Source organism: Engystomops pustulosus, chromosome 4, assembly GCF_040894005.1.
Source record: "Engystomops pustulosus chromosome 4, aEngPut4.maternal, whole genome shotgun sequence".
Classification (NCBI taxonomy): Eukaryota; Metazoa; Chordata; class Amphibia; order Anura; family Leptodactylidae; genus Engystomops; species Engystomops pustulosus.
The window spans coordinates 28,067,966-28,212,144 of NC_092414.1; the positions used below are offsets into that span (position 1 = coordinate 28,067,966).

Here is a 144,179-nt window from a genome sequence, read left to right on the forward strand (position 1 = left end):
TAAGGGCTATAGGATTCATCCTTTCTACAGTCCTAAATATCATCATCCAGTGTGTGTATATATATATATATATATATATCACTTGTTCAAGCCTTTTACACTGCAATACACTTGTGTATTGTGTATTGCGCTTGCTCAGTTACTTACAGCCGGGCCCTGCCAGGAGGCGGAACCTGGCTGGGACAGAACCCGACAGCCTCGGGGCACTCCCGGGCCCCGGGGCAGGAGGGATCGGATCCCCCGGTAAGCAGGGTTAAACACCCGGGATTGGAGTTTTTCCAATCCCGGGTGTTAGTGCTGGGTCTGGGCTGTGATATCACAGCCTGACACCGGCACCAACCTAACCCGATGTCCCGAAATCTTCTTCTGACGCGCCGCCGTAGAAACGCGTCGTGTCAGAAGAAGTAACTTTAATGACCGTCGTAGATTCCCAATAGGCCGGTCATTAAGGGGTCAAAGACTTTTTTACTTTATATGTCCACCCACCATAAAAGACCCTGGGGAAATATTTCCACATTTTTTTATTTTTTAGACTTTTACATTTTTTAATACAGACGGTCCCCTACTTAAAAGCACCCGACTTGCATACGACCCCTAGTTACAAACGGACCTTTGGATATTGGTAATTTATTGTACTTTAGTCTTAGGCTACAATATACAGCTATAACCGTTATCACAGGTGTCTGTAAATAAGCTTTATTGTTAATCCTGGTTCTTATGACAACCCAAAATTTTTCAAATCCAATAGTCATAGAGACCCAAAAAACATGTCTGGACTTACAATTATAAAATATGCAGTTCCGACTTGCATACAAATTCAACTTAAGAACAAAGCTTGAGCACCTATCCTGGACTGCCTGTAGCTGTAATTGGAGCTCCTATAAGATAGCCGGAGACCCTGTCCTGCTCCCGTGATCAAAATATGTTGCTGCAGACTCGAGAACGGTGTTTGCTGACGCCTTTCATCAGTGGGTGATTGTGATCAATTTAAAGGGGTTTTTCCATGAAAGAATTTTAATCCCCTAGTGATGTTTACAGAATAAAGGGGGGGGGGGGGCATAGTGCCGAGAGACTACAGTGAGCAGAACAGAGAAGATTTTCATGAGAAGAATCTGTCCTGACCGACCCTAAGCCAGAAAATTTATGGTCGGATCCTGGGGCAACCAAAATTGTATAAACCAGGCAAGATGGAATTATATCTGTGAAATGCTGTATTTTTGTTAATAACAGTGAATTAGAGAGTGTGTTATTTTGTTATCCTGAGTATATTTAAGAATCTTGTCTTTGTGGGAATACCATTGGGTCATGTTCTGGTTTTGGCTTTCAAATACTGATACAGAATATGAAGCAAATACTGACTGTGTGTTTTTGTCAGTGTGCTATCTGTTTTTCTTTCTCATACACATTAATGTTTTTCACTGATCCGTATGGCGGCTGTAGAAAGCTCTGAACAGCCTGTGCCTTCACATAGAAGTCAATGGGAATATAGAATCATGTGACCTTCCAAAAGTTGGGATAAGCTAGTGAAATAATTTTCAGCTTTCCAGGTTTTTTTAAATAATAATTTGCAGATCGGCTAAAACTTATGACAAGCGGATGACGTATGGACAGTTTTTACGGACATATATATGTACATAACTGCATAAAAGATGCTGTAATAATGTCAAAACTCAATGGGGGGCATTAATTATTTTTCGCATTAGATGTTGACGCTTGATTTTAGTGATTTCATATTGTGACGCACAGCCTTAGTGCACCTGAAGAAGAACAAATGGACGTCAGAAATGTCACAGCTCATTCACGAAGGAGTTTAGACACTTGCTTTTTGTTGGTATGATTTTGCACCAAAAAATTTTTTGGGAAACTTGAAGTGTAGGCAGATTGTCGGGAGTGAAAAATTGAGCCACCCAAAAAAAATGTGTGAGTGTCCTAAGGGAAGCTAAATTGTGGGACTGATACGTTATGAATATGATGTACATGTTGCACATCCCTAAAAAAAAACAAAAAAAAAAAAACACAGCCGACAAAAAATTGTTGCAAAGCCAATAATGAATGTCCCCGAATTTATTTGCAGGCGCAACAACATCTGGATTGCAATGCTGGTTACTTACATTACCCTGTAATGAGGGAAAACGGTGATTTTTGCAATTTATTCTACTGTTCCCTGTTGTCAGCCATTATCAGCTGGACTATTGTTTTCATCAATGAACTGACTTCTGAGAAGTCCTGAATATTTCTCCATAATCACTACTGCCTCCTACATGTATCCATTTCTGAGAATGCTACTATTATTATGCCATGTAGTCTGTTATAACACTATTACAGTACAAGGAACAAGAATGTCTCGGGATGGTAACACGTCTGCCCGACAACTAGTGACGCTCTCCAGCAGCCAATAGCAAGTCTGGAAAGTGACTCCAAGCCAGAAAAAAAAACCTCTGCTGCGGGTATTTCCAATTGTTATGTAGAAGGTGAGATATTTATAAGTTACTTTCACTTCCCAAAGACGTCTGATTGGTTCTTACAGATTTTAGTCTTTTTACATATTAGCAAGTGCAAGCATTAAATCACAGACCGAGCAACAGAGATCCAGAGAGGAGCAAACCAGAACCAGAAGATGGCAGAGGAGACCCAGAACCTGGTACAAGACGAGATGCCACCAGAGAGTGTGACTACATTCGCTAACATCGAACCACGGTATGAAGATGCCTCTTATATACAGTACACATATATAATATATAGATAAAGTGTCTTCTAGCAGCCTCTGGTGGTACTGTACATACAGAAAAGATAAAATACAGAGCATTGCAGGGATAGATAGATATAAGATAGCTTTGAGAGACTCGGATCTGTAGTGGATTTGATACTAGATGGATAATGGAATTTTGGAGTTTTGGCAAAATAAATTATAATATGGAAATCTAGTCGCGTTTTGGAACCTCACAGATACATGGAAACAGAGTATCATACCGGCTTAGATACACCTGCACAATAGTGACGTGTCCATAAAATCTATCCAATAATAATTAAATAATTATCTATCAGAACCTCTCTGCTTCAGGTGTCATGAATGCAGCTATAATATTGGGGTAACCCTCCCCCCCGATCATCTTTAGTCCTAGGTTAATGTACGACATGTACATTTTGTGATCATTACGGACTCTACTGTACCTTGTTTCTATTTTTACGTCTTGTACTTTATTTTAATCTTTCCCTGCACCTTTCTCTTTCATCACATACGTGCATCACCTTTATTCCTATTTCAGCAATTTAATGTAATTGTTTGTATTATAAAAAGTTATACAATTTTCCAATATACTTTCTGTATCAATTCCTCATAGTTTTATAGATCTCTGCTTGCTGTCACTCTGAAGAAAGCTTCTATGTTTACTTTCAGTGGACAGAAACCTGACCATGGTCACACAGGTGCACGGCTAGTTAGTATCATAGAGAGTAATCAGGGCTGTGTGATATAACGAACCGTGCACCTGTGTGACCATGGTCAGGTTTCTGTCCACTGGAAGTAAACATAGAAGCTTTCTACAGAGTGACAGCAAGCAGAGATCTATAAAACTAATGAAGAATTAATACAGAAAGTGTATTGGAAAATCGTATAACTGTTTATAATACAAACAATAATATAGATTTGCTGAAATTGGAATACCCCTTTAAGTAGAGGAGACTTCTTCTCCTTGGCTTCTGTAATGGAGGTAGCTGGGGGTAGTAGTCATAGCTATTGTAATATGACCAAGAGGGAAAGGCCAACCAACACCCCCTGAGGGATGTGGGACAGTGAATGGGGTTGTAAATGTGTCAAGAGAAGTAAGGTAGGTAGGTGGAGGGGGCACTCATTGAGGTCATCTGGAAATCCTGCACCGCTCTCATAACTCTCCTGTTGGTTTCTCACAAGATCTTACAACTTGCTCCAGGCAACACTAAGGTACACTAGGTACAGATCAACTGTAGAGTATATGCCAAAGTTCCCCTTAAGAAAATTTTTTGTTGTGTATGATTTTTCCAAGAGGTTCAAAATCCATAGACCTTTAGAGTGAGACTTCTGGCATCCCCCAACCATCCCGAAAAAGTTATTGGCAGTTGATTAAGTGCCAAATGGGGCTAAATTCACAGGGGGACTTTTTGTACCTCTATCTCCTCATGACTACGGTCTCAATGGTTAAACCCCCAGTGAATAGAAGAGAAGTTATTTTGTGGGACAGACCCTTTTAAGAAGATTTTCCTTGGAGATCCACCAACTTCATCAGCAAGATTATGAACACTGATGGGCCCCATTATGGTGATGGGGTCCTTCAAGATTCATCCTTGTTGAGAATTGAGTATTTCTATCCAGCTTCCCTGACATAACTCAATGTGAATGACTTGACCTCGGAGCCCCCTATCTTAGTTATATCCGGATAATATTTCAACAACAAACATCTACTTTCAAGGTTTGCAATTTCACAAGCGTCAAAAGCAGTGACGCCAGATATAGTAGAGAACATGATACACAAGAGGACGGGAACCATATCAGACATCTCCAGATCTTCTTATGTCTGGTGTATACATACAATTTTATATATGGAATTTTAGAAATCACAGCGACTATGATTTATCAGCTCGGTGCAGCTTGGACATCGGGGCTTATGCATATTTAATACAACTCCTGAACATGAACACTTATACTATACAAATTAATGTCACTATGACATATATAATTTGGCATGAAAGTCTGGGTCCTACTTAAGGACACCCGACTTGCAGACTACCCATAGTTACAGAGGGACCCCTCTACCCAGACTGCAATGATCAGCTGTAAGGTGTCTGTAATGAAGCTTTACTGATGATTGTAGATCCCATTAAAGCAAAAGATTTTGAAACTACAATTGTCACTGGGGCAAATTTAGTTTTTTTTGTCTGGATCTACAATTATAAAATATACAGTTTCGACTTACATACAAATTCAACTTAAGAACAAACCTATGGACCCTATCTTGTACGTAAACCGGGGACTGCCTGTACACATTAATTTAATTTCCAATGAGATTGTGTCTAGTGGGTACATGGGGAATTTGATCCAAATTATGATCACAAGTCCATGCAAACCTGTGTGTATGAGCCCCCAAACTAACACAATCGTAGGTCCTTTTGATGTTATTTTAGTCATCATATTATAATAATATACGAACAGAAATGGCGCAATATTATAGTAAAGGCAATATAAGGTATAAATGTAAGTCTTGAAGGGAATAGATAAGAAAAATGAACAGTTGGCCAAATTGTTTTAGAAACTTTAATATACATAAAGCTGCATTCACACTGCCGTATGAGGGACGTAAATACGGCCTGTATACGTCCCCCATAGACGGCAATGGGTGCACGACGCCCTACGGGAGCGGTACCGTACCGTTCCGTACCTCAGGACGATTTGTAAAGCGCTACGGAATTTGATGGCGCTATATAAATAAAGATTATTATTATCTTTTTTCAGAATACGGCGCCGTGCCCCATGTTACTCTATGGTGATGGGCGGGTGAGCAGCGCTCACCCCCTCCTCCTCTCCCCGGTGCCGACACGTGCCCGCCATGCTACAGTACGGCGGGCACCAGTCAGTGTGAATGCAGCCTTTGCTGGAAAAACTATAGTAATAGAGTAAGGTAGCATGTCTGAAAACATATAACGCTGCAGTGCGACCTACTACTACTGCTACATGTCATCCCATACATGGAAAACATGCAATAGGACCTGCAGATTCCACTCAGAAATTCCATTGAGGAAGCTGAGGTAACTTTCTGAGGTGGAAATCCGCTTTAAAAAAAGAATATAAAAAAATTAGCAATCTAATTAAGTGTAGAAAATACCCTCCAATACATAAAATATCTCTGTCATTGAAGTGACTGTTCCCTCTAAAATAAAGAAATGTGAGGTAATTTTATTGTATAATAATAATTTCTATCACTATGTTGTTTTCTTTTATTATTACGGTGACCAGTCCACCACTTTTTAGTGTCTTTTACAGAGATTTCTCGATGCTGAGGAGAACCATGTAATGTAGAAGCACAGACATCTCATTAACCAACCCAGTGCTTAGGCTTCTGTGATGTCACCAGTTGCTAGGCAGAGGCATCTGTAAACTTGCTCTTTCTTGCACGGACGTGTATCCACACAGCGATGATGAGAGAAATTTTGTTAAAAAAAACATGATACAAGATAAGGAAATAAAAATATATTTATTTCTGGAAGTTTTCAGGCTTAGTAATGAACACAGAGGTCAGAAACTTATTGGGTCTTTGATATTCGGTGGCACTTGTTATATAGGGTGTCCCAACATTTTCCTGACAAGGATTGGGGATCCATAAGGGAGGATGTTAGAAATATTAAAAATGTGTTGGCACTTCTGCTGGTATATGTAAGTGAAAGGAAATCTACAATTTGCTTTTTTGCATTATAAAACACACATACCTTGAGAATGCTGTAGAGACACTGATGCAGAAACATATCTTCTTTAATCCCTGAACCGAGTGGTTCTGCTGAAAAGACTATTATAAAATTATGATGATGAGGCTCTGGCGCTCCTGTGGCTGCCCCTTACACTCCTCTTACCCTAATTATGCACTGCTCCAGCCTTGTCCTGCCCAGCATAAGCCGTAATACTCATCACTGTGTTGTACCTGACAGGCAGAAGTAATCAATCGCTGCATCAGCCCCCAGTTGCTGTGTATGAGTCATCCTGCTCAGGTTGATTAGTCCTGTCTGGACAGTTCAGGAAGCTTCATTTAATGTGTTTATGTAGGCAGCCTTCATGCAACCCAGCTTTCCCAAGGTCCTGAATTTTATAATAGTTTTTTTTAGCAGATCAGGGATTAAACAAGATAGGTTTCCGCATCAGTATAGCTAAAACATTCTCAAGGTATGTTTGGTTCACAATACATAAAAACATATGGTAGATTTCCTATAAGGTGCGGTTGAAACCGTTTTAGAAAAAAAAAATTGCAAATTGGCCTCCGTTTTTACAAAACAGAACAAGTATAAAAACCATGTGCATATAAACATCCTAATGCAGTCAGTTTTTCATACACTTGTTTTATGGAAGCTATGAAAATCTCAAAAAAACCTGTAGGCAGTAGTGGATTATAATATAGGCGGTTGCTCGGGGCCCAAGTCGTCTAGGGGACTCATGGCCACCCAAACCGCCCACCAAATTATGTACAAGGATTTCATGGGTGAAGGTCCTTCTCAGTATACCTGTTCCTGTTCTCAATACACATGTACACAGTTTAGGACCTTTGAAGGTCCTCCAAAGGTCCTGAACCACAGTTTGACAGCATGCGGAAGAGGCTAATCCTCCATTCCCCAAGAAGCTGATTCTAGAAACATATGTAGGAAGTGATTCCAGACTTGTAGGGGCTATAATATCCATACAGCCCAGGGCTCATGGCGGTCTCAAAGGACACCTGCTAAAAAAACAAAAAAAGCCCTGTTCTATTAATCGCATTGTCAAAATCATAGCTGCAGCGCAAAATACCGATAAGCTGTGACACTTAGCGGTCCAGCGTATTCATGAGTGGGCTGTACAGGGGTGGCGACTGCAGCCAGACTATGGTCCGACAACTCCCACCCGTCTGGCACGCCCACCCACAGGACCTGAGGCACATTAAAAATAATGCTGTATCAGGTGCGGGGACGGATGGCCGTGGGAAGAAGTTGTTGGACCGGAGCGAGCCTAACTCACATGTGCACGGCCCCGGACAACAGGAACGCCGGAGAAGGTAAGTATACATATAAGTATGTATTCAGATGAATCTCAAATGCTCCTCCCCCAATAGAAACTGGCAGATAGACTGCATCCTCCACCTGTCTAGTTGTGGAGGATTCAGACATAAATTATTTGTGTAAATTGATTGTCACATATATTGCTGCTACTAACATGGAATCCTAATGGTTTACATTTTGTTTCCTCCTTAGTCGGATGTCATGTAGCAGAGGAGGCATTGTGCCGGCCCTCTCCATCTTTGTTGCGCTTCTCCTCGCGGGTCAAGCAGTGTCTGTCTACTTCATCACCCAACAACAGGGCAAGATCAATGAACTGGACACCACCACGAAGCAACTGAGGCTGAATGAAATGATACGGAAGCTGCCTGGTACACGTCAGTACTAACCATTATAGTTGCATTACTCATCCCCAGAGCCGCCACTAGGAAGTTTGGGGCCTCGGACTGGCTCATCCCCATAGAATGATAATCTGTGCACAAAAACAATGCATCGGTAGTCATAGCCCCACCCCTGATGCAACCAAATGCTCATTTACATAAAGAAAAAAAATCTCTACCATGATAGATCCTTGGAAAAACAGGGAAAACTTGTTTCTAGAGTTCCCTACACAATGTTGTGATGAGACTTAGGGGCTGGGAAACTGTTAAAAAAATAAATGTCTGCCTAAAGTCACCACTAGAGGGCGATAAAAAGTTTACTGCATACAGATTTACACCCCAGAAGTGGCCATAGGCAGTGGGATTGAATTTATGATGTGACCTCTTGTGTCCATTTCCAGCTCCATCCCAAAAGCGACCCAAGCCGATGATGGCGATGTCCAGTATTGCTCTGGCTGTTGATGATGATGGGACCCAGCAGGTAATTATAAGAAATAACATAGACTGATATTATGTCTCTGCCAGAGATTACATAGAATTTAAGAACAATTTTTTTTTTTATTTGCAGAAACTGTTGGAGGCGGCAATGACCAGCAACCGGATGGAAGATGCGGCACATTACATGCTCCTGGTGAGTGGCGGCTATGTTTGGGGAGGGGGTCCACATCTGTATAGGGGGGCACTTTATATGGCCTTTATAATACAAACTGATGTCACTAGAGCCTCAAGATGTTTAGAGACATTGAGGCTCTAAAATACCATATTTTTCGGACTATAAGGCGCACTAAAAATCTTCTCAGAAATCAAAGGTGCGCCTTATAGTCTGGTGCGCCTTATAGTCTGGTGCGCCTTATAGTCTGGTGCGCCTTATAGTCTGGTGCGCCTTATAGTCTGGTGCGCCTTATAGTCTGGTGCGCCTTATAGTCTGGTGCGCCTTATAGTCTGGTGCGCCTTATAGTCTGGTGCGCCTTATAGTCTGGTGCGCCTTATAGTCTGGTGCGCCTTATAGTCTGGTGCGCCTTATAGTCTGGTGCGCCTTATAGTCTGGTGCGCCTTATAGTCCGGTGCGCCTTATAGTCCGGTGCGCCTTATAGTCCGGTGCGCCTTATAGTCCGGTGCGCCTTATATATGAACTGTACTTACAAACAGCTGCCTTGAACTGTGCACAGGTCTGCCACCTGCTGCTCATTCATCCTTATAATCTTATATATGAACCTAGACATTTTAGCAGGCATTTATTGATGGTGCGCCTTATACTCCGGTGCGCCTTATAGTCCGAAAAATACTGTAGGTCAATTAATACAGATGCTTTACACTTCCCAAGCTCTCCCTGCTCTATAACATTCTGCTGACAAGTAAAACGTAGTTGTTTTCTTACATTCTGTGTCCTGCCCTTCTCTTTGTTGAGTGCAGCAGGGGAACCCTATGAGAACATTCCCTTCATTCAATGGCACCATCCTCACCAACCTGAGAAAGTTGAAGAGGACTATGACCTTTGAGCAGTGGATGGTGAGTGCGGATTGTATTGTGTTAAAGGGGTTGTCCAGACGTTGGAAAAAAAAATCACTGCTTTCTGACCATGGTTTGTGCTAGTACTGCAGCCCAGCTCTATAGAGATGCCTGAGGCATACAACCTGTGGTCATACAGGGAATAATAATGTTGTGTTAAAAGATTAAAAAAAAAAAAAAAAAAATCTGTCATCAAATATTAACCTCAGTCTTATGTCAATGATGTCATACTAGACAAAAGGGCAGTGACCTTTTTATTTTCTTTAGGGCGTGTCTGTACACACTGTATAAAATGAAAAGGTTACCGCCCACTTGACTAATATGGGAGTCATATTTTGGAAAGGAGTGGATGGAATTGCTACGTAGGAGTTTTGTACTTGGTGACAGGTCCTGTTTAAGAACCTTCTGAAGGAATAGATTAGAATCCTCCACTCGGAGGACATGATCGGTTGGGTCATGTGACCAGGTGGCCACATACTGACATCTACAGATGAAATTAGAATTTTCCATCTGTAAGAAAATTAAAATCTTTGGGAGGAGGGGAATGTGGTGGGGTGGAGGCTCCCATGTCACTCTTGTATGTCTGGTTTTTGGCACCTGGCTGGAAGTGTTGTGGGAGGTAATGGGACCTTCTTCGGCCAATTGGTGGCCTCCTCATACAATGGTAGAAGAGAAGTGACAGTCCCAAGTTCAGAGGAGGCCACTGATTGGCTGAAGCTGGTCTTATGAATGTGTCACATGTAGGTGTGAAGACCGTAGGTATTGGAGCAACATGAGTATCGGAAAATGGAGAAGGGTAAGTACTATCATTGTCAGTCATGCCCCCTACTACCATAATATTGTATGATCTTGTGTGTAAGTACTAATGACTTACACCCATCAGATCGCAGAGGATAATAACAGAACTTTGTCTTTCAGCAATTTGAAGCTTGGATGCAGAACTGGTATCTCTTTTACTTAGTGCAGAACTCCAAAGCACCGGAGACTCCTCCACCACCAAATGTGGAAACTGTGACAGGTACCAAACCCACCTCTTGGGTCACACGGGGAAGTGAAAATAAGTTTTTAAAATAGGGCTGTGTCATGACATATCGGATATTGCCAGATATATCTCACTGATGATAGAGACCTAACCAATCCCTGGATCATATTCTCCACTAGAAGCCAAGTTTCTGTGGTAGAACATCTCCATAACATGGTATCTGAACAGCATTGCCTCTACATGGAGATACTGTGCGATCTTTGATTTACACCAAACCTACATTTATCAGAGATATTCCACAGGGTGAGATTTTCGTCTAAACACATTTCCAAAGTGTGGGTATTGGTTGTATACATTGGTTGTAGGCTACACTGACTGTAGATGCATAAACCAAGGAGTAAAAAAATATCTACATCCTGTTGGTAGAACATCCACCAATCCAACATAACACACGTAGCTTCTATCCAACGTCTCCACGATTTCTTCTTCAGGACCCAGAGAACCGCTGGAAGGAGACTTTCTTCTACCTGTTGAGTTTGGAAGAAGCGGAAACTTGGTTTATGCCTCTACCAGTTACTCTACCGACTCAATGCCCAGACCAATCGATGAAATCCCAAGTGGTGAATATGTTTCCCTCCTTTGTCTTATATATTGCAGAATGTGTCACGTGAGGTTACTACAAGCCTTGCTGCAATATTAGTAAGAGATTTCTTGCTTAGCACCATGTTGTAGAGTTTTACATGTACACCAATCCCTCCACCCTGCGTCTTGTCTGTAACTCGAGCCATTGTATATATAACTGATTTTTTTTCTGTTTTAGGTGCCCCAGTGTTGACCGATTGCCAGATGCGAAACCAAATCCATCATTTGCCTGGTGCCTTCAAGCCTCAATGCGATGATGATGGCAACTACAAATCCAAGCAATGCTGGCGGAGCACAGGATTCTGCTGGTGTGTCTACAAGAATGGAACAGAGGTCCAGAGGACTAGGACTCGGGCTCCTCTTGATTGCAGCAGTAAGTGGTGAAAAGAGCTGAAAAGTGGTCTTCTAAGGGGTTCCTAATTTGAAAGACATTGGCCAGTATGTATAATACATGGTCACTATAGTCCACCAGTGTCCATGCTTTGGGAAATCACGTGGACCCTTCTGGCCTCCAGTTTTTTTTTTCTCTTTTAGACCATTAATGTACCAGAGCCTGGGCCTACAAGTCCAAGTGGGGGGGGGGGGGGGGGGGGGTGTTATTTTAACACAGCCAGAGAAATCGGAGATGGGGGCTGTAACACTGGGCTAAACTAAAAAACACATTTGCACTTTTTTTCCATGGTTCTGATCAAGGACAATCAAATAAAAAATAAAACTTATTTTTCTTCAACAGGCAGCAAGGTGCCAGATATGGTTGAGACTGACTACTAGATCATTTGTGGTAAGTACAGGCCTGGTATACGTGATTTTAGAATTTCATGACATTCTTCAGCAGCCAATAGCTCCATGGGGATTTCCAGAGGATAGGAGATTACAACTGGGGACTAATTAATGGAGAGGCAGTTCTAGTAGGTGTCCTGCCTCTCTATTCAATACTGCAAAAAGTTGCAGAGCACGGTGCTCAGATCTGATACTCTAATCGGTATTGCTGGAAATACCAGAGCTCGGGTGGCACGGTGGCTGAGTGAGTAGCACTTCTGCCTTGCAGCACTGGGGTCCTGGGTTTGAATCCCACCCAGGTCAACATCTGCAAAGAGTTTGTATGTTTCCTCCGGGTACTCCGGTTTCCTCCCACACTCCAAAACATACTGTTAGGTTGTTTAGATTGTGAGCCCCATAGGGACAGGGACCAATTTGTCATGCTTTGTGCAGCGCTGCGTGACCTGTGTGCGCTATATAAGAATTATTATTATCAGTTAGCTGCAATTTCTGACACTCCTGTAGTTGAGTGGAGTGTCAGGACAGATGCTTAACCTGCTGCACCACACAATGGTGACCAATGAGGGTCCCAGCCATTAGACTCCTCACTGATCATATCGTTATCCTCTATCTCGTATGTAGGGGGATATCAAAGTCACCAAAACTCCTTTAATAGAAAATTGCAGGAGTCATCTATGCAAGTCATGACGTTGTAGTTATATGCCACAGATTTTCATGTCACACGTGTTGCATTTCCTAACACAAGGGGGGGCCCTGAGTGTATATGCATTTGCAGTGAAACGCATGCCATCGGTAGGGTGCTGTCACACTTCTGTAATGCTAGAGGTCCCAGCAGTTAGCTTGTTACCCCCTATACAATACGGAGGGTAGAACTTGAAAACTCAGTACAACATTCTACAGTTCTATCACCTTCTGTTCTACAGGTGAAAAGCAAGGAAGCAAATCCGTGATTCTGCAAAGCCGCAAACCTCCGCAGTCAAGATGTCATGGTCCCGCTCAAGCACAAGCTTCGTATTGTAGTCTGTTAGTCCTCACTATAACTTCTGCAAGGAGAATAAACTTGTTATGACTAGTGCATACCTGATAAGACAATCCTATAGAGAATAAGGCTCAGTGAATCATTTAGAAACTAACCCTTCCTTCCTAAATTCTGGATACAGCTCTAGAATTCCCTCTAAGGTTTTTTTTTTTGTTTTCTATAGGTGAGATTTCACATAAGGCATGTGCATATGCCAAGTCACTTCAGACGCCTTTTTATTTTCGGTTTTATAGCGCCAAGAAACATGGGAGGGAGATTTGTCACAACTGGTTTCCCACAGCAACCAATCAGAGCTCAGCTATCATTTTCTCACAGCGGTTTATAAATTGAAAGCGGAGCTCTGATTGGTTTCCAGTCTTAACCTTCTGATTAATGGGGCAGATTTAAGATGGAACCATAAACCTGATTCCTGTGATTGAATGTTAATTCCCAGACGAGAATACACCTTCAGTTTGATTAATCTGAGATATATCTAATTGAAAAATGTGTATGTGTGTGTAAGATATATAATTACCTAGGTGAAGATAATTTCTCATGAATGTAGTCATATGGTCCCTTAAAAATAAGACTAGGCAATCCCTCCAGCAGAGGTGGCTGTATCCAAGGACACAAAGAAAAAGGTTTTTGTATATGAAATGTCCAGGAGTTACTAAATCTTCTGCAGCCGTCCTGTGGTAATGATTACTTAATCCATGTTGTCAGGCAGCGCTCAATAGCGCATGTCTGGCCACTGCTGCCAGAACGTGGGGTGGTCATATCTGAGGAAGCATCTCATTTCTAAGGGACAACATGGCTACATTTATGAGAAATTATCAACAAAGGAACATTTTTTTTCATAACATCCAATAGAAGAAATGTTTATATATGACAAATGAATTCAATGGGATTACCCCTTTAACTACCTGTATGTTTCCAGCTATGTCTTTGACACGAGTCGAGTTGCGATCTGAAAGGAGATACTCTATCTTTTGCTTCTATAGTGGCTCAGACTTTGTCCTATTAAAGATCAGAGGTTTCTGAAGTGATGTTCTCGGTGCAGCCTTTAAAAGTGACTCTTTTCTGCTCATTTGCATTTGGAGATTCTTTTTAAAATAGGAGAGATTGACCATAACAAGGGTGACACTTAAAAATGCTATTTCATACTGTACCATTAGGTGTTAACTGCGTGAAATTTATAATGATTAACAACGCAAATAAAACCCTAAAAATCATGTAAATTTTTTAAGCGTTTGCAGTACGTTTCAAAACGCATCACGAGAACGCAGCCTCTGAGGTCATTGGATTAGTAACACACATCCACTTCTAAGAACAGTGCCAGCCCCTGACCCTGGTTTGTGCCAGATGAATGGAGCTCAGTTGCAATACCACACACTTCCCCCTGGTCAAGTGTGGCACTGTTTTGGGAAGAAAGCAGCCTTCCCTTCCCCATCCTTTGCACAACCCTTAAATTTTAATATATTAATCATTTAAAAGATTCTCTAGTATCATGATTTGCTCGATGCAAAGTGTTCTATATGCTACAGCAATATGGTAGGGACGCTACCAGCTTCTATATTGTGAGGCTAGAGCAGCCTTTGATGCGTGTGAGACTTCTGGTCTGACCTAATGTTAATGTAATATTTTTTTGTCAAAATGACTTTTTATTTCTATTTTATGGTTATACACAGAATAAAGACAAGTGCAGTCGTGATTTTTTTTTCAGTCCAATTTCTAAGTACAGTGGGTCCCCTACTTAAGAACACTCAACTTGCATACGACCCCTAGTTACAAACGGACCTCTGGATATTGGCAATTTACTGTACTTTAGTCCTAGGCTATAATAAACACCTATAACAGTTATCACAGGTGTCTGTAATGAAGCTTTAGTGTTAATCCTGGTTCTTATGACAACAACATTTTTAAAATCCAATTGTCACAGAGAACAAAAAAGATCTGGCTGGGATTACAATGATAAAATATACAGTTCCGACTTACATACAAAATTCAACTTGCGTACAAAATAGGGTCTGTAGGTTTGTTCTTAACCCGGGGACTGCCTATATAGTCTTCCATGGGTAGTTTGCAAATGAGCCTGAGGGGCTCCAGGCTCCATTAACAACTATGGAGCCCTAATAATTCTGTTCAATTTTCTTAATATGTAAAGTGAAGCCTCCAGTCTTGCCTTATCAGCCAGAGATTCCATCTCTAACGGTTCATGAGCAATTGCCCTGCCAGTACCTTGCTCTTCTTATGAATACCGTCATAAGAGTAAGGTCCTGACAGGACGATATCGCAAACAGTTAGGCCTTTGCATGGCGATTACCCATGGACAGTAAATGTTAGGAATACCAAGGCTACCTGCACACCTTGAGGATTATCATGTGAAAAAGCTGCATCCAATAAGAGTGGTTTTTATGGATTTGTCTATTTAGTGTTGCATTTTTAATGTGGATTTTCCACGTTTGTGTCACCATCCCTTAGTGCTGAAAATAAAATGGTTACTTTACATAAATAAAGCGGAGCAGAACTATTAATAGATGTAAATTACCTTATATCCTGCCCCCTCACACAGTCACTAGATAAGGGGTTGGCTAATTTACCTCATTTTTGTAGTTCCCCGTGTTTTAAGCAGCTTTGTTGTTTTTTTCCAATGCAAGACCCATCTCTCTAGGCCCTGCTTGATGCCTATGCCCCCAATTTCTCTAGGTTACATATCCCCACTCTCTCCAAGGCCCTCCCTCGGTCTAGTTTGCCTTCTGCCATCTTACAATTGCTCCCCATTACTGTAAGTTACGACAAGCAGCTTCCATGACCCAAGTGTGATGAGATCCCAGCTCCGATGTGACCTCCAACCCAGGGGTGGAGCCAACTTTGATTGGTCAAGAAGATCAGAATTGCAATATTGGAAGCAATAAAACTATCCAGTCACAACCGAGGAAAAAACTGCTCCGGATCATCCAAAATCCAAATGGTGACACTGAAGTAAATCCTGATCCACAGTGGACGATACAGTAAAGAAAACCTTTATTGGACTTATATCTACAAGTTTACAACAGAAATTACCACAACTCTACGTGGTGCACACAATCATTTTCATCAATACCCCTCGGGTTTTTCAGGCTATACTGACAAGCCCACTACCCAGGCCACAATATTTTAAACCTTGGATCAGTTATGCAAATTCTGCTTAGACTCCACCTCTTTTCCCCCAGCATTCCAAGTTCTAGAATATTTATGAGCAGTTTATTTCACCTTCCATTAGAAACGCTGGCGGTACAACGTAATGGCCGCTCTTATGTTACACCATCGTAATAGATAATCGCTCTGTAGATTCATTGATAATAAAGATTCTTTAAAAAAAAAAAAAAAAAAAAAAAAAAGTATAAAAATATCTTACAAGTAATTAAAAATTACGGCCGGCCACGTACATGCCACCTTCACTGTTATCCAGGAGTTTTATAGTTACATAATTCGGTGAGTAGCGGGTCTCAATCACAGCTTGTATGTCCAGTGTCCCCCGAACACAGCAGTCTCTTCGTATTGTACACAAAAAGGTTAAAAAAAACAACTAAATTTTATGTAAAATTAACATTTTCTTCTTCTCATTACCCAGACATGATGAGAGAAAACACAAAACATGATGGCTTATGCCTTCTAAGCAATCAAGTCCTGCAAGAAGGGAAAGAAGAATCTGACATTAGTTGTTACGTTAATCTTTCTGCAACAACAACATATGGTCGTGTGCATGAGACCTAACTGGGCACTGCCCTATGGCGATGCATGGCGAGGGCTTAACACCGGCGACTGGTGCTGGCACCAAGCACAGGTGTTACCGGTTTGGGGAAACTTGAACCGGTGCGCTCACCCACTATCAATAACCCAACAACAATGTAGAACATTCACCTCAGTTTTGATGTGGATTTCGGTCTTCCTCCTAATCATTTCGTCTTCTGTAGAGAGAAAAATGAAAAATAAAAAAAAAATTAAAAATTTGGGTTCTCTTCTACATTCACTGCATTCCCCTCCATAGAAGACAATGATCTGGCACAACCCCAAAAAAGTGAGCGGTGCCCCCTAACATGGAGGCTGATGGGATTGCTGGAGGCACCTCCCAAACGTTAGATAACACTTCCTCCATTGGGATTGTCCGGCTCTGCAGATCTTCTCATACACACAAAGATACTTGCCCTTTTCTTGGGTTTTGACTGAAGTCCAATCCCAGAATCCGTTGACTCTACAATAGGAACGGTGAGACTTGGAGACAAATTCTTGCTTTCCTTTTTGGATTTGTCGCCTTTTTCTGCAAAGTAAATGAGTGACAAGTGTTACGTGGACCGGAACCAGCAATGTAACCCCCCCACTAAAGTACAGCCAATATATGATCAAATATAGATCAATATATAATAGCCAAGAGGGCGGTAACCTTGTATTTTCTCCAGGATGTATGTACTGTCAGAAAATACAAGGTATCCACCCCACAGTGTCTAAGCGGGTGCAGACGGTGGGCTCTCCCTACAGACCTGGAGACAGAGCTTCAGAGGACCTGCTGGGGGGGGGGTATCATAGAAGTAGCACAGAGGTTTTTTTTTTAGGGGGCTGCTGGCTACATACCTAGGGGGCAGGATGCATACTGGGTGTAGGCTGTGAGTAATGCATTTCCCACCATAGGCTTACACTCAAGTCAATAAGTTTTCCCAGTTTGTGTTAAAATAAGGTGCCTCGGCTTATACTTGAGTATATACAGTACATCCTTATCAGTCTCTGGGACCTGTAGAAAGATGAGATACTCATCTTTAATATGACACCATGTTTCTAGGTGCTAGAGAACTGGAGGTTTTAAGCAACAATCTCACTAAACTAGACGCATCTCTTGGGCAAATATGACTCTTCTCTGCTCACCGTCACATGCCTTTGGGATTATTTATTTTTATTTTTTCCCCTTTATGTAAAACGGGAGGTTTCGCAAAAAAAAAAAAAAAAAAAAAAATTAATTTCTACCCACCCGACAGGGCAGGTAGTTTAGTGGGTTAAAATCTTGTAGTCCATAGGAGTAAGGAGGAACAAGGTTAGGAATGAAACAATGTCATGCCATTCAAATAGAGGGACACTAGACCCATAATCCTACCCATAGTACAAGTCATTTCTCCAGAAACCGTGCCACGCCTGCCCAATGGTAGTATCTGGCATTGCAGCTGCAGTACCGCATGGAGCTCATGGACATGCGTTGCTCAGTTTCTGGAAGAAGCAGAGACCAATATTGGAGAAGCCATCTCACACACTCCCTTACTCGTGTTGCTCTTTTCAGAGTTCTCCTTTTTAGAGGATTTAGTCAGGATGCTATCGTCAGCCATGGAGGTGTCTCCAGTCACTTTCTTCTTCTTTGCTTCTTTCTCCTTTTCCTTGGACAGTACATCCTCAGAGGAACTCTTCCGCTTACTACTACTCTTCTTTTCAGATACGGCGGTAAGACCTAGGGAAGCCAAATGAGTCTCCTTCTCTGAAGACACTGTAGCTGCTGCAGAAGGTGTTTTTTTGGCCTTTTTGGGACTCCTTCCTTCCAACAGGGCGAGAACCGTTTCTTCCTCAGACTCCAGCAGACCTTAGGGAGAGAAAACAACATTAGTTACTACCACATGTGTAATCTGATGTTACAAGTTTGAATTGTATTCCTTGTGCAACCATTAGGACCCCCTATGGTGGTGCTGCTCCCAATTAATGGAGCTGCATGGTCCATGCAAGTGCTGAAAAATAGAGTTGTCCCCCTTTCTCATTGTCTGTGGGGTTCCCAGTATAAAGCCCCCCACTGATTAGATTGTTTTCCTCCAACCTGTGGGTAAGGAGAAAACAATGACACTTGGGACAACCCATTTCACAAAAATCGCATTCAAATGCAGCAGAAATTCAGTGCCAAGTTATTAACATTTTTCGGGTCAGTCATTTCTCCAGTTCATCCTTGAAGTGTCATCACTCAAAGCACAAACAAAAACATGCAACCTTGTTCCCCAACTTGTTTGTAGATCCATAGGATGGGGTCCAAACCAGCACCTTAGGTAGCCTCCACATTAACCCCTTAAGGACCAGGCCCTTTTTCGTTTTTATTTTGCACTCCCCACCTTCAAAAATCTACAACTTTTTATTTTTCCATGTGCAGAGCTGTGCGATGGCTTATTTTCTGCGTAACAAATTGCACTTTGTAGTGATGGTATTAAATATTCCATGCCGTGTACTGGGAAGAGGGAAAAAAAAAATTTCTAAATGCAGTGAAAATGATGAAAAAACACATTTGCGCCATTTCTTGTGGGCTTGGTTTTTACAGCTTTCACTGTGCGCCCCAAATGACAGGTCTACTTTATTCATTGGGTCAATACGATCACGTGGATACCAAATTTGGATAGGTTTATAACGTTTTCATACATTTACAAAAATTAAAACCTCCTGTACAGAAAAAAAAAATTCTTCATTTTGCCGTGTTCTTGCGCTAATAACTTTTTCATACTTTAGTGTACGGAGCTGTGAGTGGTGTCATTTTTTGCGACTTCTGATGAAGTTTTCAATGCTTTTATTTTTAGGACTGTGCGAGCTTTTGATCACTTTTTATAGAATTTTTTCTATTTTTCAAAAAGGCAAAAAAATGCCATTTGCGACTTTGGGCGCTATTATCCGCTACGGGGATTAAACACAGTGAAAAACTGTTATTATATTTTGATAGATCGGGCATTTTCGGACGCGGCGATACCTGATGTGTTTATGATTTTTACTGTTTATTTATATCAGTTCTAGGGAAAGGGGTGTGATTTGAATTTTTATGTTTTTTTAATAATTTTTTTTAACTTTTTTTATTTTACTATTTTTCAGACTCCCTAGGATACTTTAACCCTAGGTTGTCTGATTGATCCTACCATACACTGCCATACTACAGTATGGCAGTATATGGGGATTTTGCATACCATCTATTACAATGTGCAGATCGCACATTGTAATAGATAGCCTCGATCATGACAGCCTCGAATCTTTGTGTGATCCGAGGCTGTCATGACAACGGATCCCACGCGCCGACGGCGATCAAAGGGTTAGCGACGGGCATTTGCTTCATTATGAAGCAAATGGCCGGTGAGTATGAAGAGGGCTCAGCTCGTGAGCCCTCTTCATACTCCCCCATGTGCAGCAAGACGTAAGGGTACGTCTTATTGCGCTATGGGGTTAAAGAACATGTTCAAGGACCGAGCACAGTGCAGGGGGACAGATATATGATGCAAGGACTCCCTATCAGCTGGCCAACCTGCAGCGAAAGTACTATAACAGTTGTACATATTTTTGAATGAGGCAAGGACTCCCGTCCACTGCACTTGACCTGTAGGATCTGACCGGCAGGTGTGCCTGTTTCCGAGGGCTGAGCACGTTCTTGAGCAGATTTTGTACATCATGGCACTAAATCCAGATGGAATGAGCTGGTGTTTAGGATAGGACTATAGTAAAAGTTAACTTTCTTGAATAACTTCACCGAAACATAGGCATAACATGGTTTCATATTCTGAAGGTATGCAGGATGGTGCCTGTGTGGTATCACCTCCAAAATAACAAGATGTCAGACATGGCCTTGAGGCTCCAGTTTTACTCCTATTCCATGCACCATGAAGAGCGGTTCAGGAGCACATCTTAGAGACTGAGGGACATTTATCAGGGTTCGTATGTCAGAAAATGGCCATACAAGCCCGGACATCATCACAATTACAGACAACGTTTTAACCTTCCAGGGCGGCAGGAACGGGCGACTGAAAAAGCCTGCTGCCTGCTTCTAGTCCGTGCACTGCTGATTGCAGACTGCGGTGGAATCCTATACCGCGCAGAATTGTACACTGTGTGGTCATACGGAGATCAATACGTTCAGACTGGCACTCAGATTTTAAGGTGTAATCTAACACTACAGTAAACGGATAGGGGATAACCGTAACTTTGTGTAACCCCAAGGGTAAAATCTGACTTATTCAAGCGGTAGAAATTCACCATGTGGATTTGTTCTAACCCAAGATTTTACCTTCTAATCTAGGAGTGGCTGTTCGATTATGCATTTGAAAGAATAGGAAGGAGACTGCTGTGGCCTCCATTACCAATACCAAACTAAGATTATATAGAGCAATAGTGGCGAACCTATGTAACGGGTGCCAGAGTTGGCACTCAGAGCCATCTGTGGGCACCCAGGGAGTCAGTCCAGCACATGGTTTGCCAGACATGTTGAGTGAAGCGTGGCACAATCCTGCAATACTTGGTAACCAAAAGATGTGCCACGTTAAGTGCCATTTTATAGCAACACTTCCTGGGACTACAGGAAGAGCAAGGAAAGTGTAAACAGGGCTGGATCATCATTTGAACTCCTGCCCCATTAAATTTTCATGTTTAAAAGGAAGCCTGCCGCCTTGAGGACTCAGAAGTAGGACTCTGCCCAAATCTGTAATTTAATAATCGTGGAACCTAACTTGGAGTAACGTTAATTCCCAGGTTCCCCAGCCAGGCTAGTACTCGCCCCAGCAGCCTCCGTAACTTTCTTTAAGTAATATGTAAATTACAACAAGTTAGGTTCCAGGATTATTAAATTACATTTTAGGGCAGAGGCCCAGCTAGAGGAATCTACCATAGATTCCTTTTCATAGGTCCTCTTTAAAGGAAACCTACCATGAGGAATCTGTCACACCAAAAATCCCTTTAGGAAGCCTGGTAGTCACCGCCTCCTCTGAACACCCAGTCACGAGCTTATAGCGGTCCAGCGTTGAGGGCTATGGTAATGAGGGGATTGCTAGCTTTATCAATAAGTAGACCTAAAGGGTTTATGTTCTTAGAGTGACTGATTATCATTGTACCTTCTGTGAAGGTACCCTTAAAAGAGGACCTGAGTTTTTGCTCCTCCTTTCAACCTTATTGGTGTCCTCAAGATGCCAATACAATTGAAAGCTGATGTGTAGCAAGAAGTTGCTGATTAAATTGCTGTTTTGGCCTTTGTAATAAATAAGTGGGTTTTATGGCTGGAGTTTCTGCACCCAATCACAAGTTGCAGTACCAGGTACAATCACTACAAATTGTACGGAGCTATAATTGCACAGCCTTGTCTATAAATGTAATACAAGGCATTTACTGCTGACCTCCGGGGGTGGTGGGAGCAGCTGGAGGTGCCTTTGTCTTGCGCGGTGTTCGAGCTTTGGTCGTCTTGCTTGACTTTGCGATACTCTCATCGGCTGCTGCCGTCTCATCGGGTTCAGTTGCAGAAGATTTTGTGAAAGATTGGGCTTCAAGAATTACCTTTAATAATTGGGGACAGAGATGGGAAACTATTAGCATGATATTGACATAGGACATTGTTCCACAAAGGAGTAAAAACTACAGAAAAAATCCCAAAAATGTAATATCCTCATTCAAGCGTAGATTTTATCCAACGCTGCTCAACATGCTTAGCTCTTCAACCCCCACTCAACTTCACTTAGGCACTCACATTATTCCCCCCTATGAGTAGGAGACCCCCATAATGTACAATATATGTCAGATTCTGTGAATTTATAAAAACTCCCTGTAAACCCTCACGTACACAATACACATACCCTAGTAATTGATTCATTTAAAAGAGCGAGGTCAGCCTTTTTTTTATCCAGTAGAGACATCATCTTGTCCGGCGGAGGCGGCGACTTAACCTTCGATTCACGTGGAGATTTTCCCTTTTTTGCACTAGCCATTAAAATCTTTGCCTTGTGAGGAAAAGTTGAAAAACATCAAATAGAAGAAAAGGCTTGCCACTCACCAATACGCAGTAATATATTCATCTAGGCCACACAATTAAAAGCATAATGGGTCTGGGACAATGCCAGTATAAAAAAGGTTTTATTTTGCTTAAATATGGGAATAAAAGCTCATGTTACTCCGTTCAATCCTTCCAATCTCACAGCGAGCTGCCTGCTGTGAGATGGGCAGGATTGAACTGCATCACACTGAGCTGCCTGCTGTGAGATGGGCAGGATTGAACTGCATCACACTGAGCTGCCTGCTGCGAGATGGGCAGGATTGAACTGCATCACACTGAGCTGCCTGCTGTGAGATGGGCAGGATTGAACTGCATCACACTGAGCTGACAGCTCACTATGATGCAGTTAAATTGCTCCCCCAGGAAAAAAAAGATTCCCTCCAATCTCAAAGCTCGGTTTGAATTAATGATTGTGCCAAATCAGTCACACAGCCCCCCCTGTTTGCACATTCACTGCTAAGTCTCCTCATCTTCCAGAGTGTCAAAAAGACACAATTGTGTAAAATCTGTATATCAGTGGGGAGAGAATCTTCATTGCCATAAACGATATAAAAAGCTCCAGATTTTCCAAAACATTCAGTAAAATTTCTTCACCACCAGGTGTAACTGGTACTACACGCAAGAGCTGACAAAGGTTACCTGTAACGCCGCCAGGTTGTCCTCACCATCAGAGGATTCTGCAGGTTTTTCTGCTGCAACCTTCTTTGATCTAGTTGGAGTTTTAGTCGTTTTGGGAGTTTTAGGGTTGGATTTAGGAGCAGTTGATGCTGGTGTTGCTCCCTTGCAAATAAAAGAAAAAAAAAAAAAGGTTAAAGACAAAAAGCACACAAAAGTCCAAAACCAGTCCTATACCTTGGGTGCCGCTGGCTCCCCCTCTGCAGCAGATAATCTGCTTGAGCTTGTATCCTGTTCGACTGGCACTGGAGAAGGCGCCTCGACCCTTGATGCTAATTTGAGGGATAGAACGGCATCACACTGAGCCCATCTCAGAGCAGACTGCTCAGGGTGCTGCAATTCAATACCTTTCATCTCATCTTGCCATCCAAACAGGATACAAGCTTGAGCAGGTCCTCAGACACCCCCCCCCCCCACCAGACAGCTCAGTGTGATAAAGTTAAATTTTTCCCTCAGTCACACCCATTTCCTCCAATCTCACAGCAGACAGCTCAGTGTGATGCAGATCAATACTTCAGTCACACATCATCCCCCTTGTGTGTACATTCAATGCTCCGTTTCCCCTCCCCTGTTCGACCATGTCGAACAGGAAACAGTGTGTTTGGGGCTCAGTCGTTTCCCAATGTCCATCATACAATAGAATAAGAGGCTGCATCTTATTTTCCTAATACTTTCACTAGAACATCCATCATTTCTTCACCACTAGGAATAACAGGAACTACAGGTAAGAAGGTTACCTGCAATGCCAGGTTGTCCTCACGATCAGAGGATTCTGCAGGTTTTTCTGCTGCAACCTTCTTGGATCTAGTTGGCGTTTTAGGTGTTTTGGGAGTTTTAAGGATGGATGTGCTCTTTCTCGGTGTTGATTTAGGAGCAGCCAATGCTGGTGTTGCTTCCTTGGAAATAAAAGAAATAATATATATCATCTATATACCCAAACATTCATTTAGTCATATATATATATATATATATATTTTTTTTTTAGAAAACCACAACCCGTCCTGTACCATGGCTCCCCTTCAGCATCTATTCAACTGCTTGAGTTTGTATCTTGTTCCGTTGGCACCCGATATTTTGGACCCCTGATGCTGTTGGGTGCAGTGTGATGGCGTTCTATCCCACCCATCTCCCAGCAGACGGCTCAGTGTGTTGCCGTTTAATCCCACCTTAGTCACACCCAGTTTCACAGCACAGCTTATTGTGATAGATTCCCTCCCATCTCACGGCAGACGGCTCAGTGTGATGCAGCACAATCAATAGTTCATCAAAAACCCTTCCCCTTGTGTGTATATTTACTACTCAGTCTCATCTACTGTCACTGCGGAACATGGGAGAGAAGACAAGATTTTGTAATATCTCCGAAACAGACAGGAATCTTACTATACTGCATAAATCAAGCACTATGGGCCCCTGATTTATGCACTGATTTTTCTTGCACAAAAGGAGTCCATTACGTTCTTAAAACATAATGCATGAAGAACAGATCTATCTTGTTAAAGGAAACTTGGCAGAAAAGGAAAATCTTTGTTCAATTAGTCAATGCTTTAATACATCCTTATGTAAAAGTAAAAAAATTCTCAAGTTTTTCCTGGATTCCAGAGGTGGTGGGGATCAGGCAAAATACATTTTATTTATATCAACATAGTACTGGAGTAAAGTGGGAAGATCTTTACAATTTATGTTTAACCCCTTTACGGAATAGGGAATGATGGTCATTTGATCCCTCTGGGCTCATAGCCGTCTCCCTCCCCATGCCCATCATACAATACTATAATATAACAGGCTGCATCGTATTTTCCAATACATTCACTAAAAACATCCATCATTTCTTCACCACCAGGTGTAAAGGGTTCTAACACAAGAGCTGACAAAATATAAAGGTTACCTGCAATGCCAGGTTGTCCTCCCTATCAGAGGATTCTGCAGGTTTTTCTGCTGCAACCTTCTTCGATCTAGATGGAGTTTTAGCGGTTTTTGGAGTTTTAAGGATGGATTTAAGAGCAGCTGATGCTGGTGTTGCTTTCTTGCAAATTTGAAAAAAATAAATAAATAATTGTGAGTTAAAGAAAAAAAAAAAAAAATCCAAAACCATTCCTATAGCTGGGCTGCCGCTGGCTCCCCCTCAGCATCTGATAACTTGCTTTAGCTTGTATCCTGTTCGACTGGCACTGGAGAGGGCGTCTCGACCCTTGATGCTGATGGGAGGGATAGAGCGGCATCACACCGAGTCCACCTCACAGCAGACTGCTCAGTGTGCTGCAGTTCAATACCTTCAATCTCATCTTGCCATTCAAACAGGATACAAGCTCCAGCAGTCCTCATCTCCCCCCGGTAACAGCAGACAGCTCAGTGTGAAAGTTCAACTCCTCCCTCAGTCACACCCATTTTCTCTAATCTCAAAGCAGAAAGCTCAGTGTGATGCAGATCAATGCTTCAATCACACACCATTCCCCTTGTATGTACATTCACTGCTCTGTCTCCTTTCCTATGTTCCACTGTGTCATTAGAAAAAAACCCAGATTTTGTAATGTGATATATATAGATCAACCAACTAAAAACACAAAAGGTAAAATAATTCTCAAGTTCCTCCTTTCTTTCAGCTCTGGTGGGGGGGGGGGGGGGTCAGGCAAATTTATTTTACTTATTTCAACATAAAACTATATTAACGTGTAAGCAGCAGGCAGGAGATATTTCCAATTTATGAGTAACCCCTTTAAAGGAAACCTTCCATTTAATGCATTATAAAGCAAACAAAGCGCTTTCACACGTGGTATGTCCGTCGTGCGGGCATACCGCCATGTACTGGAGAGGAGGTGGTGACCCCTCCTCCCACCATAGAAAACAGCTACGCACGGCTGCACACTAGCCGAAAGAGAGCATGTGTGGCAACGCATCCTCGCCGTGTCGCTATTGCCGTCTATGGGGATTTGCAGCCGCATGTACGTCCCCGCAGACGGCCATGTGAATGAACCCTTACCTTGAGAATGCTGTAGCTAGACTGATGCAAGATCATATCTTGGTTAATCCCTGTGCTGAGTGTTTGCTGATAAAACAATTATAACATTATAATGAAGCTGTCGCTTCTGTGGCTGTTCCATTGCTTCTCCTAGCAGATTAGTTATTCACTGCAGGAGAGGATGATGTAATCCCTGGGTTGTGTCTGAAGGCAGAATAATCAATAGTTGCACCATCCCCTTTAAGGAAGAGGAGGGAGCGGTGGGCTTAGGGCTCCGTCGTTTACCCATGTCCATCATATCATAGAATATAAGAGGCTACACCGTATTTTCCAATAGATTCACTAGAGCACCCATTTCCTCACCACCAGGTGTAACAGGTACTACATGTAAGAGCTGCCAAAAAGGGTTACCTGTAATGCCAGGTTGTCCTCACTATCAGAGGATTCTGCAGGTTTTTCTGCTGCAACCTTCTTGGATCTAGTTGGCGTTTTAGTTGTTTTGGGAGTTTTAAGGACAGACGTGTTCTTTCTCTGGGCCGGTTTAGGAGTAGCTGATGCAGGTGTTGCTTCCTTGAAAACAAAAAGAAAAATAAAATTGAGGAAACAACAAAACAAAACAAAAAAAAAAAAAAACAACAACACACAAATCCCAAACCAGTCCTATACTGTGGCTGTCACTGCCTCCTCCTCAGCAGAAGATAACCTGCTTGAGCTTGTAGCCCTTTTCAGCTGGCATTGGAGAAGGGGTTCTGACCATTTATGCTGATGGGAGAAAAAGAGCGGCTCATCTCACAGCAGACAGCTCAGTGTGCTGCAGTTCAATACCTTCCATCTCACCTTGCCGGCGAAGCAGGATACACACACACCTCAGTGTGATAAAGTTAGATTCCTCCCTCAGTGTTAAAACATATTAATCGATATTAATCTATTCCCCTATCCGTGATACTAACCACGTTCACCAATGTATATTTTCGGGACCATGGTAAGCTGCATCTGTGGAATATCCATCAATATGACAGATAAGTACTTGCTAGCAAGAGATCATGTTCTACCCCCCCTGACCATGTTCAACTCAGCTCTAGGAACATATAAGGAACTATAGGAAAGCTAAGATGTAATCCTATGTAAGGTTATCCTTACATGGGGTAAACAAGATAATATTAGATGCAATGTAAGTCTATGGTAGCACTTCCTATATAAGCTGAGCGGAGTAGGCCTCAATAACCTACCACCAAGGACACCGGAAGGACTCCTCCATCTGACTTCTACTCTACACTCATCTGAAACCCTTCACTTTTTCCTTTGAACTTTTATGAACTTTGTAATTGATTGCCGTATTATTCCTTCATCTGAAGATTATGTACTCTTTGTGGCAATTAAATCCTTTCCTATTGGAACAACCTTCTCTCTACTTTGCTTCGGCTCACTAAGAGGAAACTCTAACTTAGAGGGTTTTAACACTCAGTCACACCCATTTCCGCTAATCTCACAGCAGACAGCTCAGTGTGATGCAGATCAATACTTCAATCACACATCATCCCCCTTGTGTGTACATTCACTGCTCTGTCTCCTTTCCCATGTCCCACTGTGTCATTAGAAAAAAAAAAAACACAAGATTTTGTAATTTATTCAGTGATGCTGTAATACACCTTTGTGTAAAAATAAGTAAAATAATTCTTAAAGGGAACCTGTCACCAGGGACCTCATTTTCACTAAAGACAGATTGTAAAAGCCCATGACACATGCAAATCTGCCTCTCTGCCTTTTCTAAGCATTTGCATTACAGTAAAATTGTGTGTTATAACTTACCTTACTCCCTGACAAAATCCTGGGGTAGTCACAGGGGCTGGGCTTTGGTTTGGATGCATTTAAAAAAAAAAACAACATGTGGCTTGTCCATGTTACCCACTCCTCAGAGGTTGGTCCTCCATCATTGTGCTCCTGTCTAGCTCCACCTCCCACTTCTTCTCAGAGGTCACAGCCTGGTCAGCTTGACATCAGTGGCGGAAGGACAAGTACAGGAGCACAAACATGGAGGCAGCTTGCAGCTCAAACAGGTCACGTTTTTTGAAATGCATCCAAACCAAAGTCCAGCCCCTGTGACTACCCCAAGATTTTGTCAGGGTGCAAGAGTAAGTTATAACACACAATTCTATTGTAATGCAAATGCTTAGAAAAGGCAGAGAGGCAGATGTGCACTGCAGGTGTGACTGGCTTTTACCATCTGTCTTTAGTGAAAAATGAGGTCCCCGATGACAAGTTCCCTTTAAGTTCCACCTCGATTCCACCTCTGGTGGGGGTCAGGCAAAGCTATTTTACCCATTTCAACATAATACTGTATTAGTGTGTGGGGAGCAGGCAGGAGATATTTCCAATTTATAAGTAACCCCTTTAAAGAAGAGGGAACAGTGTGATTTGGGCTCAGTCATTTCCACCTGTCCATCATACAATAGAATAAGAGGCTGCATCATATTTTCCAATACATTCACTAGAACATCCATATAAACACTTTATATTATATACACATACATATACATGGAGCAGTTTAAAAAAAGGCTACCCCTCAGCAACAAACAAAATGGCTACCCCTTAGCAACCTGCTTGATCTTGTATGCCGTTCTGCTGGCACCTGAGAAGGGGTTCTGCCCCCTGATGCTGATGGTACATCTGACCCCTCGTCGCTCCGTCAGAGTAATTGAGTAGGTGGCCGTGCATGACCGTCCTGCTCCATTAATCATTAATCGGAAGGGTGAGTACAGAGGTATTTTTTTTCTCCATAGACTCTAGTACAGACAGTCCCCGGGTTACATACAAGATAGGGTCTGTAGGTTTGTTCTTAAGTTGAATTTGTATGCAAGTCGGAACTGTATATTTTTTCATTGTAATCCCAGCTAGAACTTTTTTTGTCTCTGTGACAATTGGATTTTACAAAATGTTGGGTTGTCATAAGAATCAATATTAACACTAAAGCTTCATTACAGACGCCTCTGATAACTGTTACAGCTGATTATTGTAGCCTAGGACTAAAGTACAATAAATTACCATTATCCAGAGGTCCGTTTGTAACTAGGGGTCGTATGTAAGTCGAGTGTTCTTAATTAGGGGACTGCCTGTATAAGCTAAATTAGAGTTTTTAGGAACATTTTTTTGAGCTGAAACACTATTTATACCGCATATACTCAAGTATAACATAATACTGTATTCCCCATTGAACAATAGAATACAAGAGGCTGCATCAGACTCTCCAATAGATTCACAACTAGAACATCCATCCTTTCTTTACCACCAAGTACTACACGCAAGAGCTGACAAAATATAAGGTTACCTGCAATGCCAGGTTGTCCTCACTATCAGAGGATTCTGCAGGTTTTTCTGCTGCAGCCTTCTTCGATCTAGTTGGAGTTTTAGTTGTTTTCGGAGTTTTAAGGACAGACGTGTTCTTTCTCTGAGCCGGTTTAGGAGTAGCTGATGCTGGTGTTGCCTCCTTGCAAACAAAAAAAAATAAAAAAAAATAAATACATTTTGTGAATTTTTTTTTTTTTTAAAGAACAAATCCAAAACTAGTTGTGTACCTTGGCTGCCGCTGGCTCCCCCTCAGCATCTGATGAGCTGTTCGAGCTTGTATCCTGTTCTGCTGGCGCCTCAGAAGGCGGTTTGATCCTTGATGGTGGTGGGCTAATGATTCGTTTCGCAAAGAACTTATCCAGTTTGGTTTGCACGATTGGAGTTTTTGAATCCTGAAATGATAAAACCCATGAACGGTTACAAAATATGCAGTTCTATGCATAGGCTATCTATAGAGATGTATTGCAAGTGAATGTAGACTGGTAAGCCTGACACATGTGACAGTACAGTGCTACACACTGTATGGCACATGGGTCAGGCTTACCAGTCTACATTCACTTGCAATACATCTCTATATAGATATAGAAAACAATAGTACACGCTGGATATCTACAATGTTGGGTTAGGCTTACCAGTCTACATTCACTTGCAATAGAACTCTGCAGATTTATTGCAAGTGAATGTAGACTGGTAAGCCTAACCCATCTCTGTAGATTGCCAGCATGTACTATTGTTTTTTTTATCTATATAGAGATCTATTGCAAGTGAATGAAGACTGGTAAGCCTAACCCGTGTGCCATATAGAACAGTACTACTGTAACTTTTGCCTAAATAAGGCCTTACATTGCAAAAATGATAAACTATTAGAACAAGTTCACATATGAGATTTAATGCCAAAAGTTATGTCCCTACATCAATCTGAATGGGATATGCCGTACCACCACAACTACTCAGAATTATTAACTGGGATCTTCGGTTTTAGAATTATTTGCACCACCACCCGATACATGTTAACATACCCTTCTGTATACACGGCTCTAGGAGCAAGCCTGAAAACTCCACACAACGTGGTGGCCACAGACAGCACATACCTTAGATGTCTTATCATCTGAGGAGTTGCTGTGAGACGGGCTGGAAGCCGCTGCAGCCTCCTCTACTTGTGCTGCAGGAGCTTTATCTTTTACTGCAGACTTTGCTTTTCCCGCTCCGGATGCCTTTGGCGTTTTGGCTTTAGTTGCTTTTTTGGCTTTTGTCTCAGCAGATGTTGGTGCTGGAGTCCCGACCTGTAACAAGGGTTTCAGCAATGACCTAAATTTCCACTAACATCTAGCCGCAGAGCACACTACTTCATAGCCATACTATACCTGCTCAGCCTCGCCCCCCTCACTATCAGAGCCCCTGCTCTCTAGCACATTCCTTGGACTCTTTGCTGTCGAACTTGCTTTAACCTTTGCTGGACTTGCTGCAAAAGGAGTGGATGCCGATAGAGGAACAGGTGGAGAGACCAAGCGTTTCGCTGAAGCTGCAACACTTTTTTTCTAATATATAAAACAAAGAAACTCTGTAAGACACATTCAATAAATGCAACATTTATAATACATACACGATGGCTCAGTACCGGAGAATTGGCTGTTTATCCTAATCTGGCTATCCATAGAGACATGATACAAGTGAATGTAGACTGGCAAACCTGACCCATGTGCCGTACAGAACAATGCTACATGCTGGATATTCAGAGACTTATTGCAAGTGAATGTAGACTTGTAAGCCTGATCCATGTGCGGAAATGGCTCATATGCTATGGTCATTCTCTCTTTACTTCCTTCTAGGCGAAGGTTCTTAAGGTTTCATTTTCCACTAAATTGCCTAGGAACATGCTCCTTTTTGTGCTAGGATGTGTGTTGCTTTATCGTAGATTGTATTTGTACTTTCCCAGATCTGACATTTTGTGATGCAGAAGGGAGGGGGGGCTAGATATGAACTTTTGGGAAGATTTATCAAAAGTGTCAGAGCAGAACTGTTTAGTTGCCTATGGAAACCAATCAGTGCTCAGCTTTCATTTGCTCACAGCCCTCTATAAAACAAAAGCTGAGCTCCAGATTTTACCTCGGACATTTCTGATAAATCTAACTCAAGTTTAAAAATTGAAAAGAACAAAACCCCATTTCTTTTTTAGACCCCTACGATACTTGATACCTCTGATTAGCCAAGACTCCTGCAAACGCAACCAGCAGATGGTCTGTACTGCAAAGACTGAAAACTTTCGCCTGAATAAGACCTTACAATGTAAAAATGAATTGTTCACTCATCAGTTTTGTTGACAAAAGTTATGCCCCTACGTCTTCAATATGAATGGGAATGCAGTAACAACACCGTTCACATTTATTAACTGGGGTCTTCAGTTGCAGGATTATTCGTACCACCACCTGCTGCATGTGAACATACCCTTATTGCTAGGCTCCTTTAGGATCAAGCCTGAAAACCCCATGACAGACCCTACACAAGCTGTTGGCCACAGACCGCACATACCTTAGATGTCTTATTGTCTGAGGAGTTACGGTCAGATGATGGGGTGGAAGCCGCTGCAGGAGCTTTATCTTCCACTGCAGACTTTGCCTTTCCTGCGCCGGATGCCTTTGGACTTTTGGCTTTAGTTGCTTTTTTGGCTTTTGTCTCAGCAGATGTTGGTGCCGGAGTCACGACCTATAACAAGGGTTACGGCAATTACCTAAATTTCCACTAACATCTGGGCCACAGAGCACACACTACTTCATAGCTATACTATACCTGCTCAGCCTCGTCCCCCTCACTGTCAGAGCCCCTGCTCTCTAGCACTTTCCTTGGACTCTTTGCTGTCAAACTTGCTTTAACCTTTGCTGGACTTGCTGCAAAAGGAGTGGATGTAGATAGAGGAACAGGTGGAGAAACCCTGCGTTTCGCTGAAGCTGCAACACGTTTTTTCTAATATATAAAACGTAGAAAGTAAATAATACTTTCAATAAAAAAAACTTCAAGCAACATTTACAGTAATTACATGAGGGCTCAGTACCTGTGGATTGGCTGGTTTATCATAATCTGAAGAGTCACTGGTGATGTCTGTGCTCTCCACTGCTGCAGCCGGCTTCGCGACCGCCTTCGCTGGACTCCCCGGCGGCTTGCTATTAGTTGCAGCTACCGTTGGCTGGGAAAATTTTGTTGCTTTAGCCGTCACTGCAGCATTTATTGCCTAGATATTCAAACAAAATGAAAAAAATATAAAAATTTACATGAATGTTTTTTTTATTTTTTTTTATGTAATCTAATCAGCTCTATGCAACTCCATGGTGACACTACAATCTGTAGTCTGATCCTGCAAATGATCCTCCCATTATGGCCACCTGAATGTATGTACGTTGAAGGGGTTGGACACTAATACAAAAGTTTTCCAGGGCTCGTAATAAGGCCCCCCCTATATATTTAGGCTTCATACAAGTCTGCAAATAGAGATTGTGAGCTAGCCGCAAAAACATTAGCCAACTCATGGCTGCCAGAGAGATGCATTGTGCATGTCTGAGCTGGGTGGCTCAACACCCTTTGTAGAGGGGAAGCAGTCACCCACTCCTTCTCCGCTTGGCTTGCCGGTCACGGCAAACGCCTGCTCTCACGTGACCAAATGCCACAGCAGCAGGACTAGAGACTTCCTAGGATGTCCTGCTGGCTCCATACTGTATGCACAAACCCTCCATGATTACCAGCCCCACTTCAGGAGATGGAGGGGTCTGCCAAAGACGCCTGTACACTGCTCCATCCACAGACATGGGAGTGGTGTAGACAGTAGGGGGAGCACGGGAATTTAGTTTGTATTAATAAATGTGAAATAGAGACCCGAGGTGTAAATTTTGTCTCACCCATGTCCTCCATAGGGAGATCAAAACCAATATGTAATAGGTCCGAGAAGCAGATTTCCAGTTACGAAGTACTGGTCCATATTACTATCTAGGAATAGATATATGCAATCTCTTATTAATCTCATATGTATGGCCAGACTGTATACATACACATTTTAGGGATTGCTTTATTCCACGCCATACACTTACAGGCCCCTCATTGTCAGAACCGCTGCCTTCTGAGCTGCTTTCTGCATTGGGTTGTGCAGCTGAAGAGATGACAGATGACCCTTTAGCAGCAGGTGTTTTCGCCTGTGTTGGTTTTGGAGAGCTTAGAACAGGCTAAATTAGAAGGGGGGACATAAAAGGGTACAAAATGTTTAGTATGACGCTGAAGAGCTATAGCTCAAATATAATAAGACAACAGCAACTCAGATCTACCTGTGCATTGTCTTCCTCTGAATCACTTGTCTCCGAGGTGTCTTCTGCAATCGGTGGCTTAGACACCGGGGTCACCGTCTTGGCTGCTGAAGCAGAGATCCGCGATGGGGTTTTTGTCTGGCTTGCATTGGCTTTTGGTACCTACAAGACATCAAATGTGAACCTCTACTAGCAAATTCTGAAGCAAAGGCGTTTTTAAAAGAGATGTCCAAAGTTTTGAAGTTGGGATTCCGACAGATGGGACAGCCACAGATCACTAAAATGGGATCCCCCAGAAACCAGGGACCTTGTTGTCCTGCCACTACATTCAATACTAAAGGAGCACATAGAGAATCAACTCTATACTACAGGACTCAGCCACAGACAGAGCTCCCATATTGCATGGAACGGCAGGACAAATATTTGTCAGTTCTTCCGCCCCTTTAAAAAATTCTCCAGACTTCTTCAGCTATCAATTGATTTTCACCCTGTAAAATGACATGGACAGATTATCAAAGTACCTCACTCCTTTAGATCTCAATTTCATTTTTGACTAAAGTGAGGGTAATAACCCATCTGTCCCATGAGGGATAAAAGTATTAATAAAGGGGTTCTTCCGAGGTTCAAAAAGATGGCTGCTTTCTTCCAAAAACAGGCCCACACCTGACCATGGTCTGTGCTGGTATTGCAGCTCAGCTGTATAGAAAAGAATGGAGCTTAGGTGCAATACCACACACTACTTATGCTCAGGTGTGGTGCTGTGTTTGGAAAAAAGCCATGTTTTTCTACATCGGGAGAACCCCTTTAAGGCAGCTTTCAAAGTCAGAAGAGGAGCACTGTCACCGGAGAGCGCTGGGAGGGTGTCATGATTATAATAAGACATGAGAGGATGTACGGATAAGCAGCATCTTCCAGCAGCACATAGAGGCTGACACTCAGTAGAACACACTGTAGCCACCAGAAGCTAAAGGACCTTTACTAAAGTCACATGCTTATCAGCCCGTGACGTCACTGGCTGTCTGGATGCAGAGAGGGCTGCATAACAATGAAGCATCGGAGGAGCCAGAAGGCCCTGAGCACCTCCGGCCGAAGGCCATGGAGGAAGCAAAAAAAAGGATCTACAATCCTCAGCAGGTAACACTGGTGCGTTATAGGACAGTCTAACACCAAGAAAATGGTGGTAGATGTCCTTTACTTTGACACTGAAGCGAAGTCACTCAAGTAAAAAATAGGACAACAGCATCTCTACCTGTACAAGGTCTGCCTCCGAGTCACTTGTCTCTGAGGTGTCTTCTGCAACTGGTATTTTAGACACAGGTTTCACCGTCTTGGGTGCTGATGCAGAGATCCGCGATGGGGTTTTTGCCTGGCTTGCGTTGGCTTTTGGTACCTACAAGATATCAAATATTAGCAAATTCGGAAGCAAAGGTGTACCCAAAGGGTAGCCCACAGTTTTCAAGTTCATTGGTGGAATTCAGACCACAGATCACTAGAATGTGATTCAGAAAAGGGGGTCCCAGGTACCTCCATCAGACCCCTCGTCGCTCCCAGAGATTGATGGAGCAGACAGCCGTCCATGACCGCTCTGCTCCATTCATCCCTAAAGAGCTGATGGAGATTGCCGAGCACAGCGCTCAAGGGGTCTGATGGAGGTACCTGGGACCCACCAGTCACCTCATTCTCGCACCGATCAGCAAGTTAGGTCCTACCATCTGGATAGAGCCCAACTTGTTTGGTGGGAAAACCCCTTTAGACTTTCATAGTCAGTACATCGCTTCAGTACTTGTAAGCTAAAACAAGGAAAAGCTGCAGAACATGGAAGATGCAAACTTTTTCATGAAACCTGTTCTCAATGTAGATCCTACTTCTCATTTTGGCCTTCAGATACTGATCCAAAATAACAAATGCTAACAGTGAGATAGTTGCCCAACATGGCCCTGGGTGGCGCTCCAGGAGGGTGTGATTTCACAGGGACCATCGATCAAGTAGAAAATTTGTTAAACTTGCTCCAGAAATAATTTGGGGCAGCCATTCACAACCAAATTTAATACGAGAAGAAGGATGGACACTTAATATGACACTGAAGAGAAGTCGCTCGAGTAATATTCAAATATGACAACAGCATCTCTACCTGTGCATTGTCTTCCTCCGAATCACTTGTCTCCGAGGTGTCTTCTGCAATTGGTGGTTTAGACGCTGGGGTCACCTTGGGTGCTGAAGCAGAGATCCGCGATGGAGTCTTTGTCTGGCTTGCATTGGCTTTTGGTACCTACAAGACATCAAATGTGTCAAATCAAATTCTGAAGCAAAGGTGTACCAAGGGGCGGCCCAAAGTTTTCAAGTTCATTGGTGGGATTCAGACAACTGGGACAGCCACGGATCACTAGAATGCAATTCAGAAGTCTGGAGAACTGGACCCAGTTGTCCTGCTACTTAATTCAAGTTCATTCTATAGGAACACATGGAGAATCAACCCTATAGTACAGAGCTCCCATATTGCATGGAACGGCAGGACAAATGCTCGTCAGTTCTTCACCCCTTAATATTCTCCAGACTTCTTCAGCTATTAAAGGGGTTTTCCATTAAACAAGTAAGCCCTATATAGAACCCAACTTGCTGATTGTTGGGGGGCTCTAATGAGACTCCCACAGATCACAAGAATGAGGGGTCCAAAGGGGGTCATAGCTACCTCCATCAGACCCCTCGTCGCTCCCAGAGATTGATAGAGCAGATGGCTGTCCATGACTGTTCTGCTCCATTCATTTCATCCCTAGGGAGCTGATGGAGATTGCAGAGTGCCCAACATGGCCTGGGTGCGATTTCATGGGGACCATCGATCAAGTAGCAAATTTGTTGACACTAAAGAGAAGTCGCTCAAGTAATAAAATATGAAAACAGCATCTCTACCTGTGCATTGTCTTCCTCCGAATCACTGGTCTCCGAGGTGTCTTCTGCAATCGGTGGTTTAGACACCGGGGTCACCGTCTTTACTGCTGAAGAAGAGATCCGCGATGGGGTTTTGGTCTGGCTTGCATTGGCTTTTGGTACCTACAAGACATCAAATTTGAGCTTATATTAGCAAATTCTGAAGCAAAGGGGTACCAAGGGGTGGCCCAAAGTTTTCAGGTGCATTGGTGGGATTCAGACAGCTAGGACAACCACAGAACACTAGAATGTGATTCAGAGAAATCTGGAGACCCGGGATCCCGTTGTCACTAATGGATGGAGTTGTTCTGCCACTTTAATACTATAGAAGCACATCAGACCCCCTCGTCGCTCACAGAGATGGACGGCCGTCTGCTCCATCAATGACTGTTCTGCTCCATTCATCCCTAGGGAGCTGATGGAGATTGCCGAACACAGTATTCGCAGGGTCTGACGGAGGCAGCTGGGACCTCACGGACCCCTCATTCTCGCACCGTTCAGCAAGTTTGGCTCTATCTGGAGGGTAGGACCTAACTTGTTTGGTGGGAAAATCCCTTTGATTTTCACCCTGCAAAATGACATGGAAAGATCAAAGTACAGGCGTTCCCCCTACTTAAGGACACCCGACTTGCAGACGACTTATAGTTACAGACGACCCCTCTGCCCACTGATCTCTGGTGAAGCTCTCTGGATGTTACTATAGTCCCAGGCTGCAATGATCAGCTGTAAGGTGTCTGTAATAAAGCTTTATTGATAATCCTTGGCCCCATTACAGCAAAAGATTTTGAAACTAATTGTCCCTGGGGAGAGGGGGGGGGGGTCTGAAGTATGCAAGTCAAAACTATATATTTTATAATTGTATTTCCAACTTAAGAACAAACCTATGGAACCTATCATGTATGTAACCCAGGGACTGCCTGTATCTCACCCAAGATATCCGTCTTGTCTTTTGTAATATAACGTACCCTTCCCAGGGAGGAGTGAAGGGGTGGATAGACGTCTTACTAAGACAGCTTTCACATAGTCAGTTTATCGTTTTAGTACTTGTAAGCCAAAAACAAGGAAGTCGCTCAGGTGATATTAAAATATGAAAACCACATCTCTACCTGTGCATTGTCTTCCTCCGAATCACTTGTCTCCGAGGTGTCTTCTGCAATCGGTGGTTTAGACACCGGGGTCACCGTCTTGACTGCTGAAGCAGAGATTCGCGATGGGGTTTTTGTCTGGCTTGCATTGGCTTTTGGTACCTACAAGACATCGTGTGTGAGCTTATATTAGCAAATTGTGAAGCAAAGGGGTACCAAGGGGTGGCCCAAAGTTTTCAGGTGAACTCAGGTAATTCAGAGAAATCTGGAGACCTGGGAACCCATTATCACTAATGGATGGAGTAGTCCTGCCACTCTATTCATTTCCATAGGAGCATGTGGAGAATCAACTCTATAGTACAGGGCTCAGCCATCTACAGAGCTCCCATATTGCATGGAACGCCAGGACAAATACTTGTCAGTCAGTTCTTCACCCCTTAATATTCTCCAGACTTCTGCAGATATTAAAGGGGTTTTCCCATTAAACAAGTAAGCCCTATAAAGAGCCCAACTTGCTCATCGGCAGGGGTCTTGCTTACAAAACCCCCACAGATCACAAGAACGAGGTGTCCGATCGAGTCCAAGGTATCCCCATCGGATCGCTCGTCACCTCCCGAGATTGATGGAGCAGACGGCTGTACATGACTGTTCTGCTGCATTCATCTCTATAGAGATCGCTGGAAAAAAAAAAAAAAGCACTCGCGGGCTCCAAATGAGGTAGCTGGGACCTCACCTGACCCCTCATTCTTGCACATATGAGCAAGTTAGGTACTACCCTCCGGATAGGGCCCAACTTGTTCGGTGGGAAAATCCCTTAAATTGATTTTCACCCTGAAGAATATGGGAAGATAATCAAAGTACCTCGCTCAATATATAAATTTCTCTTTCCTAAAGTGAGGGTATCCACCTTGTCTTTTGTAATGCAACGTACCTGTCCCTGGGAAAGGGGATAGACATCTTATTAAAGGCAGCGTTCACAGTCAGTAAATCGTTTCAGTACTTGTAAGCCAAAACAAAGAATGTGTTCACAATTTGAAAGATGCAAACCTTTTCATTATACTTGTTCTCAATGTAGATCCAACTTCTGGTTTTAGCTTTCAGATACTGATACAAAATACCAAATGCTAACCATGAGATCGTTGCCTAACATGGCCCTGGGTGGTGCTCCAGGAGGGTGCGATTTCATGGGGAGAATCGATCAGGTTGCAAATTGAGACAAAAGATGGACCTTTAATATGATACTGAAGAAAAGTCACTCAAGTAATATTAAAATATGACATCTCTACCTGTGCATTGTCTTCCTCTGAATCACTTGTCTCCGAGGTGTCTACTGGAAGCGGTGGCTTAGACACCGGGGTCACCGTCTTTGCTGCTACAGCAGAAATCTGCGATGGGGTCTTTGTCTGGCTTGCATTGGCTTTCGCTCCCTACAAGACATCAAATGTGAGCTTATATTAGCAAATTTTGAAGCAAATTTTGAATCAACCCTATAGTACAGGGCTCAGCCATCTACAGAGCTCCCATATTTCATTGAACGGCAGGACAAATGCTCGTCAGTCAGTTCTTCTCCCCATAATATTCTCCAGACTTCTTCAGCTATTAATGGGGTTTTCCCACCAAACAAGTAAGCCCTATATAGTGCCTAACTTGCTGATCAGTGGGGGTCTCTGTTAGAAAATTCCCACAGATCAAAAGAACAAGGGGTTTAATGGGGGTCCCAGGTACCTCCATCAGACCAGTCCTCGCTCCCAGAGGTTGATGCTCCATAAGGCTGTCCATGACTGTTCTGCTCCATTCATCCCTAGGGAGCAGATGGAGATTGCAGAGTTCAGTGCTCAAGGGGTTAAACGGAGGTACCTGGGACCCACTGGACCCCTCATTCGTACACTGTTCAGCAAATTAGGTCCTACCCTCCGGATAGAGGCCAATTTGTTTGGTGGGAATACCCATTTCATTGATTTTCACCCGGCAAAGTGACATGGGAAGATGATCAAAGTACCTCACGCCTTAAGATCTCAATTTCTCTTTTGACTAAAGTGAGGGAAATCGCCTGGTCTTTAATATAACGTACCTTTTCATTAAACCCGCTCTCAATGTAGATCCCCTTTCTGGTTTTGGCTTTCAGATACGAATCCAAAATACCAACCCTGAGATAGTTGCATAACATGGCTCTGGGTGGCGCTCCAGGAGGGTGCGATTTCACAGGGACCATCGATCAGGTAGCAAATTTGTTAAAATTTCTCCAGAAATAACTTGGGGCAGCCATTCACAACCAAATTAAATATGAGACGAAGGATGGACCCGAAGAGAAGTCGCACAAGTAATATTAAAATATGACAACAGCATCTCTACCTGTACAAGGTCTTCCTCCGAATCACTTGTCTCTGAAGTGTTTTCTGCAATCGGTGGTTTAGACACCGGGGTCATCGTCTTGGGTGCTGAAGCAGAGATCCGCGATGGGGTTTTGGTCTGGCTTGCGTTGGCTTTTGGTACCTACAAGACATCAAATGTGAGCTTATATTAGCAAATTGTGAAGCAAAGGTGTACCAAGGGGTGGCCTAGAGTTTTCAAGTTAGTTGGTGGGATTCAGACAACTGGGACAGCCATGGATCACTAGAGCGCTATTCAGAGAAATCTGGAGACCTGGTACCCTGTGGTCAACTAAAGGATGGAGATGTCCTGCCACTTCATTCACTTCTATAGCAGCACACGGAGAATCAACTCTCTAGTACAGGACTCGGCCATCTACAGAGCTCCCATATTGCATGGAACGGCAGAACAAATGCTCATCAGTCAGTTCTTCACCCCTTAATATTCTCCAGCTATTAAAGGGGTTTTCCTACCAAATAAGTTGGGAGTGTCACTTATGAGACCAATCACAGATCACAAGAACAAGGAATCCAATGGGGGTCACAGGTACCTCGTTGCTCCCAGAGATTGATGGAGCAGACAGCCGTCCATGACAGTTCTGCTCCATTCATCTCTATGGAGCTGATGGAGATTGCCGAGCACAGCGCTCGTGGGGTCTGATGGAGGTACCTGTGACCAGATGGACCCCTCATTCCCACACCGCTCAAGTTTGGCTCTATCCGGAGGGTAGGACCCAATTTGTTTCGTGGGAAAATCCCTTTAATTGATTTTCACCCTGCTAAATGACATGGAAAGATTATCAAACTACAGGCTTTCCCCTTCTTACGGACACCCGACTAATAGTAAAAAGAGGGACCCCTCGGCTCACTGTGACCTCTGGTGAAGTGCTCTAAAGGCTTTACTATAGTCCCTGATTGCAATGATCAGCTGTAAGGTGTCTAATAAATTTTGAAACTCCAATTGTCCATGGGGCAAAAAAATTTTTGTCTGGAAATACATTTATAAAATATACAGTGCCAACTTGCATACAAATTCAACTTAAGAACAAACCAATGGAACCTATCCTGTATGCAACCAAGGGACTGCCTGTATCTCACCCAAGATATCAATTTCTCTTTTCTAAAGTGAGGGTATCCGCCTTGTCTTTTGTAATATAACGTACCGTTCCCAGGGAGGAGTGAAGGAGTGAATAGACGTCTTATTAAGGCAGCTTTCACATAGTTTATCGTTTCAGTACTTGAAAGCTAAAAACAAGGAAGTCGCTCAGGTGATATTAAAATATGACAACAGCATCTCTACCTGTACATTGTCTTCCTCCGAATCACTTGTCTCCGAGGTGTCTTCTGCAACCGGTGGCTTAGACACCGGGGTCACCGGCTTGGTTGCTACAGCAGAGATCCGCGATGGGGTTTTGGTCTGGCTTGCGTTAGCTTTTGGTACCTACAAGACATCAAATTTGAGCTTATATTAGCAAATTCTGAAGCAAACGGGTACCAAGGGGTGGCCCAAAGTTTTCAGGTGCATTGGTGGGATTCAGGCAGCTGGGACAACCACGGATCACTAGAATGCGATTCAGAGAAATCGGGAGACCCGGGACCTCGTTGTCACTAATGGGAGGAGTTGTCCTGCCACTTCATTCAATACTATAGAAGCACATGGAGAATCAGCTCTCTAGTGTAGTATAGGAGACATAGTATTTGTAAGATAAAACAAGGAATGGGTGCACAACATGGAAGATGCAAAACCTTTTCATTAACCCTGTTCTCAATGTAAATCCCTCTTCTGGTTTTGGCTTTCAGATACTGATCCAAAATACGAACAGTGAGATAGTTGCCCAACATGGCCTGGGTGGTGCAATTTCATGTGGACCACCGAGCAGGTAGCAAATTTGGGCCAGAGATAACTTTGGGCAGCCATGCAGAACCAAAATTTAGTATTAGACGAAGGATGGACTTTTAACATTACACTGAAGAGAAGTTACTCAAGTAATATTAAAATATAACAACAGCTTCTCTACCTGTGCATGGTCTTCCTCCGAATCACTTGTCTCCGAGGTGTCTCCTACAAGAGGTGGCTTAGACGCTGGGGTCACCTTGGGTGCTGAAGCAGAGAGTCGCAATGGTGTTTTTTTCTGGCTTGTGTTGGCTTTCGTCCCCTACAGAACAGCAGATGTGTACTTAAGTAGTGAACCACTGCACACGGAAATTAATTAGATCTTAGGGACTTGAGTTTTAATGCCCGCATTATAGGGCAATGGAGAAACTGAGGGTGGTTAAGTTACCCCAAATAGCTCGTGGGAGGTTAGGTGCCACAACCACTCATCATGCACACAACCCATCATGAATAAAAAAAGGCATAATTTAGATGCATAAGTAAAATACTATTTGACGTACCATTGCACCCTCCGAGTCACTACTTTCAGAGTCTGCATCCGAGTCCGCGACACGTGTAGTGATCGCCGCAGACGATTTAGCCGCTGGGGTGCCAGAGGTTGGGACTGAAGCTTTTGCAGCTGCACTAGGCTGGAAAGAAAAGAATATAATTTCTATAATCTGTGTTAAAAAGAAAAATAACTAACATTATGTCCAATGGTAGAAGCCTTGTCTGGTTAAATCTACAGCAGTGTGCCCTTAAATCCGGTTCCCAGATATGTTGCTAGTTTGTATCTAACACTAATCGCAGCGGTGGGACCTTCACCACGGACTGTGGTCCATTACATAAGAAAAGGAGAGTTACCTCTTTTGAAACGGGTCTCATGGGTGAAGCTTTGCTCTGGGAATCAAGGGTCGCGGTTGTAGGTTTAGGTGTAGAATTCACCTTTTTGGCCAATATCGCTGGAGTCGGAGCCTTGAAATAATACGCAACAAAAAGAAAAAAAATAAATTAACACTGTAATCCTTGGTGTTGACCATAAAAACCATACATAAAATTGCCAGCTACCTTGGCCCCATCGCTATCGGAGGACTCGCTTTCTGAAGAGTCATCTGCGGCTGCAGCCTTCGTGGACAGTGGGGTAGCTGCGGGCTGCTTCGCCCTTGGGCTCGGTGATCCCAAAATTGGGTGATCACTGGCTGCCTTCTAAAATGAATGACATGTGCGAAAATTAAACAAAGCATGGGACAGGACTGTCTAGTATTATAAGGAGCCCTTCCACAGCAAAGTTTTATAACCCAATGGACCCCGAAAGCATCCTCATATGAATACACAAGTGACCACAGAGAAAGCTCTGGTCACGTAAGCACATTATATGTCTCAGTTCACACGGGGCACTTGTAGACCCCAAGAGTGAGAACATCTGGAAGTCCCGATGCCAGATTATATACAGTTTTAGCTCCCGACTTACAGGGGTGTCACTTACCTGTGAGCTTTTAGCTTCTGTCGCAGAGTTCGCCCTGTTCTTTTGAGATGCCGTTGTATTCTGCAAAATAATAAAAATTCTAAATATCAGTAAAACGTCCCTTGTAGATTGAGTGGAGAATATCACCGTCACCAGTGATGTGCAAAAACCAAAGCAAACTATTCTACTATGAGCTTTGTGAGGGGAAACCATGTACTAGGCTGCAGCATTTACAAAAGGTGGGAAACTTTACCCATCCATTGTGTAGCCGCTGGGTTAATGCATTTGGTGTAAGTCACACACACGGCCCCGTTACCTCTGACCCCAGTGATTCCTCAGGCATTGAGATGGAGCCAGACACTTCTGCCCTGCGGGGGCTCTGGGATTTCGCTAGGGAGGCGCCAGTATCTGCACTGGTAGTGTTACCATCGCTGGTTATGGGTTTGGCCTGTGACACAGTCACTGGGTCCTGTGTGGCTGCAACCTCCGGCATCTCCTGCTCCAATAGGACAATGTAAAAATGATCAATTAGAATAGGCGTCGGATGGATTAACCCTAAGGAGCTGCCCGCAGCAACCATAACCCTATTTCCAAAGAAGATGGAATTAGATTGGATGCTTTGGGCACCTATTTCTATTTGTTTTTGCATCAGTTTTAGTGAAGCCTATTACAAGTATATTCCTTTCCTGCTATAGAGTAAATTGGACATGGAAAGCAAAGAAGTTGCAAACCTCCCAAGGCACAACCTGAGACCCCTAAGCAATTCTATTCACACAAGAAGGGATATCATTGCGGGGGTTTAACAGCTGAACTGGGGTCCCATTTACCGCACAAATTGAGTATGTGCCCTGACGCTCCATTCATTCTCTGGACAGAGGCAGTGAATAAAGAAACACTGGACATACCCAGCAATGGGATCCCTGTTCTAGTGACCCAATGATTTGACAGCCGCCATTTCACAATTATACTTGTATGGGATTTTGGGGGAGAAGGCATTAAGATCACTGTGGGTCCAAATAGTAAGATGCAGAGTCACTCGGGAGAAAAGAGGGGCTTTATCCCCCTTAAAAGGACATCTACCACCAAGATGAAAGACTAATGAAAATGACCCTGGTGCCCCTCAGGCTCATCTTCATACTGATGGTAGATGCCCTTTAAGGGTGCAACTTTTTGTATTCATTTTTTTCGCTCCCCACCTTCAAAATTCTAACTGTATGCAGGCTTATTTCTGCTTTGCAAATTTGTGTTGTAATACATTAAAAATAAAAAAATTGAAAACTATAAAAAAAATTCTTCATTTCGCCATCTTATGACACCAAACTTTTTTTTATACTTCGCTGTCCAGAGCTGTGTAACGTAATTTTTTGCAAGATGATCTGACATTTTCATTGCTACCATTTTGAGGACTGTACAACCTCTTAGGGTTATTTGAACTTTAAAAGGTTTTATTTTCAGGGGAAGGAAGGGTTTGGGGGTCTTTTTGTCTACTGTATATATTGTTTAAATGGAAAAAATGGAAAACTATTGTCTGGCTTTCAATAAAAACCTTTTTTTGGATCAAATATAGGTTTTTTTTTTTTTCAAACCTGCTACGGTACTTGGACCGTACCATAATACTGTATTGCAGTATATGTGGACATGCTGACAGCAATCAAAGGGTTAACACCCAGGATCGGTGCCAGCGGTATGTGGTTGCTGCAATATGCAGCAAACCCCATGTCTGTATGATGAGGGCTTACCCTGTGAGGCCTCTTCATACATCCATAACAGCTCCATGGCGTACAGGTACATCATGGAGCAGTAAGGAGTTAAGGGAACACTCCAGAGTAAGCCGAATGCAGATTCTCCATTCAGGCCCTGCACATGGTATAATTCAATGAATCCGCTCTGACAGGAATCTGCCTTTTTAAAGAGGTTGCAGGCGTTTTATGGCACTGAGGGGTGTAAAATAATATGTAAGAAGCCCAAAACCTGGACATGCTCTTTAACCGGTTAAGGACCGGGCCCTTTCCTGTTTTTTCATGTCCATTTTTCACTCCCCACCTTCAAAAATCTATAACTTTTTTATTGTTACACGTAAAGAGCTGTGTGACGGCTTGTTTTCTGCGGAACAAATTACACTTCATAATGATGGTATTAAATATTCCATGCCATGTACTCGGAAGTGGGAAAAAAATTCCAAATGCAATGAAAATGGTGAAAAAACGCATTTGCGCCATTTTCTTGTGGGCTTGGATATTACGTCTTTCACTGAGCGCCCCAAATGACATGTCTACTTTATTCTTTGGGTCGGTACGATTAAGGGGATACCAAATTTGTATTGGTTTTATGTTTTCATACATTTACAAAAATAAAAACCTCCTGTACAAAAATATTTTTTTGATTTTGCCAACTTCTGGCGCTAATAACTTTTTTATACTTTGGTGTACGGAGCAGTGGGTGGTGTCATTTTTTGCGAAATTTGATAATATTTTCAATTATATCATTTTTAGGACTGTACGACCTTTTGATCACTTTTTATAGATTTCTTTAGATTTTTCAAAATGGCAAAAAAGTGCCATTTTTGACTTTGGGCGCTATTTTCCGTTACGGGGTTAAACGCATTGAAAAACCGTTATCATATTTTGATAGATCGGGCATTTTCGGACGCGTCGATACCTGATGTGTATATGATTTTTACTGTTTATTTATATTTATGTCAGTTCTAGGGAAAGGGGGGTGATTTGAAATTTTAGGTTTTTTTATTATTATTTTTTTTTTTAAACTTTTTTTTATTTTTATTTATACTATTTTTCAGACTCCCTAGGGTACTTTAACCCTAGGTTGTCTGATCGATCCTATCATATACTGCCATACTACAGTATGGCAGTATATGGGGATTTTCTTCCTCATTCATTACAATGTGCTATCAGCACATTGTAATGAAGGGGTTAAAACGAAATAGCCTCGGGTCTTCGGAAGACCCGAGGCTACCATGGAGACGGATCGCCGCCCCCGTCACGGGGAGCAGCGATCCCAGGTAAGATGGCGGCGCCCATGCGCCGCTATCTGTTTGAGGCTGCCGGCAGCTTTGCCGGCAGCCCACGCTGTAAAAACACCCGCGATCGGTGCTAGCAATATGCAGCAAAGACTTACCGGCTATGGAGAGGGCTCAGCCCGTGAGCCCTCTCCATGCAGCGCAACGCGACCGCCGCCGTGAATACGCGGCGGGCGGGCGCGAATCGGTTAAGTCTCTCAGTGAATGGAGTGGAGGATAGTCAACAGCTCTTAATGAAAGGTCAGGAGCGGCAAATTTTTCTGCATTAAAATATACATTTTTCAGGAATCTAGAAAACCTCTAGAGGGTCGAGGTCACAGACTGCACTTCAGCCAGCGAGTGGTTCTCTCTGCCCATAGGATGTAATAAACCTGCCCAAGCCGCTTCCCATTCACAAGCAAAGCCAATGGAGAGGAGTGGCCGATCATGCACGATGAGTGCTTAGAAAATTTATGATAAAGTTCTGATTCATTAAAGGGGTCGGATACTTTTTAATGATTCTGTTTCATTAGACATTGAATTGCATGGCATGTGGCTCTTTTGAGCACATCAGCTTTTCTCCATGCTGCCCTATACATATGTACACAGCTTCCTGTTTCTCGCTCCTTCTGTCCCTGCTAATGGAGTCACTCACTGAGACTGTCACAGTCCATCACACTGACAGAGAGGATGGGGGAGGGAGCAGGATAAGTCAGTATCCAGCTGCACCTCCCCCCCATGGTAGGTTCTTTAAAAGACATCTACAACCAGAATGAAAGACTGTATGAGGGGCTCTAGGCTCTATTAATACCTATGGTGCCTGGAGCCCTGCAGGCTCGTTTGCATGGAGCCCTTCATCTTGGCAGATGATTTTTAAAGGGGTATTTCCATCTGGGAAATCACATTTAAATTTGCCACATGTAAACATTTCTTCGATTGGATGTTATTAAAAAAAAAATAAAAAAATTTTCCTGTGTGAAGATAATTTCTCATAAATGTAGCCATGTTGTCCCTTAGCTTCCTTGGATACGACCACCCAACATTTTGGCAGTTGTGGCCAGACATGCGCTATTGAGTCCCGTCTGGTCTCCTGGATTCAGCAATCATTACTGTGGGATCTGCAGTAACTCCCAGACATTTCATATACAAACACTTTGTTTCTTTGTGCAATCCCTCCAGCAGAGGTGGTCGTATCCAAGGAAGCTCTCTCGTTTCTAAGGGACAACATGACTACATTTATGAGAAACTATCTTCACACAGGAACATTTTTTTTAATAACATCCAATTGAAGAAATGTTTATATATGGCAGATTAATGAAACTGATATTTATCACATAACTGTGCTTACACCAATAAGATACCAAACTGGGTTTTTTTAAACCTCAATTAGATTTCAGCCCTTTAATCCTAAGGGTTGGGTAGGATATAAGCTTGCATAAACAGAGGAGGTTCATCGATTTTTTTTTTGCAAGAAATACCAACAATATTGGCGATTTTACTACAAAAATTAGTCAGATATAGCAAAGTATATCCCATGCAACTAAGTGCAGCCTATAATCAACTGCTTTGATGATTATATCTGGACCTACTACTATGATTTGTAAAGCACCGCAGAATTTGATGGCGCTACATACTCTCTTAGGAACCACAAGAAAGATCCCCTACCTGTCTCACATGCACATCGTCAGACTCTGTCTCGCTACTCTCGGAGTCATCCTGCCGCCGGGCCTGCAGCGCTGTGGGTTTGACTTGGGTGTTTTGATTCAAGGTCTGTAAACTATTCCTAACAGCTTGGAAGGGAGTGGATGGCACCATCTGCAAGGAAATATAATTCATACAAATTTGTTGAAAATAAAAACTAAAGAAATTTAAAAAAAAAATCTGGATCAAAGAGTGACCTCATCATCACTGTCGGAGTCATCACTGGTCTCCGCTATCACTGCCCTGCGAGGAGTTTTGCGCTGGGACCTGGCAGCCATCACTTTTGCGGCTGCGGTCTTGGCTGATGTAGTGGCCTTTGAAGTCGCTGTTTTCTAGGCAAAATGAAAAAAAAAAAAACATTTTTAAAAACACTTTCTAAAGGAGCGACACTTAAATGCTTTACCCCCTTATTCAATAAAGCAGGTCCCAACTTATTAGAAGACTTTTCAGGATAGGAAAGCATGAGCAGCAATGCCAGTAATTCTCTGCGAGTGCTAACTCGTTTCCGCGCAAAAAAAAAAAAAAAAAAAACCCTATTGTGATTTTTATTAAACTTTGCAGCACAGGATTGAAATATTAGATTATCTCGAAAACATGTAATTTGTTAAAACCCTTTTTATGGACAACCATTCCTCGAAAATATATCCTCACCTGTTTCTCAATGTCCGTTTCATCGCTGTCCGACTCCTCGGAGCGCTCGTTGACCACATTCTTAGCCTCCACTGCTTTATCATTGGAGGCCGAAAGACGTTCTGCAGCAGCAGGTGTCTCTTTAGAAACGTTCTCCTAAAAACAGGGGAAAAAAAATTCATGTTAAAATGACCCTATGACATGTAGAGTAAAGAAGGGTGTTCCTAAAGAAAACTACACAAACCCAAGCCCATCACTATAGAAAGCCCTACCCTAGTCCACAAAACTGAAAAAAACAACAAAAAAAGCCTAACATTAGTGATAACCCACAGATTTGAACAGGCACAGTGTAATGCTTCATTTTTCCAGTGGTGGCGCTGCTTAGTGCTGTGCTCCCCAGAGATTACAGCCGATCACTAAGGGATCCAGCGGTGAGACCATGACCGGGTTAGTAAAAGCTGCCCATTGACATTGGCTACTTACCTGCTGTGCTGCCTCAGATTTCTTTTTTGGAGTTTTCAGCTTTAATTTCTTTGATGGAGTGGACTCTGAGGGGGTTTCTACAGAAAAATAATATGAATGACTAAATGAGGACCCCCTTGTACGCCCATGTGCACATATAGCTACTTATCTATGGGGCTGCTGTACCCAGTTGTCTCTGCAGGTCCTACCTACAACATCCTCTAGTGGTTAATGGGTAAATGGCTCCTTTGTTCTAGTAACCACCGGAGACAGCAATAGTCTATAACAAGATACTCTTTTTGGGATGAGGGACAAGTTAAAATATCCAGAATTACCAATCATGGGAATTACCGAAAAAGTTCTTACATAGAATAATAGAGTCAACGCAGCCTCATACATCAGTTTCAGCGCCCAATCAATACACAAGAACAAAGCAATAAAAAAAAAAAAAAAAAAAAAATCATTCACCCACTAAGCAAAAAACAACCCCCATTTTCATCACTTACCTTGTACCATTGAGGAGGCCTTTTTCTTGTCACTTTTTGTCAAAACTTTGGGACTCTTCTTAGACTTTTTTGCTTTGGGAGTTCTTTTCCCGTTGGTCTTTTTTTTAGTACTGCCGAGTTTTGGCGTGCTCTGGCCCAAAAGACAAAAATATTCAAAATGTTAAGGATTTGAAATGAAATTATAATAGAAGAATCCTGCAAATGATCTCCAAGACAGGAGTTCAGACTTCTCAGGGAGAAGAAATCACTTCTTTGGGTGGAGCCTTTGCCAAGTAGTCAAGATTTTGTGGGTTCAGTGAGTGTACACAGCCCCTTAACCAAGATTAGACTCCTCTCCTTACCCTCTCGTGAATTATACGAGACATGGGAATAGCACCTTAAGCTAAACCCAAAATCCCAGTGTCTGGACAGTACTGTTAGAGAATCAAGAGAACTTCCTCATCCTCGGGATAGAACACCAGACACATTCTCTTCCGTGTGTCTGCATTATAATAATGCAATCCAGTGATGGGGAAAGACCGCAAAATGACAGGAAGGAGGGATGAAACCGGATCATACTGGAGGCTATACAGGAGCATGGCGCTGTATATGGGGCCTGATTATGTACACACCAGACAGTGATATAATACACAGCGTCCAGACAACACCTCTCAGTCCATAGAGTCTAAGCAGGGGTTAAACCTCTTGGAGAGTAGTCATTAGTGTGCTGGATGTTGGGGAAATATAGACGGCTAGGGACAGGCGGACTGACCACGGTGCCTAGGACAGTATTCACACACACCGATATATAATACTACAAAGCCTTACCGTTCTCTTCCTGGCCGAGACTTCTTCATCTTTTGGAAAAAAATAAAATAGCCAAAATAAGAAAGATATAAAAAGTAACTCCTATAAGTCACTCTAAATTCATAAGGGTCAAAAAATAAAAAGTTACACTTTAACCATTCTTACCACTTTCATCATCATCACTAGAGGATTCAGAAGAAGGGAGAAGACCCATCTTCTGTAATTTCTTGAAGGCTTTCACATCCTCATCAGCTTCCGTTCTCTTTACCCTGAGGAGCAAGTATCTTATTGGTTGTTAATACAATCACAGATGCTCAACCTCCCCCCCTCCACCCCATCAGCAAGGACCACACAGACATACTGTGTGTCGAGGGATATTCATGATTACTCCGCCCATAAACGGGCAATCACATGTGTGGCGTGTCACTAAGAAGTCAGTCGCGTGGCATTTTTACTAAAATTTTCACACCCATTTAATATTTACTTACCGTATATACTCGTGTATAAGCCGAGTTTTTCAGCACAAAAAATGGCTTATACACGAGTCTATTACCCCCAAAAAATTACCCACTTAAAAAAATAAACTTAAATACTCACCCTCCGATGTCCCCGATGTCAGCGCGTCCCGTCTTCTTTCTTCTCCACAGCTCCTCTTCTCTCAGCGACGCAGCCATGTTTTCTTCATGGCCGCGCACACTATGACGTCAGCAGCGGCCGCGTCATAGTATGCGCCTGCTAGAAGAAAACATGAGCGCGAGAAGAGTGAAGAGGAGCCGCGGAGAAGAAAGAAGACGGGACGCGCTGACATCGGAGGGTGAGTATTTAAGTTTATTTTTTTAAGGGCCGTGGGGGGCTGCCGTATACTACTGGGGGGGCTGCCGTATACTACTGGGGGGGGGGGGGGGGTTTGACCAATGCATTTCCCACCCTCGGCTTATACTCGAGTCAGTAGTTTTTCCCAGTTTTTGGTGGTAAAATTAGGGGTCTCGGCTTATACTCGGGTATATACGGTAACTGTAAAAGGCATGGACAGGCCCCCCTCCAGGGAAAAAAAAACGTACAGTAAAAAAAAAGTTCAAAGGGGGTCTCTAAGTACGCCCCAGCATACAACAGGAGGGACTCTTGACTACATAAATCATTGTAAGGAGCCCAACTCCTCTCAAGCCTTCAATTTTAATACCCATAACCACCTTACCCATAGGGCAATCACACCCTGGCAAGTATAAAGTGACCGCTCCACATTTATTTTCATAAAATGTTATAGGGAGATAATAACTTACTTGTGCCATTCTTTGTAGATCTGTGAGAGGGAGTTCCTCACAGGAGGAAATTTCTGTGAAAGAAGCAGAGTTTGGATCAGAAAGTAACAGCACAACAGATATAGCAACAATTGCACTTAAAGGAATTTTCCCACAAAGGCAAGTTAGGCACTATGGGCAGGATAGTGCCCAACTTTCAGTACTGAGACCCCACAGATCGCAAGAACCAGGGCCGTTCCTCAGAGGAATGGAGAAGACGGCGGCGCATGAACATTCTGCTCCATTAATCCCTATGGCGCTCAAGATTTCTAGATCTCTGCTTGTTGTCATAATATAGAATTTTTTACTTTCACCCTAGAGAAGACCTAGGGATTGTCTCTGACGAGCCCGTGTGAGCTCCCTTGCCTTTCTGCCCACTCTTGCACCCGAACGCTGAGGCATTGCGAGTATGCAACCGATTCCACAGCAGAGTCGTACACTCACTGTTCTGCCACTAGCACAGCGAAACTCCCAGGGCAATGATGTCACTAGCGCAGGCACCGTATTACAGGACCAGAACAAAAGACAACAGCCACCGGAGAAATCAGAAGAATGACTAGACCGCTTCTCAGTAACTATTCTTTCTGATTGATGCGTTGGTCAATTCTGAATGTTGTTGGTGCTTGCACACTTGTGGCAGCATGAGACGGACTCTACAACCCACACAAGTGGCTCAGGTAGTGCAGCTCATGCAGGGTGGCACATCAATGCGAGTTGTGGCAGAAAGTTTTACTGTGTGTCAGTGTAGTGTCCAGTGGAGATGGGACAGCACAGCAGGAGACGTGGAGGGGCTGTAGGAGGGCAAAAGCCCAGCATCAGGACTGCTACCTCCGCCTATGTGCAAGGAGGAACAGGAAAAACCCCCAAAATTAACTGAGGATGGTATGAGGGCCCGACATCCACATTTGAGGGTTGTTCTCACAGCCCAACACTGTGCAGAACGCTTGGCATTTGCCAGAGAAAACCAGGGTTGGCCAATTCGCCCTGTGCTCTTCACAGAGGAAAGCAGGTTCACATTGCACATTTGACAGAGCCTGGAAACGCTGTGGAGAGCGATCTACTGCCTGCAACATATCCTTTAGCATGACTGGATTGGCAGCGAGTCAGTGATCGTGTGCTGTGGCATCTCTAAGGAGGGCCGCACCGCCCTCTATGTGCTCGCCAGAGATTGCCCGACTGTCATTAGGTACCGCAATGAGATCCTCACACCCCTTGTGAGACCATATGCTGGTGCGGTTGGCCCTGGGGTCCTCCTAATGCAGGGCAATGCTAGAACTCATGTGGCTAAAGTGTGTCAGCAGTTCCTCCAAGATAAAGGCATTGAAGCTATGGACTGGCCTGCTTGTTCCCCAGACCTCAATCTGATTGAGTACACTCCATCCACCATTACACCACAGACTGTCCAGTAGTTGGCGGATGCTTAACTGCAGGTCTGGGAGGAGATTCCTCAGGAGACCATCTGCAACTTCATCAGGAGCGTGCCGAGGTGTTATAGGGAGGTCATACAGCCACGTGGAGGCCACACACACACACGATACTGAGCCTCGTTTTGTTTTACAGACATGTCATCAAAGTAGGATCAGCCTGTAGCTTGTATTCCCACTTTCATTTTGTGGGCGACTCCAAACACAGGCCTCCATTGTAGCATGTGTTATGTGAGCGTTCCCTTTATTTTTTTTGAGTAGTGTATATTCTAATTTCTCATGCGGCCCTGTGGGAAAGTTAACTGCACACCCCTGGTCTAGAGAGTCCAGTTCCTCACACAATATAATGCCATACACCTTTTGCACTATATTATGAATTTACTAGATCTATGTGGAACATCTATAATATGGGGACCTCAGAGAGGCTTCCATCTGATATCAACAGATCGCCGACTATCCATGAGGTCACAGGCAGGGGAGGTGATGATCCAAGCCAATACAGCAGCAGGTGTCTGCTGGGTAATCTCAATGACACCTGCCCTGTAAGGTGAGAGCTTAGTTATGAGTTCTCTTCATACATGAGGCTACACGTCGTGGCTACTCCACGCCCTAGTGGCCTTTTTACTCCTCCTACCCTGAGATCTTTGGCGCACAGCTGCTCGTAGCTGCGCGCCCTCGTCTGAGAAGCTACAAGCAGCTGCCCGCCGAAGATCTCAGGGTAGGAGGAGAAAAGAGGCTACTGGGGCGTGGAGTAGCCGCGATGTGTAGCCTCATGTCCGGCTACTCCACGCTCCAGTAGCCGCCTTACAAAATGAACATATTAGGGTAACAAAGTTTTCTAAAACATAGTGGGGACATGAGGATTAGCTCTAAAAAGAGCTATCCTCACATCCCATACATGCACCTACCACCCATTCTACCTTTATAGGTTGGATCATGGTGGTAGGTTCCCTTAAACAAGACATGATCTACTAATATGCCCAAGTATTTTTAAATTCTCTCTCATCGGAGGAAAGTGCTTCCTACTTCACTTACTTTGGCTATAATCATGCAGCCGCTTTCCTAATCCCTCTGAAATGTCCCTTGAATTCCATTTTGCTAGCAACAGGACAGAAGATCCATATAAGGACAGTGACATCACTGGGGAAACACCCAGTAAAAGGGAGAGGAGGGGGTCTCTATAAGCATACAGAGGGATACATCTGTGTCATACATTGTTAAAGAGGACCTGTCACCTATAAAAAGGGCACTAGGAGCTGCCAGGACGGTCCAGGGAAGAGGCAGCACCTCAGACCACCCCCTCAATTCCAGTGTACAGCGCAGCGGTGTTTGTTAGCGTTGTCAGAGGTGTCCAATAATGCTTGCAGTGTAACACTCCTGCGTCTGTTTTAGATTTGTTTAGAATTTGTGGGCATATAGCTCATGTATGAAAAAAATTCTGTTCGGTGCCCGTTTCTGGATTTTCCACTTTTTTTTTTTTTATTGTTTATGAAGAAAAAAAAAAAAAAAAAAAAAAAGGGAAAAACAAACTAATAAAATCACAGTAAAATTCTATTGTTTGGGAGACGCGTTTCGTACCCGTACTGGGTACGTCATCAGTCTGTATAATAAGCTCCTAGTGCCGGTTTTATATAAGTGACAGGTCCTCTTTAAGGACACATCAGAATCTACCTGACGTCTCCTTACAACGTATGGCACAGACCCCGATGTGAACACAGTCCAAGTTACAAAACAAACAGTGTTGCTCTTCCTTTCCACACAAAGGAATAGTGATTTTTGCTTGGAGTTGCAATCACCCTGCAGATATATATCCCGGCTAATATAAAGTCTCATGTAGATGGTGGAGAGGACCTTACACTACATGGTACAAAATAACAGCTGCCCCCCAAAAAAAGTTAGGCGGGAAAAACAAAACATGTAGATGCATGAGCGTGCCGGGGCTGGGTTACTCCAAACCACACACATGCACCTTCGAGAGACGCGTCAGATCGCACGTGAGGGTTTTTAGTCTGAAGTGACACGCAGCGTTACCTCTCCGCTTTCCACCTGCAGCTGTTTAGCGGTGGCGACGTATCCATTGAGGAGCAGGTGCTTGTAAATGAGGTTCAGGAGCGGGGGCTGGAGGGAGGGCATGATGCAGGCGATGAACACTCAAACCCCAGCGAGCACGGCGCCTCTGCCACTAGCAACACGTGCTTCCTGTCACACCACTTCCGGGTACAGCTCTCTCCAGGTGCATGCCGGAACGCTGCTCATTTACACTGCTCTCTTTTTTTTTTTTGGTAACAACTTTATGGAAACGTACAATTACAAAACATTAACCACACCAGCGTTTCCCATAGCAACCGACCAAATTTTATCACTTTTTTTTCTATAGGCGATGTGGAAAATACTTATTAAAATGGATGCTATGGGCAATGTCTCATGATTTTCACTTACCTCCCTTATTTGTAGTTACTTGTGTATTTTAGGAGACTGAATGGAAAGCAATAGATTTACAATGGGATACAATGGGACTCATTTACTAAGGGTCCGCGGTGCGCATTTTCGCCGGGTTTCCTGACGATTTCCGTTTTGCACTGCATCGCGCGGGGGATTGTGTTACACGCTATCGGATTTTGGCGCACTGGCGCCGGCTTGCACCCGACACAAATCAGGGGGGGGCGTCAGACAACCCCACAGATTCGGACTACGCGCGGGATTTAACATTTAGAACTGTGTCGCACTTACAAGCACCAGGAAGAAGAAGGTGAACTCTGGCGGACCTCGGTGGGGAAGCGACCGATGCAGGAACTCGGGCACACAAGCTTTGTGAATCACGCCGGAATTCATCTTCGTCGGACCTTCCAAATCGGGGATTGCGACATGACCAGGTAAGTAAATTTGCCCCATAATGTTAGGAAATGGTTTAAAATGTAATTAGGTAAACAATGAGTAACATTGTTTTTTTTTTTTTTTAAAGGGTTGCCCTATGACTCCTAATTTTTTGGATCGTGTAAGGGTGCGGTCACACGTAGCGCTTGCATTGCGGTCCGATCATACATGTGTTCCTATGGAAACACATTCCATTGGTAACCGATTGCATGTGCTTTTCCCATTTGCTAGCATTGGATTACGTGTGACCGCTTCCTAAGAGGTACAAAAGATGTCCTCAAAAAGTAAGCTGCTCTTTCACTGTATAATGTCCCCTTAATGTGTACCCCACATACAAGTGTAATAATCAAAATGGACCGTGCACAACCACAAGGTAAGTAATAAATTCTAGCAAAATCGGTATATGTCGACACATCAATTGTAATCTATATATACAAAAGGAACAAGGAATGTGTCATCTGACAATGTGCACTTTATTGAAATGACAAAAACAAGATATACATATACTCCGACATTGAATAGAAGGACAGTATACAACCAATTAAAAATGTACCAAGTACACCAATAAATTCATTAGCCAGTCAATCTGTGTAGGGGTGGCTGGCAACACACCTCCTGCACTAACAGAAAAATTCTCCCATGTCAGATAGCCTCAGGGTGCTACAATTGGTGTGGAGGAAGTGGAGGACTACCCCACATACATGGTCGGCTCCAGGTTTCAGTAGGCCCCTGGGTGACAGAGGCTAAGTGGGCCCCTTTTGCACTCACGTGGCGGTATTAAAAAATTCAGAAATCAAAACAATCTCCCTCAACATCCCCCACCGGGGCCTAGTCTTTACTTTGTGGCCAGGAGACAGTCGGGGCCCAGAATACTGTTATACTGTTATTTTTGAGTCCCAGCTCCCGATGAGGCTGTTATTTTTGAGTCCCGTCTCCTGATGAGCCTGTTATTGTTGAGTTCCGCCTCCTGATGAGCCTGTTATTTTTGAGTCCCGCCTCCTCATGAAGCTGTTATTTTTGAGTCCCATCTCTTGATGAGGCTGCTAATTTTGAGTCCTGGGTCCTGATGAGGCTGTTATTTTGAGTCCCGGCTCCAGATGAGGCTGCTATTTTTGAGTTCACCTCCTGATGAGGCTGTTATTTTTGAGTCCCGTCTCTATTTTATAGCCCCGCCTCCTGTTAAGGCTGCTATTTTTACATTTCAAAATTGGCAACACTAAGAATAGCCATTCCCTCTTTTCTGACAGTAATTATTGTTATGGCAGACATCAAGAACAATCTCCTCGGTGCTTTGACAACTTTTTGGTAGCGCTTTGGTGTCTGAAATACTAAGGGGTACTGAATAAATAGGCCTATAAACTATAGAACCTGTCCTGTCCTGCAAGATATAAGCATCCAATTTACTTGGTCTGCATTGTGTAATGTTTGGTTCCCCATGATTTACCTCAGTCGGACCCCATGTCGATCCATGAGAGTAATGGAGCGCATGACCGTTCTGCTCCATACATCTCAATGGAGCCGTCGCAAATTGCTGAGCGTGAGAGTCAGCCCAATCATCAGGACGAGAGGGATCGTCCTGTGGCGACAACCAGTTAATATTTGTTGCTTTCCTTATAAAAGGTGAGTCAAATTCACAGAATGCCCTTTTATTTCAGAAACAAATAGGAAAATTAAGAGTAACGTGGGGGAATGGTCTATCTTTTAAGCAATATCTATAAAATGGTGTCCATTTTGAAAGCCGCCATATTAAATCAAGGGCATGTAGCCTCGGGTGTTACAAAGACCCGAGGCTGTCAGGTTTTAACCTATTCATTACAATGTGAAAATTTGCACATTGTAATGAATGATGAGGAAAATCCCCATATACTGCCATACAGTAGTATGGCAGTATATGGTAGGATCAATCAGACAACCTAGGGCAGTGATGGTGAACCTTTTAGCGGTCGAGTGCCCAAACTGCAACCCAAAACCCCCCTTATTTATTGCGAGGTGCCAACCAAAAATTCAAGCAGTAACTTACTGCTCTCTGTTCTTCAACAATGGTCGATCATATTGGCCTCCTGAGGACAAGATGGAAAATTTGCATAATTTTAGTTTCTAGTTTCCCAGTGTTTTCCAGACACTAGTTTTCCAGTGTCGCTGTGTACACAGAGAATTGTGGGCCCAGCAGAAGGTCTTCCAAAAGATAATTCGGCCCTGTCTACTCATTCCCCCTCCTCCTACATACCCAAGTAGCAAAGTAAGTATCACTTAAATATAAGACTGAAAGCAGTATATTTTAAGTTGCTTGGAACTGCAGGAAGATTCTTTGAGTTCTGTCTGGTGTGCTAGGGTGATGGCCCGGGTGAACCACACAAAGGGCTCTGAGTGCCGCCTCTGGCACCCGTGCCATAGGTTCGCCATCACTGACCTAGGGTTTAAGTACACTAGGGCAGTGATGGCTAACCTATGGCACTGGTGCCAGAGGTGGCACTCAGAGCCCTTTCTGTGGGCACTCAGGCCATCACCAGAGATGACTCCAGGTATCTTCCTGCAGTCACAGACAGCCCAGGACTTGCTGTGCACAGAGGTATTTTAAAGTGACAGCTCTACCAGGGACTATTTTCTGCTTTATTGGTGTCCTCAGGTGCTGATATCAATGAAAACTGTGACAGAGAAGGGAGTATAAATCACAAATTACATTTCTGTGTTGGCACTTTGCGATAAATTAGTGGGTCTTTGTTGTAGTTTGGGCACTCAGTCTCTAAAAGGTTTGCCATCGCTGCACTAGGGGGCCTGAAAAATAGTTAAAAAAAAATAATAATGATATAAAATTATATATAAAAAACCTAAACATTCTAATCATCCCCCTAGCCCTATAACTCATATAAAATAAAAAAACAGAAAAAATCATAAACATGTTGAGTATCGCCGCATCCCAAAATATTTGATCGATCAAAATATAATAACGGTTATTTCAGGCGTTTAACCCTGTAACGGAAGATAGGTTGAAAATACCTATATACACCTAATACTTAAAGTTGAAGATACTACTTTTTGCCATTTTGAGTAGCAAAAAGTCACAAAAAATGACACAGCTCCTTACACTCAGGTATGAAAAAGGATGCCAGAAGATGGCAAAATGAAGAATTTTTAGTGCAGGTTTTAATTTTTGTAAATGTATGAAAACATTATAAAACCTATACAAATGTAGTATTCCCATGATCGCACCGACCCATAAATGGAGCAAATGCATTTTTTAACCATTTTCACTGTATTGGGAATTTTTTTCCCGCTTCCCAGTACACGGCATGGAATATTAACATCACTATGAAGTGCAAGTTATTACACAGAAACCAAGCCGTCACACAGCTCATAAAAGTTATAGATTTTTGAAGGTGGGGAGTAAAACATGCGAAAAAAACAAAACGAAAAATAGCCTATGTGGAAAGGGGTTAATATGCTACATGACTACCTTCCCATTTCTGAAGGTCCTATAAGGACACAGCCTAAAACACAGGCCCCCTCACCAAGTACTTGCTGTGGTATCAGATATGTAAGATTCCCTCTCACCTGTGAACTAAAAGAGGGACACCTGGGACTTTAAAGGAAACCTACCACTACGGATCAACCTATTAAGGTAGATCCGTTGGTAGGTGCATCTAACATATGTAAGGATAGCCCTTTTTAGGGCGAATCCTTTACTCCTCTCTATCTTTGCTAATCTTTAATCAGGATAATATGCAAATTTTCTAAAGAAGCTACTGTGGCGTGGAGTAGCTGGAGCTGAGGCTATACGGGGCAGCTACTCCACGCCCCAGTACACTCTTCGATCCTCCTACCAGATATCTTCAGCGTACAGCTACAAGGAGCTGCGCACAGTCATCTGCGAAGCCGGAGTTCTGCGCATGCCCAAAACACAGGCCAGCGGCTATGTGATCTCGGCTCTAAAGCCGGAGCTACTGCACATGCGCAGAACTCAAGCTTCGCGGACGAGTGCGCGCAGCTACAAGGAAGATATCTGGTAGGAGGATCAAAGAGACTACTGGGGCGTGGAGTAGCTGCTCCGTGAAGCCTCAGCTCCAGCTACTCCACCCTGATTAAAGATTAGTAAAGATGGAGGGGAGTAAAGGATTAGCCCTTAAAAGGGCTATCCTTCTATACGTTAGATGCACCTACCACCGGATCTACTTTAATAGGTAGATCCGTGGTGGTAGGTTTCCTTTAATGAAGCACTTGGATTTGCTATTATTCCCTTTTTATACTTTACCAGTAATTGAACGCCTGAATAATTATTTGCAAATTAAACCAATTTTTTTTTCGCCTTTGTTTCTTCTTTTCCATAAATCAGAACATTGCATTGATTTGTGTTATGTGAGAACCCAGAGTTTCATTACAGGCCTAATGAATGTGCATCAGTGGAGCTAGAAACCTGTAGGTATCTCGTCCTCATAATGATACGAGCGCGGAGCAAAATGACGTCCGGCATATTTTAATCAGCAGAATTTTTCTAATTAAGATGTGTGACTAATTGACAAATAATGACTTTCTTCCAGAGGAACAAGTCTGTTGTGTCTTCAGATTGGACCATTAACATTTCAAAGACTTGCTGTTTCCTGTGTTTTCAATGGAGGCCGTATCCAATTTTGTTACTTAATTTGGCGCTGTAATTCATTTAGCATCTCATCAATAGCATCTCAAACTCTTCTGATTTCGTGGCGTTACCAGTATATTGCGTAACTTTACATAGAATATCAAATAATTTCGATGTTTCATTTAAAGAGCCCATACTGCTTTATTTCAATTCATTTAAGCTAATTGATATCGATTAACCTCAGACCCAGGGGCGTAACTACAGGGGTAGCAGCCATGTCAGCCGCTATGGGGCCCACAGTATCAGGGGGCCCCAGCATCTGACCTGACACTAAAGAATGTATGATGTGCACCATTATATACATATTATATACACATTGTACAGCATAATATGTATATAACGTATATGTGATGTATATATGGTGTATGTAGTGTATATACTGTGTGTATATGTGTACATTCTCTATGTGTGCGAGTGTATAAATATGTGTGTTTAGGTATAGAAGTATACACATGTGTTTATATATATGACTGTAATATGTATATTTTTATGCAGGAAGGGGGGCCCCAGTCAGAAGTCTGCTATGGGGCCCTGTTTCTCCTAGTTACGCCCCTGCTCAGACCCCCACCAATCGCCCAATTTTGGTTGTTTCCAGTGTTAGAATCAAACAAGCCAAAGATCGTTCTCTATGTAGTGGCTGAGTTGTGTTACTGCAGCCGAGCTTAATTGTAGCGCGTGTTAGAGAAATATCACTATCTCTGACGTGATGTGGGTCCAAATCATTGTATAGTACGAGCTGCTCGGTGAACCACTCAGACCTTCACATGTTTGAGAGAATTCCAATTTATTTAGGTAGCAGAGAGTTCTTATAGGTTTTTGAGACAAAGAAACTCTACTGAGCATGCTCACCAGGGCCGGCTCCAGGTTTTAGTGGGCCCCTGGGCGACAGAGCCTTAGTGGGCCCCTCCGTGGACCGCCCTCCATTGGCACACTGCGCCCCCTCCCCCTGCGGACACACTGACCCTGGGGACACACTGATCCCCCCCCCTCCCCTGCGAAACACTGAACCCCCCCCCTCCCCTGCGGACACACTGAACCCGGACACACTGAAACCCCCCTGCTGACACAATGACCCCCTCCAGACACATTGAACACCCCCCCCTCCCCCTGTGGACACAATGACCCCCCCTACTGACACACTAACACCCCCCCCCTCTCCCCCTGTATACACACTGACCCCCCCCGCCCCCCGTGGACACCCTCACTCCCCTCCGGAAAAGAAAAAAAAAAAATTCACCTTTCCTGGTTCCCACGGAGCAGCGCCTGCAGCTGTCTCTGCCTGGGCCTCCCGTACGCGCCGGCTCTGAAGCCGGCACACGTGATCCGATGACGTCATCATGTGCGCCGGCTTCAAAGCCGTCGCATACCCTGCGGAGCGCTGCATCGTGGGAACCGGGACAGGTGAGTTTTAGATTCTTCCTCAAGTTTTAGATTCTGCCTCTATGCTGCGCTCCCGACCAGCGCAGCATAGAGGCAGAAAAGCGATCGTTCCGGATGGTGATCAATTGTACCAGTGTCTTATAGCGACACTGGTACAATTGATCCGGGGGCCCGAGTGGGCCCCTCCAGTACCCCGGGGCCCCGGCACTTGCCCGGGTTGGCCGGGTGCTGGCGCCGGGCCTGATGCTCACATTCCTTACGCTTGAACAGGATGTATCAGTGTAAAATGATCTGTGTGCACAGGGGGATGGTACTATGCATAGAGGCAATGTAAAGACACATGGTGGGAGAACAAAAGAGAAAATGGATTCTATTCCCTCACATGTGCACCCCGTTTTTTTGGTAAAAACAGCATCATCTCATATCGATCTATCTCATGACTATCTATCTCTTATCTATCTATCTATCTCCCATCGATCTATTTATGTATTTCATGTCTATCTATCCATCTATCTATCTATCTATCTATCTATCTATCTATCCATCTATCTATCAATAGAAAAATAGGGAGCACTCTAAGGCAGGAGAATAACTAGGAAAGGCTGGGCCCCATAGCCCTTCTCATTTATATATGTTTATAGAGTTACACACATTTATACACCATAAACACACATTGATATACACACATATTGTTCTACACTCTTACACACATACATAAATATATTTATACACTCATATACACACGTTTATTAACGCATATATACAGGTCGGACTGGAGTGCCTGTTTAGGGATGTAAAACATTCTGATTCCGTTCCTGACTCCGATCCCATGCTGCCTGTCCTGACCTACCAGTATGTCCCTGACTCTGATCCTGTGCTGCCTGTCTCAACCTCCTGCCTGTCCTTGACCACAAGTTTGCCTTACAATTCTGTACTTCGCCTTGGCCGCCACTGCGCACAAAGTCACGCCTGTGGAACGACCTGGTGGTACCACGCCGCAACAAGTCCAACCTGTTTTGTGGCGGACTGGTGAAAACCGGGTGCCACTTAGATTCCGGTCCCAGATGTTGGCTTACGTCATCACGATGGTACAGAGGATCCACTACCTCCGATCCTGACAGTTACTTTGACTGTGGTGAGAGATTCTGTGAATCTGATGCTGTTCTCTTGTATTCACTCACCATTTTCCTGTCTGTTTCCCTTTGTGTTTTGTCTGTCCCTTTACCGTAAGACCAAGACTCACGATGAGTACATCATCATGCTGCTGCAGGGGTCAGAGTGCGACGTCTGCAGGGGAAAGTTTCTGGCCGTGTCACAGTGTCATCAGTGATAGTACTAGAGCATCTGCTTACATCCATATCGAGTATCGATGCTGTCACTGGCAGGGGCCTCCAATGGGGTTGGAGGCCCCTGTCGTAGCGAAGGTGTCAGGGACCCACCGGAGGATCCACCGGTCCTACTGTGGGCCAGTACAACCATGTATAAATACATTTATGCACTCATACATATGCAACACCCTCGCCGATGCAATGGCGAGGTAGTGCTTGCGAATACGTCCCACCTGTAGGTAACACCACATTACACTACATGGTCCTTATAGGATCAAAGGGAAATTGCAGTGGTTAATCCTGCCTGGCAAGGCAGATGTTAATTTGTGATGTAATTATGTCAACCAATGTCTGTGTTACATCCTGTCTTTGTGCACTGAGAGGTAATTGGAGGAGCAGCCACCACCTGACCAAAGGGAGGTAATAAAACCCCCTAGCCTGGAATGTTCTAGAGGAGAAAGAGAGAAATCTCTCTCAGGAGAGAGACCGGTCCTAGTCAGGCCCTCTGGGTCTGCAGGACGCAAGCAGAGAGTAGTTAGCTGAGCAGCAGCTCAGAGTCTCTAGCATACCAGACCAGTGCAGGAAGAGCCTAGCCCCTGCCTGAAGTGGAAGATTAGACTAGAGCTAGTGTAGTGAGGAAAAGGGGTATCATCCTACCTTCAAGGGTGATACCTGAAGAGATCCAGGACCGAGCTGAAGCCTCCTCTAAGGACACAGCTGCCTCCCAGCCTGCTCTTACATCCAGGCTGGTGAAATACATCCTGTGGCTCCCTCCAAATACCTCTCCAGTACTCCACCTGTTAAAGACACGTTTTCTGCAGTTCCTGCCGGTTGCAATAAACGAACTGTAAGTTGTTTTCTTCAACTTCTGTCTCCGTCTGGTCCCTGCTACTACAACTACCCTCATCACCGGCACCCTGTCCATCACCCAGAGACTCACACTCGGGACATTAAAGGGTTGCCCCAGGGAGATCCGCTATAGCAGCCGCTCCCTCATCATTTCTTGCCAACACCACCCTGCTGGAGACCTGCCAGGCTGTAGGACAGCCCTCCGGTTCCCCCGTACCAAGCACCGTGACAATAGCGTGCTTAGGCCGCAACCGCCAGCCACTCCGGTACAGCGGGCCCCGGCTGTCTCCAGGCCTCCCCTTTAAGGCTAGGCCCCGGTGGGGGATGTTGCAAGTGGCGTCACGAACAGGATATTTACTTCTGTGCCTTATTACGGCATTAAAGACTTTCCTTTATTAAAAGGACTGTGCTGCCTAACCCTGCTGCCATCCGGGTTTAGGCCCAAGGACTTGTGTGTTTCTGGAATGAACTGTGTGATACTGCTGCCACGTGCTGTCGAGCGCCGCTCCCGCACTCCAGAGGTTAATCCTGGCAAGAACTGTACCAGCTCTGCTACATCCGGCGCTGCCGCGCCTAAAGATTTTTACCTCAGAAACTGTGGCGCAGCAAATAATTCCAGCCCGCCAAAACCTTCACTGGCGGGAAACCCAGATGACGCATCAAGCTCCACCCACACGCGAAGCGCGCGAACCCCGCCTCCTGTGGCGCAGGAAAAATTAGAGCCCGCCACAGCTCTTGGCGGGAAGGACTTGGACTCCTCCCACTGGCTCGAGGCGGACTTCCTGCCCTGCCTCAGAGAAGCGCCAGAACTGGAGTGGACTTTGGACAGCGAGGACAACGTCATGTGGGGTCCTCCGCCTTTCCCTCCTGTGGAGCGTCCGGAGTTTTACGAGGTCCTAGAGACTATGGTGGTGGTCTCTGCGCAGCCCGTCCGAAGACCCTCCGCTGGACATCGGCTGCACCGAGGGTTGACTCGGGCCTTTGTCACCAGGACCTGTTACCAAACGGTGACACAGTACCAAATCCCACCCGGGCGGTTCCTCGTCCCTATCCCGGCTACCATCCCGGTACCGCGGGTCCACGTGGAGGCGCCACGTGGGGAGGCCCCGACTCCCGCTGAGCCAACGCCTGGGCCTAGTGTGGCCGCTCCACCTGCTCCGAGGCCTACTACTCCTGCTGCGCGGCCTGCTAGCCCCGCTGTAGTGGCTCCTGACCCTCCGGTGGTTCCTGCTCCTGTTCCGGCACCGACCTGTCGTCCAAGGAGATCCGAGCCTGAACCGGAGCCACGAGCCCCAGCACCGAAACCTCCGCAGCCTCAAGGCCGAGGTGAGGCCGCCCGCCGGCGACTCTGAGACGCTGTCTCGGACCAGCGACGCAGAGAGAAGGAGGCCCAGCGGTACATGGCCGGTCGATCTACAGCTGGAGCTTGGGTCGAGAAGAACCGCACCACCGGCATGGTCCGGTTCTTCGACAAGCGGAAGGGCTATGGCTTCGCCACCCAGGACTACACCGGACGGGAAGTATTTATACCCCGCCGGTCCGTCAAGAGACCTGATCTGCCGGAGAGCCTGCACAACCTTAAGCCGGGAGAGTGCATCGAGTTCTCCCTGCAGGAAGGACCTCGAGGACCCTGGGCGGCTGGCGTGATCCGGATACCCGATTCCGACGAGGACCGCTACTTCCCGCAGGACGACTGGTATGGGGACGACGAGTGGCCGGAATCTCCGAACACCTCTTCTTCCTCGGCTGCGAGTCCCCGGGCGGTGACCCACGTGAATGCCCCATCCACGGTAATCGTGAGTACGGGTCCCATTGCCATCCATGGGCCGGGCATGATCCAGGGCGCCACCCCCACCGTCTCCTCTGCTGGGAGCATTGCCAGGTCCCGCGGCTCTTCTGTGGGAGAAGACATCCCGGCTAGCGAACCTTGTCCGGAGGTTCCATCTAGGCCCACATCTCCCCTTGCCGGTTACCAATGGGGTGATGACCCGGCCCCGGAAGAACCGGAGCTGGAAGGAGCCGCGGCTCGGCCGCCGGGCTCCGTTTATTTTTTCCTGGACCCCTCCGTGGTCCCTGGCTCAGTTGAGCCCCCGGCTGGAACAGCCGACACCCCGGGCGACAGCGCTCCTCCCCCTGAAGGTCCGGAGGATGTTGCTGCACCTGCAGTACCCACTGCTGCCACCGGGTGTCCCCAGCCGGTACCTACTCCCGCTGAGGATGCACAGGATTCCCTGCAGGAGCTGGATCCTGTCTTTGCTGAACCCAGCGATACTGACTAATCCCTGAAGGGCTGTAGCCCTCTCCAGGTACTATGTACATATTGGATATTTCTCCATTTTCCCCAAAGAGCCAGAGACTTTCCTGAGACTCTTACCCTTATTTATCTCAGTCAAGAGATTATACATTGTCTTGTGCTATGATAGCACCCTTCCTCTGCCACAGCAGAGATTTCTTCAAAGGACTCTGTCCCTCTCCAAAAAGAGGAGACCCTTTGCTTCTTCATTGCACTTTTCCCCCACATCAAGGGCTGTACCCAGAAGATGGACTTTGTCAGTAGAGACCTTCTGAGAGACTTTTGCCAGATACTCCAGGGAAAAGTTGCTATTGACTATTATTTTGCACTTAATGCCTTCCTTTTTAGGTATGGACATTCTGTTTGCACTTTTTATGCCTTTCCTTTGCAGGAAAAGAGACATTTGCTACCGTGCTACTCTGAGTAGCCTATCTATCTGTAACGTTATGTTATAAGATGTGTACCCATTGGGCTCCTAAGCCAATGTGAATTATCCTGTTGCACACTGTCATATCTGCCAGTAGTCTGCATTAACCTTTTCATAGGCTTTTCAGGTTGTAGTGTGGCTGTGTCGGACCGTCTTTTTGTGTAAAACACTGACCGCTACCTGATCCCTCAAACTGAGGTTTGCAAATGGGGGTAGTCCGTAAACTGCGGGTCTTTAGGGGACCGGGGGTGTTACACAGATAGCACCTGGATGCCACTCATACATGGGTAAGGTTGTCAGTCAGGAGGTACTTGTGTCACATATGCCAATGTATGCATATAGACACCATTTAATTGCCGCCAGGGAAGAAGCGTTGATAAAACAAATATACAGGCCTTGGTGCAAGGAGTGGATTACAGGACATGACACCACACCTTTCCTACTGTACAGTTCGGTTTAATGGCGTCAGCGACCAACTGTCATACAGCTATATTTTTGTCTTAGTCCGACACCAACCCAGGTGCCTGTCTCCAGGACCATGGGCGGTTTGTCCCTACACCTCACACAGCCTGCACTTCCTAGAAGTGCCCTTAGCCCCCTCTGTGCCCCAAAACATCTGTAGTCGAGCCGAGGGCGGCTCTTTCAATTGCCCCCGGGGTATGCAACACCCTCGCCGATGCAATGGCGAGGTAGTGCTTGCGAATACGTCCCACCTGTAGGTAACACCACATTACACTACATGGTCCTTATAGGATCAAAGGGAAATTGCAGTGGTTAATCCTGCCTGGCAAGGCAGATGTTAATTTGTGATGTAATTATGTCAACCAATGTCTGTGTTACATCCTGTCTTTGTGCACTGAGAGGTAATTGGAGGAGCAGCCACCACCTGACCAAAGGGAGGTAATAAAACCCCCTAGCCTGGAATGTTCTAGAGGAGAAAGAGAGAAATCTCTCTCAGGAGAGAGACCGGTCCTAGTCAGGCCCTCTGGGTCTGCAGGACGCAAGCAGAGAGTAGTTAGCTGAGCAGCAGCTCAGAGTCTCTAGCATACCAGACCAGTGCAGGAAGAGCCTAGCCCCTGCCTGAAGTGGAAGATTAGACTAGAGCTAGTGTAGTGAGGAAAAGGGGTATCATCCTACCTTCAAGGGTGATACCTGAAGAGATCCAGGACCGAGCTGAAGCCTCCTCTAAGGACACAGCTGCCTCCCAGCCTGCTCTTACATCCAGGCTGGTGAAATACATCCTGTGGCTCCCTCCAAATACCTCTCCAGTACTCCACCTGTTAAAGACACGTTTTCTGCAGTTCCTGCCGGTTGCAATAAACGAACTGTAAGTTGTTTTCTTCAACTTCTGTCTCCGTCTGGTCCCTGCTACTACAACTACCCTCATCACCGGCACCCTGTCCATCACCCAGAGACTCACACTCGGGACATTAAGGGGTTGCCCCAGGGAGATCCGCTATAGCAGCCGCTCCCTCATCATTTCTTGCCAACACCACCCTGCTGGAGACCTGCCAGGCTGTAGGACAGCCCTCCGGTTCCCCCGTACCAAGCACCGTGACAATAGCGTGCTTAGGCCGCAACCGCCAGCCACTCCGGTACAGCGGGCCCCGGCTGTCTCCAGGCCTCCCCTTTAAGGCTAGGCCCCGGTGGGGGATGTTGCACATACAGTGTATACAAACTCATACAGTATATACACACACAGTGGGGCTTATTTATTAAGGGTCCGCGGATTGCACTTTCGTCGGATTTTCAGTTCGGGATTGCACGGCTGTGACAGGTATTTAACAGGGGATTGTGTTGCATGCAACAGAAATTGGGGGGCGTACCGTTGTACACTCGTAGTGAGCACGGTATTTAACTTTCAAATTGTGAAGAAGAAGGTGAACTCCGGCGGATTTGAGCGGGGAAATGACACATGCAGAATATCGGGCGCACGATCTTAGTGAATCGCGGCAGAGTGCATTCTCGAAAGACAATGCACTTTCGGGGAACTTCTCCGGACGGGTAAGTAAATGTGCCCCTGTATGTACACATCCATAGATTTTTACTTGCATTCAGTATATTCACATCATAAACACTCATACAGTATATACACATCAAATTTGCACAAAGACTGAATAGTAGAAGTAGAGTTAAGAGCTTCCTAGTCCTGCCATCTGGCTGTCCCCTCCCCTGACGTTTCTCATTTGTGCTGCCTGGTCAGGTACTATGGAAGATGTGTACTGTTATATACATGTATTGCTGTATAATGTTCAGCCTAATGGGGGTCATTTACTAAGGGCCCAAATCGCTTTTTTTCGGCGGGTTTCCCGAATTTTTTCGATTTGCGTCGAATTGCCCCGGGTTTTTGGCGCACGCGATCAGACTGTGGCGCATCAGCACTGGCATGTATGCAACGGAAATCAGGGGGTGTGGCCGTCGGAAAACCAATTCTGAAAAATTGCGGTATTTCAAAAAAAAGTGTCGCTTGACACGTGCTTACCTGCACCAAGAAATGGAAGGTGAACTCCGGTGAACTCCAACGGACCTCGGCGCGGCAGCGACACCTAGTGGATATCGGCGCACGGACCTTAGTGAATCCCGGCCGGACCTGAATCAGCGTCGGAGAACCTGCCGCTGGATCACGACTGGACCGGGTAAGTAAATCTGCCTCAATATGTATATGACAGTGCACCTACTCCATTCTTTAGTGTGGCATGATGGGTGGTCAGGCCCCCTAACACTGTGGGCCCTGTAGCAGCTTCTATGACTGCAACCACTGTTATACCCTTGCTCCAAGGATCTATTAAGTTAAAGAATTGGTGTTTATGTAGACGACGTTTCGGCTGAGACAATTCAGCCTTTCTCAAGCTCTAACTATTTTGAGGTCTGTGCCGCTGTCTTATTTCAGTTACCTATCTATCCATCTATTTTAGTATTACAATACCTCTCGGAATTCGGTAATCCCATAACATGGAATAACAGCAGAGGCGCTGATGATGTTTCCATAGGCACTTAGTACTAAAATTCCACCATCTTCAAAAAGGCGACTCAGCAGGGATCAGTGATGTTTTGTTTCAATCTTTTCCAGCGTTTCAGCCGGCATTCGGAATGCAATAAAAAGCTTGTATCGTAAAGCCTACTTTTTTTTATCCCCCTTTAATTTCCCGTGGAGACATTTTAAAAAAGGGTAAAGAAAAAAAAAAACACCTCTAGTTGAATTCATCAGCATTCTCGGAAGCTCTTTTCTGTGAACGATTATAAAAGCACATATTTTGTTTGTTGCCATCGCAACCAGCACTTTACCCTAAAATTCAAGCCTTTTCCGACATGGAATGGGGGGCGGGACAACTTGGGAATGAAGGCACCGAACACAAAAGCTAAATGCTACTTAGTTTCCTATTAAGTTGAACTTTATTCAAGTTAAAAATATCGATGGCTCAAATACAAAAAAATGTAGGAACGGGCTCTGGTGCCCTGAGCAATCAACGTTAGTATGGACGTCTTTCCTGGGCTCATCCATTAACGGATGACGTGTCAGGTCACCTGCGGACCACCGGCCGGATTCAGGCGATTATTTTTGGAAGGGTAAATAGCGCCCCCATGCTATTACCGTTTACCGTTGATTCGGTTAACCTTTCACCTGTCGCTCTTGCCGTCATTAATCCTGACTCATGGGCAAATTACCTGAATTAGTTGCGTGAAGCCAAAATAAAAGCTCCTGTCTCACCATGGATTATCGGGCTTATAGCAGTCAGCGTGGAGGATTTTCAGGCCAAGATGTGGCTTAGGCGGCTCGCATTGATTTTTGTGACAGAATGAGAAAAGTCTTGCATGAATTTCCCGTGTACAAAGAGCAATGTGTTGATTGTTAATGGGCTGCTCAATGTGCGCGCTGTGAGGTTCGATTTCGGACGCTTGCATTGGATTTTCCCGCCCACGTACAATTATCTGAAAAAAAAAAAAAAAAATTCACAGACGGATATTGATATTTTTTTTTAAGCAAAAGAACAAATTGCACTTTATGACTCTGTTCTCATTTGCTACTAGATTGGCAGCACTAACATTTATATATGAATAGTATATTAGGAAATTGTATACCAAAGAGAGATGTTTCTGGGGCACCAAGTAAAGTTACATCCGGGGCAACCACTAATGTATGTATTAATAGTGACCCACAGTGGGGTCCCTTCGAATTTATTCTGGGTAACCCCTGTGGTGCTGGAGGAAAAGGCCTGATCAAGCCCTCCTGCCATTTAAATGTGATATACCCAGTAATCTATATAAATAAAACTTTATTATTATATTAAAGGAAATCTACCATCAGAAGTATATTCCTCCTGGTAGCCCCATTCCTAATCTGTAATTTATTAGCACTTTAACCTAATCTAACTGTTTAAAAACTTGTCACCTGGCGACAGGCTCCAATAGCATAATCTTTTTGATTTTAATGCTTTTGTCAGCATTCTGAATTATTTCAGTACTTTATATAAGTTTAATTCACATTATCTGGCTCCCTGCCAGCAGTGTGTGGTGAGTCCACGGGGTGGGGGCAGCTGAAGCCTGTGTGTATTAGTCTCCTCTACACTCATCCAGCAACCTCCCCCTCCCCACTTACTGTCATGTGCATTGAGTAGTGATGGGAATTATGTCTCTTCTTAGTGAGCTGACTCATTAGGCTCCGCTCACTAAGAAAAGTCGACTCTTCTGGCCCTGAACAGCTCCCTATTAAATATATAATAGGGAGTCGCAGGCCAGTCAATCACCCCACACCACTCAACTTTTAACCCAATTGTATCAGGTTAAAGTGGACATGGTGAGCCAGTTAGGGCGGGGTGGTTAATTGAGTCATGGCTCGTTGACAGGAGCCGGCTGCCATCAATCACAAACAAGAGCCGGCTCTTGGAGCCGGCTCGTTCACGAACGATACATCACTAGCATTGAGCAGGCAGGGAGGGGAGGAAGATGGTGTGGAGTAGAGAAAGAATGCACGAGGAGACGTGTGCAATGAATACTGAGTAGCCCTTTACATTTAGCAACACAAGCAGCAGTTTCCTTCCCACATTTACATGCACTGTGAAATCTAAAGTTTTGTGGGACACAGGCTGCAGCTGCCAGGACTCACCACACCCTGCTGGCAGGGAGCCAGGTAATGGGAATTAAACTTATATAAAGTACTGAAATAATTCAGAATACTGACAACTGACTACTTAGGTGGGAAGTATCCCGGCTGAGCTACATAGCTAAAACTACACAGCTGAACCGTGCCTGTGCATAAGCTGCTCTGGCTTCTATGGAGCTTTGCGCATGTGCAGTAGCTCCTGCTCCCATGCCGGATGCGTGTATCATCTGTCACTGCACATTTAACATCACTACCATCTCACTGGCTGGCATGGGTTACTGGCCAGTAGATGGCAGTGATTTACGCAAAAGCTGAGCTCTAGCAGGGGTTTTACAAAGGAAAGCTGGATTACCCTGCAGGACTGACAGGAAGGAGATGACCAGTCTCCCTCAAGCACCCGTCATCATTACATATATTTAAATTGTGCAGGTAAGCTTATCTACAAAAGAAGGAATAACACCTCCTTAATACCACAGGGTAGCTATCTTATAGTACCGACCCTTTAGCAGACCTTGCAGCAAAATCACAATGGGTTATTTTTAACATCCAATTGGTCTGGGAGAATTGTCAGCACCTTACCATTAGGCTGCATTCACACTGCCGTTGCCCGCCATACCGTACCGTAGCGGGCAACGGCAGCGCATGGGGAGAGGAGGAGGAGGTGAGTGCAGCTCACCCCGCCCCTCTACATAGGAAGTTATGGCGCACGGCGCCGTACTACGGAGAAAGATAGGACATGTCCTATCTTTTTCCGGGGTACGGAGCGGTATGGTGTCGCACGTGTGCTGCACCGTACCGCTCCCGTTGGGCGCCGAGCGCCCATTGCCGTCTATGGGGGACTTATATCAGCCGTATGTACGCCCCCCCATACGGCAGTGTGAATGTAGCCCATTTGGCAAAAGTCTGTGGACCCTCTGGACCACCGCAGGGGATGGTATGAGACCCGCGGTGGCAGCCAAGGCAACAAATGCAGGAAACAGTCACAACCTGTGATGACAGCAGGAACGCAGAGGAGCACTGGTAAAGCTGGTACGGAGTGAAGACACCACTGGGCTGGAACCCTGGATGGCACAGCAGGAGCACAGTCGTACGGGAACAGACCACAGGATACGGACCACGGGATATGGACCACAGGAGACGGACCACAGGATATGGACCACAGGATATGGACCACCGGACACGGACCACAGGATACGGACCACCAGACACAGACCACTGGATACGGACCACCGGACACGGATCACAGAATACGGACCACCGCACATGGACCACAGGATACGGACCGCAGGATACGGATCATCGGACACGGACCACAGGATGCGGATCACCGGACAAAGACCACAGGATGCACACAGGAACGGGACCTCGGGATACACACAGGAGGGTTTCACTTCAGTGGGAAGACTTGAAGATCCGGCGGGGAGTCAAGGGAGCCGCCGGGTTATATAGGAAACCCAGAAGTGACCAGCGCCAATGGGATGGACACTAGCCCTTTAAGTTCAGAGACGTCAGCGCGCCCTAGCAGCAGGACCGCATGGCCTTTACGGCAGGAGGCGTGCGTCCTGCCCCCCGGGACCCAGATTACAGCCTGGAGAGGTAAGTGCAGGCAGGGGAGTGGGGACAGGCAGCCAGCGGAGCACAGGTGTACCCGCGACTTAGATTGCCGGAGCACCCGTGACAATATGAAGGCTTATATATTGTGTTCAGATCTGTATGAGGGCTTGTATTATGTGTGCAGAGCCCTATGAGGGTTTGTACTATGTGTGCAGGGCCATATGAGGACTGTAGGGACTTCTAAGCTTAGCCCAAAATATTCAGGCTCTTGACCCGGAAATTTTAAATCCTCCAAAATTAAACCAGCCATCAATTGTCAACACACCATGTTTCTTCTTGTGGGTATGTGGGGGGGCACAGCATTTATTTTTAGAGAAACAATTAATTAATTAAATAACCAATAGAAAAAATGCAAAATAGTTGGAACAAAATTCATGCCCATCCGGGCCCTTCGCTTCTTCTTGAGTAAAAACCTTTCACCCGAATGGCGTCATGTGGGCACCTTCATCTCGCCTTTGGGCATGTGAAAATCCGCCAATGCTGTGACATCTGAAAGGAAGACGGAAAGAACGGCCAGAAAACGGAAAAAAACACGAAAATTAACCTGAGGGCAAGGGAGGGTGGGCGACTTCACACCGCTCGTTCCTGAGGGCAGAAGGAAAGAGGCCCCTCCACGTGCCCCCAATGCTTTTAAAAGCACGGGGCGGGCCCCAATAAGCCCGCCCAATCCAGCCCCTTTTTGGGACCGCCTAAAGAAGGGGCCAATCGCCTTTTAAGCCGCCTTCTGCACCATCACCAGAAATCCCCTACAGTCCCCAGCCCCTTCTCTATGCGATATGGGGCTAATGAGGCTTTTATTGTGCGTAAAGAGCTGTATGAGGGCTTTTTATGTGTACAGAGGCAAGTGAGGGTATTTATCCTTTGTACAGGGTCATATGAGGGCTTAGATTATGTGTACGGAGCCATAGGATGGCTTGCATTATGTGTCCAGAGCCCTATGAGGGCTTGTATTGTGTGTGAAGAGCCATATGAGGGCTTGTATTGTACGAAAAGAACTGTGGACTTTTGTTATGTGTAAAAAGGCAAGTGAGGGTATGTATTCTGTGTACAGAGTCATATGAGGGCTTAGATTATGTGTACAGAGCCATATGAGGGCTTGCGTAGTGTGTAGAGAGCCATGTTATGGCTTGTATTATGTGTACGGTACCGTATGAACAAATATTGACCTGTATTTTATTTAATTGATGTTCTGTACTAGCCCAGATTTCCTGTTTAGGGACTGTTCGCATGGGAAGGTACATGAATGTACGGTAATGATTTGTCTATGACTCCCATGGGTCTCTAGATGGCACCAGGCAGTTGTCTGATCCGAGTTTCACTCTGTCTGTTGCAGTTTATTGCTGTTCCTGCCATTACATTTCCATCTCAAGTTTTGATGACATATCTACAGATGGCTGCCTGCCCAGCTACTTCTCATGTCTCCATAAGAGAGTGACTACCCTCTCATTCGCCTCTCCATGAATTCCAAAAAATGAACAGTTCTGCGGTTCTGTATAAATTGTTATTTGAGTTATATCTAAGTTTTAGTTTACATTCAGTCATGTTGTACTTTATTTCGGTGCACTTTCATCTATTTTGTTGTATATCCTGTACTTTATTATGAAAGGAATAAGATATCACATGTATACAGGAGGTTTTGTTAGCAGAATTAATAAATGTTGTGCAACATCCCCCCACCAGGGCCCAGGCCTTTCTTCAGTGGCTGTAGACAACCAGGGCCCAGAATACCAGAGTGGCCAGCTTATGCGGCCTTGGGTATGCTTGGTATGGGGACCAGAGGACTGGCCTACAGCCTTGCAGGTCTCCAGCAGAAATATGTGTGCAAGAAATATGGAGGAGAGGTTGATGCAATAGGTTTCTCCCTGGTGCAACCCCTGAGGTGTATCTAGGAGTCCCTGGATGATGAAGGTAGGGGAGCCCATGATGGTGAAGCAGCCTGATTCAGGGATAACAAGGAGGCAACGTTGTGCAAATCAAATTACAGTTCTTTATTCAACTTCAAAAAAAGCAGGCAATGGCCAAACAGTAGCAGCAGATTCAGCAAGCTGGAAGGTTGATGGAGATAGCTGGTCCGCAGGAAGGTTGCTCACAGCCCGGTAGTAACTTCAGGCTGAGTTGGTCAAGATGGAGCAGAATCCGAATCGTGGACCTCTGCTTTGGGGGCTTAGTCTCCTGACTTGCCCTGGGTGCCAGGCAATAGCCTGAGGCACCTATGGTTTCGGGTAGTAAGACACTGGCCGTTGCAGCTCTGCAGTTTCCTCTGATCTCTTTCCTGACATGCTTCCAAGATGGAGTCTCTGCTCTCTGACTAGTCCTGAGTCTGACTGAGTCCGCAGACCACACGCCCCCCGCCCACCAGGGGATTTTAGATTCCCTTGGTTAGGTGGTAGCACCCTCCAACCACCTTCCAGCTTGCTTCACAATATAACAAGGAATCTCATTGGACAATAACATTTGTCATGCTTAACTCTCGCCTTATCAGGCAGTGGCTACAGCTGCAATTACTAAGTTTACCTAGTAGTAGCTTCTAGATGAGTTTCACAGGCTCACCAGATAGATCCTGACAAGGAGAGGGCGCTATTTGCAACAACCACCTTGCCTATGCATTGGCAGGGGTGTTGCAGCTGTGTTCTCGAAATTTTGTTGTATATATGACTTATACATAACAGATAGATTCAATTTGCTGAATAAAAAAATATATATTCAATTAGATCCAAATTTATTTGTAAATCATGCATTTATAGAGTGTATGTGCGTTTCCATAACTGTACATTGCTGCAATATGAAGCTACTTTTCAGGTAGTTACAAACCACTAAGTAGCCAATTGTCAAGCAGGCCGCACTAGCTAGTAGTCAGAAAGGGCCCAGCAGCCAATAATCACATAGCTACCTGTGGCCAATAGTCACACGGTATTTTTTTTTACCAAAAGACTGTACAGACAGTCACTCATTACCTATATCCCAACACTAAAATATTACTTTTATGAAGATTTCATTAAAACAATATATATCCAATTAGTGCTTGGATTTAGGTAATCAGAGACGGTCATTTGGTAAGATAATTTGAGCACCCTGCCTAACATTGATCCAATCTTTTGTGAATCAATAGTCACACAGGCCGAATTAGTATCATAGTCGATAAGGTTGCAAAAACACCTCAGTCCCTCAAGTCCAACCTATTAATCCTACATTATATTACAAAACAGTGTTGAGGTCTCCCCAAAAAAATCCTGCATGGTTGATTTCAACTTGCCTATATAGGAAAAAATTTTATGGTGATGGCAAGACCGCTTTTCCTCTTGGCATGGAGGAGGTCCCCTGTCTATGGCAATGGTAGAACTGCCTCTCCTCTTGGCCTGGAGGATGTCCCCTGTCTATGGCGATGGTAGGACTGCCTCTACTCTTGGCATGGAGGATGTCCCCTGTCTATGGCGATGGTAGGACTGCCTCTACTCTTGGCATGGAGGATGTCCCCTGTCTATGGCAATGGTAGAATCGCCTCTTCTCTAGGTGTAGAGGATGTCCCCTGTCTATGGCAATGGTAGAACCGCCTCTTCTCTAGGTGTAGAGTATACCTCTTGTCTATGGTGATGGTAGAAAAGACTCTCCTTTAGGTGTAGAGGATGCCCCCTGTCTATGGTGATGGTAGAACCGCCTCTCCTCTAGGAGTAGAGGATGCCTTGTGTATGGTGATGGTTAGACGACCGCCTCTCCTCTTGGTCTGGAGGATTCCCCCTGTCTATGGTTATAGTAGAATAGCTCTCCTCTAGGTGTAGAGGATGCCCCCTGTATATAGTGATGGTAACACTGCCTCTCCTCTTGGCATGGAGGATGCCCCGTCTTTGGTAATGGTAGAACCGTCTCTAGGTGTATAGAATGCCCCCTGTCTATGGTGATGGTAAGACCGCCTCTCCTCTAGGCATGGAGGATGCCCCCTGTCTTTGGTGATGGTAGACCACCTCTCTTCTAGGTGTAGAGGATGTCCATTGTCTATGGTGAAGGTAGAACTTCCTGTTCTAAAGGTTTAGCGGATGCCCCCTGTCTATGGTGATAGTAGAATAGCTACTCCTCTAGAAGTAGAGGATGTCCCTTGTCTATGGTGATAGTAGAGCCACCTCTTTTCTAGGTATAGAGGATGCCTCCTGTCTATGGTGATGGTAGAACTGGTTCTCCTCTTGGCATGGAGGATGTCCACTGTCTTTGGTGATGGTAGAACTGCCTCTCCTCTAGGTATAGAGGATGCCCCTTGTCTATGGTAATGGTAGAACTGCCTGCCCTGAAGGTTTAGAGGATCCCCCCTGTCAATGGTGAAGGTAGAATAGCTACTCCTCTAGGTGTAGGGGATGCCCCCTGTCTATAGTAATGGTAGGACCGCCTCTCCTCTAGGCATGGAGGATGCCCCCTGTCTTTGGTGATGGTAGAACCGCCTCTCCTCTAGGTGTAGAGGATGCCCCCTGTCTATAGTAATGGTAGGACCGCCTCTCCTCTAGGCATGGAGGATGCCCCCTGTCTTTGGTGATGGTAGAACCACCTCTCCTCTAGGTGTAGAGGATGTCCATTGTCTATGGTGAAGGTAGAACTTCCTGTTCTGAAGGTTTAGCGGATGCCCCCTGTCTATGGTGATAGTAGAATACCTACTCCTCTAGAAGTAGAGGATGTCCCTTGTCTATGGTGATAGTAGAGCCACCTCTTTTCTCGGTATAGAGGATGCCTCCTGTCTATGGTGATGGTAGAACTGGTTCTCCTCTTGGCATGGAGGATGTCCACTGTCTTTGGTGATGGTAGAACTGCCTCTCCTCTAGGTATAGAGGATGCCCCTTGTCTATGGTAATGGTAGAACTGCCTGCCCTGAAGGTTTAGAGGATCCCCCCTGTCAATGGTGAAGGTAGAATAGCTACTCCTCTAGGTGTAGGGGATGCCCCCTGTCTATAGTGATGGTAGGACCGCCTCTCCTCTAGGCATGGAGGATGCCCCCTGTCTTTGGTGATGGTAGAACCACCTCTCCTCTAGGTGTAGAGGATGTCCATTGTCTATGGTGAAGGTAGAACTACCTGTCCTGAAGGCTTAGAGGATGTCCCCTGTCTATGGTGATAGTAGGACTTCCTCTCCGCTTGGCATGGAGGATGCTACCTGTCAAAGTGATGGTTGATTCGCCTATCCTCTAGGTGTAGAAGATGCCCCCTGTCTATGGTGTGGGTAGAACTGCCTCTCTTCTAGGTATAGAGGATGCCCCCTGTCTATGGTGATGGTAGAACCGCCTCTCCCCTAGGTGTAGAGGATGCCCCTTGTCTATGCTGATGGTAGAACTGCCTGTCCTGAAGGCTTAAAGGATGCCCCCTGTCTATGGTGATAGTAGAATAGCTACTCCTCTAGGTGTAGAGGATGTACACTGTCTATGGTGATAGTAGGACTGCCTCTCCGCTGGGCATGGAGGATGCCCCCTGTCAAAGTGATGGTAAGATTGCCTCTCCTCTTGGCATGAAGGATGCCTCATCTTTGTTAATGGTAGAACCGCCTCTAGGTGTAGAAGATGCCCCCTGTCTATGGTGATGGTAAAACCGCCTCTCCTCTAGGTGCAGAGGATGTCCCTTGTCTATGGTGATGGTAAGACCGCCTCTCCTCTTGGCATGGAGGATGCCCCCTGTCTTTGGTGATGGTAGAACCGCCTCTCCTCTAGGTGTAGAGGATGCCCCCTGTCTATGGTGATGGTAGAACCGCCTCTCCTCTAGGCGTAGAGGAGGCCCCCTGTCTATGGTGATGATAGAACCGCCTCTCCTCTAGGTGTAGAAGATGCCCCCTGTCTTTGGTGATGGTAGAACTGTCTCTCCTCTAGGTGTAGAGGATGCCCCCTGTCTATGGTGATGGTAGAACCGCCTCTCCTCTTGGCATGGAGGATGCCCCCTGTCTTTGGTGATAGTAGAACCAGCTCTCCTCTTGGCATGGAGGATGCCCCCTGTCTTTGGTGATGGTAGAACAGCCTCTCCTCTTGGCATGGAGGATGCCCCCTGTCTTTGGCGATAGTAGAACCGCCTCTCCTCTAGGTGTAGAAGATGCCCCCTGTCTATGGTGATGGTAAGACCACCTCTCCTCTTGGCATGGAGGATGCCCCCTGTCTTTGGTGATAGTAGAACCGCCTCTCCTCTAGGTGTAGAGGATGCCCCTTGTCTATGGTGATGGTAGAACCGCCTCTCCTCTAGGTGTAGAAGATGCCCCCTGTCTTTGGTGATGGTAGAACCGCCTCTCCTCTAGGTGTAGAGGATGCCCCCTGTCTATAGTGATGATCGGACCTCCTCTCCTCTATGTGTAGAGGATACCCCCTGTCTATGGTGATAGTAGAACCTCCTCTCCTATAGGTGTAGAGGATGCCTCCTGTCTATGGTGATGGTAGAACCGCCTCTCCTCTAGGTGTAGAGGATGCCCCCTGTCTATGGTGATGGTATAACCGCCTCTCCTCTAGGTGTAGAGGATGCCCCCTGTCTATGGTGACTATGGTGATGGTAGAACTGCCTCTCCTCTAGGTGTAGAGGATGCCCCTTGTCTATGGTAATGGTAGAAGCGCCTCTTCTTTAGGTGTAGAGGATGCGCCAGGAATGCGGAATTAAAAAAACTTTTCACAGGAATGCAGAATTTCAACTTTTCTAAATTGGAATATCCTTGTAGCATGGATCCCGCAGGTTGTCCACCCATTATTCGGCACTGTTTAGCATCCGGACAACTCAGGTGTCAGTGAGCAGGCACTGGAGCATATATTGACTCATGTGGCCCAGGATGCCTAGTGGAAAGGACAAGCGTGCCTCTGTGGGCGGTATCTCCTCTTTCTCTGCATCTTCACAGCAATACTCCAGTGACGCCTGTGAGGTGCTCCTCACCCTCCTCCTCCAAAACTGCTGGACAGTGCAGTAGCAGACCACAGGTCTGGGAAACCCACCCTGCAAGCCTTGTGTGGACTCGCTGGGCCCCTGTTCCTCCTCTTCTTCATCATCTACCAAGAATACATCCTCGGTCATAGCCTGAAGAGCTTTTTCAAGCAGGTGAACGATGGGGATGTAGAGCTGATGTTCAAACCACAAAGGGGAACAATATATATAACAAATGCTCCAAATGGGCACATGAAACATTAATACAATAAATCAGAAAGAACCATGTGCTATACCAAGAATACAAATTTTATTAATACATAGAAAAACACACCAAAAAAAGGGGAATAAAAACATTTAAAAAGGAACACAGTCCTCTATACATAACCAGAGGGAGGGTAGGGTATATGATAAGTACCCATAAAGACCAACCTCCCTATACAGCCCCCAAACCTTTTAAACCTGTCCAGCAAATGCAGTACAACAAGTAACAAGCCAAAAAAGAGGTATATGCCAGAAGTACCAATGGAATGTGCTGCCCTGCGAAGGCAGGGGAGCCAATATAGCAAAAGGTAAAGTATGTGCAATGATAGTTACCAATAGGCGCTGAGCTGGCAGGGAAAAAGGGGGAGAATGGGGGCTGGATGAGGCCCCACGCGTATCGCCACACCCAGTGGCTTCCTCAGGGGTAACTGGTGTGATTGGTGACACAGCATAAATACCTGTATGAATAGAATTAATGGTGGCAGGTGTGGAGCGCCATGATGGAAAGATGGGCGCTCTGCGTGCTGCTTAATGTGGTGCGCATGCGCCTATTTTTTGGTGCGCATGCGCCTATTTTTTGGTGCGCGTGCGCCTATTTTTTGGTGCACGTGCGCCTATTTTTGGTGCACGTGCGCCACATTTCGAGTGTCATTGGTCACATGATCAGACGTCATGTGACCAAATATAACGGCGTGCCAGCGCCGCATTAATGAGATGCAAGAGCGATGCTTCTGCGCGCAAAGCGCCCAAGATGATTGTATGTGTCCTATATGTTTGTTGCTCCAAAAGGATATGTGATAAAGAAAGGGAATACTATAAAAAGGTGAAAATATAAAAATACCTCGGAAAGTGCACCAATGTTAATATCAATGAGTTAATCAACAAGTGAATGAATGAGTACATAAATAGGTAATTGGTTAATGTGCGATAGTATATACATACTTTTTATAAAAATGAATAAAGATTCTTGTGTGATGCGCATGATTCGAATATGCAAAACATATAGCAGCAACTATATATATATACATGAACATGCATCATAGATGAAACATAAAGCAAAGAAAACTACTACCCCAAAAACACATATAATAACAGACACATACATGGGCCCATGTACACACGCGCACACACACACATACACAGAGTACACACACCTGAAGAACCACCTTAGTTGAAGACATCAAAAAGGGAGAACATATATCAAAAGTGCACAAATACACGTATCTCCCAATATCTATGCTGGTCACGGAAATTGAACTACAGACCAAAAAAGGATAAGGATGACAGGCGAATCCCGGGTCCGCTGGAAAGGAGACCCAAATATTTGAAAAGTTATTTCTGCCGGAGGATGGAGCAACCAGAGGTCGGACGAGCCAGAGTGAGGGAAGTGAAGAAAAATGGAATACATATGAGGCAAAGCACAGGGACCTGCTGGGTACCAGATGAAAGAAGAGATATAACAAATATACTATAGAATGTACAATTATACATACAAGAATAAATAACAAAATTGTAGGGAAAAAGACCACCAAGTTAATAGTGTAAAGTGTGGTGTAGGAAATATAAACCGGAAAAGTGAGTGAAGAGGATGATGATGTTGAGGGAGGGAGACCAAGAATTGGAGAAGAGGAGAGATGGGGGGGTGCGCACGGTGGGAAGTGACAAAAGCTGCGAGATAGGTGCAGAGTGAGACACGACCGCAAGGGTGAAGAAACACAGTAAGCAGTAAACCAAGTGGAGTGTGTACAATGTAGGGAGTCACACCACGAGAGCATAAAACAAATATATCATAGGGCTGTCGTGTAAAGCGTGGCTCAAGAATGTGACAAAACCATAATGAAAGATGAAAGATAGAAAGTCTAAGGGTGGAAGAAAATCAGAACCGATAGTTAGGTGTACAAGTGACAGAGAAAAAGGGGGGAATATTATAGGGTGAAGGTGAAGAATGTGGAGAATATATACTGTACCTTATTGCTTATAGAATCCTGAGAACAACATATCTTCATTTATCCCCATTGGGGACAGTGAGCCCAACCGGAATATCCATCTTGCCTCTTGCCGTAAAAGTGCTGGTACTGGATCACCACCCCGAATGTTGGACTGGATCTTTTCCAGGCCTACCACTTTGAGTTTACTCGGATTGTTACCATGAACAGCATGAAAGTGCTTAGCTACTGTAGAAAGTTGTCTGCCGTTGGCCAAGTCCTGTGCAGCGTTATTTATTGTAGAAACATGTTTTTGAACTCTTTTGCGAAGTTCTTGGGTCGTTTGACCGACGTAAATTTTCGGGCACGAGCAGATCAAGCCATATATTACACCCCGGGAGCGACAATTTATGTAGGAACGTAGTATGATCTTTTCTTGGTTGGTCGGATTCTGGAAGGAGTCACCTCTCAGGATCATGGGACAAACCGTGCAATCTCCACAAGGGTAGGAACCCGTTAGTTGTATACCTCTGCCTAGTGCTTGGCTAGGTCTCTGAAAGTGGCTCTGAACCAATGAGTCTCGCAAATTCCTGGCTCTCTTTGCAATCATCCTGGGTTTGGCTGTGATGTGTGGATGTAGCCGTGGATCACTCCTCAAAATACCCCAGTTTTTTTGCAGTATTTTGTGGATATCTGACCATTGATTGTGGTAAGGTGTTATCAGGCAAGGTTTTCCATCACTCTTTCTCGTGCTAGGTGTGAATGTATCTTCCCTCTTGGTATGCTTGGCCCGCATATAGGCTCTAGATACTACCTTCCTTGGGTATGCACGTTTGCGGAATCTGTTGGTTAAATCCGTGCAGTGTCGTTGGAATTCCTCCTGGCTGCTGCAATTTCTCCTCAAGCGTAGAAACTGACCAATTGGGATCCCATCCCTAAGATGCTGTGGGTGAAAGCTCGAATAATGTAGCAAGTTGTTGGTCGCTGTCTCCTTTCTGTAGAGAGTCGTCTCAATATGTCCGTCCCGGGTTGTGATACGAAGATCTAAAAAGTTTACCTCTGTCTGTGAAAACACAGGTGTAAGATGGATCTGTAAATTGTTGGTATTAAGATCTGAGATAAACTCTTGGCAGGTCTCGAGTGACCCCCTCCAGAATACCAGCACATCGTCGATGTAGCGATGCCACCCGACGACGTGCTCACGGAAGGCCCGCGAGGGGTACACGCTGGTCTCCTCCCACCATCCCAAAAAGAGATTGGCATAGGAAGGAGCACAGCGTGCACCCATCGCGGTACCCGAGACCTGCCTGTAAAACACCCGGTCGAAAACAAAATAATTGTGTCTGAGGACAAAATCAAGTAGTTCGACCAAAAAGGAGCTATGTCGACAATCACACCCTAGGTCCTTCTTAAGGAAATAGGCAACAGCATTAATGCCCACCTCGTGTATGATGTTGGTATATAATGATTCCACGTCCATTGCCACTATCCAGAGTTCTTCATCTATCAGGTGTGGATCCAGATTTTCAATCTGTCCTATAAGATGTGAGGAGTCCCGTACATATGATGCTAGTTTGGTCACTCGATTCTGTAAAAAGAAGTCGATGTAAGTACACGCCCTCTCACATAATCCCCCTATGCCAGCCACGATGGGCCTACCTGGTGGATTAACCAAAGTCTTGTGCACTTTCGGCAACATGTAAAATGTTGGTATGACTGGTTTCTTAACTGTCAGAAAATTCTTCTCCTTCAGGGATATAATCCCCGCATCTGTTGCTCCTTTGATCAAACGATCCAGTTTGTGTTTAAAGACATCCGTGGGATCTGAGGGCAAGGGAGAATAATATTTCTGATTGCTAAGTTGCCTCTTAGCTTCACCCACATATTGATCCATGGGCCATAGGACCACGTTCCCGCCCTTATCAGCTTCCTTGATGATAAAATTAGGGTTAGATCGTAACTCACACATTGCTTGTCGTTCTGCTTTGGATAGATTTTCATGTTTATATGGTTCTGCCTTCAATTCATGGACATCGGTCATCATACATTCAAAAAAGATCTGTATGGCTGGAAAGAGACGGAGGTTAGGTGTGATTTGTGAAGGTGATCTCAACGAAAAGTTTGGCCTACCTAGTAGTTCTTCTTGTTCGTTTTCTCGTAGGAGATCAAGTAGATCAGTAAAGGTTCGTCGATCCGCCTCTGGCATGAAATCGGCAAGCGATGGTTGGTGGTACATCAATTTAAAGGACAGCTGTCGACAAAAAAGATATATGTCCTTGACCAGAGTGAATTTATCCAGTCTTGACATAGGGGAGAAGCTAAGACCCCGACTCAAAACATCGTGTTCTACATTCGACAAGACATAATCAGACAAGTTAATAATCCGTAAATCCTGCTCACCCTGTTTATCTTGTGGATCTAGTTGCTTTTCTTGGTGTTGTGCCTCTGCCGCCCTCGTTTGTAACTCGGGGACCATCTGTTCCTTAACCCTCTTTTTCGAGTGTTGGATGTCTGTTCTCCAGTGCCTGGGTCTCCTTCTGGATCGCTCACGTCCGATGATAAAAAATCACTCGATGAGGCATCGTTGGTCATCATGGGTGCTGTTGACATTTTAGTGAATCTCCTTCTATTCCCAGCATGGGTCCATTTATAAGCTTTTTTACGATCGTAATCATTCTGGTCCCTACCAAATTTTGATCGTTTTTTCTGTATGACATCTTTCTCATATTTCTCAATTACTTCTTTAAGTTGCGATCGAAAGGGTTGAACAAGAGTCGTCTGATCGAACGTAGATATCTTAGCTTCACATGTCCGGATGCGTTCCTTGGTATGTATTAGTGCCTCACGGTCATGTGCCAATAACATGTCAATGAGTATGGTGGAACACTGCTGAAGTCCATGTTCCCAAGTGGCTTTAAAGTCATCTTGGACCTCCCAAGAGGGAAATATCTGGACTCGTAGGCCCCTTGGGATAATGCACAATTTTTTATACTCCTCAAGGCTGCGAATGTTCCACCATATACGTGTTAGACTCCTGTGTAGACCCATCAATTCATCAGAGATCACTTTGAAATCTAAATTGAGGCTGCCCCCATCTGTGGGATTAAACATGGAAGAAGACTGACTGCTCCAGGCCTGTTCCCTGGCATCCAAATCCATATCTGTCTGCAAACAAATATATATATATGCCAATAGTTAGTTTTAATCAAATCAAATATAGAGATATGAGACGTAAAATACCTCAATACACTAGAAAAGCGCAAGTGCGCTATATGCTCCACCTACGAGGCTGTGCACACGGCCAGCCTCAGCAAGTCAATCAAACCACAAAGGGGAACAATATATATAACAAATGCTCCAAATGGGCACATGAAACATTAATACAATAAATCAGAAAGAACCATGTGCTATACCAAGAATACAAATTTTATTAATACATAGAAAAACACACCAAAAAAAGGGGAATAAAAACATTTAAAAAGGAACACAGTCCTCTATACATAACCAGAGGGAGGGTAGGGTATATGATAAGTACCCATAAAGACCAACCTCCCTATACAGCCCCCAAACCTTTTAAACCTGTCCAGCAAATGCAGTACAACAAGTAACAAGCCAAAAAAGAGGTATATGCCAGAAGTACCAATGGAATGTGCTGCCCTGCGAAGGCAGGGGAGCCAATATAGCAAAAGGTAAAGTATGTGCAATGATAGTTACCAATAGGCGCTGAGCTGGCAGGGAAAAAGGGGGAGAATGGGGGCTGGATGAGGCCCCACGCGTATCGCCACACCCAGTGGCTTCCTCAGGGGTAACTGGTGTGATTGGTGACACAGCATAAATACCTGTATGAATAGAATTAATGGTGGCAGGTGTGGAGCGCCATGATGGAAAGATGGGCGCTCTGCGTGCTGCTTAATGTGGTGCGCATGCGCCTATTTTTTGGTGCGCATGCGCCTATTTTTTGGTGCGCGTGCGCCTATTTTTTTGGTGCACGTGCGCCTATTTTTTGGTGCACGTGCGCCACATTTCGAGTGTCATTGGTCACATGATCAGACGTCATGTGACCAAATATAACGGCGTGCCAGCGCCGCATTAATGAGATGCAAGAGCGATGCTTCTGCGCGCAAAGCGCCCAAGATGATTGTATGTGTCCTATATGTTTGTTGCTCCAAAAGGATATGTGATAAAGAAAGGGAATACTATAAAAAGGTGAAAATATAGACGACTCTCTACAGAAAGGAGACAGCGACCAACAACTTGCTACATTATTCGAGCTTTCACCCACAGCATCTTAGGGATGGGATCCCAATTGGTCAGTTTCTACGCTTGAGGAGAAATTGCAGCAGACAGGAGGAATTCCAACGACACTGCACGGATTTAACCAACAGATTCCGCAAACGTGCATACCCAAGGAAGGTAGTATCTAGAGCCTATATGCGGGCCAAGCATACCAAGAGGGAAGATACATTCACACCTAGCACGAGAAAGAGTGATGGAAAACCTTGCCTGATAACACCTTACCACAATCAATGGTCAGATATCCACAAAATACTGCAAAAAAACTGGGGTATTTTGAGGAGTGATCCACGGCTACATCCACACATCACAGCCAAACCCAGGATGATTGCAAAGAGAGCCAGGAATTTGCGAGACTCATTGGTTCAGAGCCACTTTCAGAGACCTAGCCAAGCACTAGGCAGAGGTATACAACTAACGGGTTCCTACCCTTGTGGAGATTGCACGGTTTGTCCCATGATCCTGAGAGGTGACTCCTTCCAGAATCCGACCAACCAAGAAAAGATCATACTACGTTCCTACATAAATTGTCGCTCCCGGGGTGTAATATATGGCTTGATCTGCTCGTGCCCGAAAATTTACGTCGGTCAAACGACCCAAGAACTTCGCAAAAGAGTTCAAAAACATGTTTCTACAATAAATAACGCTGCACAGGACTTGGCCAACGGCAGACAACTTTCTACAGTAGCTAAGCACTTTCATGCTGTTCATGGTAACAATCCGAGTAAACTCAAAGTGGTAGGCCTGGAAAAGATCCAGTCCAACATTCGGGGTGGTGATCCAGTACCAGCACTTTTACGGCAAGAGGCAAGATGGATATTCCGGTTGGGCTCACTGTCCCCAATGGGGATAAATGAAGATATGTTGTTCTCAGGATTCTATAAGCAATAAGGTACAGTATATATTCTCCACATTCTTCACCTTCACCCTATAATATTCCCCCCTTTTTCTCTGTCACTTGTACACCTAACTATCGGTTCTGATTTTCTTCCACCCTTAGACTTTCTATCTTTCATCTTTCATTATGGTTTTGTCACATTCTTGAGCCACGCTTTACACGACAGCCCTATGATATATTTGTTTTATGCTCTCGTGGTGTGACTCCCTACATTGTACACACTCCACTTGGTTTACTGCTTACTGTGTTTCTTCACCCTTGCGGTCGTGTCTCACTCTGCACCTATCTCGCAGCTTTTGTCACTTCCCACCGTGCGCACCCCCCCATCTCTCCTCTTCTCCAATTCTTGGTCTCCCTCCCTCAACATCATCATCCTCTTCACTCACTTTTCCGGTTTATATTTCCTACACCACACTTTACACTATTAACTTGGTGGTCTTTTTCCCTACAATTTTGTTATTTATTCTTGTATGTATAATTGTACATTCTATAGTATATTTGTTATATCTCTTCTTTCATCTGGTACCCAGCAGGTCCCTGTGCTTTGCCTCATATGTATTCCATTTTTCTTCACTTCCCTCACTCTGGCTCGTCCGACCTCTGGTTGCTCCATCCTCCGGCAGAAATAACTTTTCAAATATTTGGGTCTCCTTTCCAGCGGACCCGGGATTCGCCTGTCATCCTTATCCTTTTTTGGTCTGTAGTTCAATTTCCGTGACCAGCATAGATATTGGGAGATACGTGTATTTGTGCACTTTTGATATATGTTCTCCCTTTTTGATGTCTTCAACTAAGGTGGTTCTTCAGGTGTGTGTACTCTGTGTATGTGTGTGTGTGCGCGTGTGTACATGGGCCCATGTATGTGTCTGTTATTATATGTGTTTTTGGGGTAGTAGTTTTCTTTGCTTTATGTTTCATCTATGATGCATGTTCATGTATATATATATATTGTTGCTGCTATATGTTTTGCATATTCGAATCATGCGCATCACACAAGAATCTTTATTCATTTTTATAAAAAGTATGTATATACTATCGCACATTAACCAATTACCTATTTATGTACTCATTCATTCACTTGTTGATTAACTCATTGATATTAACATTGGTGCACTTTCCGAGGTATTTTTATATTTTCACCTTTTTATAGTATTCCCTTTCTTTATCACATATCCTTTTGGAGCAACAAACATATAGGACACATACAATCATCTTGGGCGCTTTGCGCGCAGAAGCATCGCTCTTGCATCTCATTAATGCGGCGCTGGCACGCCGTTATATTTGGTCACATGACGTCTGATCATGTGACCAATGACACTCGAAATGTGGCGCACGTGCACCAAAAAATAGGCGCACGTGCACCAAAAAATAGGCGCACGCGCACCAAAAAATAGGCGCATGCGCACCAAAAAATAGGCGCATGCGCACCACATTAAGCAGCACGCAGAGCGCCCATCTTTCCATCATGGCGCTCCACACCTGCCACCATTAATTCTATTCATACAGGTATTTATGCTGTGTCACCAATCACACCAGTTACCCCTGAGGAAGCCACTGGGTGTGGCGATACGCGTGGGGCCTCATCCAGCCCCCATTCTCCCCCTTTTTCCCTGCCAGCTCAGCGCCTATTGGTAACTATCATTGCACATACTTTACCTTTTGCTATATTGGCTCCCCTGCCTTCGCAGGGCAGCACATTCCATTGGTACTTCTGGCATATACCTCTTTTTTGGCTTGTTACTTGTTGTACTGCATTTGCTGGACAGGTTTAAAAGGTTTGGGGGCTGTATAGGGAGGTTGGTCTTTATGGGTACTTATCATATACCCTACCCTCCCTCTGGTTATGTATAGAGGACTGTGTTCCTTTTTAAATGTTTTTATTCCCCTTTTTTTGGTGTGTTTTTCTATGTATTAATAAAATTTGTATTCTTGGTATAGCACATGGTTCTTTCTGATTTATTGTAGAGCTGATGTTGGCATCATCGGTGCAGGCCATATTGGTGGTATACCGGAAGTAGTGCAGAACTGAAAAAAATGTCCCTTATGGAGGCCCAGTTGTTGGTGGTAAAGTGTTGCTGGTCACTACTACGACACACCAGGAGCCGGAATTCCACTATTACCCGCTCACACACCCTTTGCAGCTCGTTGCAGGTTGTTGGAATTCCTCGGAACCCAAACAACAGCGCTGAAATTTGTCTAATTTGGGAATACCACGAAATCTTGTATGGACTGAAAAATGCATTTTGGGTCTGCTCATCACTGTTATACACTTATAAACCCATACACGCAATCCAAAGTCTATCGCATCCCTTTGGTTTTTGAGTAGAATACAACTTTTTGGGAAGGGACAGGGACGGTGTGCTCATTTGATTTGCACCTTCTTTGGTGTAAATTAGCTGAAAAAAGGCACAAAATGATGTTAGAAAAAAAATTGGTGTTTGAAAGTTTCTTGCATAGAAGGAGGAAAAAGGCACAATTTGGGGATTGTTTACTAAGGGTCCCGCGGCTGCATTTCCGTCGGGTTTTCCGGCGTTTTCGGGGATCGTGCCGCTGGGACAGATATTCAGCAGCTGATTGTATCGCACGCGATCGGATTTTGGGGCAATCGCGCCTGCTTTCATGCGACACAAATTGGGGGGCAGGCCATCGCAGGATCCGACGGATTCGGACAAACCGCGGGATTTAACTTAAAAATTGTGTCATAAGACAATGCACTCACATGCACCAGGAGGAAGATGGTGAACTCCGGCGGACCTGAGCGGGGAAGTGACACATTCTGGAAATCGGGTGCACAAAAAGTGAATCGCAGCAGAGTTCATTATCATCGGACATTCCGGATCAGGGATTGCGCAAGGGACGGGTAAGTAAATGTGCCCCATTGTGTCAAATGAAAGCCAGGAACAGAAAAGGGAATTTAAAACAATTAAAAAAACATATTATAGATTAGAAACATGAACAAAGAGAACCAACAATAATAAAAATAACCAGTAGGATCCTCTTTATAACCCTTGACAGTTTTAGCGCTCTGAATTCTTTATTGTTGTATCCATATTTGGCCACTAGGTGGCGCCTCTTCTTCAGCTAAATGTGTGATGCCCGCAAACGTCTCTGTATCAAATTTGAGTCAAACACAAAACTCCCATAGATATGTTTTTACTCTAATATATTTACAGCTGTTGGAATGTAAGTCTATCTACCTATCTATCTATCTCATATCTATCTATCTATCTATCTATCTATCTCATATCTACAGTATCTATCTATCTCATATCTATCTATCTATCTATCGGGCCTGGAGGGGCCCACTCGGATCAATTGTACCAGTGTCGCTATAAGACACTGGTACAAATATCACCATCCGGATCGATTACTTTTCTGCTTCTATGCTGCGCTCATCGGGAGCGCAGCATAGAGGCGGAATCGAAAACTCACCTGTCCTGGTTCCCCTGAAACTATATGCGACGGCTCTGAAGCCGGCACACATGATGACGTCGTCAGATCACGTGTGCCGGCTTCAGGGCTGGCGCATATGGAAGGCCCAGGACTAAGAAAGAAGGAAGCTGCAGGCGCTGCTCCGGGGGAACCAGGAAAGGTTTTTTTTCTTTCCCGGAGGGGGGGGGGTAGCGTGGCCACTGGACGGCGGCCTATTAACCCCTTAACGACTTGGCCTTTTTTAGTTTTTTCACTTCCATTTTTCACTCACCAACTTCAAAAATCTATAACTTTTTTATTTTTCCACATAAAGAGCTGTGTTATGGCTTATTTTCTGCGTAACAAATTGCACTTCGTTGTGACGGTATTTAATATTCTATGGCGTGTACTGGGAAGCGGGAAAAAAATTCCAAATGCAGTGAAAATGGTGAAAAACCACATTTGTGACGTTTTCTTGTGGGCTTGGATTTTACAGCTTTCACTCTGCGTCCCAAATGACATGTCTAATTTATTCTTTGGGTCGGTATGATCATGTGGATACCAAATTTGTATAGGTTTTATAATGTTTTCATACATTTAAAAAAATTAAAACCTCCTGTACAAAATATTTTTTTTTTATTTTGCCATCTTCTGGGGCCAATAACTTTTTCATACTTTGGTGTACGGAGCTGTGGATAGTGTCATTTTTTGCGAATTTTGATGCCGTTTTCATTACTATAATTTTTGGGACTGTGCGACCTTTTGATCACTTTTTATTAATTTTTTTATATTTTTCAAAATGGCAAAAAAATGCCATTTTCGACTTTGGACGCTATTTTCCGTTACGGGGTTAAACATAGTGAAAAAACATTATCATATTTTGATAGATCGGGCATTTTCGGACGCGGCGATACCTAATGTGTTTATGATTTTTACTGTTTATTTATCTTTATATCAGTTCTAGGGAAAGGGGGGTGATTTGAATTTTTAGGTTTTTTTATTATAATTTTTTTTTTTTTAACTTTTTTTTATTTTTACTTTTACTATTTTTCAGACTCCCTAGGGTACTCTAACCCTAGGTAGTCTGATCGATCCTATCATATACTGCCATACTACAGTATGGCAGTATATGTGGATTTTACTCCCCATGCATTACAATGTGCAATTAGCACATTGTAATGCATGGGTTAAAAGGAAGTAGCCTCGGGTGTTCGGAACACCCGAGGTTACCATGGCGACGGATCGCCGCTCCCCGTGACGTCATCGGGGAGCAGCGATCCACAACAAGATGGCGGCGCCCATGCGGCGCCATCTCTTTGAAGCCGCCAGCAGCATTGCCGGCGGCGATCACGGAGAAAACACCCGCGATCGGTGCTAGCACCGATCGCGGGTGTTACCGGTAAGCCTTTGCTGCAATATGCAGCAAAGACTTACCAGCTATGGAGAGGGCTCGGCCCGCGAGCCCTCCCCATGCACCGGGACCCGGCGCGCGCCGTACTAGTACGGCGCGCGTCGGGAAGGGGTTAAGGGGCCCACTAAGGCTCTGTCGCAGGGACCCACTAAAACCTGGAGCCAGCCCTGTGTCTATCTATCTATCTATCTATCTATCTATCTATCTGTGTATTAATACACAGTGGATTGCAAAAATATTTATACTTCTTCAATATGTCACCAAGCAGAGATCTAGAGAACCGTGACAAATTGATACAAAAAGTATATGTAAAAATTGTCTAACTTTTCATTATACAAACAGTAACATTTACATATAGTTACTTATATACTTGGGGCATGTGCTTGGCTTCATATACATTGGGAGCATGTGCTGGGCAACTTATATACTGGGTGCATGTGCTGAGCTACATATATACTAGGAGCATGAGCTGGGCTACATATATACTGGGAGAATGAGATGAGCTACATATATACTGGGAGCGTTTGCTGGGCTACATATATACTGGGAGAATGAGATGAGCTACATATATACTGGGAGCATGTGCTGGGCTACATATATACTGGAAGCATGTGCTGGGCTACATATATACTGGGTGCATGTGCTGGGCTACATATATACTGGGTGCATGTGCTGGGCTACATATATACTGGGAGAATGAGATGAGCTACATATATACTGGGTGCATGTGCTGGGCTACATATATACTGGAAGCATGTGCTGGGCTTCCTTCATACTGAGGACATATGTTGGGACTACCTATATAATGGGGGTATTTGCTGCATACTTAGTGGGAGCATGTGCTGGGCTACCTATTTGCTGGGAGCTTGTGTTGGACTACCTATATACAGGGGGCATGTGCTGGTCTACCTATATACATGGGGCATTATTTATATACTGAGGTCATGTGCTGGAATACCATTATACTGGGGTCATGTGCTGGGCTACATATATACCCAGGGCATGTGTTGGGCTTTATATACACTGAGGCATGTGCTTACCTGCCTATATACTGTGGGCATGTGTTTTGTTTTCTATGCCATGGGGCATGTGCTGAGCTACCTATATTCTGAGAGCACACGTTGGGCTTTATATACACTGGAGGCATTTGTTGGGCTACCTTTATATTGTGGGCATGTGTTATGCTTTATGTACCATGGGGCATATGCTGGGTTACCTATATACTGGGCGAATGTCCTTGGCTACTTATTTACTGTGGTCATTTGCTGGGCTACATATACAATGGAAGCATGTGCTGGGCTAGCTATATACTTGGGGCATGTTTTGAGCTTTATATACACCAGGGGCATGTGCTGGGCTATATATATATATATATACTGGGGACACAAGGGGGAGTGGTGTCATTTTGCCTTGGGGACCAAAATGGCTTGTCCTAGTCCTGCACATGACCCTCGACTCTCAGCGGTCTCTGGCAAAGTATGCCACGTGGGTGGCACTATTAAGTTCTTTTACTCACACAGGTAAAGTTTTGTCTAAATGGCTGAATCCCATTAATTTATACCTAAAAATTGTGTTGCAAATTTGTTGCCCAACATTACAACAAGAATTCCTGAAGACCCTGTAGGAGCAATACGCGGCTCTGGTTCTTACATCTCTCCAGTTCCTTTGCTTTTCGACCTTGTGCCGTTGGTATATTTGTGGATCTTGGGATGCCCTTTGTCCGATGAGTGGCTTCCTCAGAACTGAGGACTAAGAAAGTGAAGTTCTATGGTCAGAGGAATAAGTGTCTTGTGGTCTGTGGAGGTCATTCAATGGTCAAAGCAGGTCCTTTCAACCTTTCTCTATTAATGCCCCTCCAGTCCCAGGAATTCTGGAAAATATCATAAAAAAGTGTCCAAACCTTTTGTTTATGTAGCACAAAGCATATTAGGCATTTTTTGTTGCAAATTATACCACGATTAATTTAGCTTAGTGTGTTCTGGATGGAAGCTAACTGATGCACAATTCACCTTTTATGAAACTAAAATCTCCTTGTATTTACGCCAAAGCAGCCCCGACCCAACATTCCTGTAAACCCCTTCCCTTGTTTACTTCTACAAGCGTCTTCAAAGCCGTTGGCAAACCCTCCGACATGGGTGTTTTTGAATTCAATATTTTTGTAACGGGTGGTCGTGTGACTGGAAACCTTCTCAGACTATGTTTCTGTGACCTTACCCAAACACATTGCTGGATTTAAAATATTTTTGGACTCGAGAACACCTCCTTCACTTAGCAGGCTCTGTACTTTTGTGAACCCCGCTGTATTGGAAGCATATGGTGCAGATGTTTGTGACCGCTCCCCCGAGGAATGACTATCAACGCTAATTTGGTTTGTTTATTTTCTTTCACAAACTCTTTTTCATCTGTGTTGCACATTCTGACAGCTGAACGGATCAGGTAAAATATTAATTAGACTCCAAAGGGAGAAAAAAAATGGAGACTTTGCCAAGAAGCCCTTGCTCTGAGCTCGCTATGTAAGCATTTCCTTATTAAAACACTTGGATGTGCTGCTCGGTGCATCAGGCCAACAGCAATACTGAGGAACAGCTTGTAGGAGTTTACATTGGTTTCTGCATATTCAGATTTATGAAGTTCTCTGACATCGAAACATGCATCCGTGTAATGAAAGCTTTGGCTTGTTAGAAATTGCAAACGCTGCTCAAAAATGAGTGAGGATAAAGAAAATAAAGGCATCAATTTAGATGAAATACTCTGACAGGTTGCTGGAGGTCTTTGCACGTATATGTGGTTGGTGCTTCTTCTTGGTAGAGGTGTTCTGGTATCTGTCTGGTGGTGGAAGCTTCTTCTTGTAGAGTTGTTCTGGTATCTGTCCGGTGGTGGAAGCTTCTTCTGGTAAAGGTGTTCTGGTATCTGTCTGGTGGTAGAAGCTTGTTCTGGTAGAGGTGTTCTGGTATCTGGTGGTGGGAGCTTCTTCTGGTAAAGGTGTTCTGGTATCTGTCTGGTGGTAGAAGCTTGTTCTGGTAGAGGTGTTCTGGTATCTGTCTGGTGGTGGGAGCTTCTTCTTGGTAAAGGTGTTCTGGTATCTGTCCAGTAGTGGGAGCTATTTCTTTGTAGAGATGTTCTGGTATCTGTCTGGTGGGGGGAGCTTCTTCTTGGTAGAGGTTTTCTGGTATCTGTCTGGTGGGGGGAGCTTCTTCTTGGTAGAGGTGTTCTGGTATCTGTCCAGTAATGGGAGCTTCTTCTTGGTAGAGATGTTCTGGTATCTGTCTGGTGGTGGGAGCTTCTTCTTGGTAGAGATGTTCTGGTATCTGTCTGGTGGTGGGAGCTTCTTCTTGGTAGAGATGTTCTGGTATCTGTCTGGTGGTGGGAGCTTCTTCTTGGTAGAGATGTTCTGGTATCTGTCAGGTGGTGGGAGCTTCTTCTTGGTAGAGGTGTTCTGGTATCTCTCCGGTGGTGGCAGCTTCTTCTTGGTAGAGGTGTTCTAGTATCTGTCCGGAGGTGGGAGCTTCTTCTTGATGGAGGTGTTCTGGTATCTGTCTCGCGGTTGGAGCTTCTACTTGGTAAAGGTGTTTTCGTATCTGTCTGGTGGTGGGAGCTTCTTCTTGGTAGAGGTGTTCTGGTATCTTTCCGGTTTTATTCATTTTTAATCTTTTATACAAAGTAAAAATTGCCATTCACGACCGACATGAATATAAGTTGGCTGGTAGTAAGGAGTCATAGTCACAGAATAAGCCCATACATGCTGGGTGTCAGGTGTACTGGGATGGTGTTTGGTTGGCGGCAAACTGTGCATTTGCCCAGGGCCGGCTGCCCTTAAGGGGCCCCCTGCATGTAGACTTTTATGAGCAGAGGATGTATTGCTCCTTTTATACCCCTTGGTGAATGCCTGTGTTTATTTTATTTATATGTCTATCCATCTACCTCCTATCTATTATCTATCCATCTATCTTCAATCTCTTTTCTACCGTATCTATCTATCTCTCATATCTATCTATCTTCTATCATCAATCTCCCTATCATCTGTCTATCTCCTGTACAATTCTCCTCCAGTCCCATATTACAGATACTTACCTTCTACTGTGTGTAACTACAAAGTGTTATTATTGTGCAGGGCTACAGGGCCTCTTACTGACTGTTCATAAAATAGTTTTAATTTGGTGCCCTACTTTGTCTAAAAACGGCCCTGCAGCTGGATTGCTGGCACCTAACCAGATTGTGCTCCTGGCCGACGCCATCTTAGAATATCAGTAGCCACCCTCCATGACAGCATCTGTTAAAAGCATCCATAGCTGTCTTTAGTATTTCTATTTTGAAGTCTGTTGGAGACAGATAGTAATACAGAAGCAGTATAGTTATATTGAGGTATATTATATAAGTTATCAGACCCCCCTAGGGTTCAAATACCCTAGGGGGCTGAAATAACAGTAAAAAAAAGTTTGTAAAATATTTTAATTCAAATCGACCTCCTTTCCCTCGAACACACAAAAATCATAAATATATTAGCTATCACTATGTCCCAAAATTTCAGATCTATTAAAATTTAAAAACAATTATTCATGGTGGTGAACCCTGTCACCGAAAATAGCAGATACATATCTTTATTGTCACTTTTCCCAATTTTGCCTCCAATAAAGATTTGAAACAAAAGGTTGTACAGTTTTCAAAATGGTATAAATGAAAACGTCACCCCATCCCACAATCAGTGATGTCTTACACAGCTCCAAATACTGAAGTATGAAAAAGTTACAGGTGACAGAATGTGGCAAATAAATTTGGTATCTCTGCAATCGTACTGATCCGAAGAATAAAGGAGAGGTGTCATCCCGACCTGATTATTAAAGAGATTCTCACCAATAAGCACCCAAAAAACCCAAAATGAATATTTTTATTGTAGTTGCCAATGCAAAGAACCGCAGCTGGGCATTTATTCACCAAAAGCAACGCAACAACTTCAAACACCTGCTCTCTGCCCTTCATTGATCTCATCATATCATTGAAATGGAAAACCCCTTTAATGAAAATTTACTGTGCGGTGGGGCACATTCATTGCTGGGGGAGGAGCTGTAGGGGACATCCATTGCTGGGGGTGGGGCTATACGGGACATCCAATGTGGAGGGGTGGGGCTGTGGGGCACATCCATTGCTGGGGAGGGGGCTATGGGGCATATCCATTGCTGGGGGTGGGGCTGTGGGGCATATCCATTGCTGTGGGTGGGGCTGTGGGGGGCATATCCATTGCTGGGGGTGGGGCTGTAGGAGATATCCAATGTGGAGGGGCCTGAAGAGGACATCAATTGCTCAGGAGGTGTAAGCGACATTAATCACTTAGGGAGACATGACATCTACCATCAGTCTCACATTTCAAAGTACAGGCGTTTTAATTGCAATGTCGGCTGGTGACGTTAGACGTCAGGCTGGCACGTGTGCTCTCTCCCAGCTTCTCAGACAGGAGAAGGAAGTACAATTATTTTGTGAGGTGGAATTAATTAAAAACCGGCGATGCTGAGAGGTGCTCCGGTGTCGTCAGTCTGAGCGGCTAAAGCTAATTTACATATTTTTTAAAACACCTTTTTTTTTGTAAGCGTGATGTTCCTTTATTCACTAAAAACTGTTTCACTTTATGCATAAGGAAACATGCAGGTAAGTGCTACACAACTACTATCAGTTACACTGATGGTAGGTAGGGTCCTTTAACTAGAGGCTGTTGGGGACATTATATAGAGGGGTCTGCAGGGGATGATATACTGGAGGCTGTGGGGACATTATATAAAGGGGACTGTGGGGGACATAATATACTGGGGTCTGCGGGGGATGATATACTGGAGGCTGTGGAGGACATAATATACTCTTGGCGGTGGTATATATTATATACTGGGTCCTGTGGGGGACATAATATACTGGAGGCTGTGGAGGACATAATATACTGGAGGCTGTGGAGGACATAATATACTAGGGGCTGTGGGGGACATTATATACTGGAGGCTTATTTACTAAGGATTTTCCAACGTTTTTTGGATTTGCGCCCCTGGGGTATTTAACTAGGGATTGTGTCGCACGCGACTGGATTCGGCTGCACTTGCTTTCATGCGACGGGAATGGTGAGGGGGTGTTTGCCATTGGACGATCCGACAGATTCGGACTGAGCACGGGATTTAACTTTCAAATTGTGTTGCAAAATCAATCACTTACATGCACCAGGAAGAAGAAGGTGAACTCCGGCGGACCAGAGTGGGGAAGTGACACATGCAGGATATCGGGTGAATCGTAGTGAATCGCGGCAGAGTGCATTCCGGTCGGACAATGCACTTTCAGGGAATGCGTCAGCATGGGTAAATAAATGTGCCCGACATCCTGCATATATCGCTTCCCTGCTCAGGTCCGCCGGAGTTCACCTTCTTCTTCCTAGTGTATGTAAATGGGGCACATTTACTTACCCGTTCTGACGCGTTCCCTGAAAGTGCATTGTCCGACCAGAATGCACTCAGCCGCGATTCACTAAGATCATGGGCCGATATCCTGCATGTGTCGTATCTCCGCTCAGGTCCCCGGAGTTCACCTTCTTCTTCCTGGTGCATGTAAGTGCTTGATCTTGCGACACAATTTGAAAGTTAAATCCCACGCTTAGTCCGAATCCGTCCACCGATTTCTGTTGCATGAAAGCCAGCGCAACCGCGCCACAATCTGATCGAGTGCGACACAATCTCTTGTTAAATACCTGTCACAGCTGCGTAAATCTCGAAAACGCCGGAGAATTTGACCAAAGTGCGGCAACGGACCCTTGGTATTAGCCCCAATATACTGGAGGCTGCGGAGGACATTATATACTGGAGGCTGTGGGGAACATTATATACTGGAGGTTGCGGAGGATATAATCTACTAGGGGCTGTGGGGGACATTATATACTGGGCGCTGTGGGGGACATTATATACTGGGCGCTGTGGGGGACATTATATATTGGAGGCTAAGGAGGACATAATATACTGGGGGTTGTGGGGGACATAATATACTGGAGGTTGTGGAGGACATTATATACTGGGGGCTATGGAGGACATAATATACTGGGGGTTGTGGAGGACATTATATACTGGGCGCTGTGGAGGACATAATATACTGGGGGCTGTGGAGGACATTATATACTGGGCGCTGTGGAGGACATTATATACTGGGGGCTCTGGGGGACATTATATACTGTGGGCTGTGGGGGACATTATATACTGGAGGCTGTGGAGGTCATTATATACTGGGCACGGTGGAGGACATTATATACTGTACACACGTGCTGCACCGTGCCGCTCCCGTAGGGTGCCGTGCGCCCATAGAAGTGTATGGGGGACGTATATCGGCCGTATATACGTCGGCCGTATATACGTCCCCCATACGTTCGTGTGAATGTAGCCTAAGTGTAGGGACATAGAGGGCATAATTCAGTGTAGGCTCACATTGAAGGGGCATTAGAAGAGTAATTTTCCGTGTAGTCACATTACAGTATTTGGGGGACAGTATTGGGGGACCAAGATGTAGGAACAATGAGGAACATAAGATGTTTGTGGGGTGAACTCCACAGAGAGAACACATGGCCAAAGAGTAGTCATGGTAATGGTGGCCTAATGGAGAAGATAGAGAACAACTATAGTCCGAGGACATGTCACCTGGATGGAATGGGTGGGGAGTTCTCCTGGTTTTTCAGTTGGTTTTGGAAGCTCATTTAAGGGGGTTATGTACATGAAAGGACACTACTGAACATTCAATCCATTGGGACTCACGCCCTGGATCTTTTACGACCCTAGCAATGCCCCTGAGTGGACCAACTGTGTCATCTAAACGGTTTGGCCTTGGGGCAATCCAAAGGGCTTCATTGAAATGTCCCTTTCGGTCAACCTTCGGAGATCTGGAATTCGATGTGACAAGGATACAAGCCTGATAAGTTATAGAAAGGTAACAGTAAGCCCAGGTGGGACAGAGTTTGGGGCAAGCCGCAAATGGGTAGAATCCAAAAAACAAGCCATAGGTCCGAGAAGGCAGCAGACAGAATCAGAGGCAAACTTTGGGTCATCAACAGTGTAGGGTACAGAGAAAGAGTGTAAGTCAGGAACATAGCCAGAGTCACAAAAGCCAGGTATCATAGAAAACACACAACTTTACGCTCCGGCACCTCCAATTGTGGGAGGGTGCCTGTTATCAGTAGGGGTGTGCACAGATTTGCAAGGGGCACATTAGACCTTGACACACTGGCCCTTGAAATATAGTGGTGGATGTAGCTTTGGTAACTCTTAATAAATACGATGCTTCCCACTCCAGTGCATATGACATCAATGGTGATGGTCAAAATCACATACTGTACATTAACATGTCCGCATAATCAGCAGGCCCTTATATACAGCCAGTGTCGGACTGAGATTCTTTTGGGCCCACTAGATACACTGGTGGACCAATGTAAGATAACTGGGCCTGCGCCTACAGGAAGATCCTCTGGTGGATCAGTCCGATACCACTGGACCTAGGCCTATTGAAGGATCCCCTGGTTCTCTGGTGCACCAGTCTTATACCACTGGACCTGGGCCTATTGGAGGATCCTCTGGTTCTCTGGTGGGCCAGTCTGATACCACTGAGCCTGGGTCTACTGCAGGATCCTCTGGTGGATCAGTGCAATATCACGGGGCTTGGGCCTACTGGAGGATCCTCTGGTGGATCAGTGCAATATCACTGGGCTTTGGCCTACTGGAGGATCCTCTGGTGGACCAGTGCATTATCACTGGGCTTGGACCTACTGTAGAATCCTCTGGTGGACCAGTGCAGTATCACTGAGCTTGGGCCTACTGGAGGATCCTCTGGTGGACCAGTCTGATACCAGTGGGCCTGGGTCTAGTGCAGGATCCTCTGGTGGACCTGTGCAATATCACTGGGCCCTGGCCTACTGGAGGATCCTCTGGGGACCAGTGCATTATCACTGGGCTTGGACCTACTGGAGGATCCTCTGGTGGACCAGTGCAGTATCACTGGGCTTGGGCCTACTGGAGGATCCTCTGGTGGACCAGTCTGATACCAGTGGGCCTGGGCCTACTGGAGGATCCTCTGGTGGAGCAGTGCAATATCACTGGGCTTGGGCCTACTGGAGGATCCTCTGGTGGACCTGTCTGATACCACTGGGCCTGGGCCTACTGGAGGATCCTCTGGTGGAGCAATGCAATATCACTGGGCCTGGGTCTACTGGAGGATCCTCTGGTGGACCAGTCTGATAACACTGGGCCTGGGCCTACTGGAGGATCCTCTGGTTCTTTATTGGACCAGTCTGATACCACTCCTACTCATTGAGTTTCGGTTGTGCCCCCTTTTTTCCTGATCTTCTTTTTGTCACTCCTACTCATTGACCATTGAAAATTTCAATGAGTAGGAGTAATATGAGTTCCTATTCACTAACTATGGATACATTGCAGCTGGAGAGATAGGCCGTTCCCAGTTCATTTGAGGTTTTTGTATTTTCTGGAGCGAAGTTTTGGCACCAAATTCAGACGATGATAAAACCGCAACATGGCGAAAAGTATAGGTTTTTGTTTCCACATTTGTGGTGGTGTAGCGGTTACAGCACTTATAAACCATATAATTTATGGGCCACTATTCATTTCTGAAGCTTTTCATGTTTTATTTGGCTAAAAGAAAGCACGGCTGCATGTTAAACATGGCTGCTGTCATTTGCCGCTCGTTACCATGGCGACGGAAGACGGCATTGTCTGAAGCCCATAAATTAAGGCTGGAAAATCTAAAAATTTCGATACCACTTAATGTGTAAAAGGGTAAAATGTTCTCTGCTGTCACCACTTTATCCTGGGGTGATAATTTCGGAAGCGCTTACAATTGGAAATTGACTTTAACAAGCGCAAGTAACTCTAATCCCCGCCGCTGTATTGTTTGTAATAAGACAATACATCCAGCAGTTAAAGTTATCGCTAAACCAGTTAAAAAACTTTTTTTTTAAATTTGTTCCATTTCTGATATTGAGACGTCCTTAGAAAAATCTTCAGTGATCCCTTGGTAACCGCTTTATGGTTGGCTTATTTTAGGCCTGAATTCTCAAGACAAGAGAAGAGATGAGCGGACCCGAACTTTAGGTTCAGATCTGAGGTTCGGGTGCGTCCTGTTCATCAAGCCCATATTGCCGGATTGGCGGCCCTGCAGCCTGTCAGGTAAATTGACACACCTACCTGCTAGCCATGGCTGCGATTGGCCAAGGGTATCCAGCCTGGTAGGGGGCGTCATTTTGCCGGATTGGCTGAAAGGTCGCCGATCCGGCAATATGTCCAGGTCCCGAACCCCTGATCCGAACCTAAAAAGCAATCCCGCTCATCTCTAGTCAAGAGGGCCGACTTTTTAACAGTTTTTGTCATTGTATCGGTAGGAGGACTTCTCCTTTGAGGGACAAGTTCAATTATTTATAACCATATTTTTTGGGTACATGTGTCATATCGATTCACTTTTTTCACTCTTTGTGTGAGGGAACAGAAAACTGAAATTTCAACTTACGTTTATTTATTCAACAGCAGGCAACGGCCAAATGATAACAGCAGATATAGCAGCAGATTTGGCAAGCTGGAAGAGTCATGGAGAGCTGGTCCACAGGAAGGGTACATGCAGCCTAGTAGTAGCCTTAGGCTGGGTTGATAGAAATGGATCTGAGTCCGGGTGGGGGATCTCGGCTCTGGGCTTAAGTCTCCTGACTTGCCCTCGGTGCTAGGCAATGGCCTGAGGCAACTGTGGTTGCTGGCAGTGGACACGGGCTGTAGCAGCGCAGACCTACTGTATTCTGTTCACTCTTTTGCTCACTGCTCAGTCAGACAATGAGATCTGATTCTCTCCTCACTGCTCTCTGCAGACTCAGAGCGCATTCACACGATGCGTTGCGTCGCGTTTTTTGATGCGTTTTGGACGCATTCAAAAGGCTTCAGCCTTGATCACATGTTGAAGTAACGTTGCGTTTTAGCAAATTCAATGGAAACGCAATGTTACCTCAGCATGTGATCAAGGTTGAAGCCTTTGGTATGTGTCAATAACGCATTAAAAAGCCGCGACGCAGCGCATTGTGTGAATGCGCCCTAGGACAAACTATGTGCTCCCGCCCACCAGGGGTTTAGATACTCCCTTGGTCAGGTGGTGGCACTCACCAATCAGCTTACAGCTTGCTTTACTGGAACATCATTGCACAATAGCATTATATATTGTTAACTCTTGCCTTACCAGGCCATGGCTACAGCTGCAGTTTACATTAAGTTCTCCTAGCAGTAACCTCTGGGTGTGTTGCGCAGGCTCACCAGATAGATCCTGACAAGGAGAGGGCGCTATTCACAACAACCACCTTGCCTCTGCATTGGCAGGGGTGTTGCACATCTAGTAATAAAAAAATCGAAGTGTATGGAGATTGTGTGTGCTTGGGTAGAGGCCAAGTTAGGCTTCACTCACGCTGCCATTCTACGGCACATACGGCCGCAAGTTTGACACTGTACCACGCCATACACAGGAAAAAAAGAGCATGTTCTATCTTACCCTGTACGGTCCTGCGCTGTGCATCCCTATGTAGCACGCCATGGCTGGGCGAGCATACGTGTGTAAATACAGCCTAATAGTGGAGCAGAGCTCCATTCACACTACTGTTGTGGGGACTGCGCATACATCACCCATGGACGAAAATGGGCGTCACCGTACACGGGGAAAAGATGGGACATTTCCTATTTTTCCTGGTGTTATGGTGCCGCGTGCCATGCATCGCTACGGAGAGGGGAGGGGTCACCCCTCCTCCTCTCCATCGTGGCAAACGTATGCCTGCCAGGATACGGCCTGGTGGGCATATGTTCATGTGCATGTAGCCTTAAACTGAGGTAAGATGTAAGTTTCTTTCCTACCCATCCATTCATATTTTCTATGCTGCTCTATAATGTCCTATATGCTGCTGCTCTTGTATGAATTCCTACTTGTACTCTCCACATCACTGCAGCCTAACTCCATAATCTGCCTGGTCTCTGGACCATGTTAGCAGTCCCTGAATCTAGCTCTCTGTTCTCTTTCCCGTCTGTCTTGTCACAAGCCTGATTGCCCTGCACCGCATCTCCTGCTAGATGCTTTGTGTTGCAGGTTACTAAGTGAGAACTCGGTTCTTTCGATACGCTCTATAAACCCCTACATTAAATTGCTGAGTGTCAGCGATCTCTGTCAGGACATCTGCTCCATTACTCTCCGGGAGGGACTAGGGTCCGACTGAGGTAGTTGGGACCCAATCGGACCCCTCTTCTTGTAATCTGTGGTGGTCTCATCGCTGATGAGACCACCAAAAAATTTAAAGGAAGAGTAGTATATGTACACAATGGGGCAGATTTACTTACCCGGCCCATTCGCGATCCAGCGGCGCGTTCTGTGCGGTGGATTCGGGTCTTCCGGCGATTCACTAAGGTAGTTCCTCCGCCGTCCACCAGATGTCGCTGCTGTGCTGAAGTTCCCCGAGGTCCGCCGGAATACACGAGCCTATACCTGGTGAAGGTAAGCGCGAGTCCCGCAACATTTTTTTTTTTTAAATGCAGTGTTTTTTCCGAATCTGTCGGGTTTTCGTTCGGCCAAGGCCCCCGATTTCCGTCGCGTGCATGCCGGCGCCGATGCGCCACAATCCGATCGCGTGCGCCAAAATCCCGGGGCAATACAGGGAAAATTGGCGCAAATCGGAAATATTCGGGTAACACATCGGGAAAACGCGAATCGGGCCCTTAGTAAATGACCCCCAATGTGGGGAATTTATCACATAAGGTGATGTGCCCTAAATCTTGATAGCGACTCTGTCACAAACTTTTACACCACTTATGCTGCATTCACACACACGTATGGGGGATATATATACGTCCCCCATAAACCACAATGGCCTCACGGCACCGTACCATTCCATAGCCCGTAGAAAGATAAGACATGTCCTGTCTTTCGCCGGAATACGGCGCTATGTGCTGTGTATTTCTATGGAGAGGGGCGGGGTTGAGCAGCGCTCAATCCCTCCTCCTCTCCCGGGCGCCGACGCATGCCCACTGTGCTACGGTACAGCGGGCACACGTCAATGTGAATATAGCCTTAGACACACACCTCCTCAGGTAGGGTATGAAATATCCCTTCTTTTATGTGAAATCTATTTTTTTATGTTTACTGACAAACATCTCCTCAAAAGTCGTATGTAAGAGCTGAGAAGAGTCACATTTACCTGAGATTAGTCACTTTTAGAAGTTGAAATGGAAATTTCATGCTTTTGGTGTCATTTTGAAAAATCTTTCAGAGGAAGAGAGATAATATTGGGGAGATTTATCATAGATTTCCGAGGTAAGACTTTTCCAGTTGTCCATGGAAACTAATCAGAGCTCAGCTTTAATTTTATAAAAGAACTGAGCTCTGATTGGTTACCATGGGCAGCTAGAACAGTTCTGCTAGAACAGACTTCTGATAAATCTCCCCCATAGAAGTAGTTAAAGACATAGGTGGGAACTGTACCTTTAACTGCAGCTCATATTTCCAACTTTTGTCATTACAGGTTCTATATGATGAGAGATAAGATATATGATACCAGAAGCGTATTTCTAGGTGCTATAGAACTGAGGATAGGGACAGCTGAAGTGGCTCTCCAGCGCAGCCTCTAAACTTGACTCATCTCAGGTAAAAAGTGACTCTTCTCTGCTCTTTTTAACATGACATTGAAGTTTTTTTTTTTAAATAAGTAAACAGTTAACATTTCGCATACCAGTTGGAATTCTAGAAAGGACATTTAGATGAAGAGGTCGATTCAGGTTCCCTTTCATCCAATTCTTCTAGAATTAACTCCTTCTATACTCACCTGACAGTTTATTCCAAAGAGGCATCTGAAAGTACTTTATTTCCTTTGGAAATTCAAGTTTTCCTGACAAACCGAAACAAGAAACAAGACCTGCATTTTTATTTTGGTCGGGACCTTGAACTTCTTTATACTTTGATGAAATGTTTATCAGAGAAACATTGAAGTAAAAAGAAGCAGGAATGTACTCAATGTGACTTGCCGCCATGTACTGTATATACAAGTCTTCCATATCTCTCATGTACATATACAGTTTATAAACTTCAGTGTGTTCAATATTTGTAAAGTGATGAAGATTTCTTCCTAAGTTTATATTTATGCTGCACTACTAATATGAAGCACATTGTGCTATTTGTGGTTGTTGATCGGTGGCCACGTGTATGCTTCACATTAAGGCTCTGTTCACACTTGTAATCCTCTCTGTTCTGTTGTACTGCTCTGTGTTACACAATGGGCCCAACAGAGGAGACGATTCACCGTCTATATAATCATATGCCTTGCACTGAGGAGAGGCTTCCTTTGGCAGACTCTGCCATAAATCCCTGACTGGTGGAGGCTCTTCTCCCATGATTGCTTAGTCTGGATGAACTGCCAGGTCGAGGAAGAGTTGTGCTTCCCTTTAATGTGATCACTGTGCCCTTAGGAACCTTTAGTGGTGCAGAAATTATTTTGTAACCTTAACCAGATCTGTCCCTTGCCACAATTCTGTCTCTGAGCTCCTTGGGCAGTTCCTTAGACCTCATGATTCTCGTGCTCTGAAATGCACTATGAGATGTGAGATCTTATATAGTTAAGTGTGTGCTTTACTAATCAAGTCCAATTAGTTTAATTAATCACAGCTGGACTCCAATGAAGGAGTAAAACCATCTCAAGGAGGATCAGATGGTCTTGAACAGAATATGAGTGTCAGAGCAAAGGGTCTAAATACTTATCACCATGTGATATTCCGGTTTTTCTTGTTTAATAAATTAGCAAAAGTTTCTACATTTCAGTTTTTTTCTGTCAAGATAGGGGCAGGGTCTACATTATGAGCAAAAAAAACCGTTTTTGATGTTACCAATTGGCTTTAATGAAATAAAGAGTGAAAATTTTAAGGGGTCTGAATACTTTCCGTACCCACTGTACATCTGCATTACTGTATTATCATTTTTCGTTTTCAAACATACTTTACTATAACATAAACATTTTTTATTTTAATGAATTTATTTTTTAAAAATTTTTTATATTCAAATTCGAAATTACAGTATTTTTTGGACTATAAGGCGCACCGGATTATAAGGCGCACCATCAATAAATGCCTGCTAAAACGTCTAGGTTCATATATAAGGCGCACCAGATTGTAAGGATGAATGACCAGCAGGTGGCAGACCTGTGCACAGTTCAAGGCAGCTGTTGTCTGTAAGTACGGTTCATATATAAGGCGCACTGGACTATAAGGCGCACCTTTGATTTCTGAGAAAATCAAAGGATTTTTTGTGCGCCTTATAGTCCGAAAAATACGGTAATTTGAATCAAGATTTTATTTGCTATGATGCATTTTATATAAGAGCAATTTAATGGAAGTCTGCAGCTTGGTAGTAGCCGTGGATTGTTCATTATCATATATTCATGCTTGAATGCGCTCATTATTACCGTAGATTCCTATAATATACATTGAATGTGGGATGTAATTATCATTTATAATATTGTATGTCCCTGTGTCATTATACATTATAATTGGGTGCTACTCACAACAAGTGAAGAAAACATGTGAAGTTGTTAAAGGGGACCTGTCACCTTTCCTGGGAAGTCTGTTTTTAGAAAATACTTGAATTCCATGAAATAGCGTAGCTGGATCATATTTTCCATGTGTTGTGCTGTTCCTTTGTTTGGGTCGGTTCATATGGAAGAAAATCTGTGGAGCACAGAATTAACTATTTCTCCATTTGAAATACCTATTCCTTGCCAATCCTTGATGACCCCTGGTTATAAAATACACCATCAGCCCCAATGCTAGGGCATTAAAGGAAATCTCCCAAACTACTCATAGATCCAGGCACCATGACTATGGTAATCTTCTATTTGTTACGGCTCCGTCAGCACCAACTTTTTTTGGTGGCCTTCTAACGGGCGTGCAACACAATTCTGTTGAAACTTGCATGTTAGATCTGGCGCTCGGTCCAATTGTGCACCGGAACGGCCCTTTCAATGGCGAAATTTGTATCACTTAAAGAAAAGTGCAGCCACGCCACAAAAGGGTTGCGCGTGACAAATATGTAGCGTGGACACTTCGTAATACATGTGCAAGCAGTTTGCACATGAAAGAATGTGTAAGGTCCAAAAGAAAACTTGCGCAAGGTAAATGTGACCCATAGAGATGTCCCCAGAGGTTAAAGTAAGTGAATCCAAAGAAATAAGGTAGAAATGAAGAACGGCACTCACTCTCAAATTGAGCAAACTCACAAGAACTACTGGTATAATGTCACGGGCACCCCCGCGATCCATACCACGGATCACGGGTGCACCCGTGCCTCTCTTCGCTGCCCCGGTCCCGCTCCCGTGCACTCACCTCTCCTGGCTACGTCCGGACTAGGTCCCACGCGCGGCCCCGCTCACTTGGGCGCACACGGCAGTCTCCAGATTTAAAGGGCCAGTGCGCAGGTGATTGTTTTGTATTTAACCCTATAACTCCCAACATTCCCTGCCGGATCTTTGTGCCTCATAACCTTAGAGAAAGCTTCCAAGCGAGTATTCCTGCGTTCCTGTGTATTCCTGCGTTCCTGTGTATTCCTGCCTTCCTGTGTGTTCCTGCGTTCCCGTGTATTCCTGTGTGTTCCCGCTCCTGAGTCCTGTTTCGCCGTGTTACCCAAGTTCTTCCGTGTTGCTGTGTTCCGTGTGCCTGTGTTCCCGTTCCCACCTGCCTGGACCTCCTGTTGCTGACCCCATACTTGGACTTGACGTTGCATCTCTGCCGCCTGCCCTGTCCCTGTGCCTGGACCTGACTACGAAATTGTCATCCGCTAAGGTACCTCGACCTCGGCTGCCACCGCGGGCTAGTCAAACCTGGGAATGACCTGGTGGTATCCTGCCGCAGCAAGTCCATCCCGCTTTGCGGCGGGCTCTGGTGAACACCAGGTGCCGCTAGATTCCGGTCCCACCTCCCGCGGTGGTCCAGCGGATCCACTGATCCTGACATATAAGAAGTGCATGGAGGTAGGACAATTTAGGATACCTTGTCCTGGGCTACATCGCACTTCTTCCTGCCTCTTGAGTCATCTTTCATGTTCTGACCTTGGCTTGTACTGTGACCACACTCCTTTATCTTGCTCTGCTCCGAGTTGTATTGCGCTTCTGCTCCTGTATCCTACTGTTGTGTTTATATGATGACCTAGTCCTTGGCCATGATTCTGGACTACATCTCCAAACCTTCTGCTTTATCCTTCATCACACAAAACCTCTGCCTGCCCTGCCCTTGGCTTGTACTGTGACCACACTCCTTTATATTGCTCTGCTGCGTTTCGGTGATGAGCCCGAGTTGTATTGCGCTTCTGCTCCTGTATCCTACTGTATCCTACTGCGTGTCTATGATGACCTAGTCCTTGGCCATGATTATGAGCTGCCTGTCTAAACCTTATCCTTCATCAAACAAGACCTCTGCCTGCCCTGACCTTGGCTCGCTCCTGATCACTCTCTGTATGGCTCCCTGGTTCATTGCGCCCTTGTCTCTTCACCCTCAGCTGCCACCTATTTTCCAAAATGCATCGCCCTACAAATATAAATTTGACAACTATTAAAAGTGGCAAACAACACGGCACCACTTCCCATTGAAATAGCCGCTGACTGTAAGTGGTACTAAGCAAATTGGCATTAAAAAAGTAACACCCGTCTGCCCCTGTTATACAAAATACAAGTGATAAATGGGAATTCTCTTCTCTTAGTCTTAGCGAAGTTATGTGAAGCTACTTCTTCATAATGGGAAGACATGATGTGGGTGTGATAATGATTGTATTTTAAATTAGCAGCACAATGAATACCAGAGCATAGCAACAGTGTAACCATGGCTGGGATTCAGCGCTGCCTTGTTACCGCAAGGAGCCATTGCCATCATCCGATCTCCAGCTCAGCCCCTCAGATTTATTCTGCCTCTGAATAGGATTTAGGAGAACTTAGTACCAGTATTACTTCTAGCGGAAAGTGTTCACACAGTAGGGCTCCTGAGGTAACTGTTTTTGGGGACATCTACTAGAAATACAAATCTGGCCATATGTTCAGCCATATTGTTTTTTTATCTTTCATTTACATATGGGCTCTGTCTTGTTATTCCTTTTGATATAATGGGGCACATTTACTTATCTGTCCTGCGCAATCCCCGAAAGGGCATTGTCTGACCGGAATGCACCTCTGGCGCGATTCAAGAAGATCCTGCGTCCGATATCCTGCATGTGTCGCTTCCCGATCAGGTCCGTCGGAGTTCACCTTCTTCTTCCTGGTGCATGTAAGTGCTTGATATTGCAACACAAATTAAAAGTTAAATCCCGCGCTCAGTCCGGATCAATCGGATCGTCCAACGGGACCCCCCCCCCGATTTCTGTAGCATGAAAACTGGCGCCAATGCACCAAAATCTGTTCGCGTGCCACACAATCCCCTTCTAAATCCCTGTACCTGTGGCGCGATCCCCGAAAACGTAGGAAAACCTGATGGAAACGCGGCCGCGAGACCCTTTGTAAATAAGCCCCACTATCCCAGACGCATGGCATGTCGACATGGTTTAGCACAGTAGAGTACATAATAATCCTTCACTGCCCACAGAACTAAAATATAGAACAACTTTATCCGTTGGCCCTGAAGAACACATATCTGACATTGGTGTTTTGAAATGACCAGCTTTTTTAGGTTTAAATTTCAAGACAAATTTGGCAGTGTGCCGTCAGACGATCTGACTGATTCGCACTGAGCGCGGGATTTAACTTTCAAATTGTGTCACAAGCCCATGCACTTACCTGCACCAGGAAGAGGAAGTTGAACTCCGTCGGACCTGAGGGGGGAAGCGACACATGCAGGGTATCGGGCAAACGATCTTAGTGAATCGCGGCACAGTGCATTATCGTCGGACAATGCACTTTCGGTGAACTCCAGCGGCCGGGTAAGCCATTGGGGCACATTTACTAAGGGACTACGGACCGCATTTTCGCCGGGTTTCCCGACTTTTTCCATTTTGCGCCGCAATCGGATTTTGGCACAATCGCGCCTACTTTCATGCTACACAAATTGGGGGCGTGGCCGTCAGACAACCTGACTGATTCGGACTAAGCACGGCATTTAACATTCAAAATTGTGTCGCAAGCCATGCACTTACATGCACTGGGAAGAAGAAGGTGAAATCCGGAAGACCTGAGCGAGGAAGCCACACATGCAGGAAATTGGACACACGATCTTAGTAAATCGCGGCAGCTCCGAATCCTCGTCGGACAACGTACCTCGGGGATCGCGACGGGACGGGTGAGTAAATGTGCCCCATTGACTTTAACACTGGTATAAAAAGGTGATACATTCCCTTAATAAGCACATAATTAGAATTTTTTTAAATAATGAAAATGAAACAAATCGTTTTGTAGGAAAGATAATGCTTTAGGGGTTTGTTCAGAATTTTGGGAAATAAATAATTATCTGACAGAAGATAAAATGCTAAAATGAAAAACAGTTAACCAATTTTTATTGGGAAAGGGTTTGATGAGTAAAAAAAAAAGTGTACCCACAATGTTGGAAGCATAGAATTGACCAAAATGTTTGGATATGCTAAAGAGTAAGAGAGATATCTGAGAAATATAAAATTGAATGATTTCAGTGAGCAACCGGATTTCTTGCTCCATGTTATGAAAATATAATTGACCCAGTTTATTGATCTGTCCACTACTTAGCAAAATCTAGGCAGTTTGGGCAGTGGCCCAGTGCCCAAGCCTTCTAGAGAGCCCATGACCACCCAAACCATCAACCAAATTATATATTGAGAAGGTTCCTCACTCATGAAAACCATGTACTTCTATTCCTGTTCTTAATACACATGTACACAAGATCCATTTCAGGACTTTCGAAGGTCCTCCAAAGACCCTGAAACCACAGACTGAAAGCAGAAGGGACACATCCTCCATTCTCCAAGAAGCTGTTTATAGTACCAGATGTAGGAAGTGATTTCAGACTTTTAGGGTGTATAATATTCATTGAGCCCAGGGCCCAGGCAGTCTTAATCCGCCATGGTCTTTTAGACACCTGGTCACATGGTCTCCGCATCCCGAAGACTTCTGAAGAATCGTTGCATCATGTGACAGGTTTTATTAAATCTGCTGTACTGAAGAGATCCAGTCCCCTCAGTCATCGTGCATACAGACTGTGCTGCTAAAGGAGACTGCAAGGCGTGGGACTGGACTTTATATTCAAGGGACAATGGGACTCAAAAAACGTTTGCCCTTATATTGTACCTCGATTTTGAGTGGACTTCGAAAACCTTCAAACAAACCTTTATAAAAGAGCAGCTAAAAATAGAATAGGACACAACTAGTAAGTGGTAAATGTGAATAAATTCTAGCATTGAAAATGATTAAAACATAAATCACTTGTTTGTGGACAGTCCGGACTACAGCAAATCATCAAGTTCTCATTATCTCCTTGACTAATGATGATGGCTCCATAATTGCTCTGTAAACAGAAGCTTAGCATACTAAACCTCATGACGATTACTAAGAAACCTATGATTCAGATGTGATGAACAGGTCCACTGTCAGAAATATTCGGACCCCAAGGACAAATGCTCTGTGCCAAGACAGGATTGAGGTTGGTGGGGGCCCTGGGGTGCGCGCCCCGTGCGCCCCCCCTATAATCCGGCTCTGCTCTGTGCCCCTGTGGGAAATGATTTGACTCTTTTGGAATAATAAAGAACACTGATTTTTAAATGAAGATGAATAATATGATTCGCTGTGAAATATCTGGATGGTGTAAACTCTAACCAGGCAGTCTAAAGATGTGCCAAAAGTTATCAAAATAGCTCATGTGGGAGGGTTATTGCGGTGCATGTTTAAACAGGTTTTTGTCCAACTTCACTGTACCTATTGGAGGTTGTTTATTAAAGGTATTGCACAAAATTTGGTTGAGTTTTCTGTTGTTTTTTTTGTTTTTCTTGTGCATGTTCCTAATTTCCTGATCTTATACCTTTTTGATAAATAACGGCAGCCAACCCCAGAGCAAGATAATCAGAAAAACATAGAAATAAAAAGTTGCAAATGATAAATGGCCTCCAAAATTTTGGTGCATTTTGATGTACGTTGTCTTCTCTTAAAGGAAATCAACCACTCGAAAACGAAAAAAAACCCCTAGAAATACTCACCTCCGCTCCGATTGATGCTGATCCCAGCGCTGTCCGTCGCTAGTCTTGACACGCCGGGATCACCTAGAAAAGAAAGTTATAATTAGCAGCCTGGAGCCGAGGGACAAAATATCTGCCTCTCCGAGCTGCTAATTATGCACGCCCGACCCTACAGTTCCTCAGGTTGTGCTGACCCCAACTATACATTTTTTTGGACACTTCTTCATAACTGTAATGTTTCTATAATTATATATGCCTAATTATTAGGGATATGCATTGTACATATTAGGGTACTACATAATACATATACAGCACCTCCCCTTGTATACAGCCTGTATATGTACTACAGGGTGATACTGTATATATATTACAGGGTAGGCGGTATATTTATTGGGGTGTTGTATATAAGGGAGGTGCTGTTTATGTATTTCAAAGGGGTTTCATATTACAGAGGTGCTATAGATGTATTGGGGGGACTGTATATAAGGGGAGGTTATGTATATGTATTAGGGAGATGCTTAGTATATATTGGTATATACTGGTATTATACAGCACCCAAATATATATAAATCACCTCTCCTTATATGCAGTCCCCCCTAATTCATCTATAGCACCCCTTAATTTACTGCACCCAAATAAATATACAGGTCTAATGAGAAGCAGATTTAAAGAGGACCTGTCACCCAATTTTTCGGCACTAGGGGCTGCTTACTAAAGTAAGCAGCTCCTAGTGCTTGATCAAACGCCGCAGTGTTAGAGTGATAGCATTACCGGAAACCTCTGGTAACGCTATCAAACACTGCGGTGGGGTACAATGTAATTGTCCGACGTATTCATGAGGGGGCGGGGTTGGGGCGTGGCTAGGGGTGGTGACTGCCGCCTTGCAGGCCTATGGAGCGAGCGGGGCGGTCCGGGGAAGAGGCAGCGCCTCGGACCGCCCCGTCATGAATACATCGGACAGCTTTGCAAGCTGTCCGATGATTACACTATACCCCGCCACAGTGTTTGATAGCATTACCGGAGGTTTCCAGTAACGCTATCACTCTAACACTGCGGCATTTGATCAAGCACTAGGAGCTGCTTACTTTAGTGAGCAGTTCCTAGTGCCGAAAATTTAGGTTACAGGTCCTCTTTAACTTTTTGGTATTAATTCTAAGCAGTGGAGAAAACCAGGCGCTGCTCATCACCTGCCAAATACAATCCCAACAGTGACAAATAGGGAGCAGCATCAGCGTCTCTGGAGAGACTTGAAAATGGCTTACACCACTGTTCAGTATCCAACATGAGGGGATTGGAGAGGATCTGCAAGGAAGAGGCAAAGAATTCCCCAATCCAAGTGTGAAAAACTTGTTGCATTATTCCCTAGAAAACTCATGGCTGTATGTAAAAAAGCTATAGATTTTTGAAGGTGAGGAGTAAAAAATGGAAACGAAAAAGGGCCTCGGTGGGAAGGGGTTAAGAAGACCAGAAATATGTGATCATCTTAGGCGATCACTGTAAAAAAGGAATTTGACCATTTGAACTGCTGCTTTAAAGTGATGTGGAGGAAATAGGAGTCCGATGGTGGACACAATGGGGCTCATTTACTAAGGGTCCGAACGCAGCACTTTCGCCGGGTTTCCCGAACATTTCCGTTTTGCGCCGAATTACCCCAGGATTTTGGCGCATGCGATCGGATTGTGGCGCATCGGTGCCGGCTTTCACGCAACAGAAATCGTGAGGTGTGGCCGACAGATTCGGAAAAACCGTGGAATTTAAAAAACGATTTGTGTCGCAAGATCAAGCACTCTCATGCACCGGGAAGAAGAAGGTGAACTCCGGCGGACCTCGGCGCAGCAGCGACACCTGCTGGATATCGGGCGCACGACCTTAGTGAATCCCGGCAGACCCGAATCCTCAGCAGGATCGCGTCTGGACTGGGTAAGAAATCAGCCAGAACATGCAAAGTCTGTCGTGCCCCCACAAAAAAGTTGGTGAACACTGTCGGGCCAGAGCAGGGAAGCGACAGATTCATGATTTCTGCTGCACTTTCTTAATGATCCTGTCGCACCCAGCATTATACACGGGCAGAGAACTTTTAGTGCAGTTTCCCACATTCTTAGTAAATGTGCCCCAATGAGGTTACATTGACTATGTTAAGCTCCTTCAAAAATTTTGATGGCACAAGGGACACATGCCTTGAAGCCTCCTCCATCTTGAGGAGTTTCTCCCACCTGTAATGATCTGCAAGTGGGGTCTTTACTAATTTCTCTAGTGCCCCTTTAAGAGTTGTCATTCCCTATCTATGTGTTCAGCTATCCTATGATAAACCCAGGTTGCGTTTCAGAGTCTATAGAGGATGTTTGTACATGTCTTGCATTTTGTTGTGTTACCAACTCATTAAAGGGCACCTACCACCCCGATTCTACCTATAAATGTAGAAGGGGTGGTAGGTGGATGAATGGGACGTGAGGATAGCCCTTTTTTGGGCTAATCCTCATGTCCAGGGTGTCTTTTAGAAAACTTTATTGCATGTATTTGCAATTTTTTTTATGCGGCTACTGGGGCGTGGAGTAGCCGGACATGAGGCTACTAGTCGCGGCTCCTCCACACCCCAGTAGCCACGTTACTCCGCCTACCAGGTAATCTTCTACCAGGAGCTGCGCGCCAAAGATTACCTGGTAGGCCGATTGTGTCGCCGATTCTACCTATAAAGGTAGAAGGGGTGGTAGGTGGATGGATGGGACGTGAGGATAGCCCTTTTTTGGGCTAATCCTCACGTCCCATCCATCCACCTACCACCCCTTCTACCTTTATAGGTAGAATCGGGGTGGTAGGTTCCCTTTAACTATCTTTTATGATCACCTGGTGCATTGCAGGCTGTCTGATTGGCTGGTTCCTCAGAACATTACATAGGCCGAGTACAAATATTATAAATATAAGCTCTGCCATGTGTACTGGGTCTCCATTCTGAGATTTCTGCGAGAACATCACTGACTTGTGATGCCAATGCTGCTGATATATAAAGGGAAGTTTGTTGTAGACCAATGTTCGGGGATAAAGGAATTGTAAGTTTTTCACCATCTTTGTTCCTTGTTTGTGTCGCTGGCTAAGGCCACTAACATTGCAGGCCTCTGCTGTAACATCAGCCAGGACCCATTATATAAACTATTAGTGTCAGGGTGAACCTTGTTACCTGTAACTCCCAAGTTTCAAAGCATAGAAAGAGGAACAAAATATAAGCGTGCTATGCGTGCCATTTTTTTGCATGCCTTTTGCTCCACTACTAATTCCACCCCCACACTGCTTTAGTGCCCGTCATCTCCCTCTCACATTGTATCCCCCCAGCTCCTCTTATATTGTAGCTCCTCTTATATTGTACCTCCAATAGTTCCCCCTTATAGTGCCCCCAGCAGCTCCCCATCTTGTTCTACCTCCCCAAGCAGCTCCTACTCTTATTGTGCTCCCCAAGCAGCTTGACTTTTTATTTTGCATCCCCCCAGCAGCTTCCCCTCTTATTGTGCTTCCCCAGCAGATCCCCCTATTACTGTGCTCCCCCAGCAGCTCCCCCACTTATTGTGTTCCCCAAGCAGCTACCCCTCTTATTGTGCTCCCCCAGCAGCTCCCCCTATTACTGTGCTCCCCCAGCAGCTCCCCCTCTTATTGTGCTGCCCCAGCAGCTCCCCCTATTACTGTGCTCCCCCAGCAGCTCCCGCTCTTATTGTGCTGCCCCAGCAGCTCCCCCTATTACTGTGCTCCCCCAGCAGCTCCCGCTCTTATTGTGCTCCCTCAGCAGCCCCCCTTCTTATTGTGCTCCCCCAGCAGCTTCCCTTATTACTGTGCTCCCCCAGCAGCTCAAGCTCTTATTGTGCTCCCTCAAAGGCCCCCCTTTTATTGTGCTCCCCCAGCAGCTACCCCACTTATTGTGCTCCCCCAGCAGCTCCCCATACTACTGTGCACCCCCAGCAGCTCCCACTCTTATTGTGATCCCTCAGCAGCCCCCCTTCTTATTGTGCTCCCCCAGCAGCTTCCCCTATTACTGTGCTCCCCCAGCAGCTCAAGCTCTTATTGTGCTCCATCAAAGGCCCCCCTCTTATTGTGCTCCCCGAGCAGCTACCCCACTTATTGTGCTCCCCCAGCAGCTCCCCCTATTACTGTGCTCCCCCAGCAGCTCCCGCTCTTATTGTGCTCCCACAGCGGCCCCCCCTCTTATTGCGCTCCCCTAGTAGCTCACCCTCCAGAATAAAATAATAAACATATTCTCACCTTTACCGTTCTCCAGCAGCAGCTCCTATCTTCCCTCCTTCTGTTCTATGCAGGGAATCCGGCAGGCAGATGCCAACATCACATCATGCTTACCAGCTCTGCTACATTCAGTAGTAGAAGAGGAGGAACAGTGATAGTACAGGGAGCTGCCGGCTCTCTACATTATTACTGTAATCAGCTTTGTTGGTGTCCGCAGGATGCTGACAGAGTTGATATCCGGCACTTACCTCCCGCCGGGCCAGACAGGGAGTGTCTCTCTCTATCTAGGATGGTTGGGAGGTATCTTTATACTACATGCCCCCACTCTTCACTCATGGCTAGGCTGCAAGCAACTCACTCATCCCCTGGTTCACATCTACCCCCATACACTGTTAGACCCTGGTGGAGATGTTGCACACTCACCTTGCTAAAGCCGGTTCTACTTATTTGGCAAGCCCACTAATCTACAGTTATGCCCCTGGATTTGGGTAGTTTATGCCTCTAAAAATGGCTGCTTAGCAATAATAAAACACCTATATGTGGGTTGTATAGACGTTTAACTGGATCTTGGATACCACCAGAGGTGTAATGGGGGATTCCCATGAAATCTTTCTACCAGGCTACTCCATCAATGTTAATCCGAGCCCTTCATTTTGACCTATGTTTCTCTTCGACTGTGACAGGTTTCGCTGTCTAAACCTCTACACTGGGTTCACTTGCTACATAAACTCCATCAGGATACAAGCGTGATAAAGTACTGCGCTCTCTGCCATTTCCTTGCTCAATGCCCCCATCTACTTCTGTGTTTTTCTCTGGCCATCTGTTCCTAATTTGTCTCTGCAATGACATACAATCCCTCCAGCTCTGTTCAGAACAATTTGGCTATGCTTTACAATTCCATACCCGGCTCAGTTCATTGCTGTAACTTTTTTTTAAATTTCGACACAGCTTTTTTTCCACCCAGTCCCTCAGCTGCCACCTTTTTAATAGCTATTTTACCACAGCTACAGGTAATTTGCTGGCAGATGACATAACAAACCCAGGATCCACGAGAAGAAAGAAAGCCATTATACATCCAAGTATACATACAAGTTTAAAATTGCTGGTACTTAAACTTTTTATGGAGAAATTTGGTGATGTGGCCAAATTTGGAGGAAAGGGTAAGGTTAGTGAAGTGTTTAAGCCATGATTTTTACATTCTCAAGAAATGCAACTCCTCTCCCCCATGCAGGGCGCCTCAGCTTTCCCTGATAAAGGAGGGACTTCATATTGGTTTGTAACCGCCAAGTAAAAGTAATAGTGGTGCCGTATTTCACGACATGAGTGAAACATTCAAGATTGATTATTCATCTGAATTTGAAGTATCGGACCGCTATTTTGCTTCTGTTCGGATAATTTTAACCTGAAATTAAGAATGATGCAATCGCCCCAAAAATACTTGTATGAGTTGGTGTAATTGCCATTGTAGTAGCTGCTTTGGGGCCCTTTTGTGTCCAGGGGCCCAGACTGGTCGGCACACAATGGTAATGAGTATTGCAGAAAACTCAATGGGGCACATTTACTTACCCCTCTGCTGGTGTTCATTGAAAGTGCATTTTCCGATGATAATGCACTGTGCTGCGATTCACTAAGATTGTGCGCCTCATATCCTGCATGTGTCGCTTCCCCGCTCAGGTCCAACAGAGTTCACCATCTTTTAAGTGGTGCATGTAAGTGCATGGGTTTGCGACCCGATTTGAAAGTTAAATTCCGCGCTGTGTCCGAATCAGTCGGATCATCCGATGGCAAGCCCCCCGATTTGTGTCACATGGAAGCCAAAAAACGATTGCGTGCTCCAAAGTCCCAGCACAGAAACCTGTTAAATACCTGTCCAAGCCGTGCAATCCCCAAAAAAGGCGAACAGTCTGACAAAAGTCAGCAGCGCGACCCTTAGTAAATGAGCCCCAGTGTAACTACTGCACTGCTGTGGCTGCTGCAGCTACTACTCAGCCATGGTCTGATATCTCAGGGTGGAGGAAATGCCATGCCCATTTAATGAGCCAAAAATTTGGGAATTTTTTAAAAGGCATGGGGCATGGAGTCCAAGCTTTGCACATTGGAAGGGACCTTCATGCCCATTGGAATCCCCTGTGCATAATAATAATAGCACCTGATGTGGTCAGAAATGGCTCCACAAGTACTATTCCTAAGCTGACAGTTATTGTCATCTGCGTCTTTAAGAGGCAGATACCTTTGGCACAGAGTGCAATGCGAGAGGGAGGAGGGCTATAACTACTGGCCCTGTGACTATTGGCTAACTGGGCCGCTGTGACTACTGGTCAACTGGGGGCCCTGGGACTATTGTTTAACTGGGGGTCCGTGGACTACTGGCTGAGGGCCCTGTGACTACAGGCAAACTGGGGGCCTTGTAACTATTGGCAAAATAGCTTTCCTGTGGCTATTGGCAAAATAGTGTTCCTGTTACTATTGGCTACTGTAGGGGCAATGTTAATATATAAGCTGATGTGGGGAGTACTGTGACTATATTGGCTACAATGCTGGATGGTGGAGTAGCACAATATTCGCCTTCCCCTGCAAGTGTCTAGAAATTACTGGTTCCCAGACTCCCTCAATATAGGTGATATTTATGGTGGGCCCCTAGAATCAGTTTCACTTGTGGGTCCTAGGCACCTGAGTCTTATACTAGCTGGGTACCAGTGCACTTTTTGGGCACATGGACCTTTCAAGATGCTAAAATGACCGATCCCTTAACCACTTGGGACTACAGTTTTCCCTTCCTCCACACTTCTGGCAGAATCTGGAAGTAAGTAACTTAAAGTTACACATTTCAGCGTCTCCTTCTCTAAAATCAACGATAATTAAAATCAGTAAAATTGGGTTGTTCTGATCAAAAATATCAGTCTATATCACTGGGTAATAGCGTGGCTTTGTTTGGCACCATAATACGCCTCATACAACCTGGAACTTTTACGAAGCCACATTACTGCCATGTGCCCGAGGCCTTACATACCCAAAACTGTAAGTATTACCGTGCCAATGGAAATAAAATCATTATGTCCTCTCTAATAAAAAGAGGTAACAGGCAACATATGTTTTAGCTATTCCGACTCTCTTCTCGTGCACAACCACTGCCTGACAAAGTGGAAGAAGTGACCGCACTAGTCATTCCTCTTCAAACCATTCCTAAAAAGTGACAGGGTAGCTATTCTAAGAAGTTAGACTATAAAATGCAAAGAATTTTTCTTTTCTTCCTCCAGACACAAGACCAGTCCAGGAGATTGTTTTCCTGGAGCAATAGGTGAGTTATAAAATTCAGTGACATGATGGCAAAAGTTCTCCTGAATGCAAAAACAGATGGACAAATCGTATCCCTGTAAAGGAGAGAGCGTCTACATCACTGGGCCTGCATAGTGTTACAAACTATTTAGGTTACTTCTTAAAATAAAACATAATGAAACTTTAAAAACTTTGTAGAAATTTAATTCTATGTGTAATTATGTTAGCAAGATGGAAAAAAAGAATTGCCCTCTAAAGTGTGAACCAAGCGAGGGTGGGGATGTATGAAAAGAATGACTAACTTACCCTCTTGTTGTATATGAGTCCCCTTACCTGCTGCTTGCTATGTAGGTGGTAGTAGATTATATATAAATAGGAAGCTTGAGCAGTATCCCAGGGCCCAAGCATTCTAGGGGGCTTATAGCTACCCAAATCAGCCACCAAATTTAATACTGATAAGGACCTTTGCCCACGAAACCCTCACACATCTGTTCCTGCTGTCAGGATTCAGGGATAGTGGACCCCCTGGACCACCACGGACGATGATGTAAGCCAACACCTGGGAGCGGAGTCTAAGTGGCACCTGATTTTCACCAGAGCCCTCCACAAAGCGGGTTGGACTTGCTGTGGGGTGGTACCACCAGGTCGCTCCACAGGCTCTACTTTGCTCTTGGTGGTGGCCAAGGCGAGGTACAGAGTAGTGAGGCAGAATCGTGGTCGGGAACAGGCAGGAGGTCGAGACAGGCAGCACAGGATCGAGTTCAGGGGCGGAGCAGAAGGTCAGGGCTGGCAGCGGAGAAGTGTAAACAGGAACAGAACCGTGGTCACAACGGGAATTCACCAAACAATCGCAGGGCATAGGGAACAAGCTTTTCACAAAGGCACTAAGATCCGGCGGGGCATATGGGAAGAGGCTGGCTATTTATTTAATTACCAGGTTAGCGGCGAGCTGGCCCTTTAAATCTCGCAGAACCAGCGCACGTACTAAGAGACAGGGATGCACATGCCGGGCCGGAGGAGACGCTACTGGATCGAAGAGAGGTGAGTGAGACTGCGGGTGTGTGTGTGTGGGGGGCACACAGAGGTGCACGGGTGCGTTTGCGACCCAAGACATGGGTTGCAGGGGCACCCGTGACAACTGCTTGCAATACACATGTACACAAGAGCCATTTCAGGGCCTTTGAAGGTCCTCCAAAGGTCCGGAAACCTTATATTGAAAGCAGGCAGAAGGGTCACATCCTCCATTCCCCAAGAAGCTGATCCTAGTACCATATGTAGGAAGTGATCCCAGTAGGTGCTGTAAAATTCATACAGCTAAAGGCCCATAGTAATCTTAATCCGCCTCTATATTTAGGTTTATACCCCTGTAGCATGGTAATACTTGAAGAACTCAGAAAAACCTCCAGCAAGGCTGTAGCAGACAAACTCTTCCTTATTAGGACATGAGATTAAAACCCCAAGTACAGTCAGGTAGGAACATACTGACCAATGCGATTCAGCTTGACCTAACAAGCCTTAAAGGAAACCTACCACTTGTAGTGGCAGGTTTCTGATGGAAATACCGGGCACCAGCTCAGGGTGAGCTGGTGCCGGAGCTTATTTTCGTTAGTGTTTTAAACCGCGGTATCGCGGTTTAAAACACTTTTTAAACGTTATAGCCGGCGCAGGCAGGTACGCGCTCGGCGCTTACCATGCGCGCGGCTCTCATTCACTTCCTATGTAGCCGCGCGCACGGTAAGCGCCGAGCGCGTACCTGCCTGCGCCGGCTATAAAGTTTAAAAAGTGTTTTAAACCGCGATACCGCAGTTTAAAACACTAGCGAAAATAAGCTCCGGCACCAGCTCACCCTGAGCTGGTGCCCGGTATTTCCATCAGAAACCTGCCACTTCAAGTGGTAGGTTTCCTTTAAAGGGGTTTGCCCTTAAATTCTCAAGTTCTCAAATTTCAATCCCCTAGTGATGTTTACACAATAAAGATCATTTTAACCCCCTTACTTTACAATTTTACTCAGTTAGTAGTTGTTTTTGCTCCTATCACTCCCTAGGCTGCTCAGTGTAAGATTGAGCAGTGTGGGAGGGTACTTCATGATCCCTCTGTGCTGCCAGATGCTGTGTGCTGACAATGTGCTTAGATTATTATTACAGGGTTTAGCTGCACTTTCATTTAGCTTCTGAAGATTCTACTAATATCTGACACATAGAAAAAGAGATATGAGACAGATCAGAGTCCTGAGATGGATATAAGAGACAAAGACATGCTCTGCTACCTGACCAAATAAGCCCTGCTATGTCAATCCCTCCCCTCCAATCAAGACCTTATCTTGATTGTAGAGTTGCTGCTGTCTCCTCTGCAGCTGCTGCTGGAGGTGCCTGTGTCTGTAGTTCTCTCTGCCTCCTGCCCCTCCCCCTGCAGTACATGAGAAGCTATTCATGCCCGAGTATAGTCAGGTGTTTATGGTCGTATCCAGGGACAACCAAAATGTAAACATCAGGACCGATAGAGACAAGATTGAATATATATTATATATCAAAAAATAACAGGAATGAGTCAGCGCAAACACTGGACAATAGGCTGAAGTCGCTGGTAACAAAGGTGGTGACCTGCACCCCAACTTGAGTATAGATCCAACTAGTGGAGCTACTAAAAACAAGATAAAACAAAATGTACCTGCGCCAAACACTCTAACAAGTGAACAATCCCTTCTATATCACCATACACGAACCTCCTACCATGTATATATAAATGATGTGGTATTTTGGGGTCTAGATGGTAATTTGCTATTAAATATAAGTGGATACCTGGTGATGGTGGAAACCGGACCTCCTGGTCTGGAGTGGATACAGTCCCTTTTCGTGCTGGAATCCGGAAATATGGTAGAGTCCACGATTATGGTTGTCCAGAAGGGTTTCTTTCCACAGGTAATCCAAACGATGTTCATAGACTTGAGGATCGCTAGTGTTTGCACGTGGAGTAGAGCCCCGGCCGGTGGCTACTGCTCCATACACAGTTCTGATTGCAATCCGTGTGGTGACGTCACCCGGTACGGTAAGTCCAGAAAGACAAAACTTCTTCCTACGCGTTTCGAAGGCTGCTGCCTTCTTCGTCAAGGAATTTGTGTCACTGTGCATATAGAGACACAAATTTACAGTGACACAAATTCCCTGACGAAGAAGGCAGCAGCCTTCGAAACGCGTAGGAAGAAGATTTGTCTTTCTGGACTTACCGTACCGGGTGACGTCACCACACGGATTGCAATCAGAACTGTGTATGGAGCAGTAGCCACCGGCCGGGGCTCTACTCCACGTGCAAACACTAGCGATCCTCAAGTCTATGAACATCCAGTTTGGATTACCTGTGGAAAGAAACCCTTCTGGACAACCATAATCGTGGACTCTACCATATTTCCGGATTTTCTAGTCCTTTTTTCTAGTTTATCACAGTAATAGAAGAGACATGTGTAAGATCATCACATATTGAATTAGAAACATTCATTTTTTAGGCAGTTCCAATAGTTAGTGGTCTAGCAGGACATCACAAAGATCAGAGGATCAGGACTTATCACTTTTTGGCTCTACTGCTTGGAAATAATTACTTTCAGTTTGAATCTACAGGTGGTCCCCTACCTAAGGACACCCGACTTACAGGCGACCCATACTTAAAGACGGACCCCTCTGCCCACTGTGACCTCTGGTGAAGCTCTCTGGATGTTACTATAGTCCCAGGCTGCAATGATCAGCTGTAAGGTGTCTGTAATGAAGCTTTATTGATAATCCTTGGTTCAATTAAAGCAAAAAAATTTGTGTAAATCTACAATTATTAAATATACAGTTTCGACTTGCACACAAATTCAACTTAAGAACAAACCTATGGAACCTATCTTGTATGTAAAATGGGGACTGTCTGTAGTGCCTGAGGGGCACAAAGCTTCCTTTAAGAGGAGATAAAAGTTCTAGAGGTTGAAGGCCGGGTTCCCTTAAAGGGATATTTCCAACGCAAGAAGAGGGATTGCCTACTGCATAGAGTTGGTAGGTGATCAGACTTGCACAGGTCTCTTCAATCACTTCAATGAGAATATTTATCTACCTATCAATCCTTTCCAACGTCCCTTCCACATTCATTTCTAAGAGTTCTATTTGGCGATGACCTTGGAGCCCATCCTTTGTACTAGGGTATGTTGGTTCAGTAACTTATAATGTATTAGATCTAGCTGCTCGTATACTTGTACAATATCCTGTGGGTACGATTTTATCAAATTTACGATAAAAGAGGATGATCTGTATAAATTAATCTTTATCAATGAAGGTCACTATGAACATCATCTCCTCTAGTGGGACCAAGGAATCGCAAAAGCCTCCACAACAGACCATTTTTTTTGTTATGATGAATTTCCTTTTTTGAGAAGACCACTCTAGTGGGACCAAGGAATGGCAGAAGCCTCCACAACAGACCATTTTTTTTGTTATGATGTTATGATTTCCTTTTTTGAGAAGACCACCCCTTAGAATATCGCTTTCCACCGCAGCGTTGGGTGGTCATCTCCTAGGTTCTCAGTGCTCGTTGTGTTCCTTTTACACGTTCTGCCTTGTTAGTTCTGTACTATAAGGCAATGTAGCTAGTCTCCAAGTCTGCTTAGGCTTTGGCCACCCATGCTCCGTTTTATTTCTATTGGACAGTCCGGGACATTTGACAATGATCTCATTGTTTCAATAGCTTTCCATGATCCTGCTCCACCCTAGAATTTATTAATGTGTATAACTTGGGGAAAAAAAGGATATAAACAAGATGATATCATACAGACACGGGAGCCAAAATGCCAATTTCTGAGGGATGGAGGAGATATTCTGTTACGTGTTGATATAATATTGTTATGGATTACTATTCCAAGCCGTGCTTTGCTATGTCTATGAACGGAGCATCTAATATCCAATATGGCTGAGATTTAGAGGTCATTTTGTGAGTCATCCAAGATCCTCTTGACATGTTTAGATAACACAACCCACTATCAAGTCACAATTGTTGGCTGTTATACTGCATGTATTAGGTCTAATTCTTTTTACCATGTATTTGTGGGGTGGTCACACCGCTCAACTTAAAGGGACCGCACTAGTAACCAGCAAACTAGACGCGCTAAAAGGTACAGCTTAAATGCCACCCCATAAACCACTACTACATAATAGTACATTTGTACAATAACTAATATCAGTTATAATGGGGCATATTTACTAAGGGTCCGAACACCGCATTTTCGTCGGGTTACCCGACTTTTTACAGTTTTGCCCTGAATTGCCCCGGGTGTTTGGCGTACTCGATCGGATTGTGGTGCATCGGCGCCAGCTTGTATGTGACACAAATCGGGGGTGTGAATGTCAGACAACTCGACTGATTCGGACAAACCGCGGAATTTAAAAACCAAATTGTGTCGCAAGATCAGCGCTCACATGCACCAGGAAGAAGAAGGTGAACTCCTTTGGACCTCAGTGGGGGAAGCGACATATGCAGGAAATTGGACGCACGAACTTAGTGAATCGTGGCAGACCGAATCCTCGTCGGACATTCTGCATTGGGGGTGTCAATGGGATGGGTAAGTAAATATGCCCCAATGTGTCGCACGTCCCCTGTTAAAGGTGCACCAAAAAAAAGTTGGTGCACTCTGTCGGAGCAGTGCACTATACACAGGCAATCGCACATAGTACAGACTGCACTGTTCTTAGTAAATGTGGACCATACTGTGTGCTAATGGTGGCATACATACTATGATGTCAGCAAGTGTGTGCGACAGGGGCGCACGGGGATCCTGAGGCGGAGCATCGGGAGAAAGAAGAGGACCTGAGGGGGGAAAAAGTGAGTACAGAGTTTTTTTTATAGACTGGAGTATAATAATAATATAGCGCACACAGATTAAGCAGCGCTGCACAGAGTTTGCAAGATCAGTCCCTGTCCCTAATGGGGCTCACAATCTAATCAACCTACCAGTATGTTTTGGAGAGTGGGAGGAAACCGGAGAACCCGGAGGAAACCGATATAAACACGGAGGGAACATACAAACTCTTTGCAGATGTTGACCTGGATGGGACTTGAACCCAGGTCCCCAGGATAAGCAGAGTTAGGTTTTTCCAGTATATTTTGTGTGCTGAAAATTCATTTTATACGGTATATATGAAATGCTTAGTAAGATATCTAGAAGGGACTAGACACAAAATAACGTTGATGATCCTTTAGATCAGTCGCCATTTGAGTTCTTCCCCCTCCCCTCTCCATAGACTTTTAATAGCTTTAATTAAAAACATAGGAAACTAAAATGAGTTGGAGGAAAGATGCCTGATAAGTGGAGATTTTTTTGGACAAGACAAATAAGAAAGTTTCTTATGTTCACATACTTTTCCTTTATAAATGTGTCTCTCTAACTTTCTTATAATAAACAGGAGTAATAGTCGCTTTCTTTGAGTCTTTCGCCTAAAACTCAGACAACATTTTTCATCACTAATCCTCTCTGTTATACAGAGCCAACATCCCCGTCCAGCTTGTACTCGTCATAGAGAAGGAAGTGAATTTTGGGTTACGTGAGGTCGGAGTCCTTCTCTAAACCAGCGTCGTCCAACTGGTTCCATCCAGCGTTAATTCTTATTACGAAATCCGCGACTTCGCTTCTGGTTAGTTATCCCCACATGAAGTAATGCTTTGCCGAAAAACTATGTGGATGTGTCATGATAATTTCCATGTTGGATACAACCAGAGGTCCCTTTCTTCCTTGTCTGGATTTCTCCGGCAGCTTGGAGTTGTCTACTGCCAGCAGCTAGGAAGAGATGTCTACTCCGACTGTAGGAAGGAAACCTTCCCGGGAGCAGATGTAGACTGGATGCACTCAGAATATTTTATCTCTAAGACCCTCAATAATAAAATCGAGTAAACACCAGATTTGCACTTAAAAGGTTTTCCCGTTTGGTTGCCAATTGGGAATGGAGGAGAATGGTTAACCCACCCAGTTCTGGAGACACTTAGAAAGAATTGCCTAATAACTATTTTGCCTCCATGAGGTTTCAATTAACTTTATTGTCTATAATTTCTTTTATGGAGATTTCACAGTAAAATGGAATACATGGAAATGACATAATCTGGCTACGGCCTTTCACAGGAGAATGGCCCCATGGGAATACAAAGTCCTGTGGTTTCTTGGAAGACACCGCGGTGTAAAATAGAGTGGAAATGGTCCAAGAGCTAGATAAGACAGGACATATATTACGGCTTCAGGATAATTCAATCTGACTGGGTTGTAATAGAGAGAGATGAGCATTGAAGAGGTAACTCTCAGGTTATTTGGGTCATGTGTACTGTCCAGGGTTCTAGTGAAAATGTCATAGTAGGTAATAATGTATACACCATTTGTATGAACCTAAAGGGAACATGTCACATTGAACAGTCCAGCGCTCCGGGCTGCTAATTATGCACACCCCCGCCTCCTGGGAGCATTAGAGAAGGAGGAGCAGGGGGCATACATAATTAGCAGCCTGGATTGCCGGACATCTTGTCCCCGCACTCTGGCCTGCTAATTATCATTCTTTTTTTCTAGGCAATCCCAGCGTGTCAACATTAAAGAAGAATACCGCCAGGATCGGGATGAAGAGCAGCACAGGTGAGTATTTTTAGTTTTTCCTATACTATCCATGCAGGTAGCGTTTTATAAAGTAAGAGGAGCTGAGCAGATTGTACAGTGTGTCCTATCTTCATTTAACATGTTATAGAGCAGGAGGAGCTGAGCAGATTGTACATAGTCTCCTATCTGTAGGTAGCATGTTATAGAGCAGTAAGAGCTAAACAGATTATACATAGTGTCCTATCTGGAGGCAGCATGTTATAGAGCACGAGGAGCTGTGCATGGTGTACTATGTGCAGACAGCATGTTATTGAACAGGATGAGCTCAGCAAAATATTACAGAGCAGGAGGAGCAGAGCAGATTGTTCACAGTGTCTATTGTACATGCAAAATGTTATAGAGCAGGAGGAGCTGAGTAGATTGTGCATAGTATCCTATCTGCAGCCGAAATGTTTATATAGCAGGAGAAGCTGAGTAGATTGTACATAGTGTCCGATCTGCAGGAAGCATCTTATAGAGCAGGAGGAGCTGAGTACATTATACATAGTGTCATATCTGCATGCAGCATGTTATAGAGCAAGAGGAGCTGAACAGATTGTACATAGTGTCCTATATGCAGTTAGCATATTATAGAGTAGGAGGAGCTGAGCAGATTGTTTGTAGTGTCCTATCTGCAGGAAGCATGTTATATAGCAGGAGGAGCTGAGCAGATTGTACATAGTGTCCTATCTGCAGGCAGCATGTTATAGAGCAGGAGAAGCTGAGTAGATTGTACATAGTGCCCTATCTGCCGGCTGCATCTTATAGAGCAGGGGGAGCTGAGCAGATTATACATAGTATCCTATCTACACTCAGGGTGACTGTGGAAAAAGAATGAGAAGAACCTGTAACTCAGTACAGCCATGTATGGTGGGTGGCAGCTCAGTAACTGATAACCATCTCTTTCTTTATCTCCATACAAGGCCGGCTGCCGGCTCAGGGAGACCACCCATTCTTAAGTTTAGAAAATATTATAATCTGTACTGATTCCTTTTCCATAACACTATTTATCAATGTTCTCTATGTTAGATTTCAGACCATTTATTCTCATCTCACTCTTCCTATAGTAATGTGGGACCTTTGGAAACTGCCCATTTTGATCATCCATAACCCCTGCTCCCCAATGCTTACAGTATGAGGGGCTCAATACCTTGGTCGTAGGATTATCTATGGCGGCTGCATCAGTTTCTGTAGATATGAATTTATATTCAGTGCTCACTGGTAGAATATTCAATGTTGCTAAAATGGTCTGTGAAAAGCAACTTGTCCTAGTTTTCTCCTCGGATGGGAATATTTTTATGGCTAAAAAGTAAAAAAAAATAAAATAAATCTGTGCTGTTATATAAAATATTATGACTTTTCTATGACTATTTATACCCTGCAAATAAATTTAGACCTTCGGGACTCTATATGGGAGGACGGTTATTATTCCCTAATGTTATGGCTGCAGGAGGGGGATGAGGTTTGGTTAGAAAATGTCATCTCTGCAAATAGTGATAGAAAACAGCTGCGTATCTATGAGAAAATATACATAAGGACTATAAGGAAGGGAAGTATTCATCTTAGGTGGCCATAAATATAAGATAAGTGTTGGCTCAATTCACTGATTCCATTGAGATGAGTAAAAACTTTGGTTCTCACAAAGTCTGGAGTCTGAAAATGCAACACCCCTGCCAATACATAGGCAGGCTGGTAGTTGTGAAGAACGCCCTCTCTAGGTTAGGAGCTGTCAGGGGGAGTCCTGAACCCTCTAGGAATGTTCTAGAACCTGGTCATTACGTAATAGCAGCTGTAGATTCTGTCTGAACAGGCAATAGTTAAGTGGGTGTAAGTTATTGACCAATGAGTTGGCAGTATTGTAAGCTGCAATGTGATTAGAGAGGTGCTACCACCTGACCAGGAGAAGCCTCTGGGCAGGGAGGAGCACATGGTCAGATTCCAGTCTGCAGAGAAAGAGTGAACCTAACCTAATCCCAGGACTAGAGTCAGAAGACTCAGAGATGCAGCTTCCACAGTTTGGACACAGCTCCATCCCAGCCTGCATCTACTACTGAGCTGGTGCTTTATTCCTGAGGACCCTCTCCATGACTACTCCAGTACCAGATCTGCTGTTAACCGTTTAGGTCTGTTGCCTGCTACCTGTTCAGTAAAGAATTAAGTTAATGAGTTAATTTGCTTAACGTTGCCTCTGTCTGGACACGGCTGTTTACCACCACCACGGGCTTCCCCATCCATAACTTAGAGATCTATCTTACAGACACTCAGGGGTTGCCCCAGGGAGAACCAGTACATCTGCCTTTCCCTCCATATTTCTTACACACACCACCTCCTGAAGAGTTGCCAGGCTGTAGGACAGCCCTCCGGGACCCATACCAAGCACCCTGACATCACTGTGCCCTAGGCCGTAACCGCCCGCCACTCTGGTATTCTGGGCCCCGGCTGCCTCCAGGCCCCAAGAAAAGGCAAGGCCCCGGTGGAGGAAGTTAAAAGTGGCATCACGAACAGGATATTTACTTCTGTGGCTTATACTGGCACTATAGACTATAGACTTTTACTAAAAGACTGTGCTGCCTAACCCTGCTGCCATCCGGGTTAAGGCCCAAGTGCTTCCACTTGCTGTAGAGCTCTGCTCCAGCACCTACGCGGTTAATCCCTGCAAAAGAACAGTTTCAGCTCTGCTACATCTACTGAAAGAGCCACTGCTGCAGCACTGAAGGGGTTAACCGCTGCAAAACTCTGTGCTATGCAACAAGTAATTCCAGCCTGCCAAAAAGCACTGGCAGGAACTCAGTCTGCATGGGCTAAGCTCCACCCCTGAGCAATTCCTGCCTCAGAGCTCTGTGGTGCAGGAAGAAATAAAGCCATTGATGGGAAGGACTTTGACTCCACCCTCTGGTGCGAAGTGGACTTCCTGCCACACATCAATGCAATGCCAGAACTTCAGTGGACTTTGTGGAGAGAGGTCATCAGCAACATGTCTGGTCCCAGACCTCTACCCCCTGCTGATGAACCAAAGTTCCTTGAAGCTCTAGAGACTGTAATCACGGTGTCTGCCCAGCCAGTCCGAAGACCCTCGCGGGACACCGGCTGCACCAAGGCATGACCCGGGCCTCCATCATGCAGACCTACCTCCGGTCAGTGACGGAGTGCCATGGACAACCCGGGCGGTACCTGCTGCCTCTCCTGGCTACCATGTTGGTGCCCAGGGCCCACGCGGCGGAGCCAGTTCCAGGGCCTACTGCGGCTGAAGACATCCTCACCGCTCCCGCTGCTCTCGACCTTCCGGTAGTTCCTGCTCCTGTTCCGGCACCTGTGGAGGCTGAGCCTGCATTGGGAATAAGCCCGCGGCACTGGAACCCCTACAACCTTGGGTCAGAGGTGAGGCCCTCCGTCGGCATCTCAGAGACGCTGTCTCTGATCAGTGCAGGCATGAGAAGGAGGCCCTGCGGTTCAAAGCAGGTTGCACGAGGAGGGCGCCTGGGTCTAGGGCAACTGAACCACCAGCCAAGTCCGCTGCTTTGACCGGCAGCGAGGTTTCAGCTTCCCCACAGAGGACTTCACCAGACAGGAGGTCTTCATTCCCCGCCGGTCCGTGAAGCAGCCTGACTTGTTGGAGCGACTCCACAACCTGAGAGCCGGGGAGTGGATTGCATTTAGCCCGCAGGAAGAACCTCGAGGACCCTGGGCGGCTGGTGTGATCCGAATCCCTGAACCTGTGAAGGAAGCCTACAAGGACTTCTGCGAGGAAGACTTCTGGCTGCAGCCTCTGGCGATTCCTCAGCCTGCGGTGCCCCAATCGGTGACCCATGTGAGTGCCCCACTGTTATTGTGAGCACAAGCGGCCTCTCCGGTAGCAAGTGTGGTGGGTTCTCACGGGTCTTCAGTGGCAGATGAAGCAGCTTTGGAGGGAGGAGAACCAGTAGTTCCAGCGAGGGATGATTCTCCAATGACTCAGTTCTGATGGGGTGATTCCCCGGCCCCGGAAGAGTTGGCGGCTGAAAGGGTGCTAGGCTAAGCACCTATTTATTTGTTTCTGGATCCGTCTATGATGATGAGTCCGATGGATCCACCGGCTGGAGAAGCTGACACCCCAGAGGATGCCGGTGCCGCCCCTGAATGTTAGGAAACCCTAGAGAACGTAGACAAACTGGAACTGCCACCGGGTTTCCTCAGCCGGCTGCTGTTTTCCCACAGGATCCAGAATCCAGAATTTTTGTGAGTTACCCTTGATGGGCTGAAGCCCACTCACTGCTACAATTGTGTAAATATTCTTCTGATATCTACTCCCAGTTGGACTGTGCCCATTAACCCCTGCTATTGAGCCAGAAACTTTCCGGGGACTCTGCCCTTATTTATTTACTAATCTGCTCAGCTCCTCCTCCTGCTCTATAACATGCTCCCTGCAGATAAGACACTTTGTACCATCTGCTCAGTGCCTCCTGCTCTATAACATGCAGAGTGAAGATAGGACACTGGGGCAGATTTACTTACCCGGTCCAGTCGCGATCCAGCGGCGCGTTCTCCGACGAGGATTCAGGTTCTGCCGGGATTCACTAAGGTCGTGCGTCCGATGTCCACTAAGTGTCGCTGCTGCGCTGAAGTCCGACGGAGTTCACCGGAGTTCACCTCCTGCGTCTCAGTGTATGTGAGTGCTATTTTTGCGACACAAATTTTTTTAAAATTCCACAGCTTTTCCGAATCCGTCTGGTTTTCCGACAGACACGCCCCCCCCCCATTTCTGTCACTTGAAAGCTGGCGCCGATGCGACACAATCCGATCGCGTGCGCCAAAATTCCGGGGCAATCTGGCGCAAATTGGAAAAATTTGGGAAACCCGGTGGAAAAACATGATTCGGACCCTTAGTAAATGTGCCCCACCATGTACAATCTGCTCAGCTCCTCCTGCTCTATAACATGCTGCCTGCAGAGAGGACACGATGTACAATCTTCTCAGCTCCCCCTGCTCTATAACATGCTGCCTGCAGATAGGACACTGGGTCCGAACGCTGCACTTTCGTTGGGGTTCACGATCATTTCTGTTTTGCGCCGAATTGCCGCAACATGCTGCCTGCAGATAGGACACTATGTACAATCTGCTCAGCATCTCTTCTCTTTGATATTCTGCCTCTAGAGGGAATACTGACCACAGCCACCCTTATTTCAGCCCTACAATACGGTATTTAGCCTCCTGCCTCTCAGGTCTAGTTGTACAATAATTTATATTGCTGTCCTGGAGGATGGGTGATGAGTCACGGTCACTGTGACAAAATCTTAACAAACAGTTATACCCGTTAACATTACGGACTTCATATTTATTCTTCTTGCAGTAAATGGAAAAAAATAGACGAAAAAAATAAAAACCCAAGGAATTTATAAAGCGCTATCTTTAGACCGTCGCAAGTTTTCTATTCGAGGAACACAATAGAAAGGTTATTGGAAGGGAACAAAAGAAACAGGAGTCAAGTCGAGAGCAAAAGATCTGCAATCAGCACATCGCAGGTGGGAGAGGTAATAAAGGAAAATGTCGGCAATTATTGGAATACTTTACTTTCTCAGCGTTCAGTAGTGGAAGGGTTAACTCCGAATGCTCGGCCATCCAAGGTATGAAGCTGCAGGGGATATATAGCGGCAAAGTCCTGCATTCCCGAGAGGAGGGGAAGGCGACCGCAGGACTAAAAGCAGATTATAAACCCATCAATTTCCCTCCCTCTTCCTCTCCCATATCCCGAGTCATCAGAAAAGGAATGTAAATCCAAAATATATCTGTGATCCGATATGAAAGGCTCCTTTTTTTTTTGGTTAATCACAAAAAAACACAGGCGGGTATGAACTTGTTTTTGGATACAGAGTTCTCGACTTTGATAGACGGAGGTTGCAGATGTGGTCCTGAAGAAGGGGCAGGTGTGTTTACCTTACTCCTAACATGGGGCTCGGGAGGGAATAAACAGGAAGATCAGGTGATCGCTGCCTCATGCTCAACCCTGGTCGACGTCGATGGAGAAGGTAGAATGGGCGCCTTGTTTCACAAACCCACTTTGCCGGGATGTTAAGCATGCCTCTGTTGTCCAATTTTCGTCTCTAGAACAACCTGACCCCAGAGAGAAGGCGCGGGGAAGGGATGGGGAGGGGGGCAGCACTATTTAACTTGTGATACACATAACCCTGTTCCTGGAAGAGGTCTACAGTCGTGGTTAAAACAGTCAATGGCAAAGTTTGGAAAGTTTCATCACAACTTACCATGACCCATGCTTCTGTGCCAAGCACTACTGAGACTGCCAGGTAGAGAAAAGCACAGGTTTTACATTATAAGGTTTATTTAGTACATAAAAAATTCTGTGTAATTGAAGCCGGGTTTTGTAGACTAAACATTAAATGGGAAAAAGTTTGAGTCATTCAGGGGAACGAGTTATGGACACTGATACAAATTTCTAACTTTAAAGGGGTTGTCCATTTTACCTCATGTTTCTTGTAATGTGTGTGTAAGTGTTGGGGGGAGGGGCAGGACATTAGGTAATTTACCAATACACAGATATTAAAAGTTCTGCATCGCTACGTAAAATGAAGCGTCCTGCCTTTTATCTCCTTAGTCAAAAGATTTCTGACCATAAAATGGCCGCAGATCATGGTCATGTGACCTTAATCTTATATTCATGAATACTATCATAAGATCCTGTCAGGGAGATTGTTCATGGACAGATAGAGATCACATGACCCTCCATCTGCCGCCATTTTATGGTAAGTAATGTCTGACTGATGAGGTAAAAGACAGGAGGCTTCACTTTACATATCAAGAAAGAAGAGCAGAACTATTACTAGATGTATATTGGTAAATTATCTAATATCCTCTCCCCACATTTACACACACATTACAAAATACATGAGGTAAAGTGGACAACCATTTTAAACGGGTAGACATTGGTGACCCATCCGTAGCATATGCTGTAAATACCTGACAAATAGGGGGTCATTTACTAAGGGCCCGATTGTGTTACCCGAATATTTTCGATTTGCGCCGATTTCCCCTGAATTGCCCCGGGATTTTGGCGCACGCGATTGGATTGTGGCGCATCGGTACGGGCATGCACGCGACGGAAATCAGGGGGCGTGGCCGAATGAAAACTCGATGGATTCGGAAAAACCGCCACATTTAAAACAAAAAATGTGTAGCGGAGCTTGCACTTACCTTCACTCAGCCCGGCTAGGTGTATTCCAGTGCGTTCTGATGCTCTTCATCGCAGCAGCGCCACCTGGTGGACATCGGAGGAACTGCCTTAATAAATCCCGTCCGGACCCGAATCCAGCGCAGAGAACGCGCCGCTGGATCGCGAATGGACCGGGTAAGTAAATCTGCCCCATAGAGTTCACACATTTTAAGGATCTGCTCCTTTCTCCATAACGAGGGTCTCCTGATCCCCTTTTCTCCTAGGTGACAATGCAGCTACGAAAAGAGGGCGTGTTCCAAATAATAGACAAGAATTATTACTTGGTGAGAGTGGTGACTGAAGCCATATCTCTGGTGGCCATGAAATGCTTCTTTAGCCCATTAGTGGCCTCATTGGTCAGAGGAGCCAGAACAATCATGTCACTGTTGAATGACACCTGACCACTGACACTTCTGGTCCAGCCAGAGACATAAAGAGGGGACCAGTACCTTAAAGGGGTTTTCCCACCAAGCAAAAGAGGCCTTATCTACAGAATAGGGCCTAACTTGCTGATTTGGGTGGGTCTCAGTGATGAGACCCCCGCAGATCACGAGAGCGGGGAGTGCAATGTGGTTCCGGTACCTCCGTCGGACCACTTGTCACTGACCGATATGATTGGAGCAGTTGGCCGCACTGTTCTGCTTCATTCATCTTTATGGAGCTAGCAGAGATTGGTAAGCACCGTGCCCCCCTCGGGACCAGCACTCTCATGATCTGTGGGGGTCTCATCACTAAGATGTATTGTATAATTCCGCAGGAGGCGCCGCGCTCAGTAATTTCCATCAGTTCCATAGAGATGAAAGGAGTAGAATGGACATGCACAACCATCTGCTCCATTCGTCTTGGGGAGCAGCAAGGAGTCCGACAGAGGTACCTGGGACTCCATCTGACCCCCCCCCCTTCTCTTGATCTGTGGGGGTCCCATCACTGAGACCCCCACCGATCAGCAAGTTAGGCCCTACACTGTGGATAGGGCTTAACTTGTTTGGTGGGCAAACCTCCCTTCCTTTAGTGAGCTGCATTATTTGCAAACAAAGAAAAGAGTAATAGGGTAGAGTAGCAAACTATAGGCACCCATACACCTTGATATAGATGTGGGCAGAATCCTTGTTCAGTCAACAGTTGTTCAACAGGGAGTTTAACTTGAAGCTGCTGAGTTCCAATGTAAAATCTGTTCTAGCCCCCCCCCTCCCCCCAACTATATTGTATTGTCTGTATTACTGGTCTTTCAATATGGGAAAGGAAGCCTTATAAACCTATTAAGGCTCCTGGGCCTGGGTGTAACGCCATCCTCTTTACTCCCTCATGTTAAATCCCAGTCCCCATATTCTTGTTCTTAATGGGCAGAAGGAAGCAACCGGGTGCTGTATAAAAATTGTGGCTTCTTGTCGGATCCTTCTATTTTGTAATTATTTTTAAATTTACTTCCTACATGTGGCTCCACAGCCAAACTTCTTGTAAAAAGGAGTGGGATCCCTTCTGGTGGCTTTCAGTTCAAAGTTTGAGGTTCTTTGGAAGACCTTCAAAGGTCCTCAAAGGGCTCTTGTATACAAGTGTGTCCAGAGCCACCACACATGTATGAGGATTTTGGGGTTGGGGTCCCTGTCTGTATTATCTATACAGGACAGTATCAAACTTGTTGTTTAAGGAGACTGTTGGCCCCCTAAAAACCAAACTACCAAACCACCCATATTATAATCCACTGCCAATCAAATCCCTTTGACATGTCTGGCCTGAGGGCAAAAGATTTGCAATTCAGCTTGCACATCCTTCTTTTACTTGCCTTTTTTCTAATATATATGGACACTTTAACACAAGGATCTTGGGTGGTTAAACGCAGCAGACCAGCCTTGAGGCTTCCCTTGGGCTACACCCTGGGCTTGGCACTGTACCTCTCCATGTCCTGGTTTTTACATAATAATTCTAGATCGGAGAAAAACTGTTAAACTGAATCCTTGTAAACTATTTGGAAGAATTTCAATTCTCTTATGAGAAATCACTCAGTAATCCATATGAACAAAGCGTAGGACATGCCAATCGCACCTGCACAAGTCCTGCACACATAAAACCAGAATAAACATCTGTCAATTCATACAATTGACAGCTAAATACTGCAAAAATAACTCGTCAGGACCTGAGAAACTTGTCAGGACAAGGAGAAGGAGGCTCTGCTCTGTTATTTTACTCATGTTGGGATATAGTCACATAGAACTACACAATGAAGTTGACACTGTCACGGTTACACCTGCGATTCTCGGTACGGATCGCGCGTGCACCTGTGCCCTAATCTGTTCTGCCGCGCCTGCTCCCCCGGGTCCGTACTTACCTCTCCCGGTTCCTGGCTCCGGGCCCGTCTGGCGGCGCTCCCGCTGCCTGATTAAACCGCGTGCATCCCAGATGCCTCCATGTTTCCCGTGTTCCTGTGGCGGTCCTGTGTTCCTGTGGCGGTCCTGTGTTCCTGTGGCAGTCCTGTACTCCAGTGGCGGTCCTGTACTCCAGTGGCGGTCCTGTATCCCCGTGGATCGACCCGTGGAGCGACCTGGTGGCTCCCCGCCGCAGCAAGACCATCCCGCTTTGAGGTGGACTCTGGTGAAGACCAGGGGTCCACTTAGTCTCCGCTCCCGGGTTGCGTCCAGTATCATCATCCCCTGCAGTGGTCCAGGGAGTCCACTGACTTTTGCCCCAAGAGTGACAGTAAGATCCGCCCATGGACTCCGCCAAGGTCTTGTATCCTGCTAAAGCCATGGACTGTGCGAAGGACTCTCTCCAGCTATTGGCTGACCTTCCAAGCACTATTGCCCAGCAGTCTCAAGAGATTGATGTCCAAAACGAACTCCTGGACAAACTCGCTGCCACTCTTTGACGGATGATTGCCTCCCACCAGCAGGCTCCCGCGACTTCTCCTGTTGCTCCAGTCACCCCCCCATGTTTTCCGTCAGCAGGTTCAGGTTTGAACAACCTCAAGTCTGGCTTCCATGCCTGCCCGGTTTGTCCCTGTTGTCCTCAGAGTCTCCTCCGGCCTTCCCAGAGGCCGCTCGAGTCTCCTCCGGCCTTCCCAGAGGCCGCTCCAGAGTCTCCTCCGGCCTTCCCAGAGGCCACTCCAGAGTCAGAGTCCAGAGGCTTCCCAAGTGCTACTCCACCCACCAGCATTCCAATTGCCACTCCAGCCTCCGGCAAAAAGAAGTTCAAGACGTCCTCAAGATGCCCTTGGCCTGTTCCATGCCAGGTCCAAGCGCCACATGGTTTGTCCAGTCGTCATGGTTCCTGTTCTCCTCCTCTGGTGTCTCATCACCAAGAAGAATTGGAGTAAGCGAAGGAAGAAAAGAAGGCTGAAGAAGAAGAGAAGAGGGGCCCTAAGGGGGGGAGTACTGTCACGGTTACACCCGCGATTCTTGGTACATCCGTACTCACCTCTCCCGGTTTCTGGCGGCTCTCCTGCTGCCTGATTAGGCTGCGCAGGCCTCCACTCACTAGGGCGCATGCGGCCCGACTCTGCAAGATTTAAAGGGCCAGCGTCCTCCTAATTGGCGCTGGCATTTCTGGGTTCCTATATAATCCGGCAGCTCCCAGCATCCCCTGCCAGATCTTCAAGTCCTTCCACTGAAGAGAAAGCCCTCTGTGTTTTCCTGCACATTTCCAGATGCCTCTGTGTTTCCCGTGTTCCTGTGGTATTCCTGTGTTCCTGTGGTATTCCTGTGTTCCTGTGGCAGTCCTGTGTTCCTGTGGCAGTCCTGTGTTCCTGTGGCAGTCTTGTGTTCCTGTGGCGGTCCTGTTGCGGTCCTGTGGTGGTTATGTGTTCCTGTGGCGGTCCTGTGTTCCTGTGGCGGTCCTGTACTCCTGTGGCGGTCCTGTGTTCCTGTGGCGGTCCTGTATCCCGGTGGCCTACCGGAGGTCCTGCCTACCCGAGGTCCTGCCTACCCAAAGTCCTGCCTTCCCTGTGTCCCTACCTTGGCTGCCACCGCAGGCCTAATCGCACCCGTGGTGCAATCTGGTGGCTCCGCGCCGCAGCAAGACAATCCCGCTTTGCGGCGGGCTCTGGCGAAGACCAGGGGTCCACTTGGTCTCTGCTCCCAGGTTGCAGCCAGTACCATCATCCCCCGCGGTGGTCCAGGGAGTCCACTGACTTTTGCCCCAAGAGACTCTCCCACACCCCCGTGTGTGAGAGACACATAGGAAATTGAGCGTTTTTTTCTAATTTTGATCTCAAGTGTAGCTCTATGAGCCACTGATAATTGGTGCAATCAGCTGTGCTTTTAGAGATTATTTTTTTACTTATTTTTACCAGTGTTGATATATTCCTCGGCACAGGCCGTACACATATACCAGCACCTGCTCCTACTGGGTTTTACGTCTTATCATAATAAACACACTCACAATCATGGGCCAAGCTTCCATGAAAATCCATTAAGTTGAGCATATTTGAGCAGAGCTTATAGAGCTTGGCTTTGTTGCGGATCTCTATCTGGGCTTCCCATCTGGACTTTGGACTCTCTGCTTTCCCCCACAACCAAAAACCTACCGGTCACAGTTCTACAGTAAAGAAGCTAAGATACAAATGCAGATGCCAGATCCAACATGGCAGGAGCAAAAACTTTCCTTTACCACCTTATAGAGGTTATACAGGGTCTATTCAGCTGTGTATGAGGTTGAAGAACCATATGTGCTGCCAAACAGTGTTTTACATGGCACTCTCAAAAATCTTCAAAAAGTCTTCGACAACACATGGCTTCTGAAGAATAAGTATGGTCCCATAGACTTTAATGTTCTCCGAAGTATGAGCTAGATGATGGAATATTACTAGGGTGTTTAGTGGGGGGTCTGACTGTTAAAACCCATTACTATCCTCTGAATGAAGCTGCACTGAGGTCCACCAAAGATAACATCATTCAAGACTTTGTGTATTTCTGTGGGTTTCCTCTATGTACTCTGATTCCCCCACAAAACTTCAAACACATGCCGATGGTGGCTAACGGACCTCGCAACGTTTCATACAGAACGTCCCAGAAAATTTCCAATGACGCTCATTGGTTAAATATGGTTCTGACTCACAGTCCCCAGAATTTATGTGTCATTCTTCTGGGTTTTTTTTTTTTAGGATCGGGAAAGGTGGTACAGGAGCCAACATGACTCTGCAAGACGTCTGCCTTCCATCCCGAGAGTGAAGTGTGATCCGTTTTTTTCTTTACACTGAATTCCAAATGAAAAGTCAACGTTGACGGTCCGTCGCGACTGCCGGTGTTTACTCAGTGTAATCCGGTAGTGTTGATCATTAAGTTTTAAGGCACAGGGACATTAATTATTCTAAAGGCCAGCGGATATTACCAGCTTCAGGAAAGGGGACCTACCAAATGGCTGTAAAGTCCTGGCCAAACAAATTGCACATGTTTATTGTCAGACCGGCTGAATTATTGCTGTCGTTCCTTAGAATACGTCACTGAAGGGTCGAAAGGGGATATTGAACTGAAAATGAATTTTTTTCACAGATAACATAAATTTTAAAGTAATCAGCTCTGGAGTGAAGCAGCGACAGGGGATGGAGATGATTCAGGCGTATCTGTCTGCCTTGTGGGGAGAAGGGGAGGGGAACATTGCGTAGCCATCCAAAAAGTAGTTGGCACCCAGGCTGATAATTCATTTCACAGACGCTCCTTTTTCACAGACTGAGGACTTTTTGTAAGATAAATGCCTCATTTTTGGTTCCAGAACAGTACGAGGTTGAATGGATTTTGAGTGCTGGGGTTTCTCACTAAAGGCTTTGGTGCCAACCATTAGACACCTAACTGGGCATAAAACCAATGAATATAAATGACTCGTGCACAAAACCACTGGATACCAATAAATGCGTCTCAACACCACTGGATGCTGCACAAAAGCACTGGACCCTAAGAACTGGTACATAAGCAGTTCCAAAATGATAGGGACTAGGCAGGGGCAGAACTAGGAGAGGCAGGGCCCCAAAGCAGACTTCTGAATGGGGCTCCCATTACCCCTTTAAAAATATACATATCTGTATACACAGTATATACAGCATATAAAGCTATGCATCATATACACAGAAATACAGCATATACACATCACATATACACACATACAGCATATACATACAAATACAGTATATTTAAAGCCAGAACTACAGATGCAGCCCCCCCCCCACCCCCCGACACTGCGGGCCCTAGAGTGATTTGGTGTGTGTGTGAGCACTGCTACTAACTACTATGGACTGCTACTAACTACTATAGAACCACTGTTCTAATAGTCCTATCCTCCATATATGGGCACAGCACAGTTCTACTATTCCTATCCTGTATATATGAGCACAGTACTACTATTGCTATCCCTTGTATATATAGACACAGTACACCTACTCTTATCTTGCATATACAGTTACTGCTTATGCTCTTATGTTACTGCTCAAGCTACAAATACTGTTCTATTCTGTATATTATAGTCTTTCAGTGACTGTCTGCATGTCGGCAGAAGTCTCTTTCAGTGACTGTCTGCATGTTGGCGGAAGTCTCTTTCATTGACTGTCTGCATGTCGGCAGAAGTCTCTTTCAATGACTGTCTGCCTGTAACCGGCAGTCTGTGTCAGTGACTTTCTGCCTGTTGCTGGAAGTCTCTTTCAGTGGCTGTCTGCCTGTTGATGGCAGTCTCTTTCAGTCACTGTCTGCCTGTTGATGGCAGTCTCTTTCAGTCACTGTCTGCCTGTTGCCGGAAGTCTCTTTCAGTGACCATCTGCCTCTCGCCGGCAGTCTCTTTCAGTGACTGTAGCTTCCAACTGCCACAGCAGCAGACAATGGATTTTGGAGTGAAAATTTTGGCTCAAAACCTTGTCTAAGACGTTCCCTGAGTCACAGGCAACAGCTGTGCAAAATTTGGTAATTGTAAACACGACGGTACAGATTCCATTAGTGGACGAACATACATACACACACACATACATCCAGATTTATATACTAGATTTGATATATTAGAGCACCTTATGTGCATATGCTACCATATAAGACATATAGAGTAAATAGTGCAGCTCACCTCCCTCTGGTCCTGGTGCAAAGAAGCCAAACTCCGAGAACCTCCAGTTCACATGAATCTTTAGCAATGCTTCAGCACTCAAAGGGTCCAATTAAAGATGCAGCTTTATTCCATTAAAATCAATAGAAAATACATACATGCAGAGGTGACAGTCAAATGATCGGCACAGGTACACGTTTCGCTATAGAATCTTAGTCATTGTCTAGACCATATACTAACACACACAAACACTAACATATAAAGACACACATTGGGGTAGATTTATCAAGCTGTCTGAAAGTCAGAAAATTTCTAGTTGCCCAATCAACCAATCACAGCTCAGTTTTCATTTTACCAGTGCTCATGAATATTTTAAAGGGGAGCTGTGTTTGGTTGCCATGGGCAACTAGAAATATTCTGACTTTCACACAGCTTGAT

At 45.1% G+C, this 144,179-nt stretch overlaps 2 protein-coding genes and 2 long non-coding RNA genes across 14 annotated transcripts; 2 read left to right on the forward strand and 2 right to left on the reverse strand.

Moving 5' to 3' along the window:
- The first annotated feature begins 2,519 nt into the window (after nucleotides 1-2,519).
- On the forward strand, nucleotides 2,520-14,178 carry CD74 (CD74 molecule). 3 transcript variants are annotated; one of them, XM_072145580.1, is made up of 10 exons: nucleotides 2,520-2,697; nucleotides 7,960-8,135; nucleotides 8,546-8,625; nucleotides 8,713-8,775; nucleotides 9,558-9,653; nucleotides 10,572-10,671; nucleotides 11,127-11,255; nucleotides 11,456-11,650; nucleotides 12,011-12,058; nucleotides 12,981-14,178. In XM_072145580.1, exons 1-9 carry the CDS (start codon nucleotides 2,618-2,620, stop codon nucleotides 12,046-12,048), a joined length of 957 nt encoding a protein of 318 aa, XP_072001681.1. In that variant the 5' UTR covers nucleotides 2,520-2,617; the 3' UTR covers nucleotides 12,049-12,058; nucleotides 12,981-14,178. The 3 variants fall into 3 exon arrangements, with proteins under 3 accessions (XP_072001681.1, XP_072001680.1, XP_072001682.1); XM_072145579.1 differs by having other exon boundaries at nucleotides 2,521-2,697; nucleotides 7,960-8,141; XM_072145581.1 differs by lacking the exon at nucleotides 11,127-11,255 and having other exon boundaries at nucleotides 2,522-2,697; nucleotides 7,960-8,141.
- Nucleotides 14,179-16,082: 1,904 nt separating this feature from the next.
- On the reverse strand, nucleotides 16,083-55,900 carry TCOF1 (treacle ribosome biogenesis factor 1). 9 transcript variants are annotated; one of them, XM_072145584.1, is made up of 40 exons: nucleotides 55,693-55,900; nucleotides 52,220-52,272; nucleotides 51,105-51,208; nucleotides 50,961-50,989; nucleotides 50,154-50,283; nucleotides 49,669-49,745; nucleotides 49,207-49,341; nucleotides 48,753-48,887; nucleotides 48,520-48,669; nucleotides 43,860-43,919; nucleotides 43,442-43,579; nucleotides 43,238-43,348; nucleotides 42,895-43,023; nucleotides 42,519-42,656; nucleotides 41,801-41,941; nucleotides 40,484-40,624; nucleotides 39,418-39,558; nucleotides 38,153-38,293; nucleotides 37,029-37,169; nucleotides 36,253-36,390; nucleotides 35,371-35,511; nucleotides 34,143-34,283; nucleotides 33,912-34,043; nucleotides 32,885-33,061; nucleotides 32,623-32,796; nucleotides 32,365-32,538; nucleotides 31,200-31,373; nucleotides 30,927-31,118; nucleotides 30,063-30,227; nucleotides 29,816-29,974; nucleotides 26,902-27,060; nucleotides 25,420-25,557; nucleotides 24,272-24,430; nucleotides 23,499-23,639; nucleotides 22,663-22,806; nucleotides 22,210-22,366; nucleotides 18,363-18,674; nucleotides 17,263-17,375; nucleotides 16,979-17,025; nucleotides 16,083-16,744 (listed from the first exon to the last, which is right to left on the reverse strand). In XM_072145584.1, the coding sequence occupies exons 1-39, from the start codon at nucleotides 55,792-55,794 to the stop codon at nucleotides 17,014-17,016; spliced, it is 5,298 nt and encodes a 1,765-aa protein (XP_072001685.1). In that variant the 5' UTR covers nucleotides 55,795-55,900; the 3' UTR covers nucleotides 16,083-16,744; nucleotides 16,979-17,013. The 9 variants fall into 9 exon arrangements, with proteins under 9 accessions (XP_072001685.1, XP_072001684.1, XP_072001686.1 ...); XM_072145583.1 differs by having other exon boundaries at nucleotides 33,873-34,043; XM_072145585.1 differs by lacking the exon at nucleotides 35,371-35,511 and having other exon boundaries at nucleotides 33,873-34,043.
- Nucleotides 55,901-85,120: 29,220 nt separating this feature from the next.
- LOC140128918 (uncharacterized) lies at nucleotides 85,121-86,380 on the reverse strand. Its single transcript, XR_011855186.1, has 3 exons — nucleotides 85,607-86,380; nucleotides 85,337-85,457; nucleotides 85,121-85,273 (listed from the first exon to the last, which is right to left on the reverse strand). It is a non-coding gene; the product is annotated as an uncharacterized lncRNA (long non-coding RNA).
- A 20,400-nt stretch (nucleotides 86,381-106,780) lies between these two features.
- LOC140128919 (uncharacterized) lies at nucleotides 106,781-135,265 on the forward strand. The gene is made up of 3 exons (XR_011855187.1): nucleotides 106,781-106,887; nucleotides 129,467-129,529; nucleotides 134,856-135,265. It is a non-coding gene; the product is annotated as an uncharacterized lncRNA (long non-coding RNA).
- The last annotated feature ends 8,914 nt before the right edge of the window (nucleotides 135,266-144,179 follow it).

Coding starts and splice junctions, on each gene's coding strand:
- TCOF1 (XM_072145583.1), bottom strand. CDS start 55,794: ATGCCCTCCCTCCAGCCCCCGCTCCTGAACCTCATTTACAAGCACCTG. Junction 49,746..50,153: donor GGCCTCCTCAATGGTACAAG/GTAAGTGATGAA, acceptor ATTTTTCTGTAG/AAACCCCCTCAGAGTCCACT. Junction 43,349..43,441: donor CCGATAGCGATGGGGCCAAG/GTAGCTGGCAAT, acceptor TATTATTTCAAG/GCTCCGACTCCAGCGATATT.
- CD74 (XM_072145579.1), top strand. CDS start 2,618: ATGGCAGAGGAGACCCAGAACCTGGTACAAGACGAGATGCCACCAGAG. Junction 8,142..8,545: donor ACGGAAGCTGCCTGGTACAC/GTCAGTACTAAC, acceptor GTCCATTTCCAG/CTCCATCCCAAAAGCGACCC. Junction 11,256..11,455: donor AATCGATGAAATCCCAAGTG/GTGAATATGTTT, acceptor TTTCTGTTTTAG/GTGCCCCAGTGTTGACCGAT.